Below are 101,724 nucleotides of genomic sequence, written 5' to 3'. Positions count from 1 at the left end.
ACTTTATAAATAAAGTTGAATTGAACTATTTAGTTATTGTTGTCCATTATAAATCAAGAAAGATATGACGGATCATTGTTATCAACACACTTACAGTAAAAAACAAAAAAAAAAACTTTGTGGTTTTAGAATTAATCCAACACAAGACTTGAAGTTGGCTGTCAAAATAAAGAGTAAATACACTATTCAAACATTAGCTATTTTAACCCATAAAGACCCAAACAGCCACTGGTGACCAAAACCATCTACTGATATAAACCTGCTGATCCACTAATCCTTTCAATTCATGTAAATAATTGGTATAAAATACAGTTTGTCATCTTTTCATGGTCATCAGATATGACCCATTTGGACGTTCAGAAGCTCTGTAGTGAACACGAAAATGCTGTCATCTTCTACAACATTGATTCACCAGTAAAACCAGTGCAGCTGGATCAATGACAGTGGATGGAGACACTTGTTTTACGTCCAATTAATGGTATATTTTGTTAAAAAAGTCACTTTTTCTTCAGTTTTCTCTGTTTCTGATATAATAAAACACAACTTTAATCTGAGCTTTAATGAATATCTACATGATCAGTAAATGAAATATAGGAAAATACATGATTTACACTGAAAAAACCCAAAATACAGAGGATAATATTATAATAAATGGGGATGAATCAATTAAGAATGATTAAATAGATAGAAAAATAATAATTTGGGAATGGCCACAGAAGAAGCACAGGGTCTCTATGGGTTAAGGTTTGATGTTGAACTATTGAGAGTAAAAATACCAATAAATAAATACAGTTCTGTGCTAAATTCTTAGGTCATCTTCAGTTTTGTTGTTTTTGCAGGGTTGTAATGAGCATACATAATTATATTTCAATCTCTTTGGATTCAACTAGAAAATACAGGAAACATGTGCACTGTATTATAAACCCAAAATCTGACATAAATGGCTACGGACTACAGTCAATATCATGTTTGACCTGTGTTCCCATGACAAAAACTATAAGAAATGTCTGACACTAGAAAAGTAATGCAGTAAATCTCACATCTGAAGAAAAGAGTTTAAGACACATTAACTGTAAACACTAAATACAGTATGTCACAGTTTTTTCCTGAACCTTTTGTTTTTAATGCTGTACACATATACTGCAGATACTGGGTGTATCTTAATATAGACTGAAAACTGCATATATGTGGTCGTTATAACTTAAAACAACAAAGTTAATAGTGGCCTAAGACTTTAGCAGGGCACTGTACATGTTCTTAACAGTAAATCAGATTGTGCTTTCAGTGTACTGGGGATCACAGACAGAGGAAGCTGGTCCATTTGTATTGAATTTCTACAAATATTCCAAGCCTTAAACACTGTAGCAAGTTTCCTGACTTTATGAAAAAGTGAAAATTCCACCTCTGATGTGAACGACTATTTGTGATGCTGTAACCTGAAATGCTATCTCAGTCTGCCTCTCTCTTTCCCTAAAGAGTCTTTAACTTAAAGAGCCGGTGCTGATGCTGCACTGTGCTGCTGCATAAACCAGCAGCCGATCCACTGCAGACAGCACTTCTGATCTGTCAGGAAATGAATAACACAGTAGATGTTGACGTGATTCAGGTTAAAAGCAACTCTTGATAACAATGAGAGTAGTACTTAATTGATCCAGATATGGGTTGTTTTTGCTTTTGTTCCTCTATGATGGACTAAATGAGTTCAAATCACTGCATAACCACTGCGCAAATAAGACAATCCATGTGACCTCTCTGTGACCCCTAGAGGCCCTCCATATAGTCCTGGTGTTCCAGTAGATCCAAAGAAGTGCATATACTGTAGATACTGGTCTTGCACGGCGACCTTGCAGCACTCTCTTTATTCTGCAGGGCTCGGTGTGTCACTGCAGATGCAAAGCGTGCTGTAGTCAGTGAACACGCCGCAGATCTGAATCCTGAAATTCATCTGTGCCACATCAAACGGTTTGTCACCAGATTATAAATAGACTCAGAGAAGAGGTGTGTGCATATGCATGAGTGGGCTTTGTGCTCTGTTGTCAGCTGCATGAACAGGCCATTGTACACACTCAGATAAAGCTTTGTCACTCCATCAAATGCAGGGGTTACATCTGTCACATCGGACACACATCTGCATCTGACACATAAACACAACTATCAAGATGTCCTGGGACCTGCTGTGGGAAACATTGCAGCAACCTTGGGACGTGTCCCTCACTGCGGTAGCTCTTTTTCTACTAAAGCCAGATTAAGGTGTGCAGAGCAGACTGAGGGCTGTAAATCCTTATCACTGTTAGACTGATATGTGATATGCTAATCCTGTTTTAAAATTACATCATCATAAAAAACTGCTAACACACCCAGAAGGAGTTGGGATTTAATCACATGCACTGTCACTCTCTAAAAAAGTACATTTAAGGCTTTTTAACCCTTTCATGCATCGTGGTCACTACAGTGGACAGCCATTCTACAGCTGTTCTCTTGTATATTCACAGGTTTTGTTGTTTTAGTTGCATGTCAGCCAACACAGTGGATGCTCATGTATTATCCCATACACTGACATTATACCATTACTATAACTTTGCTGTTCTTGATAAATCTGATCTGTAGTAACATGGTTTAGTGTAAATCAGTTGCTAATTGTTATAAGACTGTAATTAACAGTTTTCTTTTCTTTTTCTTGTCTTATTTTTTGCATATTATCTCCATGAAGTAACAACTAGTATTAGAGTATGTTAAAATATGAGAAAACATCAGATTAGCTACATTAACCCTTTCATGTATCAATTATGAGAACCTTTGTCAATATTTTTTCTTGAGCGTTTTTTTTTTTTCGTCTTTAGACATGAAAAAAACAATGCAATTGAGTTTTTTTTTACGACCCTGTTTTTCATGGAGTCACAAAAATGTCCACTCAGCTGGACACCATGTGTTTAATTTTTGAAGCGAAGATACATGTATTTAAAACCCATCATCAGAAAGGGATATACTGTGTTAAAAATATGAAATAAAAACATTTTAATGCCGCTAATGCCATTTTCTCACATTTTAACATACTCTAATACAAGTTGTTACTCAAGTCATGGTGATAATATGCAAAAAAAAAAAAACTATTTGTTTAAAAAAAAAACAACAACTGTTAATTACTATCTAATAGCCTAATAATTAGCAACTGATTTATACTCAGACATGTTACTGCAGATCAGGTTTATCTAGAACAGCAAAGTTACAGTACTGGTTTGAACGTCAGTGTTTGTGATGGTGCATAAGTATCCACTGTATCGGCTGATATGGAACTAAAACAACAAAATCCATGAATATACGAGAGCAGATGGATAATAGCTGTCCACTGTAGTGACCCGTATGCATGAAGGGGTTAAAATGTTTATTTTATAGTTTTCACACACTTTCTGATAATGGGTTTTAAATACATGTTTCTTTGCTTCAAAAATGAAACACATGGTTTTTGTAACTCCATGAAAAATAAGTTCATTTAAAAAATGTCAATTGCATTGTTATTTTCACGCCCAAAGAGGAATAAAAACAATCAGGAAAAAAATCTTGACTGAGGTTCTCATAATTTATGCATGAAAGGGTTAAAGATCATTCATAAGCAAATTTAAGACTTTAAGACTCTTTTTACTTCTCAAACATTGCACATATAAAGTTGCAGGAGTATATTGAAGCAAATTCTGCTTTTTCCAAACAGGTATGGACAAGTATAAAGGTTTCAAGCTTTGATGGACTAGAGGACCTAAAAGGATGGAGCAGAGGAGCTGCAGACACCCTGTAGTGGACTGAGCAGGTCTACTAGTCTCAGATATTCCATGTGTCCTCAGATGCTGTTGCTGATGGAGAAAACAGGCCATGGTTCATTCATGTGGCATAAACAGCGTGTTTGAAGCCTGCGGGTGGGGCTTGGAATACATCAGCACGGAGCGTCACGGATGCGGATCAGGGTTCTATGAAAAAGCCTGTCCTTATAATCAACCAAAAGACAAAAGGGACTAGATGAGCTGACCTCACGACACGATGATCCGTGGAAGCTCCGTATTCACACGCTGCTCCAAATGTCCGGTCCTGTGGTTGAAAAAAAAACAAAACAAAAAAAAAACGCACACGATGCAGTCCAGTGATCGTGTGTCCGTGTCCTCTGCTGTGGACACTGTCACAACACACCGTGTACAGGCCGGCCGGAGGGCGGAGTCTACCCGGGTCTGCTCTGGTCTAGACGGGGATAAATGTCACCTTATGCTGGTTTCCAAAGTCCTCCTGACCCGGTCCACTTCCCCATCCCTTCAGCCATCTCCCTCTGTCTATTTAGTCAGTCAGTTTCAGTCTCTGCGGTGGCTCACTGCTGTCAAATACGCAGGAAGTGAAATAATACAACTTCCGGTTTAAGCCTTCAAAATAAAACCCTATAACAATCCACAACCTTCACCTGAGTGATTTCATCGTGTTTTATAGCCTATATTTAAATATTTACGTATAAATAACTTCTTTTTGTTGGCTTTATAGGTTTATATTATTCAGTTTTACCTTTTAGATTTAGGAGAAATGTATTGAGCTTTTATTTTGAAGCAAAGACTGTCTTGCACAACTACATTCTGGATAAACATTTCTGACTTGATAGTTTTCCTTCTCGGCTCCCATCCCAGCACCCAAATGGACCCAACCACCATCACTGACGTCAGGAGCATCTACAACAGGAAGGGGGCCAGACTCCCAGACCTTTGGGAGTTTTATGTGGGTTATTATAAACAAATGAAGAAATAGACAAATATTGGTTATATTATTCACAATGTAATGTGAAGGGATGAGACCAAAAACCTACCAGAGGCATGAAGTGTATTCTCCAGGCTACATAGACCACAACCCAATATAAGGTTTATGCCACAGATCAGTCACATGCCTTAAATTAACAACTGTGTCTGTAGTATGTTTCTGTAATGGTTAATACACAAGTAGGTAGAAGCTCTTGATCCAAAATGATATTTTAATGAGAAAATATTATTATTATTGGTCTTTATCAATTTTTAACTTTATTGTTATACAAAAAAAAAAAAAAGTGAAGCACTTTATTATTTCTTGATTAAGGAGTCAAGTTATAGTTATTTCCTTGTATTCCTGAACAGAACAGATAGTTTTAGTGGGTTTTCTGGGAAAACCATTGAGCTCCAATTGAGGATAAAAAGAAGAATTCAGGTTGAAATTCCTCATTCTTGATCCAAATGGTAAAATGTTGAGAACTCACTGAAAATAAAAATGTGCATTTAAGTACTTTATGATGTGTATTTAAAAAAACATAAATCACATAAATGTAGTATACACTATTCATATTTGCGTATCAATAATTGTAGACATGGCACAGATGTGGAAACACAATGAATGATCCATGCCAACCGATGAATTTATGTTTTTTTTTCATTACAAATCAAATGGTATTTTAATGTTTTATAGAGAGAGGGATAAAGCATAACGCATAGTATTAACAAATTATCAATCAGTCAAACTTTATTTATATTGCAACATTCAGACAAATATTGTGCAATTAATTCCTGAAGTGACAAAAGTCATAATACTTTGTAAATTACCACAAGTAATAGCAAAATAAAATTAGGAAAAATTGCAAAGGAAAGTGATTATATTTTTTCAGATTTAAAAAAAATATATATATTTTAATATTTTAAACAGTAAATATGAGATAGAATACATTTTTTGTATCCAAAAAATATTAATAAATAAAAAGGATTAAAAAAAATAAATAAAACAGTAAAAATATCCAATACACCATAAATGGGAGGCTGAATGATAAATGAGTCTTTAATTTATTGTTAAATATATATTCCGTTCCTCTTAGATACGCTGCATCCTGATCCAGTGGTTTGCTTTATACTGGCTGAAAGCAGCATCATAATATGATTTTATTTTGCTTTTCTAAAAACCTAAAATGATAAAAAGAATAACATTTTTGAAAACTCTAATGAAAACTCCTATATGTAGTGCCTCATAAACTAATACAAGCATTCCATTAACACGAAAACAAACAGGTCGGTAGAGGGAGGACTTCATTAACAATTGCAATTTTTTAACATTTTTATTTATTCTTTATTGACAATTAGACAGTCAAACATTTGCATAACATCTATTTCAGTCACTGTGTGTTCTCACCATCTTTACTTGTTTGGCACAGATCTCCAAAAGGCCATTTTGTAGTTGCGCACATATCAACAAGGTAACGTAACATAAATAAAATGAAAAGGAACTACATACAATTAGATAGTATTCTTTTCTCTTAAAAAAAAAAGAAAGAAAGAAACCTAATGTACTGTGAAAATTAAATCAGGCCAATCGGGCATTACATATTGGATCCATTTTTCCTAGTATGAGGTTAACTGTTCCAGTATGTGATTGACCAATGCTGTCAATGTTTCCATGTTGTAAGTGCCCATAGTGATGTGCATCTGGTCATTTAAAGTTGGGCTCTCCTGCAATTAACATTTCCTGGTAAGAGTCTTTTTAGCTGCAGCCAGCAGGATGATCATCAAATATTTGTCTCTTTTCTGCCATTTATGTGGTGCTTAAAGTTAAAATAAAACATTTGTTTATTTATTATTTATATATTTTGTGTCATTTAAATACAATACTGCTACTGTTTGTTTTAATTTATTGTTACTACCTGTCTGTAAAACTTGTCTTCTTTCATGGTGTGTGCTGCTGACCTCTTGTCCAGGTAACCCTTATAAAAGAGATCTCAATCTCAATGGGATTCTATCTGGTTAAATAAAGGTCTAATAAGAAAAATAAAAAAAATTAAATTTGTGCCTCATGATTGTATACAAATAAAAAGAAGGATGTGTCTGACAACAAAATTATTTCAACTTTATGGACAACCAGTGTATATTCCCAAAGTACATTATTTTAATCTCAAGTCAACACAACTTTAAAAATGTCTTGCAGGGTATTGTGTTTTCTCCTAACAGGGCAGTCCTAGAAAATGTAATAGTTTGCATTTTGTTTACCACATTTCCCCCAAAATAAAGGGGGTTTTCTATTATAGTGGGATTTCTGGGAGGGTGTAATAAAAAATTTATTAAACTTCTCCACATTTCAATGATATTTCCACCATTCTTCCTCAAAAATAATTGCCACCACTTCTTTCTACCATTGTCTTTTAATATATGTGTGGCTGAGTGTGTTTGAAGAATTGACAAACCCTTATATATAGCAATGAATTTTTAATGAAATGTAACTGATTATTATTATTTTTATTTTTTTTATGGCAGAGACCACTGAAAATAATATTTCTGTCACTCAGGGAGAGAGAAACAACCTCACTCTAGAAATGTTAAAAACCTCTTTGTGTGACTTGTTTGACATGGAATTTGAAAATAAAGCTGTGGTCAAAAATCTGATTATTATGCAGCAACATAAAAGCTTAAAATAGGCAAAGTCTTGGAAGTGTGAAAACTGTGAGAGCGAAAAAGGATTCCCATGAATGCACTGTGAGTCCCTCCCACTTAATCAGCTGGACTGTAAAGAGAGGAGCCATTGTTAGACGTGACTGAGTCTTAATCCAGACCTAAATACTCATTTCATACGGTGTCAACTCAGGATTTGAGAGGGAAATTTTAATCTTTTTTTTTTTTTTTTCAAAAGCTTAAATTAAAGAAGCTGACAGAAGCCTAATACATACACTACATAAAACAAAACAAAGAAAAAAACAAACAAAAAAAAAAACAGGATGTGTTCAGTCCCTGTGGATCTGCTGACCACTTAGACCGCTGACCCCTTAAATCTGAAACATGATCCAGACTTTAGATTAGCTCTGATTCACACCAGCATCAGCCATTCATTCATGATTAATACAACAATACCCTGTAGACCACAGCATGGTGAGGTCATGTGACTATATGACCTCTATTAAGATGACACATGTCACATGTAGTTATCTGTGAAAAAGTGTTGACCTATTTTAATCCTTCAGGCATCATATAAACAAAGACACATATTGGCAAAAAGCTGATAATAACATTATGCTGAAAAAGAAAAGATACTGTGGGTCATAAAGGTCAGATGGATGAATCAAAGTCATATTCACTAAACAACTGACCCACTGCCCCCTGAATGTCAAACTTAGTATGATTTATGTGTAGGATATATAGTATTAAAGTGTATGTGTGCCAAAAGAAGCTAGATAATAACAGTGTATTACTAAATTGGGTTGGCAGAAACATAATCTTCTTAAACGACTCATCTGATTTTAATGGTCAACTCCTCAACTAAGAAGCTTTTCTCAAGAGAAATCTTTCCTTTCATTAGCCTTATAATCAAATCCATACCCAAAGACTTATTAGAATTAATGGAAAGCTATAAAAAGCAACAAAAGGTTCCTTCATTTGCATTCATTCTCCACTTCATTGTATTATATGACAGAAAATATCTAAAATACAAGAAAACTGAGAATACATGGAGAATCTTTATGGAGTAATTTTACAGACATTAATTAGTTTAAAACGGTTCCCTTTAAAGCCTGAATACCAAACAAAATGGAGAATATGTCTTCAATATTTCAGAACATACAGTGTACATACTAAACATGTATGTAACATTTTGGAAAGATATTGAGAATTATATCTTGTGTGTATCAAATAATATTATAATTAGGGCGGGGGGTCATCTCATCTGTTGACTGTAAGAATAATAATTTATTGGAAAGCTTCACTGTGTTAGAGTAGTAAATTAAACATGTAACACACAATTAAACAGTTCATTTACAGTCATTCACCAGTATATGTATTACATTCACATTTACATAGTGATTTGAGAAATATTACTACTATTTGTAGTGTAGTTGACTTATGAAATGAAATACTGTTGGCTATAAAAAATAAATTCCAAAAAAGTTTTCGTAAAATGCAAATTAAAGCAGATTTTTATGATCTGCAAATTTAACAAACTATATTTTATTTATAATAGAACATTAAGAGAATATGGGTACAAAAGTTTAGACTGTAAAACTGTACCATTTTAAGAAAAACATATGGTAATTTTGATTTAGATGGCAGCAGCACATTTTTGTAAAGCTGGGAGCACAAAAAAAGAAAAAGACCTGATACTAAACAGAAACAGCAAAATGAACATTTTGACACTAATTATGTGAATTGTCAACAGGTCAGCAACATGATCAGGTACAGATTCCTAACTATTTTGGAATTATGGTGGTAAAACAAAAGGAACATTTTTATTAATACTTCATATGAAGTAGTATGACCTACTTTTAGTGTTAGTTTTAGTAAACCAAACTCTCTCATGTAAAGAAATCTCGAAGTTTCCAAGATAAATGTCTTGCTTTAAGGTGTTCCTGACTGAAAATGGACATAATTTTGAGTCTAATACATTTAAAGCAAATAAAATCTGTGCAAAAGTCTTAGGCTACTATATTCGTTGTTTTTCCAGGGATGAAATTAGCATACATATTTATTCCTCATTCTCTTTTTCTTCTGATACAACAAGAAAATACAGGGAATGTGCGCACAGCCTTTAAAGACATACAAAAAACTGAACAAAATTTCTTCTAAAGGTCAAAGTCACTATTTAGTGTGACCCCTGACCCCAGGACAAGAAGCAACACAAACAGTTTGAAACATCTAACGTGCTGAAAGAAACCTGGTATAAAACATCAGATAATTAATGCAATAAATCTCTTATTGTTTGAAAAAAAAACCCATTAAAGACATTTTAAGTGCAAAGGACGATCACATTAACCCATAAAGACCCAAATATCCACCAGTGAACGAAAGCATCTACTGATCTAAAATGTTTAATAACCTTAGACCCACTAACCCTATCAATCCATGTAAATTATTGGTGTAAAATGCAGTTTATCATCTTTTCATGGTCATCAGATATGACCCAGTTGGATGTTCAGAGGCTCCGTAGTGAGCATGGAAACACCATCATCTTCTACAACATTGATTCACAAGTAAAACCCATGGAGTTGGATCAATGACAGTGGATGGAGACACTTGGTTTATGTTCAATGAATGATAGATTTTACTTAAAAAGTCACTTTATCTCAAGTTTTCTGTTTTTTGGTACGATAATAATAATGGATTAGATTTCTGTAGCGCTTTTCAAGGCACCCAAAGGGCTTATTGATCCATAATTCATTCACTCACACTCTGCCCTGGGGCAGGCTGATGGAAGTGTGGCTGCCAATTCATGTCAAACAGCCCCTCCAACCACCACCAAACATTCATAGGCATTCATACACCAGTGTGAGTGACACTGGAGGATAGGTGGGTGAAATGTCTTGCCCAAGGACACAATGACACATGACACAACCGCCAACCCTTCAGTCATTGGACGACCCGCTGTACCTCCTGAGCCTCTCATGATCACCCTCATATGTAATCTTAGCATGCTGACTACAGTACGGAGTCCGGGAGGGGACATTGAGGAAAAAAAATTAATTAACATGATCAGTAAATTAAATATAAAAAAAGACCTGATTTTCACTGAAAAAAAAAAAAATAGAGAGAGGATAATAAATAAATAAATGGTGATAAATCATTTAAGAAAGGTTAAATTACGGTGGCCCAAAGGTGCAACAGCCCAAAAAATTATCCATTTGCCCCAAACATTATCCACAATAAGAAAAAAGAGAACAGCCCAAAAAATTATCCACTATAACAAAAAAAAAAGCATCATCCACCTTTTCAATTAAGGGAGCGCTCTTTACCTGAAAGATCTCTTGCTTTAAAATTAAGGCCACCAAAAAAAATAAAAGCATAGGCTGAAAATTTTTAAGGCCTTCAGCTAATGTGGCTAATGCTAACGAAGTAACCCACCGTAGGTGGAGTTCGGTGCGCTAAAAATACAGTTATTCTAAAAATATATAGTGGATAAATTTTTTTGAGCTAGTGGATAATTTTTTGGGCTGTTCTCTTTTTTTTCCTTATAATGGACAATTTTTTGGGCTGTTGTCTTTTTTTTTCTGATAGTGGATAATTTTTTGGGCTGTTGCACCTCTGGGCCACCGTAAAATTTAGATCCTGACATGTATAGTTCTGTGGAAAAAGTTTTAATGACCACACATGCATTTTTCAGTCTCTTTTAAGATCAAATCTGGATATATGTGAAGTACGTACAGCAGCAAAAGCAAAAGTTTCAGGCAAAAAACAGCTTCTATAAACCAAAGTGATCATTTAACCCATAAACACCCAGGTCTACTTTTGTGTCAGTTCCCAAATGAATTTTTCTCTCCATTTAATGTGGTGGCCCAGAGGTGCAACAGCCCCCCAAAAAATTATCCATTATAAGAAAAAAAGAGAACAGCCCAAAAAAGTATCCACAATAAGAAAAAAAAGAGACCAGCCCAAAAAATTATCCACTATAAGAAAAAAAATCGAACAGCCCAAAAAATTATCTGCTATAAGAAAAAAAAGAGAACAGCTTTTCTTATAGTGAATAATTTTTTGGGCTGTTCTCTTTTTTCTTAGAGTGGATAATTTTTTTGGCTAGTGGATAATTTTTTTGGGCTGTTCTCTTTTCTTCTTATTGTGGATACTTTTTTGGGCTGTTGTCTTTTTTTTTTTTTTTTTTTTTTTTTCTTATACTGGATAATTTTTTGGCCTGCTCTCTTTTTTTATTATAGTGGCTAATTTTGGGGCTGTTCTCTTTTTTTCTTATAGTGGCAAATTTTTTGGGCTGTTCTCTTTTTTTTTATAGTGGATAATTTTTTGTACTGTCCTCTTTTTTTTTCCTTACAGTGGATAATTTTTTGGGCTGTTCTCTTTTGTTTCTTATATAGATAATTTTTTGGGCTGTTCTAGTTTTTTCTTATAGTGGATACTTTTTTGGGCTGTTCTCTTTTTTTTCTTATAGTGGATACTTTTTTGGGCTGTTCTCTTTTTTTTCCATACAGTGGATAATTTTTTGGGCTGTTCTCTTTTTTTTTCTTATATGGATAATTTTTTGGGCTGTTCTAGTTTTTTTTCTTATAGTGGATACTTTTTTGGGCTGTTCTCTTTTTTTTCTTATATGGATAATTTTTTGGGCTGTTCTAGTTTTTTTTCTTATAGTGGATACTTTTTTGGGCTGTTCTCTTTTTTTCTTATACTGGATAATTTTTTTGGGTTGTTCTCTTTTTTTCTTATATGGACAATTTTTTGGGCTGTTCTAGTTTTTTTCTTATAGGGAATAATTTTTTGGGCTGTTCTCTTTTTTCTTATAGTGGATAATTTTTTGGGCTAGTGGATAATTTTTTTGGGGCTGTTCTCTTTTTTTCTTATTGTGGATACTTTTTTGGGCTGTTGTCTTTTTTTTTTTTTTTGTCTTATACTGGATAATTTTTTGGCCTGTTCTCTTTTTTTTCTTATAGTGGCTAATTTTGGGGCTGTTATCATTTTTCTTGTAGTGGCAAATTTTTTGGGCTGTTCTCTTTTTTTTTCTTATAGTGGCTAATTTTGGGGCTGTTCTCTTTTTTTCTTATAGTGGAAAATTTTTTGGGTTGTTCTCTTTTTTTTCTTATATGGATAATTTTTTGGGCTGTTCTAGTTTTTTTCTTATAGTGGATACTTTTTTTGGGCTGTTCTCTTTTTTTCTTATAGTGGATAATTTTTTTGGGGTTGTTCTCTGTTTTTCTTATATGGATAATTTTTTGGGCTGTTCTAGTTTTTTTCTTATAGTGAATAATTTTTTGGGCTGTTCTATTTTTTCTTATAGTGGATAATTTTTTGGGCTAGTGGATAATTTTTTTTGGGCTGTTCTCTTTTTTTCTTATTGTGGATAATTTTTTGGGCTGTTGTCTCTTTTTTTTTTTTTTTTTTCTTATACTGGATAATTTTTTGGCCTGTTCTCTTTTTTTTCTTATAGTGGCTAATTTTGGGGCTATTATCTTTTTTTCTTGTAGTGGCAAATTTTTTGGGCTGTTCTCTTTTTTTTCTTATAGAGGCTAATTTTGGGGCTGTTCTCTTTTTTTCCTTATAGTGGCTAATTTTTTGGGCTGTTCTCTTTTTTTCTTATAGTGGCTAATTTTTTGGGCTGTTCTCTTTTTTTTCGTATATAGATAATTTTTTGGGCTGTTCTCTTTTTTTCTTATAGTGGATAATTTTTTGTACTGTTCTCTTTTTTTTCTTACAGTGAATACTTTTTTGGGCAGTTCTCTTTTTTTCTTATAGTGGATACTTTTTCGGGCTGTTCTCTTTTTTTTCCTTATAGTGGATCATTTTTTGGCCTGTTCTCTTTTTTTTTCCTTACAGTGGATAATTTTTTGGGCTATTCTAGTTTTTTTCTTATAGTGGCTAATTTTTTGGGCTGTTGCACCTCTGGGCCACCGTAAAATTTTACTGAATGTCTGTTTTGGTCATTTTCTTTCTTTTTTTTTTTCTTGGCTTGTGAGCTCATAAACAGACATGACAGTATGTGAACAGCAGATGGCAGCAGAGTCCCTTGGTGAGCAGTGCAATATTTATGGTTGTGTTTACGTTCTATACATAATATGCGCTGCAAAAAAAAAAAAAAAAAAAAAAAAAAAGGAGCAGTGAATTAAACCGTGTGGTGGTGACTGACACGTGCTTCTAATGCTTCTGTGATAAAACCAGTATAAGGAGCTTTTAAAAGAGAGGAAACGTCGGCGCGTTAGTGGGTTGATCCATATGAACTGGAGCATCTTCCGTGAGATTTTGTAATGATGCCTCGGCCCTACCCTTAAGTAACCAACCCAGCTGCCGTTAATAGGTGATCACTCCAAGATTTCGCAAAGGTAAGACGTGTAAAGAGGCTGTGGACATGCACCGGATGTTTTTTATTCCACTTTTTTTGGAACACTCGATACCACTTGTTTGGAGGATAGATATGCGTTAAGTTTCCCATGCACCCACATTGAGCTTCTTTGGTTTCTTCAGCTTATTAATGCTGGGACTTCATCATGCAAAGTGATTTTTGAGGCTTTTTAGTAGAGCATTGACCTGTGTGGAGATGCCATCGCTCAGTAGGAGATAAGTGGTTTTCAGATCATTTTAGGACTGCAGATTATTAACAGTGCGCACTTGAACTGAGCACAGGAGCGCATGGGGATAGATGCACTTGTTTACCTCCAGAACAATACAACACTCAGGCTTCACAGCTCCCACTCTTATCTATTGTCTGCTGTGTTATCTCCATGTTCTCTGTCTGATCCATAAACACATCCAAGAGTTTCCAAGATGAATTTCGACCAGATCCTCTCTGCCATCGGTGGATTCGGCAAATATCAGAAAATCCTCTACATATGGATTTGTTTACCCCAGATCCTGCTCGCCTTCCACATGATGGTGAGCATCTTCACCGGAGCCACTCCACCGCATCTCTGCAGGGAGAACCTGCAGAGCCCAGCAGCCGGGAACAGGTCTTCTGTCCCCGGTGGACCCCATCTGAACTTCAGCCTCTCCGACTCCTCGTGTTTCCTGATGGATGATGGGATGCAGGACAACCGGACTGAGCGCGTGCCATGTGGCCACGGATGGGTCTACAGCCACGAGACCTTCCACAGCACCACGGTCACGGAGGTATAGAAGGGATAGGAACATTAACCCATAAAGACCCAGTGCTGTTTTTGTGGCAGCTCTTAAGTATTTTTTTCTCTATATTTAACATTTTTCAGTGATTTATCCCCATTCATTAGAATACTATCTGCTGTATTTTGTGTTTTTTCAGTAAAAATCTGGTATTTTCCTATATTTAATTTACTGATCATGTAGATGTTGATAAAAGCTCAGATTAAAATTGAGGGTTGTAATATTAGAAACAGAGAAAACTGAAGAATAGGTGACTTTTATCATTAACTGAACATAAAACAAGTGTCTCCATCCACTGTCATTGGGTTTTTTTGGTGAATCAATGTTGTAGAAGATGACAGTGTTTCCATGTTCACTACGGAGCCTCTGAATGTCCAAATGGGTCATATCTGATGACCATGAAAAGATGACAAACTGCATTTTACACCAATTATTTACATGTATTAATGGATTCAGAAGTTATTAAACATTTTAGATCAGTAGATGGTTTTGGTCGTCAGTGGCTGTTTGGGTCTTCATGGGTTCATGTTGATGTGTTGAAATGAGGTCAGTGGAAATGTGCTCAACAGGAGTATATAACCAGGAATAATCATCATTATCATCATGCACATAAGTTAAAGTTGACAACAATATCTTCACTGACAGAACATGCCAAACAATAGAGCATCATAATTCCACATTAAAAACAACAAATCAAAAAATACAACACTTAAGTCCATTTTCAGCTTCAGCATATACATGCGTAACATGAAATAAGCAACAAAACATTGAAATATCTCATACGTGTTTTAATTGACTGTATAAACATCATAAATTCTAAAGCCAGAAGAAAAATGTGTATCATGATAAAGATAATGTTCATAATTTAAAATGAGATCATGATAGTTATCATTATTGCTTCATGGCCTAAGTGTACTGTTTAATATTGAGCTGTGATTGTAATTTTATGAAAAGATTCCACAGCGAATCAACAAATAAACTATGCATAAAATGATCATATACTCATTGACTTTAATGTAAAGAAAAATAAGTTTTAAAACAGTAAAAATGTTTGTGTAGCTCTATAAAAATGTCTAATATATTGCGGAGCTGCTTTACTGGGTCATGTTTACACGTCTCTTATGTAGGACTCAGCTGCTTCAAAATCCAGAGGTACTTTCAAAGCCAGGATTAGGTTGACATGTTGTTGTTTGTGGGTTAAATACAGTGACCAGTGGCTGTAAAACCCACTGAAGGCACTTATGAGTCATCAGTAGTCATCCTTCCATACTTGAGTGCATACCAGTGTACAACAGCATCGGTATGCTGCCAGCTGGATATATGCAGACAGCTGTAGGAAGGCACTCTGGAGCTCATCACCTCTATGTCAAGGCTGAATCTATGTTACAGACAGACTGGCAGTACCAGGGGGTCATATCACAGTGGCCAGCTACATGTTACAGCTTCTTTTCAGGACCGCCTTATCCACCAGGTTCACCTTGTGACAGGTTCTTGTCACTTGCTGTGACACCAACTCAGTCAGTGAACTGCTTTGTACCAGTTGAACTCATACACTATACTGACCATGAAATGTACATTTACACTTACACACCTGTAGCAGATGATTATTATAGCCACTACATGACCTGAAAGGGTCTGAATTTGTGTTTATGTATTGATTACTCATCAGTGATTGTGTGTTTTTAATGTCCTTTAGCATATAAAAGAAAAGAGCATATTAAGTCTCTGTATATAGTAGTTATGTCACTACCTCATAGAAGGGCATGTGTGACACAGCAATCCTCTTCAGAATTATATTTATTATTATTCACTTCAGAAGTACAATTCACAGTAACTCCTGTGAGTTATGAAAACTTTATGGAATGGACATAATGATAATAAAAGAAAATACAGGTCTTAAATTGAAGCAAGATACAAGGTGATCCGCAGCCTAACTTATACTCTTTAGCTTTAGTCAAGCTTCAAAAACACGGAATCCTACATTTCCCATAATGCAGACTGGTTCTGTCTTTCATTATACATGTTCACTATTCTTAACTGTCAAACTCCAAAGTACAGATTTTGTCAGAATTAAAATAAAAACTACCCAAATTGAAAAGATGCATCTGTTTGGACAGGTCATCCTTGATGTGTACATGTGATCCATAGAAATGGAGGAATGTCCCTTTAAGGCCATACACCTGTGGGATTTAAGGAGGAACCACTGGTTTTATTTGTATTATATTTTCGTTGTGCATCAATATTAACCCAGAGATACATGTCTAGCCTTTGGTCTCCTAGTCCCTTTGGTCTCTTTGGTCCAGTACCAGTTTTTAATGCAGGTACTGAATATGCTCTGGATTAAAAATGTGTTCCCATGATGTTTCAGTGGGACCTGGTCTGTGACAGAGCAGGACTGAACAGCCTTGGGTCGTCCATCTACATGTTTGGTCTTTTAGTGGGATCTGTGGTGTTTGGAGCCATGGCTGACAGGTACGCAACGCAACGCAACACCAGACACTGCTATATCCTCAGCCTTAAACACTCTGATAATATGAATTTACACTAAATTTTCCAACAGTTGATGTTTATTATAAATCATATTCCATGTATGCATAAATTATGGGAAATAATGATTTTCAGTATTGTAGCTATCATTTATATATTTTTTGCACTGTAACTGAATACCATGCAAGAAAATGTTAAAAGGAGATATAAAGCTACAGCTGACAATAAGGAATATCATGTCTTTTTGAGGTTATATTATTGATATCAAATAGTGGTATAATCAATAGAGGTTAAATGTTTGTGGAAACCTTACAAAAACCTTATATGTAATTTTTCTTTATCCATCATTAAAAAATGACAACATCCTATATATAACAAACAGGATTAGAAATACCTCAAACTGATTTGTTTTCAGTTGTAGGTAAATGTATGTGAGATCTTTGGCTCTAATTGGTTTAACAAGTATTTTATGATTGAGGTATTATATTTTGTCTCTTAAATCATAATGTAATCAACTAATTCAGCTGACCTATGAACACCAAATTATAATTCTATATTATGTTTAGAGTTGCCATCATCGAGTATAGACATTCTGATGACTCGGGGAGAACCTGTTAGAGGATACTCATGTACTTGAAGAACTTACATCCTCATTGCGTTACATGCAGTGGCTGCTGTTTGTCAGGTATTTAAGAAAGTACAACTTTAACAACCATCTCTCATTTTGTGTTTTGAAAAAAAAAAAGCATAAAAAGCTGACATAAAAAAACATATCGTCACTGTGAGGTGGAAACCTCTTATGTCCAAAACAGGTATTTTTCAGGATATTGGAAAAACGATGTATATTCTAAATAAATTAATGGAGTTAAGAGATGTAGTTACAAGCTATTTTCAACATTTTTTTATTGGTTAAATATTTCTAAAACTGTTAGGCCAACGTGAAGACTGATCAATAGAATCATTTTATGACAAAAAAAGAAAACAACATAAATGGACTTAGAAGGTGTCCACCCAACAGCAACGATATTATAATTGAAACTTCATTATTTAACCCACGGAAGCAGATGTGAACAGTGAGTGACCGTAACATTGGACAGCAGTGATTTGCTGCAACAGGAGCAAAAAACTGTATAAAGCATTTTGTAGATGTCACCTGATAGGATCGACTTCTGGATATTATAAACAAAACACACTGATTCATTAATCTTCTGTTGGTCAGTCTTTATTCAAATAGCACTGGGAGACACGCAGCAAAGTTCTCATCGAATCTTTGTTGTCTTTATCCCTTTATACCTGATGACTTGGGTCTCCAAAATCCCTTGGCCTCCTTCCAGTCCATCATCTGGAACTGGATTTCATGCCTAATGATTTTACCCACATTCCTTTGGTTGACATACATATGGAAAGTTTAGTTCTGGCTACTTTTTCACCTCCACTTATCATCTCACACACCAACTAACCACCTTACATCACCATTACTGGCCATCTTAGATTGAAAGTGTAAATGTGAAATACTTTTTAGGCCATAAGATAGTAGCTACTTTTGTTGCCTTAGATCTACTGATAATACCTCCAGGCAAGTCACAGAAATCTATTATGAAAAAATGGGTCAAAATAGCAGTAAATGTCCGCATAGGTGCACATATTTAGACATATCATAACATTATTTTTGTTTTGTCAGGATGCGTCATTTTTTCCACATTAAATATAGCCTGGACTCCTTATGCATAAGAGAAAGTTTGCATTTACTGAGTAGAATACACAAATGTCTACTCTTTTTGTCTGTTTAAGGTACGGCCGACGATTCATCTTGCTGCTGTCCATCGCTCTTCAGACTGTGTTCGGAGTCGCTGTGGCCTTTGCGCCCAACTTCCCCGTCTATGTGATCCTTCGCTTTGTGGTTGGCACAACAATATCAGGAGTCATTATAAATGCTTTTGTACTTGGTATGAACACAGCAGACACATTCACACACAAACATGAAGTTGGGAAATGAAATAATAATTTAAAAAAAGATAAATATGGATGATACATTTCTTACAGTACCATGTAAGTGCAAGGATAATTTTAGCTTCTCAAAGCTTAATAGACATATTTATATCTACCATGCTTCAGAGAAGGTTTTGTCTGTATCTAATAATGGATGTTTTGCAAATACATGTTCTTCACTAGGGCTGTGTGTTGTATACAAGGCAAGATATGGTTTTGTGAAATCTCTGTAGCTGAAGGTAGATGAATACACTGTCTATGTTTACTTGCATAAAATATTATGTTTTGTGAGCTCACAACAAAAACACTAAGTTACTAATCTGTTTACATGGCTACTGAAAAGAAATATTCCACTAATACTCCTTGTGCAATTACATCCACTTAAATCTCATTAAATCTTAAAGACAGGACTTGAGGTTTCTCTTTCCAACCCAGAATGTGGAGTTTTCCACTACCGTAGCATTACATACTGTTGGCTACCTAGTTTTTGTACAATGCAAGGAGCCAACAATGAAATGGAAAGAAAAACCTGCCATGAAAACCTCAAATGAGATGCATATGTGGAACACACTGCATGCATGTCCAACAACTGCTCCTTAAACCTCAATAGTATGTGCACCTATAAACCCCATATACTTTAGCTGGAAAACAATTCAGAAAAAGGCTTGATTCATAATATGCCTTTTACATAATGAAATGTGAAAAGTGTATTCAGAATAAGTGTGGATGTAAACATAACTCTCCTCTTCTGCACCTGCATGGAAATTTTACTAAAAATATACAGTATTGATTAATGCACACTTATTTGTCACATAGATGTCAGACTTGCATATTACTGTAAAATGTCTCATGCTGTTATTATTCTGTCATTTTGCCAAATCCCAGACCACATACCATTCCTAAACTCTCCTCTGCCTTGAACCTTGACACCAACACTTCAGTTTAACCCTTAGTTTCCCATGATCCTCTCCTCTCCTCTCCTCTCCTCTCCTCTCCTCTCCTCTCCTCTCCTCTCCTCTCCTCTAGGTACTGAATGGACGTGCACTAAGAGACGCATGCTGGCTGGCATCATCACTGACTATGCCTTTGGCCTTGGCTACATGCTGCTAGCGGGCATAGCTTATCTAATACGAGACTGGAGACAGTTGCAACTGGCGATATCAGCCCCGGGCTTCCTGCTCATTTTTTATATATGGTGGGATTCAAGAGGGCTGAACATTACATCCATTGTGCATTCATACTTCTCTGAGACATAAGTATGTGAATGCGCTCTTTGTGAACCTCATTTCCTCCTTTGCTCTTCTTCCTCCCTTCCTTCCTCTATCTCGTGCCAGGGTTGTTCCTCAGTCCGCCAGGTGGTTGTTGGCCAATGACAGGAGAGAAGAAGCCATTGCACTTCTTCGCAAGGCTGCTCTTGTAAATGGACGGGTGTTACCACCCGCTGTACAGGTGTGTCTGTCCGCCTATAATTTGACTGAATTTGATTGGTTGGTATTTTAAGGATGAGGTTAGAATTAAGCAGTGTATTTGACATGTCAACAAACACCTTGAAAAGTCCAAAAGCCAACAAGCCATAAGCCTATTTAGAATAGAATAGAACAGAATGCCCTTTATTCTCATTATACGGAATGTACAACGGGACTGGAGAGCTTCTCCTTTTTCAGTGCAAACAGTGCAAATAGGTGTCTATATATAAAATATGAGGTGCAAAAATATATACAAGATAAAGTCCAACAAGACAGTGCAGTTAGCTTTATATATAATGTGAAGATAAAAGGATAGAATTGAGAATCTAAAAAAAATTAAGAATGTATTGCACAGAATGATTAAATATATACATAATAATTATAGTGCACATGGTTATTAATATTTACAGATAGATATATATTACATGTGTGAATGAGGTAGTTATGTATGAGATAGCAGCAGCAGTGGCGGTGATAGATATATTGCACATTATACATTATATTGGTGGCTATGGTCGTTACATGTGAGAAAGGGGTGATGGCTCTCAGAAAGAAACTGTTTTTCATTCTGTTTGTCCTCACCTTGATGCACCTGTAGCACCTGCCAGAGGGCAACAGGTCAACTAGACCTTGTGAATATGAATTCTTGTAAAACTAGTAACGACTTTTAGAACTCATCATAGTGCTACAGAGACCCCTGAAAGTCATGGTGTGGACGTCTTTGGAGGTAACTTTTACATTTCTTCTGAGTACTTTAGGTTACACCATAGTAAAATTTTGTTTGTTTCTTAGCAACACATTTTGTTTTCGTTTGCAGTACCTTTGTGTGCATCATAACTAGTTTTTTCTTAAATGCAGAACAGTTGCCTTTCCACAGTAATATAGATGGGAACTCACTGTACAAGTATTTTGATACAGCCCAAAAATAGCTAAGTTCAATCACACATGTCTACTGTCATTGCTTCAAAATCTGTTCACTTCTCACAGTTACTAAAAGTTATAGCCAAAAAATGTAATTAAATGACATTAGATCACAACAACCTTGACCATGACCTTTGGCCACCAAAATAAGTTCGTCCTTACATCCAAATGAACGTTTGTGCAAAATATTAGCCCCTTGTCCACCAACATTCCCAGGAACTTTTATTACGACGAATTTATTTACCTGGGTACAATAATTCCTGGGAATCTGTGTGGTTTGCATTTTGACTGCACCTCAAAGTTCCAGAAAGTTTATTCAAATCAGGCTCAGTCATTTGGAGTCCTGCTGAATTTTTTTGAGTGTGTTCAGCAAATATGTTCAACTAGGTCCAGGCTCTTTTGAGTGTTTGCTGAATATACTCTTTAGTGTATTCAGATGGACAGACAGATGATTACAATGCACTTGTAGGACTGAGCCGAATACACTCAGATGCACAAAAGAGTGTATTCAACAAATGGACCTTGTTGTCTGTCTGCTTCTAGTAGCTTCTCTTCTTTGCTCCATTTTCCAAAAGATCAAAATACAAAGTGAAGCTTGTAGAAATGGAAGTGTTGTCCACCAAGCAGCATTCTTCAACACATAGCTCAAGAATTCCAACCCTCTACAAGGAACTTTTTTCAGGGGAAATTTGAGGTCGAGGGAAAGGTTTTTACTCAGGTAATATTACTGAGAATGCACTGAAGAGTGTCGTGAAAAATTTACGGCTGCAGGTGGGAGACATCTTTGGTCCCTTTGACGTTCTTCCTCACTGTACTCTGGCATGTTGAATTTATGTCTCTGTACTCCCATCTATGTAGTGGAGCTTCGTCAAGTAAATGCACACAGAGTCAAGTCGAAGTCGGAGATCGAACAGAACTGGAGCCGCATAAAGTGTTTACTCATGCATAAAATAAACAGAGTTGACATCCGCAGAAGCAACTGACTTTTTCGCCCTGGGAGACCATTTTTATATTGTCAGAAGTAGGTTGGGTTTAGCTACAAATCATACCCATTTTTTTTTATCATATTTTGAACATTAATCTAGTCACGTCGGAAACCCCCCTTTTTTAGCTTGTCTCCGATAGGGTATGGTTTTTTAGTGTTGGTCAGAATTGGTCAGTAAATATACATATAGTACTAGTTCCCAGTATTATTTTATCATATATTAATATTAAAGTTTTTCCCAGAAAATGTAAATTATTTCCCAGAATGTCCAAAATTTCCACTCACGTGTATTTCTCTTGTACACCACGTTCGCCTCAATTTCACGTGTTCTTTGGATGGCTTCATGTGTTCGTTCTTTTGTGGGTCTCCCAGGAAAAAAAGTCAGCTACTCTGGTACAATCCACATGTTACACTAAGAATAACTTCTGGCATACAAATGAATACAGGTTAAATACTTTTGAATACAAATTGAATACTTTTGATTAAAATACTGATTTTTTGACACCACAGGAGTCCCAAGTGAAATCTGAATTCCTGTGGTGGAAAAGGGTCAAATGACATTGTTTTCAACTGTGACATTTTGCACTTAAAACATACTGTGACTAAACAACAGGCAGAAACACTTTTATGTAGAGATACTCAATGGATGCACCGAAAAATCCTCCCTGTGACCTCTAGGGTCTCTGTAAGTTTAGGTATTTGTCAGTTAAATTATTACATAGAAAATCAAACCTTATTTTTGTATTTATATGTATTCAGGTGGAAAAGTGTGAAATTTTAGGTGATGGGAAGCAGAGTCACTCAGCAGTGGATCTTGTACGGACCCCTCAGATGAGGAAGAGGGCCTTCATCTTGTTCTATATTTGGTAAATCATAACTTCATGTGTTGATGCACAGTAACTTAGTGTCATTTCAGTTGAAGTAGCAAATCCCATCTTGTATACTTCATGTACTGTATCCTATTTACTGTCCCAGGTTTGTCAACGTGCTAGTGTACTATGGCCTCTCACTGGGTGTGTCCAGGTTAGGGACAAACCTCTACCTCAGCCAGTTTGTGTTCGGGTTAGTGGAGATTCCGGCTCGTTCTCTGGTTCTGCTTGTCCTCCCATGTAGCCGTCGACTCTCACAAAGTGGGTTCCTGGCTGTTGGAGGTCTGGCCTGTCTCTTCATGCTTGTCGTCCCTGCAGGTAACAAGGCCATTGTGTGTTTATAATCATGTGTGTTATAATTGACCTGATGTGAAGTTAAGTCGTTGTAATCTATTACTCTTGATTGGACGCCTTGACTGAATGCATTCCATCTTCCCCCTCTATAACACTTCAGAATAATATTTCACAGATTTTTAAAAAAATTGAACTAACTTTTAGTGTCAAATGTTTAGATAAATTTTAGAATTAATTGCTGGTGTTGTCTTTTGGGTTGCCCTCCACAATCTTTCATCAACTTTTTTCTAGAATATCAGCCTATTCCTCCTGCAGAACTCTTAAATGTTCTGTTGGAGTAAGGTCAGGGCTTCATAGTGGTCACTCCAAAACATTTACTTTGTTCATCTTTCAGCCATGTTGTTACTATTTTAATAAGCTAAGTGTTATTGTACTGCCAAAAGATCCTCTTGCATCCAAGCTTTCACTTTATGGCTTATGTCTTCAGACAAAGTTTCAAAATATCTGCATAATTCTCCATCTTCATGATGCCATCAGTTTTATACACCAGGCCTGTGGAGCCAAACAACTCCATAACATGATACTCCAGCTCTATTCTTCATGGTTGGGATGATGATCTCACCCTTCGTAATTCATACATATTTCTATTTTTGCCTAATCTGACCAAAGAAGATTCATCCAAAAGGCAGTACTTGCTTATAAATTTCAGTCTTTTTTTTTTTTTTTTTTTTTTTTACAGCTGGACAAAGAAAAAGTTAACATACAAAATGCATCAAGAAAAAACTATACATAAGTTGACTGTGTTAATAGGGTTTTGATAGTGATAGAGTCAGTAAAACTGCACAGATAGATCTACACTGATCTAGATTTTCCCAAGTTTGGTCCTGATGAGACATCATATTATACTGCTGGGTTGTGAGAGAAAAAGTTTCACAGACAGCGTCTTTCAGCTGTCTCTTATTCTCTTATTACTTCTTTACTTACTACACAAGAAAGAAAAAGAAAGAAAAACATATCAACAACATAACATATACAGGGTGGGGAAGCAAAATTTACAATGAACATTTAGTTGTTTTTTCTCAGCAGGCACTATGTCAATTGTTTTGAAACCAAACATATATTGATGTCATAATCATACCTAACACTATTATCCATACCTTTTCAGAAACTTTTGCCCATATGAGTAATCAGGAAAGCAAACGTCAATGAGTGTGCGATTTGCTGAATGCACTCGTCACACCAAAGGAGATTTTAAAAATAGTTGGAGTGTCCATAGAGACTGTTTATAATGTAAAGAAGAGAATGACTATGAGCAAAACTATTACGAGAAAGTCTGGAAGATACTATTAAAGAAGAATGGGAGAAGTTGTCACCCCAATATTTGAGGAACGAACACTTGCGCAAGTTTCAGGAAGCGTGTGAAGACAGTTATTGAGAAAGAAGGAGGACACATAGAATAAAAACATTTTCTATTATGTCAATTTTCTTGTGGCAAATAAATTCTCATGACTTTCAATAAACTAACTGGTCATACACTGTTTTTCAATCCCTGCCTCAAAATATTGTAAATTTTGCTTCCCCACCCTGTACTTCCACATTCTGTATGCAAATATGCACGTAAGTTTTGGCAAACCTCAAACAGCAACAATTTAGAATAGTCAATATGCAGAATTCGATTAAACAGATTTCTGCTTCCGCTCTTACACTCTTACATGTATCTCACTTAGAGACACTGTGGGGGCTTGTCAAACGCAGAATTCTTCAGGTTTCTTCAGGTTCTTCTTCCAGAGATGTTTTTTCTGGGTGGTTCGTTTCTTCCTCTCATGTTTTTCCCTCTCTGACCCATTACTGGGCACAAAAATGCACCGTCAGCCAGATGTCAGATAGAGAGTGACACGAGAAAACTGAAAAAGCTGTTCTTTTCTTCTTACCCCCTTCGCATGCTCCACCAAACTGTTGTCGTTTGCTCACAGGAACAGCGAGAGACATGGGGTCGTCTCAAAGAAGAAGGATTTATTTAGCACACACAGGGTAAACAGGCATACTGACAGTGTGTCAGCATCCAAATACAAGTTGTATCTAGTGACCAGTGTTTTTATGGTTTCCTCAGAGTTGTTACACGTATATGTTTACGTAAATTGTAGATAAGTCCATGGCTCAGCTGGCGCCACTGTATCCTTGGAAGGCCTTGGCACGCTAAGATTATTTCTCACAGCTTGTATCAACTTTATACAGAGTAAACGTGTGTTCTAAGTTCACATATAGTATAGTATGGCTAAATAATGACATAATAAAAGTAAAAGTTAAAATAAATAAAAGTATAGATCCACAAAATTAATGCTCCATCATTATCCTGAGAAGAACTGAAAAAAGGGGGGAAACTTTGTGATGAAATACTCAGGTTTATGTTAGCATCCAGCCTCAACTGTATATGTGTTTTGTGATAATTCCCTTTTTTTATGTCTAGATCATCCCAGCGTACTGACTGGTCTTGCCATGGCAGGAAAGTTTGGTATAACGGCTTCCTTTGCTGTGATCTATGTGTACACAGCTGAGATATTCCCTACTGTACTACGGTAAGATGTGTTTTTTGTATCACATGTCCGCTCATCTTTTTTGTCACTCTAGGAGCAAGTCTAATTTCTTCCTTGTGTTCCTGCAGGCAAACAGGCATAGGTGTATCCTGTATGTTTGCAAGGATGGGAGGGGTTTTAGCACCCATTATCAACATGCTTCATAACCACAGCCCTATTACGCCCCTCATCATCTTCGGCACCTCCCCATTGCTTGGTGCTGTCCTCGCCCTGGCACTACCCGAAACTGCTGACAGACCTCTTCCTGACACAGTGGAGGATGTGGAAAACTGGGACATGAGGTATTACAGAACAAAGTGATCTCAGCTTATATCAGAGTGGAGTTTCTGTTGTTTATGAAAGTTCGATTAGGAACTAAAACTTGGTCAAAAAAGCGAAACTATTTCTTCTATCTAACCGTGAATACACTGTATATTACTACCACATCAACACCATAATATCTGCATAAAAATGGCCAAAACCTCTCGTCACCAAAACATTGCCATCTTGGTTTGTGGAACCATTCATGCCCATATTTAGATACAAGGGTGGATGTGGGGAAGAGCAAGAGCCATAACCAAAGTTACTTAAGAACAAGAAGCTTCACTGGACTGTGATTTCCTGTTTCAGTGTCACATGGTTTTGCCACTTTCCTGTCCTTTTAGGAGAAGCAGATTCTCTCTCATTCATTCCATAAGAGAAGTGGAAGTGGTTTTCTTTTGCTCCAAACTGGACCCATTCTTCACAAACCAGATGTCTTCTAATTTTTGACATTAAAATTCCATCTCTTAAACACACAGATCAAGAGAAAATTCAATTTATTTGATGTCCATCTGTGTCTCACAACATAAAGCTCATCTGGAGGAGGTAAAAACAAGCAGAAAAATAATTAAATAATTATGATATATATGTATTATATCATAATATATTATTATGATATAATAATGTTAGTTACCAGTACGGAACATGATATTAGTGTGTTGTTATTTTATTTATAGCTCCTTAATCTACTTTCATCTATCCACATGAAGTTTTCAACCTGTCTGACCACAATTAAGTCAGAAGTAAACAGATTAATGTCTCTGACAACCTACACTGAACCATCTTTGTATGTAGACCAAGCTAATGTTAACTTACTGAAAACATCACAGCCTCAAACACTGTTATGCTAAATGCCATCAAGTAATTTCAGCTGCTTGAGTAAAAAAACAAAGGTATGTTAGGTATGAAAACCTTGATGCCAGCTTTGCAAGTATAAACATGTATTAATGCTAGGTGACAGAATAAGCTGGCTGGCTGGCACACTACATAACCAGACAAGAACTGCCAGCATAATCTAACGTAACTAACTTACATGAATAGACTGCATATTGTAATTAAATACAGAAATGTCACAACAAAATCCTTTGACAGTGTAACTTAACCACAACAACAGTAGGGTTCTCAAGAAAAAAAAAAGTTTTATTCAATAAGCAGAAGGACTATCATTTGTCCTTATGTGGTTATATACTGTAACACTCTACTGCCATCACAGTAGACTAAATAAAGGTTTACTTCTATCATATTTTCAGTGATTCAACATAAAATCCTTATAAATAAACACTGCTATGGAATGTTTTTCCAAATATCACCTAAATAATCTTAAAATCAAGGCTTTAAGTTTCTTGCTTCTTTGGTTTAATTTCATACCGCATGCTTTCAGTGTATATTCTGGGTAACTTTCGCTGCTGTACCCCTCCTGACCTTGTTTTTCCAATGTAAAACTCTCTTTTTTTTGCAGGTCACCTCCTGTCAAGGAAAAAGCTGAAATGTCTGAGGATGTTGGCCACTCAGGAAACCGCACAGAAGAGCAGGAGTTTGCACCTCACAGGACAGATCTGACAGTATATTAATACACACGTTCCATTATTCACACTTTACAAAGCCATGGGTTGTACAGCAGAAACAGCACTAGAAACATATCATCCTCTATGCAGTAACATGTTACAGATCTCATCATGATCTCTATGCAAAAAGATTAAACTAATGCATTTACACACATCTGCACAAAGCAGGCATTCACTTCTGCTGCCAAGGCGAGTCAATAGCTTTACTGTATGTTCTGCCAAATGCAGGTAAAAACCTCTTCAAGTCAGGAATAGTCATCTTTAACGATCTTGAGTTAAACCCACAGTCTCAAAACATTCATTTGTGCTAAATTGAAGAATCAGGTTAAACCAGAATGTAGACTGCGGATCAGCTATTTTTTCGGACTGTATATTTTTCAAGACTGAAGGATTTCTTACTTGTGTGCATTTAACTAAAGTGCATAATAGTATTTTTGTATAAAAATGTACCATGTTGATTATTTGTGGAAGATTATTGTATGTTAATGCTGTATTCAATAAGAAACTGCCTTGTTTTCTATTTTAGGTTTTCATAATCAGCCTTTTTAAGGATTGCATGTCATAGGTACCTTCAGTAAGCCTCATGTAGCGTTTAGTTTGAACGTATTTTAGTAAACTTGTTTTGTATGGGAAACATGGGATGCAATTGTATCGGTATATAGATATTTCTTAGCATTTGCAGCCTGTTTTTATTTAGATTTTATTCATATCTATAAATGTCCAGTATACTTTTTACAATGTCCAAGGGCTTTATGTATACTTGAATAAGTGATACATTAAGAGCAAAACTAAAAGCATGAATCAGACCTATAGGTCATTTGATGTCCTAGTTTGGGGGGGTACTTTAAAAATTGATAGTTCGACTGAAAAAAAACAGTTTGAGGCCAGTATGTTTATGTGTAAAGAGTAAAAGTTGCATGTACTCAGAGAGCATGCACTACTGCTGTCCGAAGCATGAGGTTAAAATAGGTCAACTTGAAATGAAGCCAGCAAATGTAAAACATTACAGCCTTTATTGCATTGATTCCAGCCCAGTGCATTTGAATGCATCACATGATAAAAGTACAAGAACAAATGAAAATGTGAAGACCAATGTACTTTAGACAACTTATGTGAAGGCACTGTGCCTGTGTGCGACCAGCAATAAAACTTGTTAAAATCCATGTCTGAAAGTTTGTGTGCATCATTATCACCTCAAACACAACAAACTCACCAGCAAAATTAACACGAAGTGTTTTCAGGCAGCTAAAAGTGATAAGAAAATCAGACATTCATGCGCAGGCACTCACACAGTGGCATTAACAGAACTTGACACCATTAAAATACAGATGTTTGTACATCTATGCTAGAGTTACAAATGTAGCATCAGTGGTGACACCGCAGTTGTTATCTTTCATTGACATGAGGATGTAGCCGTCGTTTCCCCAGTAGGTGGACCAGGAGTTCTTTATCAACCAATACGGCTCCCCTTTAAGGCTGCCATACCCCACTGCAAGCACAGCATGATCTAAAGCATCAGTGGTGTTACCTGGGGAAAAAAAATGACAACCAGTCTGTGTTAAAGAAAGGGTGGCAGTTGCTCTAGTAAACATGGTTGCACACGTCTGTAAACGTACCACAGGCAGGTTCATAGTAGACACCGTGACTGTAGAAAACAAATGATGGATGTGACGCGTCAATACTGACAGCCACTGGTCCATTTTTAAACAGCGCCACCTTCAGAGCCTCTGCATCTCCTGAAGTGACGTTGGTGTAGCTCTTGATGCGAGCAGTGAGCTGACTCTCATTCATATGGCAAAATCCATTCTGTTCAGGGAAGGATACACAATGGGAGATAAAGTTGACCAGGTTATGTTTCTTTTGCTGTATGATAAAAGGAAAACATGTAGGGCAAGGTAACACATATATACGATTTCCTGTGTAAAAATCATTTTCCAGCTTCTATAAAATTAAGGCTTTGCTTTTAAGACCCACACAAGTATACCAAAAAAAAATTAAAAAACACACTCCGAAAAAGTAAAATAAAATCAAAAACCAAATGGAACTCAGACTAAAGGGACTTTAATACGGTCCTTGTTTGATCTAGACTTTTGTGCTTCGTTGTTTGACTCAAAATTTGGAGATGTGAAACCTCCCCCAGACCACAGTGCAGACCAAACGGCCCATTTTCATTATATCCAGAGGAGAGGTGGTGTGGGTGCAAACTGAAGTGAACATGAACCATGGTTCCTTTGGATGATTGAGGCCCTTTGACCAAATGGAGGACAGTAAATATGAATATTATTACAATAACAACAACAAAAAAAGTTAAATACGAAAATTAACACCAATGCCCACATGTAGATGATGGTGTCAGGATGTATTGGTGAACAAAACTGCAGCATGAAAACAAAACTAAGTGAACCAAGTGTATACTATAAAACATTTCAAAATACAACTCGTGTTTATTTCTTGTATAAAAAAGGGGGAAAACACCACCTTAGAAGAGATTCAGTTCTTGAAGCCAAGTACTTTTCAAATCAGAGGATGTGACAATTTTACATTTTCAGAGGCAAAACATACTGGTAGGAAACTACGTTTTTACAGTTAGGAAAGTTTATATCATGTTTCAGAGGAAGTTCAGAGAGAATTGTAGTCTGAAGAAAATTACCACTGAGCATTGCTTTTTCTTTTTACAGAACTAGAAAAACAGTGCAGAGGGTCTAAACTGTATTATTCTTTGAAATCATCTCTTAAATACAAAGAAAGAAGTGATATTTGGTCATGTGCTTTAATGGAGCGCTAACTTCACAAGTTATTACGCTTCAACAACATGAGACGATGCATGTTCTCACCATTCCCATGTAGGATCCATATGTTTCTGTTGTGCCGATACCTCCGTGTTTCATGACCCACTCATATGCTCTCCACTCCTCACCTCCATCGCAGCCGTTATTCCCAAATCCCCAAGAGCAGTCCACCAGCATCTGCTGAGACAGAACCTGCAGGAGGCCCGTCTGAAATAACAGTGAGACACGATTGTTAATCCATGTGAGTGTAACACAACACCATGCTTTTACCAGCTTTGTGTGTCAAAGAGTTTCCAAAATAAACAACAGATCATGCAGATAACAAAAACAACTAAAAAAACAGATGGCAAGAGAGCTAGATAGTTTGAAGATTAAAAGAGTGAAGGTTATAATGTATATTTTAAGCCTGGATGTAAGATGTAAATTCACAGGCCCCCAGGGGACCAGCTCTGATTAGGAGTCTGTCTGTGGGGACAGAGATGCAGCATTTCATAGGTCTCCTCCTACTGCTACTTCATTACCTTCTAATAAAAATGCACAAAGAGGAACTGCTGAGTCTTCAACAATACATATATACCCATCCAAATCAAGCACATAACAAACAGCATCCTCACCCACATAAAGTTTCACACCCCTTTTTCACTGTATTAACAACACTGTCGTCTGTGACATCCTTTGTTAAGCTTTTATTTAGCCGACCAACAAAAATGTGACAAAATGAAGAGAATGTGTGAGAGGCAGGAAGAAGCTGGTCGCTTCAGTAGGGTGCCAAAGCAATCCTATAATACGCCAGCTCAATGTTTGGATCAAGTTGCTTGGCAACACTGGAAAAGGAATTCCTTTGAGCTTTGGATGGAGCCGGGCCAAAGCTGACATTCACTTGGCGTTATTTATTTGTAAGAACTGTCAAGTCCATCTAATGTGTGTCCAAGTTACACAGTGAATAGACTTAAGGACCTGCTACGACTCACTTCATTCACAGTGATTTTCTTCAGCTTAACGGAAGCAAAGACTTACACCTTATGAGAGTACATTCTAATCTGACACGCTTTTGTCAAACTCAGTGTTTTCTCATATTTACGGCACAACCTTTGGTGAAAAGTCATTTTGCTGTTTTTATGGATTATGATAAACAAATGACATCATGTACTTGCTCGGTTGTCAACAGTGTCACTGAGCTCTAAATCATATAAGAGACACAATAATTTTTGGTCATCTGTCAAGCATTTGCAGGAAAAATAATTATTAATAAAAATCATTTCCATTCTCCCCCGTCATTTTTGAATTAAAGAACATGTGTGCTCCTTGGGGGTGGGGCTACAGTAATTCAGTTCAGCAATACAGTAGCTGCTCCAGAGGGAAAAAAATCCAGTATTTGTAAACAGACCCAGATCTGGAAATGGGGGGAAAAAAAGTGGTTCAGGCCAACCCACGCAACCCTATCACGTCAATGAGTAAAGGGGGCATTTGTACTTATGTGACGACGGCTGCAATGACGTGCAATTGGAGGGCGCATGCATGAAACTGGGGGGAAGCTTGTGAGGGAGCACTGAAAGAGAGAGTCAATTGTACGACTGTTGTGTTAAATCGTCAACAGTCTCACAGAAATTTAGAGTACCTCTAACTATGGTTACTATGGATTATCAAAATGTCCTTTTTTTTTTTTTTTGGTCATATTCCATCTCCTTAAATTGTACCTCTTTTATGCCATTTACACATTACCACTAAGTATCCAACACTTTTTTTTTCATTTTATTTGCATCCAATTGTTGCTGTGTCATTTGTTCTGGCTCTGTGTCTATTTTCTATAATATTTAGAAAGACGCAATACTAAATTAATATTAAATATTAATGGAATGGTAATTAAAAATCTGAACAGATGAGGCACCTTGCTGAACATCTAGGGCTTCAAAGCAAATAAGAAAACAGCAGTGCCAGTTGAACACAGTGGAATTGTGCCATTCAGTGGAAATGAAGCCATTCAAGTCACCTTTAGGAAGAGAGCGCCCTCTATTGTTCCAGTGGTGGCAAAGCTCCAGCAGGACCCACAGATGGCCTGGTCCTTCACTGGAGTCACAGCACCTGTAGGAAGAGTCAATGCTTTAACCAAAATGTTCAGGTTGATTTGGGGTTGGAAGACATGCTAAACACTAAAACATATTTTGGAACTCTGATTGAGCAGCATGAAATCTGATTTGTGTGACTCCAGTGCTGGTACAATGTGAAGAAATTTGCAACTAGAATTGTTTCAAGATACTGAAATGTTTATGTTAATTAAAAAACAAAAAAAAAAAAACAAAAAAAAAAAGTGGTAATGATGTATTGTTATAGATGAAAATGGTTCTTCATGTCACTCCCTGTTCCAAATTTAATTTAAGCATTTATTGTACATCATGATAACAGGGTGTTTATAATAAAATCATGTGCAAACCTTAATCAATTTTTGCTTGATGGCTGCCTTGGTCCCCCTGTTTTTGTCTGTTTGTGTGCACTATGTGCTGTTGCTTGTCTTTATTTTTGTATGTCCCGGGTCAGTTATGGTATTATGTTATCTGTAAGTTGTTTTTGTTTGTTTGTTTTTTTACCTGCCAATAGGACTTGAGATGGAAATTAGCCGTATGGTTATAATTTCTCATATTTACGTGTAAATGTTCATTAATACGAACTGTCCCATTTTAAAAATAAATAAATCATTCATTCATGAAATTAGTGTATAAAAAGATAAACACCTGTATTAAAAGCAGCCCATTTGTCTTTCAGTGAGAGTCTGTCAAACCACATGCATTTTTTACCAGGAACAGTCGACAAATGTTAACTGAAATCTTCCAAACCTAAAATATAAACATGAGCAGGTTGGCTGAACAAGGCTGCATTTAATTACTGTTATTGTAAGGTGATTCTAGTATTTTTGGAGAGCACTTCAAGGCATCAGTTCAGTGTTTTTATGCATTTTTTCCACATTGCCTGTCTTCATATTCCCTCCTGTTCTTGGTGTGTACAGTACAATGTAGAGGTCTAACGCCACCATTAGATTTTTTGAGCAAGTGACCAGTCAATGTACAATGACCAGTTATAACACTGAAATAGCATTACAAATCTGCTTAAATATAATGCAGAAAAAAATCAGTATATTATAGAAGCTATATGGGATCATATGGACAGAGAAAATTATAAAAGACAGTGTAAAGAAAAACTCTGGGTTACATAAAGCTTGGTTTAATATACTCCCAAATTGTTTAAGAAATTTTCCAGAAAGTCAACTTGAGGGTTTAAGCTGTACTAAATCCCCCAAAAGTGAGGAAACATTAAATACTGTGTTTTACGTGTAGAAGCCACTTAGTTCTGATTCATTTACTGTTTATCTACTGAGCATTTTTCCTGAATTACCTTGTTATGTCTTAATAAAAGAGAACTACAAATTAAAAATTCATGGTCATTACAACCCTACAAAACCAATAACCTGTAAAGGACCTATACACAATATTGTACATTTATGAGCATTTATTCCATGGACATTGGGATTAGATTACAGTGTTGTATTATATTTGTATTATTTGTGTTTGCCATGGCAGGGGAAATCTGTATACTTATTATTAGTTCCTCATTAAAGTGAGCTTTATGAAGGCAAGGTAAAGTGAAAATATTCTAAGTGCATTGTATAATCAACTGAAAAACCATTTTAGGTGGGATTGTTTTGGTGGTAAAGCAATACAAATACCCACTTCTACAGTTCTGTCTGTCCCCGAGCAGCTCCGGTCTCACATCATTCACCCACCCTCAGCCTCTTTATGACTTTGTGACACTTATAGTGAGTGGAAAGTTCTCAGAAAGATGCTCATGAAAATTTCAAAGCCTGTATATACGCACCATAAAGCCTCCAGTCTAATGACTCTGGTACTTGAACTCCATCATATGAGGGAAAGGGGAGCCCTCGGTTTGGAGTCTTGCCTCGTTTCCTTCCCCTCATAACGGTCAGCTCTGGTGCTGTGAGATCGGACAGCGAGTTCAGAGAAAGAGAAAAGGACAGCCCTGCTCTGTTTTTGGAGTGGACGTACCTTAAAGAGAGATCATCAAAAAGAGGTCCTTAAACACACCGGATCTTAGTTACAGTTAAAAGCCACTGGTCAAACGTTACGACTGTTCTTCTCACCGGAGATTATGAAGAAACGCTTGTTCCCTCTCCTCATGCTCCTTTTCGTCACCGTACCGACGCTGATGTTTCTCCTTGAAATGGTTAAAGATTTGCTGTGAATGTCCTACTGCTGTGGTGTGGATGAGCTCTTTCATTGGGTTGGCCAGTATGTGATGCTCCACTCCTGGACCAGGAAATCCACCACAAGTCATTCCTAATATTAAAAAGAAATCAACCTGTTAAATTCTTTTAAAAAGGTCTCGATACATAAAACTATAGAGGAGCTGACTGATCATAAATAGTAACACAAGAATGAATTCAATGACATCCACATATTAAGAATATAAGTAGCATATTAAGGATATAAATTACATGATTTCTGAATTGTTTTTTTTATAAATACATAAAGTCATCTAAATGAATTTAATTATGTGGCATTTTATTGGGGAATAAAAACAGGGACAATTATAAGTATGGTTTTTTTTGTTTTTTGTTTTTACTGTGGACCCAATGCATCCCATTAGTTTGTTTTAATATATTCATTGCGAATATGTTGACAATAGTGCTTCATTCCATTTAAAATGAACATTGTTTTTTTGATAAATAATATACACTGAAACCTTTGCAACTGCTTTTTTTCCCCTTAGATCATGGACAGTTTTGTTTGTCTTAAATTTGCATTATCAACAATGTTGCAAATTACATTGTTGAGAAAGTACAGATTTATACTGTAACTCCATCATATAATTTGAGAAAAATACAAATTTGTGAAAGTTGCTTTTATAAATATACTTTGTGGGTTCAACAGATAATTATCCAACGTTTACATTAGGGCGTCTCAAAAATCACTTTTCTCTTCAGATTGCTATTCAGACCCCCCCCCCCCCCCCCCCCCCCACACACACACACACACACACACACACACACACACACACACACACAGCAAAGTTGAAGGGCCCATCAACAAACATCAAAAAATGCTGTTTTTAAATGCATTACCATGCTTAATGGATACTAAAGTGCCTAAAGTAAAGACATCCATACTGCGTCACATGTGGTACCTGACTGAGTCTCCTGTGGTACCAAGTCTCTTTGATACAGAAGTACCAATAGAAACCAAAGCAGCCATGGCAAGACAACTGCAGTACAGAGAAATGAGGGTTATTGTCTCAGGCGACACGGTGGTGCAGTGGTTAGCGCTCATGCCTCATAGATAGAAAGTCCTGGGTTCAATTCCAACACCAGTTGACGGGGGTGCGACCTTTCTGGGTGGAGTTTGCATGTTCTCCCTGTGTCTGCATGGGTTCTCTCTGGGTACTCTGGCTTCCTCCCACCATACTGTTCTGAACTTGTTTCTATTTCAAGTTTTTAGCCTATAATTGAGTTATTTTATCTTAAAATCACCTTATTTTCACTTATAAATCACCTAATACAATAACCTATGAAGCTGTTATTACAGGGATGCTGTAAAATACCAGAAAAAGCAATTTGTGGACACTTAAGACCTCATTATATGTGATTTTCTGGGTTAAAATGAGCTTTTTTGGTGTTTTTTGACAGGCCCTTCATACTTGGTGGTGGTGGTGGTGGTGGTGGGGCGGTCAAACGTTGACGGATTTTACTGAAATTTTTTTGGGAGGGCTATTATCATGTTGGAGATTAACTGGTTTAAATAACACTGTGATCTGAAGAGAAAAGTGATTTTTGAGACGCCATAGTTTACATACTATAATTTTAGATTTTTTGGGGGGCTGTGGGATGCGAGTTAGAGCCAGTTCAACAAAACACCCTTGTATTGATGGGTCTTGAAAATAAAAACAGATTAAATTTATTTTTATGGACAATTCTTTGTGACCCACCTCTGCCTTTGTTAATGTTCTTCACCAGTAAGTTCACATTTAACCCAAGTATCATCGCTGCTTGGACCGCATTCTGTTTTTTGTCTGTTTGTTGATGTCATACATAAAGAGCATACAGCTACAAAATAATAGTGTTTTAAATCATGTTTTATCTTGTGCTACTGTGGATAGAAAAAAATAGAACTGAACTGAGAATGACTTGAAATGGTGAACTGTTCATAACACTGAAAACAATACATAAATGTATTGATAAATATTGTTTGCTTTTTTTTCCAAAATGTAGGTCCTCCATATGTAATGATAAATACAGACCTTCAGGCAGCAAGAAGACTTTGGGGTCCACATGAGAGCTGAACTCCTTGTAGTCCACCAAGTATTTGTCATAGTGGGAGCCCAACAATGTGTTATATCCCATCATCTCGTAGTGTAAAGGTGTAGCATCTGCACCACTCTCTGAACGGGTCACCCACAGTGTGTATGTGTTCTTCTTGTAGCCTTTCATGGTGACATTTTGCCACACTTCACATGGGAAGCCTGCATACTGTTCCACCCTCAGGAACTGGAGGAGAGAGAGAGCATATTGGATTTAGAAAAAAGCTCGACAAATGACAAAAACCTTTTATAAGAAGGTGTGTTTATAAAAGCTATAAAATACAGTTGAGCTCTGTGGCTCTGAGCCAAAACCTTTGACATTTTTTTATGGTTGAATTCCGTGTACTTGCACTGTGGTGGCTGGCACTTAAAACCACTTGGATATAGCTTTACAGCCCAATAAGATACCAGAGGTCCTCACTAAACTCTTTGGTTTTGCCGTGACTCACAGTTCACTTGTATCTGTCTACAGAGTGACTATCAACTGTACTCAAAAACTGCCGCAATTTTTAAGGGGTACTAATTCTGGACATGGCATTTTAAGCATATACAATATTCCTCATTGTCTCTACAAAACCCTTAATCTGCATTGGCAGCTGATTATTCATGAGTCCTGTGAACAAAAAATGAACAGATATCTGCAATGTGCCTTAGTGTGGCGGCTGTGGGATGACACTGGTGATCCTCATATTTTATTTACCAAGTGAACTGTAGTTTCACAACCAACTCTAGAGCTCAATACACTGAAGCAAAGACAGACAATGCAGACATAATAGTTGAAATAAATGTCCATTTAAGTTTGATAATTGTGTCCAATTTATTATTAAATTGTTGTAATTTATCAGATGCAAAATTAAAAACATGACAGTGGCAACACAGCCTCTCATATTTCCCAAGTCTCATATTTTGTTGGTCTACCTTAAGTACTGATGCATTCACCATGGTATGATGAAAGCATCACTTCATCTGCCTCTCTTGTCACCCTGATGGATCCTAACTATGAAACAGAGTCAATCTGGACTCATCAGACCACATGACCTTTATCCAGTCAAACAAATTTCAATCTTTATGCTCTTTATCAAACTGATGGTTTTTTGAACTATTTGCTTAGTTAAATTCGCATGGGGACTTCTTTTCAGACAGGCTGAGCATATTGACTACCTTGCTTTCCAAGTATTTGGCATTGAAAATCCATATCAACAAATAATTATAGTCTGTTTAATCAAGTTGTGTCTCCATTTGAAGTACACATTGCTGCTGATAAAACACCCTGGAACAGAGGAGCCGTTTCTCTGTTCTTTAAAATAACTGAGGACAGAGACATAGGAGATAAATGTTGAGACACACCTGGAAGCCCTGCACATCAGGCACTGCTGCCTGCGGTTTGACTGGGTCATCCTTTGTACCATTGACCTGGAAACACTTCTTCACATTCAGCTCTGTTTCAGTCGTCTCAGGGCTAATTTTATAGGAGGTGCCCCACTGCTCCTCAGTCGCCAACTGGTACGTCGACACTTGGCCTGTTAGAAATGGAGATAAGCGTTCCTTAGTTAAAAATGATTTAAAATACAATATTTGCTGTCACATGACAACGAAATATGAGTCTACTGAATAAAGTTCCCCACCAGTGCTTACTCGTTGTGTTTCATTTCTGTTTTTTGTGTTTGTACTGGTTGACTGGACATTATGTCTGATCATGGTCTGGTCACATTGGTCTGACACAAGAGGCTCTCAGTTTCACAACATTAAACCAACCATGTAGAAAACTACAGTCAGGTTTAAAGGAGGAAGAACAGCCACAGGTCGGTGCATTACTCACCACCGTAATAGTCTATTCGGCTGGACTTTGCTGCAAGGTCAAACCAGGCCTCAAACGGCTCCTTAATCTCTGCATAGGGCAGAGAGATCACCCCTGAAATGGAAATATGAAAGTACTGTAACAAGGCTAACGTCCAAGATCAACTATCAGGTAATTCTTCAGGGTTGCACCGCTTACTTACCTTTGACATGGTAGCTTGTTCCAAAGTTTGGAAGTGAATGGACAGCTCTTCCCTCTGTACCTTTACACAAAAATAAAATTAGAGCAGTTAGTGAGTGTTAAAAGCACTTAAACACATAACAGAGAAATGTGTAAAATGTGTCCTTATGATAGAAAGTAAAAACAAACTCCAAAACAAACAAAAAACAGCAACTTTAAATTGTTAAATACTTGCATCCCCTTCTGTACTCTATACAAGAAATTATAAAATAAACTATTTTGAATCAGTTTGTCTGATGTGGATTGTTGTCAAAACCTCATTGACAACAAAATATGCAAATATTCTTAATTTAAGTTAGACTGTGCTCCTTGAGCAGTTCAGAATAAAATCAGATCCTTTAATTCAGTAAAACTACTAATACTTCATTGAGCAAAATGGTATGAGTTATAGTTTTGTATTCACAACCTTAATTAAAAGTTTTTGCACTTTAAGTATGGAAAGTGATGTAGTGTGGTGTGGCGCAAAGGTCTCAGTCTGTGTTTTACAAGTCTATTTTTTTTTTTCTTTAATTCATTTTACTGCAGTAGATGTTTGAAGCTGACCTCATTTTAACTACTTCATATAATTCTGGGTAGATCCATCTACAGCAATGTATTTTACTGTATGACCTCATATGTTTGCTGTGTTGCTCCCCAGTGAGAACCCTGTATCTCTAAGGTAAACTTTTCGTGAGCTCAGAAAAAGCATTTATGAATGTATTATGCTTAAGAGGAAGGACACATCATAGACACACAGAAGTAGCCTCGCTGTCACAGCAATAATTTGACAGAACATACCCTATGTTTACCAGAGCTGCAGGATATATAGTGCGTATCAATCATCAGGTTAGCGTTATTTAGCAAACAAAGCTACCTGCTAGCTGCCTGTATTAACAACTAGCTAATAGGAAACATGATGTAGCTCATTTAAAGCAGTCTCTTACCTATGACGGTCCACAAAAGAGCTGCTGCAATGCACCAACACCACATTGTGTCTACTGTAAGCTCAACAAACAACAAACGACATTACCGGTGTGCTCACAAAACAGCAAAATACATACCGTTACTCAACTTAATAATATTGCAAAACAGGAGTTTATAAAGCATACCACAAACACAAAGCAGCTGACTACTGCCATCAACCAATCACAACGCAGAATGAAACATTTTAACCAATCAGAAATAGAAAGCGGGCGGGTTTACATATACATATTTACATATGTATCATGTGAATAGAGTCATGTGACCATCGTCTGACTTCCCTTAGCGTGTATATGATTGAGACGCTAAAATTGTTTGTATATGTTTGTATATTGTTTGTAACGAACGTCTTACTCAATTCTCCACTGGCTAATTGTTTTGTTCAGATAGTCGCTGTTAAACGAAGCTTTTGGATGTAACCACGCCAGAAACGTTTCATTGTAACTGGACTCCACTGGAGACACAAAGACAGACAAAGGGGAAGAAACACAGACAACATGACTGTATGATCACACTAAATCAAATCAGTGTATCATCTTCAGTCAGTTACACCAGTGTCCTGCAGGGTCACAAAGGACACATAACAGCACCGTCGTCATTGGATAATAGGGTGTCTTACTTTATGAGGGACTGCACAGCATATCCTTCGTCCACATCCCACACACTGAGACTATGTCCAGCAAGGAAACATTTGAAGGGAATGCATGAGTTCAAGTTAAAGCTAGGTTTTCATCCAAACACATGGCAAATGTATGTATAAGGATTAGGGCCACTGGGAAAAAAAATGAAGGTCATGTGTATATATATATATATATATATATATATATTTATATATTTATATATTTATATTTATAATTCATTATTTTGAGAAAAAAAGGCAAAATTCTGAGATTAACATCAGATTTCTGACTCAGAATAATAACAATAATAATAATAATAATAATTGATATTGGACCTTAATTTTTTTTTTCCAGTGGCTCCAATCTTCTTCTGTACATGTGAGCATAATTTTAAAAAAATGGCAAAAGTCAATGATAATTTCTATACACTTGTATCTGCTGTTGTTCTGTAAACATTATAAGCTAATTTTGGACATAAAATATAAATCCGTAGAAACTGTGGTGTAATTTGGTTTAGAAATGTGTAGATGTTCACTTGACTGCCTCATATTCAAGTTTTGTCAGAGAAAAAAATAACATAAGACTCTATGCTCTTCAAAAAGGTTTAGATGATTTTTTTATTCATTGTAATGAAAGCCATGGTGCACTGCATTCTCATTATACATTCTATACTAAAAATCTGGTTAGAACCTGTGAATTTAGCTAAACTATATTTCTCTCACTTCACTTGTATGAATGTACCTTAGAGGTAAAGAAAACACTTTTCTCCAAGGCCTAATCCCATTTAAAAATGTGATTACCTAAAGAACTGTAGCTATGTCTTTTTGGGATTAAGCTCTGAAGGGGTATGGTAGTTTGCTGAAAAGCCCAAACCACCCATGGCCATAACAGATAAGCTGGCAGTGTGAATAAACAGTCATGAAAATTTAATATCCTTCAGCAGTGTAACGATTCCAGCTTCAGTAAACAGCAGGGCATCCTCTAGCTGTTCAAGTACTTTGAACCTCAGAAAATCTCAGAAAATATATCACAATATTGATATATTTGAGTCAGATATTAAAATGAGTGTAGATGAGGCTGGAGTGCCACATCACATCTTGGCACTAGATGTCAGTATGAGCCCACAAGGACGGTCACAGGCCTTAAACTGCTCATGTGAATTGAGTTAGAGTTGTTCTGGCAGAGATATTGAAATCACAGGATGCAGCATTAATAAGTGAAAGGCACTGTTGCCTTGTGGAACATGTGCAGACAAGCAGAAAAGAGAGGCGGTTAAAGAGCAAAACATAACCTGCTGTGTTGCTCTGAACTGGAGTCATGAGATCACACTGCAACAGCCTAAACAGGACATAAAACCAGGCACTGTGTGTTTTTTACACACAACAGCTGAAAGAGAGAGGAAGAGGAAAACACTCAGCAAGAAAAGTGCAGGCTATTATATAATGGCCATTCTGTGTAACTTTCAACAGACTGACTGTGACATTTAATTGTGATAAATATGATTAAATACCAGGAAAGAGGGATCATGTGGAAACAGTCATCAGGATTAGGTTGACATCTGTGTTGGTGCATTAGAATGTTTGGTTTTTATGCTTTAAAACCAATTAAAATGTTGATTGTTCCACTGAATCACTTTGCTGTTCTGAAATAAACATATTTGATTCAGATTTAAAAAAAAAAAAAAAATCACATGTACATGTCATTTTGACAGTTTGAGGCTTCCTGTCATTGGATCTCAATGATGATTTTTACAATGAGTTGTATGTTCTGCATAGCAAATGACTGTCATGGTTGGGGCATGAACACCCTGCTCACTGAATTATATGTTAACAACTCATTTCACTTTCTCCTCTCCAATTCAGAGCTGTTTTTCTTCTGCCCCTTTACAGCAGAAGCAACAGGTAAAAGTAGTTAAAAAATGGAGTTAATTAAATACACACAGATCTTACACACAGCACTGAAGTCCTTTCCCATTTAAAGGAGAAAAAATGCATTTCAGGCAGAGTTGAGAGATAAGTAATTTCTTTGATCCTGTTTGAATTGTGCCCCTATTTACACACGTCTGTCAGCATAAAATATTATTTTACAAAACATCTATTTTAGTGTTAAACCTGAATGTACTGCATCTCTCATTGCAAAACACATCATCCAAACAGCCACTGCGTTGGTATATTGCGCATTAAATTTTGAGAGCAAGGCGAAAAAGCATTTAAAAAAGGCTAAAATAACCAGGAGTCTGGTCATGTTGAAGATGCAGACATCTTCAGCATCTCTGAACAGATTATGTAGAGATACTTATGATGACGCCAACTCTGCGACTTTCAGATGTTCTATTACTAGATGCTCTATTACTTTTGCTTACTTTTGCAACACACTCTTTTATTCTTTGATAATATAAGGTTATGCTTGACAGTGACAAAAATATGTGTGAATAATGACACGTTTTTGTGAAGTAAGAGCATGGGACTTCAATTCTCTATTGATCCTCTAAAACCGTCACCTCTAGGATCACCGCCAGAGATTGACATGAGAAAAAATATCTGTTATGTGAAGCACATTTATTTTGTGTTATACATACAACAAGAATAACCACAAAACATAGTTCATATACAAGAATACAGGAGTATAAATATAGAGTATTTGTACTACAGGGTAGCATTTGACTTTTTCTCAAACACACAAAAGACACACAATAAAAAAATGTCCACACACACAAATCAGATACTGATCTGCTTTTAATAACACACTCACTCACTCATTCACAAATCTCAATGGAAGACCATTAGTGTCTACAAACTCCCACTGGAGTCTCTTCTTCTGTTTGGTGCTCTGCTTACACTTCAGCTTCCATCTTCCTCTGAAAATGTCTCCATAGACTACATCTGAATTTAAGCAGGAATTACTGTGATCCAGTTTGATTTTCATCCGGTGGAGATTCAAAGCCAAAAAAAAGAGGCTCATTATTCACTTGAGGACAAAATGTCTCATAGTATTGGGAACTATAGTATTTTAACACCAAAAGTTTTACCACATGAACTTGGACACATTGGTAATAAGCTACACTACTGCTGAGAGGCTCTAAATTGTGCTAATGGGTTGGAAATTACATAACATGTATAATGCAGAAGGAAATGTATTTATGGCACAAAAAAGGTGTTCTTCTCTCATCAGAAATGTTTAGTGGCATCAGTACGTTGGCAACATAGAGCATCCTCTTTACAAGAGGAAATGAAGTTCTTAAAATGACAAAGCACTAGTAATACCACTGGAGTGAAATGAGATGGTAACTCCCATTCCTACTCATGTTTGTTAGCAATACTTGTCCACATGGCTATTTAACACTGACAGACTAATGTTTAAATACAATACTATAGCACCTTTAATGTGACACCGGTCGACTTCATCTCAGAGCTCACAGTTCGCTCTCTCTCATTGGTTACGGTGAGAGCTTAAACCTACACCAGTTTTCACACTCGACGTTAACGTTAAAGGTGCAACATTAGACGCTGTTCAGCAGTAAAATGGTAGTAGCTGAGCTGGAAGAGGGGATTTCAGGGCTCGGGTAACAGGGGTCGTCCTGTTCATCTCCAGAGTCCTCTTTCTGGTTTTGTGCTACAGTTAAGGTGAGCTTCTTCAGACCGGCTTCTAATGTGGCCTCTGCTCCGTCTGCTCTGTCGCCTAAAACACACAAAGAACACATTTATAAGATAAATTACACATTTTCATCATTGGTTACTGCACAGTCAATCTATGGGATGGATGCTGAGTATAATGAACACAAGTACATAACTACAGTTGGTTATAAAGTTGACTTCCACCTTATATTTTTGTCAGTTTTGTGGATATTTTCTTAGTACTTTAGGCAGTTTCTGGAACACTTGGAATGAAAAAATATGATGTACAATTCAAGCAAATCCAAGCTGAAACGTTATGATAATAATAATAATAATAATAATAATAATAATAATAATAATAATAATAATAATAATAATAATAATAATAATAATAATAATGTATTCATTTTATATAGCGCTTTTCTATTAATGCATACTCAAAGTGTGTACAATGGATCCATTATTCATTCACTCACACATTATCATTACTATTTTATACTGTTTCACACAAATCTATTGTGTCTGGAGCTCTGTTCTATTTGTAGCAGGGGTGTGCTAATTCATCACTGAGGCTCCTGGATGTATTACCAACGATTCATATAGATATTTAACCTCCTAAGACCCACTGTCCACACTTGTGGACAAGAGTTTCACAACTTTATAAAAAAAAAACAAAGAAAAGAAAACTGTCCACCACAAAGGACATTCCATAAAAATTTTAAAAACTGCATCTGAAAAAACTGTTGCATCATGATGTTTCCAATATAGGCACTTATTTAATAAATAACAAAAAAGCTTGCACTTTGCTGGCATGTCCTGGGTCTTAGGAGGATAATGAATGCAGTGCAAAATGATTCAAGTCTATTGTAATGCAGCTTGATTTGACTCAATTCAGTGTGATATGTTGAAATACAAAAGAATATGAGCTCATGTTATTCAGTACAGTAAATCACAAATGAAAGATTAACAACCATTTTTTCCATCACATACTATATTTATTCCTCTAGTATTGCTTGCCCTGTCATGCAAAAAAAAGGAGTGTTTGACAGCAGATACAATTAAACTTTGCTCCACTATTATACTGATCTTTCTTGTTTGGTCTCCAGTTACTCTTTTATAACAGGGCTCAGTCTCTGTTGAAACCCAAAGCTTTGTTCATACACACATGAGACCTGATCTGTGGACAAGAAAGAAACACCTGGTAAAGAGTTTAGAGAGGAGGAATCAATCTACCTGTAATCTACCTGCCTTTTGTACAGCACTGTTTAAGTAATGCAGAATTAAACTCTATACTTTGTTTTCATGTAAAGCTAGGCTAACTGTATCTGTGCTCCAGCTTTGTGTTCATTGTTTAGTTTAGTCATGAAGCTGATCCTCTTTAGTATCAGTACAACTGTATAGCATATAGGGTGATATAAAGTAGTATGTACTGTATGTAGGATGCACAATCACATCAATGTTCTGTAGACATGCACACATGGATGTGATGTGATGTACACACACCTCTCTCCTGCTCGCAGTCTGGAGAGGAAGCTCCACTGCACTGGCTGCGAGGGCCCAGGAGAGGTGAGGCATGCCCAGAACCACACACTGAGTCTGGGTCATGAGAACTACAGGGGCTGGGTAACTCCACTGCACCAGGACAAGAGGAGGACCCGATGGAGATGGAGGAGGAGGAGGAGGAAGGTGAGGCGGAGATATAGGAGCAGGGGCTGAAGGGCATTTCGAGGGGTGTCAAGGCAGGGGAGGAGGGAGGGGAGGAAGATGAGGGCATGGCTCGGGATGAGGAGGGGGAGCCGGGGTCGGCCTCTTCCTCTGAGCTGCTACTGTGACTGCCCTCTTCGTCAATCGACACTGACACCACTGAAACACAACACATACAAACATTAATCATGCAGACGCACAATCACAGACGCAGGACATAAACGACCTCGTGGTGTTGATGGATGATGCTTTAGAGACACTGGACGACTTCCATATACTCACTCGATAAACCGTCTGACTCCATCTTGAAGTTAGCTATATCGTCGCTGCCTCCGTCACCCTCTGCACCGACACCCTGTTCTCTGGTTCCCATGGCGAGGGAGCGTCTCTGTGCATGGATCTCCTCAGAGATGCTCTCTAGGTTGCGTAGAGCTGCGCGATACTCTGCCTTAGCGACCACAAGTTTAGCCTGACGCTCATCCACATGATGCTTAAGTTGCTGGAAGAAATCAAATGTAGGCCCCTATTAAAACTATTTTAATTCATTAATTTTAGCATGAGATACTGTTCATGTGTTAGAAACCTTAGAATGGCCATTGAATGTGCATCACCTCCACGCCACAGAAGACTTTCTAATTTGCTGGAATTATCTGCCATACATGGACTATTACAGACTTAATGAATATATTGTATTACTAGTGTGTGACATTACAGTTTAAAGCACATTTTATATTCCAAATTGAGCTACAACTTCAGGTTTTCTTGTTGTTGTAGTTGTTGTACCAGTTAACCCCTGGAGAAGAGCTGTGTTGTTTCTATGCTGAGAACCACTCATCATAGTGGTTCTCAACTAGTCTGACCATGGGACCCTCTTATTCGCATCATCATCAAAACATGACCCACTTAAAGAATTCCACAGTGGAGAACCTTGCACTATTGTATGTTTCGATGCTTTGCAAAGAATACACTAAATGTCCACCAAAAGTGATTTAAAAGTGTTTTATTCTTTTACTCCACTACATCCTAGAGGCAAGAGCAGAACTTTTTACTTAACTTGTTTTTTTTTTCATTTACCTGACTTTTTAATTTTTGTTTGAAAACTGATCTTGTTCCTGTTCCTGTAACTGTGTTGATCTAAAAAAATGCAGAAGTATTTTTGAAGATCATTGTTGAATCCGTTTACATATATACCTTCCATATCACCCTGTCACAACCCCTTTACTCCTTTCTTTGCTATCCTATATTAAATTGTCTAGATCTACCTTTGACCTAATGACCACTGACCTAATCCTTTGTGTTATAAATGGTATATTGTCTGAATTTCTTATGTTTTTTTTTGTTTTTTTTTTAACTAAATCTAGGACATAAATATTATACTATAACCCATTTGTTTTTTTCCTTTCCATAAAGCTTCTCTTAATGTCTGTAAAAACACATTACTGACAAAACTGTGCCATTAGTGAAGGCTCTGACAGCTGCAAGCTTATATAAGCCTTTTCTTAAGCCTCGCCCCTGAGTAAGATGGTGGTAACTTGGTGCATAATGTATTGTACAGCGCCTTGTACTGAAGTCTCTCATGCGTATGTATTGTATGTAGTTAAGAAACCACAACATTCAGCATATACATACCTCAAGCTGGAGATAATACTTGGCTTTCAGCTCAAAATATGGCCTGCAGAGGGAGAAAAAGAAGAAAAACTCAGAGGGAGGATTTAGGTTGATTGTCACTGGAGAACCACTGGAAGAGTAATCCTCCTCTGTGAGCAGTCACATTCCTTGGCTCTTACAAAGGGAGCACACCCCAACACTGCCCAGCTAACACATGAAACATCTGGACTTCATCAGATGACATTAACATAGCCCCTTTTTCTCTCTCTCTCCCTCCCGAACACACACACTGAGGCCAAAGCAAGGGAAGTTTTTGTTATATTTAATTATTGAGAAGAAGGAAGAAAGAAATTCAAAGTACAGACCTGGATTTGTTAATGGAGCGTTTGAGTTTCTTCTCTAGCTGCCTCATATGGCTGATGGAGGAATTGTAATTGGCTGCTGTTTTTCTGTGTTCAGCTTCACTGCGTGTTCTTGCCTGCTCAGCTTCCATTACCTGGAATAAACAAGACAACAAGGCTTTTTTTATCTGGTTACAAAAGACTCACATGAAAACAGCTCAATCTGTAGCTTATAAATGAGGTTTGCAACCATCAAAAAAACCTACAAACTCCATCACAAACTTCACATAAACACATGAGCATGTACAGGGGTTGGACAAAATAATGGAAACACTTAACATTGTGGCATCATAGAAGGTGTTTCCATTATTTTGTCCAACCCCTGTATGAATCTTACATGTTGAACCTCACTACTGCAGCTGGACTGAAAAAAAGTGCATTTGCCTGAATACACAGAAAAGATTTAAGGTAAATGTACTTAATTTTAAACAAACGTTAGCATCATTGTCTTCAATTAAGGCTATGTTATTGTGCTACAGGAGAGACACTTTGTCTGAAAATCAGTATTGGATGTGGCTTCATCTAATGCTGAGGCATGAATATAATATTTATGCAAAGCTTTACACAACAGACCTGCCAGGAATAATGAATAAACCGCCTCAACTGTATTCTCTCTATAGCTGCACTGTGGTGTACATGAAAAGACAAAAAGGGTAGGATACTTGACTTAACAAAGCTTAGAACCAGTAACAAAATCTACATTCCTCTATTAGCAGTAATATGTACCAGGTAAAAACAAAATCAACATGCATCCACTGCCTTAATTCAAGACATGGTACTGTGGTGTAACAGACTCAAGTACAGTTGGCTTGTTGGATAAAATCTTGACATCAGCTTCCTTTTGTCGTGTACGTACCCTCTGTGTTGCATGGTTGAGCATTTCCTGCCAGGCGGAGTCAAACTGGCGGCTGTCCTCCTCCAATAGCCTCTCCTCGGCCAGGGCGATGGTTTCCTTGGCCGCACGTAGGATTTCCACGGCCCGCTGGAACTCCTGAGTGGCTTTCTGGGCTTCAACCTGCGCCTGCAGTGCAAAGAAACAAAGCACAATGTAAATACGAATTCACAACAGATAATGCTGTGTCATTTTAAGATGCTATTTACATGTGTGCTAGTAGTGCTGTGCACCTCGAGGTACTGAAATTTTCACTCAACTGTGTGAAAACAAATATCAAAGCATCAAGACAGGTTGACATTATTAATTTTAGCCATGGTATGAATAAATGGAATGGTCTTTGTGCTGACTCTAGCGTGTGTGCATCTTTTATGACCTACATTTCCTAAAGGAACCGTGGTTGATTCCTTATGACAACCGTAGAAGGACGGAGAGATTTTGCACTGCCCCCACACACACCACACACACATAGAAAGACAACTGTGCCTTGATCAAACAGATGAAAGAGGGCCTTGTCATTAAGGAAATCTGACACACTGTCAGTGGGCTCTTCCTGCTGACAGTCACACTCAATAGACCGATTATTCTCATCATTCTGGACATAATTTGGTCCCACTCGCTCCACTCAGAGAGGTGTCACATAAATGTTGGAGTTACTGGACAGCGTTAGAATAATTCAAGTCAAAGTTAAAGTTAAAGAATGAATTAAATGTTAAATATGTTAAAGAAAATCTTTACCTTGATTCCAACAGCACTCTATTTTTCAGATAAAAGCAACATAATAACCAACATTAGAGATGAAGTCAAAGGTAAATGATTACTGTATTTAGAGACATCCACTGTACATTTAACCAACATTAGGCTTTTGCAAAATTGCTGAGTTACGTTACTATGATTGGTTATTGAAAGCCTTACTATAGTGTGTGAAGCCTATACTATGCAGGAGCATAATATGTATACTGCATATTAAAGCATTGCATGCACAATATGCAATAGCATACTACTGCAACACAATATGAGGAAAATCTGTTATTTCCAATAGGATCGGTCAATACTGCAAAGACAATATGACATAAATATATAAAACTAACTTTCCTCATTAGTACAATCGTATCTGAAATGTAAAAATGAGTTCAGTAAACATTCTACCCTGTGTGTACCCAGAGGACTATCATACTTAGATTTTTGTAGCTGATACTCTGCTGTACAGGCAAATTCTTAAGTATGTGATTTCTTAGAATGATATAAGAGACTCTCCAAAGGTTAGCGTATATCTTTCAGTGGTCACACATTTTTCTCATGGCCTTTCATGGCTCTGTCTCCTACTGACCCCCGTAACATGACCCTCCCGGTGCCGTCAGCCATGTTTATGATAAAGGTTGCAACAGTGACGCAAGCGAGTGCCGATCTGCATCTTCTCACACAAAATGAAGCAAAGTACAAAAGCTGGCATCTTCAGTGTCAGCGCTGGCTCCATATCTGAGTGTCGGTTTAGATATCTTATCCAGGGCTGACAAGGCCCTCACAACAAGGTGAAGAGATAGAGGAGAGGAGTGGGGAGATAAAGGTTACTCTGGGCATGTAATATGTTAGGTTGACAAACTGGCAAAGACCAATCCCTTCTCTTTGTCCCTCATCATGACCCATTTCCCATGTTCCAAGAAGAGTGGGGGGTGGAGAGAAAACAGAAGGATGATAGATATTTGATGAGGAGAGACCCTGAATGAGAAACAGAAGGAACTGAGATTTGAACGCAATCAATCAATGGGTTTTGTCAAGTTAGTGATAAAAAACTGCCCGTCCTTCACACTTCCCGGACACAGCAGCAGTACATTTCCTTTCTCATGTGCATTATTTTAGCATTGTCATCACAATAGAGTGCTTAAGTATTTTATGTAGGCTGATCTGGAAGTTAGCATGGCATCCATAGAAGATCCATAGAAGCTTAAACTTTTACAAGAGGGTCATGTGTATTTTAGGTATGTATATTGTAAAAATGCTTAAAAATCTATATAAAAAATGCTTATTTCTGCAGTTCCCTGTAGTCTTGTGGCACAACATGCTACAACTTGTTGCTTGAAACAAAAGTAAAACACACAGTTGCCATGTTGTAACTCATCTGTGGTCTATTTATTGGTTGGATAGACAGAGTTGGTTGCTAGAGTATGTCATACAGGCTTTGCACACATAGCAAACCCCCAATCAGAATTATTCTTGATCAGTCAAACAACTAAAGTAGGCTGTACCACTGCTAGTTGTCAACTATAACCTGAAAAAGAAGTTGGAAAAATGCTAAAAAAAAAAAAAAAAAAGATGCAAAAAGACAGGTAATGTCAGTTATGAAACTAATACACTAACTAATTTCCCTCTTCATCACTTAAGAGTGGTTGCTATTTTACATTAATGTTGTGCATGTTTATATCAACTGTCTGATGTTAAAACTCAAGGGAGGATGTTTTACAGTCAAAAAATCTTAAAATTGAAGTGTTTGGTTTTTTTTTTTAGCTTTATGCCAAGTAATTCCTCCATGACAGAGTTATTCAAGTCATCTGATGAAAATTACTCTATTTTTTTCATATTTCAACATGTCACAGGAAAAACTATTGCAATGTGAGTTGTTCCCTAATAATGTACCACCCTATTCTGATCAGAGCAACTAAGCAGATGGCAAATCTTTGGCAACATGGTGAGGAACACTCATCAAAGGGCGAGGAAACACATTATCCATTATCTTTATGACTAAGAAGCCTGCTGAGCATTAGACAGCATGCAAATGAGAAGCATAGTTATCAGTTCATTAACTTGACGTGGAGCCCACATCGTACCACAGTGTCTAAGAGGCGAGCATCACAATGGGTTTGTCTGAAAGAACAAAAAACACACTGTCACCTCGTGATATCCAACATGACTGTTCATGTCACCCTGCTGAAGGCTCGTTTTGACATGTATGCATTATGTGTGTGTGAGTCTCAATGCACGTGACTCGTGTTTAATTCATGTGTCAGACACTGTCATCCTGTCTGGCACCTCTGTCTCTGCAAATTCACACCACAGTTTGAGGAGGTTAGAGGTAAAAGGACTGAGTCACATTGGAAAACAGAGAGTCAGAAAATAACAATGTACTTGAGTATGAAATTATTATATTTTTTGATACTGTGCCTATTCTCAAAATACAGGTTGATTTTTTAAGGAGTAATTTGATCACATTTTCATGGAGGAGATTTTTTCTTTTTTTGTGAAACCCTGACTAATTGAGATTTTGTTACAGGTTCTGATTAAATAAAAAGTTAATTGCATTTTTAATCAGATTTTATGCACCAAAAAGATCTCCAACAAAGATAACGCACAAAATGCTACACCAGAGGCACAAAATTGACACTTCTTGTTCTATGTAAGTGTAGCTGTAAGGGCTAAGAACACTGTGACAATGCTGAAGGTCTGTTACCAAAACAGAAACAAGTCTTCCACTAAGCTAATTTTCTCATGACTTGACTGTATGTAACATGCATTTTAATATGTCCTATATTTACATACTTCAATAAATGATCTAAGATCATTTTCACTTCTCCTGTTGGAGTGAATACAGTCAGGACCTGAATATATGGTGCATGTGGTGGTTTGTTTTTTATACCAGGAGGTTTTGTAAAATACATTTTTTAGATTCATTGTGTGCACATATACTAAGGTGATGTTCGTGTTGAAATCTGTTTTATGTTGGTAGCCACTGATATGAACTCATCCCACTTCTATGCTGACAACTGTCTAAATTTCCTATCTCCATGATAACTGCATGTACATTAATTTTTATGAATAATCTACTTCAGAATTTTCCAGCACTTCTTTTCTGCTCCTCTACAGTGACAACAGTCTGCAAGATTAGCTACACTTAGCTTGGGAACAAAGTTAGCACCAGTACAACAAACTCAGACACAAACTGGGACACAAATCTTGCATATCTACAGGCAAAGTCCCACTGGTCATTTCAGAAAAAAAAAATGTATTAAACTCATTGGTGATAAGCATTTTTTTTTTTTAAATCATGATTGAATTAAACCATCATTTATATGTATGATGTTTGTGGTAAAACTGTACAAGTATCAGACTGAAAATACATAAACAGAAAGACTACACACCCTAAAGATGAAGAGTCATTGTATCTATAATTTGTTGCGAGTTATTGAAGATGTCTGTGCAGCTTCAACATGAACAAACCTGGAGTGACATTCACCTCTTTTAATACTTTTTCACCTCACTCCTGAAGACTAAGGTCAAATACACAAAGATAATGTCTGTTTTGGTGTTGGTGATGTGTATCATGTGAAATGAGAGATGCAGTCCACTGAGCTGCTTCACACAAAACCAGATGTTATTTTACTATCTTCACCACAAACTACATCTTTCTTTACTTATGAAAGTATATTTCAAATGGACAAATATCTTGTGTTTAAATGGTGGCACAAGTCAAGTGGAATCCCAAAGTGAATTGTTTCTTAACATTGATCACTGTTCCTATTTTTTCCAAAATTAGGTCCTGTGGAATCACTGGAAGGGAGCCAGACTTTGCCTTTGTATTGAACCCTTAAAGCAATGATGAATCAAACAATGATGGACTGCAGCATTGTACCTGTTAATTATTAACATATCTTTTCAGTCTTAGCCTTTTTGCTCAAACAGCCATTTAAAATGTATACCATATAATATGCACCAATAACTTATTTCACTGAACCAGTGACTCATATTTGTATAATGGTCGTAAATGAAAATGTGCATACAGTGGTGGCCAAAATTATTAGCACACCTGACAGATCTGAAAATACTGACCTTTTTTAAAACATCCTAATCATGATTCCATTTCATAATGTTCATGAACCATGAAGATGAAGTGAGTCCTACTGTTTTCATCTACTTTTAATTTTAATGTTTGAGTAATGAGGAGGATAGACCTTGTATATTTTAAAGAACCACACAGCTGTGTCCTAAGACTCTTGAAAACCATCATTTTAACCACGATCACATCTGACAATGATTATACAAATAACATGAATTCTTCTGTGAAGGAACATAGTTGTGTGACATTGACAGTAAAATAGGCCTAACTTGTTTTTTTTATAAGAAAAATGACCTAAATCTCCTTATTATCACCATGCTCTATGGTTTACAGAGCATAATTTTATTGGTATTTTAATGGCCAATTTAAAAAAAAAAAATGGATGAAACTTCTTAAATATGATATGATAGTGTTCAAATAATTTTAACCATCTCTATACATTTTCTGATGATTTTGTCAAATTTAACAGTGGATTTGGATGAAAACCTGCAGATTCCACTGTTCTGATTGTATTTTTGAAAACATTCTTTACAATGAAACACAACCCCTGTTTTATTTTGCCAGTAGATTCTTGCCAATACACAGCCCTACAGATTAGAGGGGTGTGGAGACAGACGGCCAGACAGACAGGCAGTGGCGCAGAAAAAAATGGTGGGGTAAGCACAAAAGATAGGACAGTAGAGGCAGATTCCTCCACACACCACCCAGAGCCTGTTGGAATGTAAGGGGGAATCATGTGGGGGTTGGGGGTTGAGACCAGCTTTATGGTTGGGGGTCGGAGTAAACTGTATGTGTGTTTGTTTGTTCAAGGAGGGTCATTGAGGATAAGCCTTTGAAGTAGGTCATGAATTAAATATTAAATATTCATCCATAACTCATAACCAGACAATATGGCAGTGGAACCCAAAGCCTGTCTAAACCCTCAGAAACACACAAATACACAAAAAGCTGGTGAGGCTGTTTGATCCACGTGAAAACAGGTCCCACTCTCACGTGTAACCGTCATAGGCAAATGTTAACGGTAGGTAGTTCGTCATTCTGCAACAGATATACAAGGACACACGCGCACAAACAGTATTACACGGGCTATTTCAGTTTGACAGCTAAGCTATGACACACAAGTGTCATCCTGCTGATGAATGAGCCATAAAGCTGTTTCCTCATTGGCCCAGGACGAGGGGCATTGGACTCCAAAGTTCTGGTGATATCCAATCAGATCAAAGCCTCAATGAGTTGCAGACAGTACTAGGACATGACCCTGCACCATTTAGGGAACAAATCATTGGACAAGTTGCCCTACTTTGCAACTACCTGAAGCAACAAAACAGCAAGTATTAAAAGATTTAGCAAGAGAAGGCAAGAAAAAAAGCAAGTCTAGCTATTCGACTGTTCCTCAAAGCATTTGTGTACCGAGTGTGTGTGTGACAGTAGCTTCTTAGCGAACGTAGGTGTGACTGAGTGTAAAAATAGAAGTCACGTGACAGAGCTCCCTTTAAGTAGATATAAGCTGAGCTCTTTAAACTTCTCATCACTAATCCTCAGTAAGCTTGGCCTCACAATCTCTGTCTGCCACCTCAGAGTCACTAAGGCTTTAATTTGTGAATGTGTGTGTGTGCTGTATGTGTATGTGTGGATACCTGTCTTGCCACTTTGCGTGCTTCCCAATATGGTTTGGAGTCATCCACGGCTCGTCCAATCCTTTTCACTTGCTCATCCAGCTTCACTGTGGCCTCCACCAGGACGGCACGAAACCTCTGACGGCAGTCCTACACACAGATGAACTTATGGATCAGACTATACATAACATATGTGCTTTTATATACTTATTAAAGGTTCAGTATGTAAGATTTCTACATGCCTGTGTGTTTATGTGAAGTTTGTGTTGGAGTCTGTGTTGTGCTGGGAGTCTGTTGTTTCCTGTCTACATCCATAACAGCCTGTGCACTATGTAGAGGACTAGGGTCATTTTTTCTACAAAAATAACCTCCCTTTTGCTAAAAGTTTGCAATTTCTTTCCTTTGACATAAACTAAAACACCAAGACAAACTATAAATAAGCACATGAGCACACATGAATCCTAAAAAAACACACACCAAACCCTTATACATTAACTATTACAACACAATGAAAAATGCAAATGACCTAAATTATTTGACCTAAATTGTAAAGACACTTAGATATCTTTTATCAAGACCAACAGGGTATTTTATATACTCAGTACTGGTATTGGCATTGGCTCTGATGGTGACTGGGGAACTGGAATGACTGAATTTAAAGGAAAACAAAAACTCAACACACATAGTTATTTTGCTGTTGAGCTCCATATTCAGATTTACCTACTTACTGACTGTAGCTTAGTTTCTAATAAAGTCAAAGACAGTTATTACCAGACAGTATCAGCCTTTAAACTTCCATGACACATAATATTGCACAATTTGATCCCTGGAAAAACGGACAAAATCAAGATCAGAATATGACTTAAAAAATAAAGCACCAATGAAAAGTAAATCTAAGCATGTAGTCAAATATTTAATACTTGGTGCAAGTTTGCTAATAGTTTGAAACCAATGTTAACCCTTTAATGCCAAACGTATCATATTTGATACATGAGTTTTGAAGCCCTCTACATGATCACTGTGATATTTTTTTTCTTGAAAAACCTGATGTATACAATTAGATACAAGCAATAAACGGATAATCCTCCAGGGGGGAGGAATTCGTTCACCAAAGGCCTTTCCAGTGACACTACAAGATTGTCATTAATGAGGAAGGAGGCAGAACTTTGACAATTTTGAGAAGGAATTACCAATTGGTTTTTGTTTGTTCACAAATAATAATATTTGAGCATTGAGACCTGATGTATCAAATATGATACAAAACTGAACCTCATACATGGAAATTGATATTTGAAAAAACATTTTTTTTAGGTTGTTCAGAAGGACTAATAAGGGCTCCAGTTTCAAAGAACTGGAATTTTCTGTCAATGATTTAATGGTTCAGGCTTTACAGGGTTAAGATGATAAATGTAAAAACAATCTGCACTCTAGTATTTTATTGTAACAGTGATCATTTCTGTGTTAGGATAATGTAGATAAAGTTGCCATTCTGCCTCCAAAGCAGGTTTCCTACTTTGAGGAGCAATAAACCTAATACATGTATGAAAAACAGCTTATGTTTTGTCGTCCCAGTGGTTAGCAGCAGCATTGAGTAAACCCCACATACATTCCTGTCATGGTGAAATCATGCTTATTGTGAATAATATAGTTCAACGTCTGTGTTTATGCATGTACGTGTTTTTTGGCATGAAGCCTGAGGTGGCAGAGCAACTGTAGACTTGTTATTCACAGGTCTGACATAATCTAATCTATATGGTAGAGTTAACTGAAACAGGCCATCTGTTCTGGCTGTATGCATGTATATAAAACTGCCAGCATGTCTATATGTGCTGTAATTTGTAACGGCTTAAAGTTCAGCGACACCTGCATCCTGTTCATAACACTGAAGGAGGAATAGGGTGATAAGGGAAAAGGGAGAGGGTGCTACAGGAAACCTACTTCCTGTGACATCATTACAGTGCTTAACTTCCTTGTCCGGCACTGAGATGATCATGTGACGCAGCACATCGTCTGAGAGGTCAGTTGAGTTGCTATAAATCACACATTGTCAGCAGGTAATGAGGACACACACTCTTGGCCTCGCTGTCTTTATCTGTGACTCATTCACCGTCTTATATCTGCCACGGTACATTAGAAGTTCAGCTTTATGTTGGCAGAGCACAGAAGTTCATTTATAAGCTTGGATTTAACATCAGCCCTTGAGCTTTTCCCGAATCCTTTGAATCTACTGTACATCGTCCTTAATCAACTCCAGACTGAGCAGGAAAACAGCCTCCAGCCTGCCAGCGGCACTTTTGACGTTCTTCAGCTCCCGATTTTCATGATGAACTAGCTGCTCTGTTTTTGTTTATACCTATGCACAGAAAATGAATTATGAACTGCTCTCAGTGGATGGGTTTCTTTCTAAGCTTTCAACTTTACTGATCTAAAAGACTCTGGAAGAACATTAAAACTAGAGAGCAGCTGTTATAATTACAACATAACTACAAGCAAAAAATGTAGGCAAATCAGTAACTATAACAATAATAAAGTATATAATAAAGTATAATAAAGTAAATCAGTGTCTATAATCATTATAAAGTAATCTTGAAAGATGAAGATGTTTTTATCTTTTTTTTATTTTGCTGTCTTATTCTGATCTTATTTCATGGATTCTATGTGGTTTTAGATTATTTGGATTGTAGCATTCTTGTGTAAGTCTTTTACTTTCTTTTGTTCTGTGCATTTATGTGTTTTGTTGTGTCAGACTTCAATGGATGGTATGACTCATAGACACTGTAACACGTTACAAAAGTAATGCATTACAGTTATGGATTACTTTTTGCTGTAACGCAGCAATTTAAGGCATTACCATTTAATTTTCAGTAATAGTTTACTCGGTGCATTTTCAATAGTGCTTGCGTTGCACCACACTTTTTGCCCATAATTTAATTGCTCAAATAAAAAATAAACCTTAAAGAATCAAAAATGTGTCAGGAAAGTTCTATTTCCAATGGGTGAAGATGGCAGAAGACAGTACACTGGCCACATGGACGTATGCTCATTACTAACCCTGACCCTGCTTTACAGAAGTTTGTTAACATGATCCCTGGGATCAGCAATGACAAGGTAAGCTAATGCTTCTATGACTAGTTAGGACAGGTTAAGTTCTTTATCAACTGTGGATTTATCTACCAGTGTCCTCGGCCTTGTACTGGGGGGAGGCATTTAGGATGAGGGACTTGAACATCGTAGACCGTAGCATTACTTACTGAGCTATCTGTCCACATGTATTTTGGGGGTGCAAATTTATATGTCCCAAGGCTCTTCTATATTTTGTATTGCGGGGGGGGGGGGGGGGGGGGGGGGGTGTCTTTTAAATAACAGTAACAAGTCATGTGTAATGTATTACAGTCTGGAAGTAACTTGCACAGCATTGCTTAAATACTTCAAACCTAATTTATTTATAGATACCAATAAAAGAAAGTGAACCTGAACCTGAACTTGAAGCAGTATTGCACAATATATGTAGAAGACACTCAAGGCCTCTGCCAAGGCCTGCAATCCGCTCTCAAGTTATGACCTACATTTACTTCTTTTTTCATCCTTCAATTGCTTTATTTAATTTAAAGGTTCTGTAACTAAGCTTCTATGTGCTCCTGTGTTTACAAGATGGTTACTTTAGAGTCTTTTTTGCAGTGTTAGCTAATTGTTTGTTGATGTCAATTCACTCCATTTTTCCTCTAGGTTGCCTATATCCATAATAATAGTTTCTTGTTATTTTCTATGCAGTCAATTGGGGTTGTTTTTCTGTAAAAGTCCCTTAAGTCCTTAAAGTTCTTTAACATTTCACTTTGCAACACCACTGTCTACCAATTAGAAATGGAGTTGTCTAATGTTAACAAATGACCGCCTTACACACACAACACAAATCCTGATTTCACATGGTCATGCAAACAAACACAAACCTTATCTGTTAAATCTTTTACTGACTGTTACCGCTCTATGCCCCAAATTACCTTGGGGATCTCCAATGTTAAAGAAAGTGAACAATTCTAGCCTCCACCCCTTTTTATGCATTTGCTTTCATCAGTTTTAATGTAAATTAGTGCAAAAGTTTATGCATAAACCTGCTGACAGACAGGCAGACAGGAATGTTCACATAACCTCCGTGATAGAGGTAATGATAACTTGTCTGTTTCAACATCGAGAAGTTAATAAACACATGTGTTCTTTTGTGTTTCTCTTTCTGTTGTTTTATATTTACTCTCGGTTTGTAGAGTCTGGACATGAGCAAAGGTCTAATGAGAAACAGAAGAGGCCTACTTTGAGGAAAAGAAAACCCATAGCCTGCCTCTGGAATGTTTTGCTTTTGCTCAATAGGAACCCTTCGGCCACACATCTATATCAGCCTAACATTCATCTTTCTGCTGCTGTTTCTTCGTTGCATTTTACAGCCTTCTTCCTCTTCAGAAGTTACACAAACAAAGGTTTTGGTTGTTTTTCGAAGAAACTGTGGAGGTTGCGGGGGATTGGGATTTAATGCTCCACATGTGCCTTGCAAATCTTACATTTACAATTCAGATCACAGTTCTGTATCTTGTAGTGTGGAGAACGTATACAGCACTGTATTGTGACAAAGAAAGAGGCAGCTGCTGCTTAAGTTTTTCCACATTTTCATCCAGGGGTAACTCCTGTGGTTAGAAAATTTCCATCTTTGCTAGTCATTCTGCGTGAAAGTATTTCAACACACTGACCTTGTTGCTAAGGACATTCAACACCCATGAATGCCAAATGGTAACAAGTTTCGTAAATGTGCACTTTTGGTATTTTTATATTCACTGCTGTGAAAGGGGAATGAATACTGATGAATAATGTGGTGTTTTTTTGTAGTTCCTTACCTCCAGTTCACTCTCCCAGCGGTTAATGTCGTCGGTGGACTGGTTTAACTTCTCCAGCTCTCCCTGTTTACAGACAACATGGCACAGAAAGGCACTGGGGTGAGTGGGGAGCAGCTCTGTCTAAACAGATTCAGTATCTGAAGGCAAAACTGTGTGACTTGTGTTTACCAAATTATTGAACATGCAGGTCTGTCTGTGTGTGTGTGTGTGTGTGTGTGTGTGTGTGTGTGTGTCTGCTGTAAACATGTTAATGAGACAAATGCTCTTAAATATAATTACAACCACCTTGGGACACTTTATTGCACAGTTACAAATTGCATTTATAGCTCACACATTCCATTGACTATTCATTCTATGATATGACAATGTTATTAGTGGCTGTAATATTTGCATGATGGCAGCACATATTTCATTTTCTGCACGTACTGCACTCTATCTGGTGTGATCCTCTAAATGCAGCAGTCCTCAGTGTCATTGTGACATGACAGCCCCTTTGGGTTTCAATGTCACAGTCACTTGTGGCCACATCTGGATCTATTTCAGTAAATCTCACCTGGATTCTAGGATCCACTTCTTCTTCTTCATCTTCTTCTTCTTCCTCAGCACATTGGGTGTCTTCCTCACAATTATTCCCATTTCGCAAAGGATCCATTTTCGTGAGATGTTTTTTTTTTGTTTTGTTTTTTTTTTTGGTCTTCTTTTGGCTTAAACAGCAGAAAGGTCCTTAAACAAAGCGCGCCCCCGGGTTGCCGGACAGCAGGGTGTCCACCGGTCCTCCGCCCTCTCTATCCTTTCCAATGCGCACCTGGCATTGTTCTGGGCTTTTAAGGGTCCGGATCTTTGGTAGACCAGGGAGGCGCGTCTGTCCACGGGGTGGTTCAACACACACTGTGGAGATTCACAACCTCAGGGAGCGACAGCAGGGAAACTGGAGGACAAGAGTGAAGCAGCTGAAGAAGATGCATCCACTACATCTGGTGTGACTTTCAAAATAAAACTCATGCGTGAATTGCATTTAAAAAGACACGACTGTTAAATGGTGGGGGTTTTTTTGTTTGTTTTTCTGTCTCCTTCTTTCTTTTTTTCTCACTTTATCAATGTTGTTTTCTTTTCAGTTCTGACTGTGCGTTTGTTGATATCAAAAATGAAGCATAACGTACCAATCAGGGGATCTCAAGTCTGTACTATGATAAGGCTTTGCAATAAAAAATATCTGAAACAAAACAATATGGCTGTTGATGTAATAAATGACACAGAAATCAGTCTGTAAAACACAAATCAAAAACATCTTGGACCATCATATTTTAACCCTTTCATGCATAGTAGTTACTACAGTGGACAGCTATTCTACAGCTGTTCTCTTGTATATTTTATTTATGTATATTTTATATGTATATTATATTTTTATATTTTGTTGTTTTAGTTTCATATCAGTCAACACAGCGGACACTTATGCATCATCCCAAACACTGCAATTCATACCATTACTGTAACTTTGCTGTTCTTGATAAAGCTGATCTGCAGTAATAGGTTTTAGTGTAAATCAATGGTTAATTGTTAGACTGTAAATAACAGCTGTTGTTGGGGGTTTTTTTTAAACAAAAAGTTTTTTTTTTTGCATATTATCTCCATGAGGTGAGTAATAACTAGTGTTAGAATATGTTAAAATGTGAGAAAAAATATCAGATTAGCAGCATTAAACATGTTTTTTTTATTTCATTGTTTTCATATCATTTTCAGATATTGGGTTTTAAATACATGTTTCTTTGCTTCAAGAATAAAATTCGTGGTGTAGCTTAGACATTTTTGTAAATCTATGAAAACAAAAAACCTCAGTTGTATTGTTTTTTTTTCTTTCTTGCCCAAGGAGGAATAAAAACACTCAAGAAAAAACCTCAACTAGGGTTCTCATAATTCATGCATGAAAGGGTTAATATTATAAGGGGATTGGTGGTGTAAGTATTCTGAGCCCAGTCTACACAAATTCACCTGTACAGTGTTGGAAAAAAAAAGTTTTTGGACACCCCATGCATTTGTGATATATTGAATTTAGAATTATATTGAACTCTGCTATAAAATTGTTCCATTCTCCAAACCTACATGCTCCCTTCTGCACATGCTCTGTTCTGTCCTGGTCAAAACTGCCTGTCTCAGCAAGATAATGCCCCATTAAACACATGTTGTAACTGGGAAGAATTTAGATTTGGTGTTTTTTCTTGTTAATGATGAAAACATAAATAATCTGCATGTGTTTGGGTCTGTCTGATGCAGCCACACTTTTTGACACACAAAAAAGACAAGTATTTCGTGATAATATTTGAAATTGTGTGAAAATTTGAGGGCGTCTGAAAGCTTTTTTTCCACTAAAGTATGCATGTAAAGTTAGTCCCACCTGCACATTTGAATGTTTACTATAAACACTGATCAGCCATGATATTCTGAGCACTGACAGGCAAAGTGGTATTCATTTTGATTATCTTATTACAATGACACCTGTCAGTGGATGGGATATATCAGGCAGCAATTGAATGTGACCTATATTGAAGTCGATGTGTTAGAAACAGCAAAATGGGCAAGAGTAGAGATCTGAGCAACTTTGACAAGAGAGAAATTGTGATGGAAAAACAACTGGGTCAGATCATCTCCAGATTTTGTTCATTCCCAATGTAAAGTGGTTTGTACCTACCAAAAGTATCTAAAGAACAACAATTGGATCTCAAATAGTCAGTCATTTTTGGGATCATAATGTTATCACCTGTCTAATAGTGTTTAGGTTCCTCTTTTCCCACAAAAACAGCTCTGACCCAAGGCCTAGACTCCACTAGACCTCTGACAGTGTGCTATGGTATCTGGGACAAGACATTAATGGCAGATCCCTGAAGTCCTGGAAGTAGAGACTTGGACCTACATGGATCAGAATTATATGTCCAACACCTCTAACAGATGATGAAATAGTCTGATATGGTGATGTCCATGTTTAGTCCATTTTTGGTCAGCACTAACCACTGCAGACCAAGGACACACAACAAGATCTGCGGTTGTGGAGATGCTCTGACCCAGTCTAGGGCTACCTTCTGGTTAACACCATGCCAAGTGCTGTTGCAACTATAACCAGGTTAGTTTTTTTTTTTTTTTTTTTTTTTTTACAATGGCCCCTCTATAACTCTTGGTAGTACACCTCTATTTTATTTAAAGACACTTCTCAGGTCATATATAGATTTGTAAAAAACTAAATTGATTGTAACAAACAGAAAATTATATGGAGTATTAAGTTCTTGCATTTTTCCGAAGCTGTATTAAAATACATTTCTATGTAACCTCACCATATTTGGAATCACTTGTTTTACTAAAATATTTATATAGATGATGTATTCAGATCTGAACAAAATTAAGAGGGCAGATGTCCAGAACTGAATCCAAATGGAAAGTAAACAGGCATAAATAGAAAACAAAAGCTGAGTTATTGTGATGTTTGCTTGAGGAATGGTATAAAACAACAGCAAAATGTGAAAAAATCATGAAAACTGTGATCAAGTCAAGGTAATTCCACCAAATGTTGATTTCTCCAAACTTCAATGCATATGGACTTTTTTCCTCAGTATTATTTAATGTCTCAGAAAACAACACTTTATTTAGTTATGTTGACAGGTTTTCACTTTCTGCAAATAAATCCTTCCTTTTTTTTCTTCCTCTTATTCTTTACGAAGAGGAGTTTTAAAATTTTGTCAGAATTTTCTAAATTAACAAATTTTTTTTTTAAGTCACATTTTGGTATGATAAGGTGGCTCCCTTTTAACTAATTCAACAAGCCTATAACACACAGCTATGTTATAGAATGACAATTTTAACACTCTTATTTTGACATTACACTTGCACGGTGTTTCCGGTTCTTATCCGTGTCTTGACGTGGGGCTGTGAGTTAGTTCCACTCGCCCTCTGGTGGAAAAGGCCACGGGGAGCAGGGAGGGTCACAGCCGTGGGTTAGCTGTAAACACTGCCTTCATTGTGTTCATGTCTGGATGTCATTTCAGGTCCTTAGAAAAGGAAAACAACTTGCCCAAGGAAAATATATATTTAATGTAACAAGATATTACTGTATTTATACTACCACTACTATTTCTGCTGCTACTACAAATAGTAGCCTAATAAAAACAATAATGATAATGATGGGGATAAAGCTTGTGTAATTTGGTGCACATTTTGTTACTCATTTCCACAGTTTTTTTTAAAACAATTTTTTCCTCAGATTTTATAAGTAGGCACAATTATCTCATTTTAGTTAGATTATGAACTTTTCTTTATTTAGGTAGTTAAGTAAACTTTATTTGTACAGCAGTTTTGAGAGATTAAATCACAGTGATTTACAGTAAATGTGCATAGTGGCATAAAATATAGGTAGGGCAAGAAAATAACATTAAAATATGCCATATTACAATAACATAAAAACAATGATAATTAAATATGCTATAGTATATATAGTCTAGTTACTCAACTTTTCAGATAAGATAAGATAAGATAAGATAAGATAAGATAGTTTTATTTGCCATTTGTACACATTCAGGTACATAGGAGTGTTTATGCAGAGGTCTCAGAATAAGATACACTCAGAATAAAAGTCAAAAGATGTAATAGTTTAAAAGTATATTTTACAGGTACAAACATCTCTATTATCTAAAATGGATAGGACAATATTCTATGTAACTGAATATATTTTCTGCAGAGGTTAACTCTGTTCTAACGCTAGACTCAATTATTAATGTTAAACCCTCAAATTGCGCACACACTATTTTCCACACTGCATCTCGTCTCATTGTCCTTCATCATCCTCCTTTATTGTACCAGCAGGTTACAATGATCAGTATTGTTGCCTGCAGTGACAAAGTTGGTACTCTGCCTGGGCTATAGTCTCAGATATGGACGGCTGCCCGGCTCCACTGTTCGTCATCGCGTTTTTTCCAGCAGCGTCCGCCTGCGTATGCATGTATGCGACCGACGGGCTGATTTCATAACGTGGGGAGGAAGAGTGGAATGGGGCTTTGAGAGAACGGATGAACGCCAGACCCGGTAGGCTCTATGCGCCAACAGTGTTGTTGTTGTCTGTATTCCGGGGCCATGCAGACGGTGCACTAGAGGAGATGCGGTAGTGGAGGCTGCTGATGCTGCTGCTGCTGCTGCTGTCCGATCAGCTGTTATTTGTGTCTCCAGCATCCTATAGCCGTGACGGCCCAACGCATCGAGATCAAGGTTCCGGAGCCAGGGACGCCACCGTAGTAGACCGGATAGCACAGGATGGAGTTCAAGCATCTCGTGGAGGCGGCGGAGAAATGGTGCTCCGGTAACCCGTTCGACCTCATCTTCGCCGAGGAGGACGACGAGAGGCGGCTGGACTTTTACGCAGAACCCGGCGTCTCCTTCTACGTGCTGTGTCCTGGAGGCACCGACAGCTTCGTAAGTCTGCAGGGCCTCTCCTCTCTCTGTCCCTCTGTCTGTCTATCTGTGTGTCTGTCTGTCGTCTTATAGGTGTGTCGAGGGTGGGTTGGAGGTGGGGTTGTCCCCGGGATGAGTGGGGAGGGTGCGCGGGTGGATGGGGTCTTGACAAGAATGGAGAGGATGATGTCATTTTAGGTTTGGTGTACCCCCATACCCCTGTCGACGATATTATTCCCATCACACTGCTAAGTAATAATACCCATTTACATCATAAAAACATTCAGCCAAACACTACTCGGTTTATTATATGTCATAGATATAACAGAGGCCTAAAAATGATGTGAAAACTAGGCTTGAAAGCATAGAATTGTGAAAAATTACATCCACAAATACACTTTTAGGATTATTTCCTATTTTATAATATGGGCCTGTGTCCAGCGGGTGCATTTGTGTGATAATAACATCTCACCTTAATGGTTATATATTTGGCAACATGGCTCCTGACTCATGACTCTATAAGGGGATATACAGGGCCAGTCCAAGTTTCTATGGGGCCCTAAGCTGTATTTGACTTACTTTGGCCCCCTCTGCCACTTCAACTCCCCTTGTATTAACTATTTCCCATCCATATGTCCTTTTTGGCCGCATTATTATTTTGCTGCTTTTTCCATCAGTCCATAAGAGACTGCTGTAAAATGTAACATTAGTCTGACAAACTGTGCATACATTAACCCATAAAGACCCAAACATCCACCATCAGCAGAATGGAGATGATGATGTCATTTTAGGTTTGGTGTAGCCCCATACCCCTGTCGACGATATTATTCCCATCACACTGCAAGTAATAATACCCATTTAAACCATAAAAACATTCAGCCAAACACTACTCGGGTTATTATACAGCATAGATGTAATATACTTACACACAGAGGCCTAAATATGAAGTGGAAGCATAGAATTGCGAAAAATTACAAATACATTTTTAAGATTATTTCCTATTTTATAATATGGGCCTGTGTCCAGCAGGTGCATTTGTGTGATAATAATGTCCCACCTTAATGGTTATAGATTTGGCAACATGGCTCCTGACTCATGACTCTATAAGGGAATATACGGGGCCAGACCAAGTTTCTATGGGGCCCTAAGCTGTATTTGACTTACTCTGGCCCCCTCTGCCACTTCAACTCCCCTTGAATTAACAGTTTCCCATCCTTATGTCCTGTTTTGCAGCATTAGTTTTTGCTGCTTTTTCCATCAGTCCATAAGAGATCGCTGTAATGTAACATTAGTCTGACAAACTGTGCATACATTAACCCATAAAAACCCAAATATCCACCATCAGCAGAATGGAGATGATGATGTCATTTTAGGTTTGGTGTAGCCCCATACCCCTGTCGACGATATTATTCCCATCACGCTGCTAAGTAATAATACCCTTTTACACCATAAAAACATTCAGCCAAACACTACTTGGGTTATTATATGTCATAGATGTAATATACTTACACACAGAGGCCTAAATATGAAGTAAAAACTAGGCTTGAAAGCATAGAATTGTGAAACATTACATCCACAAATTCATTTTTAAGATTATTTCCTATTTTATAATATGGGCCTGTGTCCAGCGGGTGCATTTGTGTGATAATAATATCTCACCTTAATGGTTATATATTTGGCAACATGGCTCCTGACTCATGACTCTATAAGGGGATATACAGGGCCAGTCCAAGTTTCTATGGGGCCCTAAGCTGTATTTGACTTACTTTGGCCCCCTCTGCCGCTTCAACTCCCCTTGTATTAACTGTTTCCTATCCATATGTCCTTTTTTGCAGCATTACTATTTTGCTGCTTTTTCCATCAGTCCATAAGAGATCATTGTAATGTAACATTAGTCTGACAAAGTGTGCATACATTAACCCATAAAGACCCAAACATCCACCATCAGCAGAATGGCGATGATGATGTCATTTTAGGTTGGTGTACCTCCATACCCCTGTCGACAATATTATTCCCATCACACTGCTAAGTAATAATACCCCTTTACACCATAAAAACATTCAGCCAAACACTACTCAGTTTATTGTATGACATATACTTACACACAGAGGCCTAAATATGAAGTGAAAGCATAGAATTGTGAAAAAATTACATCCACAAATACATTTTTAAGATTATTTCCTATTTAATAATATGGGTGTGTATCCAGCGGGTGCATTTGTGTGATAATAATATCTCACCTTAATGGTTATATATTTGGCAACATGGCTCCTGACTCATGACTATATGGGGATATACTGGGCCAGTCCAAGTTTCTATGGGGCCCTAAGCTGTATTTGACTTACTTTGGCCCCCTCTGCCACTTCAACTCCCCTTGTATTAACTGTTTCCCATCCTTATGTCCTTTTTTGCAGCATTAGTTTTTGCTGCTTTTTCCATCAGTCCATAAGAGATCGCTGTAATGTAACATTAGTCTGACAAACTGTGCATACATTAACCCATAAAGACCCAAACATCCACCATCGGCCAAAAGCATCTACTGATCTAAACTGTTGATCCATTAATCCTATCAATACATGTAAATAACTGGTGTAAAATGTGGTTTGTCATCTTTTTATAGTCATCAGATATGACCCATTTGGACGTTCAGAGGCTCTGTAGTGAATGTGGAAACACTGTCATCTACAACATTGATTCACCAGTAAAACCCATAGAGTTGGATCAATGACAGCAGATGGAGACACTTGTTTTATGTTCAGTTATTAATATATTTGATGAAAAAGTCACTTTTTCTTCAATTTTTTTTCTGTTTTGATACAATAATCTTTGCCTTTACTCCGAGGTTTTATCAACATCTTCATGATCAGTCAATTAAACATAGAAATATAGATGATTTTCACTGGAAAAAATACAAAATTCAGAGAATAAGATTATATATAAAAGGTGATAAATCACTTAGGAAAGGTTAAATAAAGAGACGAAATAATTTGGGAACTGCCACAAAAGTCATCCTGGGTCCTTATGGATTAAAATCCAGTTAATATCCGCCACGGTGCAAATCAGCATGACACCAGGTGAGATGGAGGCAGAGGGACTTGATCAAACCAGTAGTATCAGCAAAGATGGTTCATTAACAAAACAGTCATTTCCTGTTTCAGTTACATGGATTTCTCCATTGTCCTGGTGGAGGCAGATCCTGTCCCAATCATTATAGTGAAAAAAGTGTCCGATTCGTTTGCACCATTGTTGCCTGAGTAAATATTAGATCCATTTTTCACAAACCACATATCTTCTGAACACTCTGACATTAAAATGATGTTTTCAGGTAAAGATACCAGTCTCACAACACCGGACAACAAGAATTTTGTCTAAATGAAGAAAAAATACAGTAACTGGTCAAGTAAAATGTGATTTTTTATAATGAGATAATGCAACTAAACACATAAGTTTATGACATCTCTGTGTACTCTGGCTTCCTCCCACTGTTCAAAGACATTGGTTAATTGCCTAAATCACCTATAGATGGAAATATGAGAGTGAATGGTTGTTTGTCTCTATATGTCAACCCTGTGATGAACAGTGTTGTGAAAGTTACTTTCAAACTATGATACATTACAGATTACTTGTTATTGCTATTTAAAAGTAATTCCTTACCTTACAATATTACTGTCTCAGAATTGTAATGCGGTACATGACTCCTGTATTACTTTTGAGTTACATACAGACTCTCGTCATAAATGCCCTCCCATACAAGAGATGGGAGAGCCCCCGAAGAAATGCTTGCATTTTTTTCAACATTTTACATGTTCAAACAAGGGGGCGCTGTGCCAAGGACACCGGTAGATAAATTTGCAATTGATAAAGAATAGTAGTTATAGAAACGTTAGCTTATCTTGTCATTGCAGATCATAGGGATCATGCTAACTAGCTTCTTAAAGCAGGGTTAGGGTTAGTAATGAGCATACGTCCATGTGACCAATGTACTGTCTTGTGCCATCTTCACCCACTGGCTGAACACCAACAGGAAACAGAACTTTCATGATGCATTTTTGATTCCTCAAGGTTTTGCTGTCTTGCTGTTTTTTTTTTCTTTCTTTTTTTTTCATTTGAGCAATTAAATTATGGGCCAAAAGTGTGTTGTAAAGTAAGCGCTACTGAACATGTACCGAGTAAAATATTACTGAAAATTGATTAGTAATACCTTACACTACTGCGTTACGGCAAAAAGTAATCTTTTACTGTAATACATTACTTTTGTAATACGTTACTCCCAACACTGGTGATGAACTGATGACATGTCCAGGGTGTATCCTGCCTTCACCCATTGGTAGATGGGATAGACTCTGGTTTCACCCCACGACCCTCACAAGGACCAAGCAGTTCAGAAAATGGTCAGATTGATGGATGGATCAATACATTATTATTTTATCTGGACCTTATTAATCTACTTTTATTTATTCATACATTTTCTGACCTGGAGCAGACCTGTTTCATATATTACTGCAGTGTACAGAGAATATTTGGTATTAGCTATACACAAATGACATAACTGTAAGGATATATAACATTTTTCAACATTTCAGCATAGACTTAACCTAAAAAGTGGCTGAAACCTCCAGGATCCCAGTCTGAGGGCTGCCTTTTTGACACCTTTTTGTTATTCTGGTCATCATCATCTTGGTTTTTAGGAAACATAAGAAAACATAAACCACACAAACTCTGACTGTCATGTTAAAAACCACTAAGTACTTGCATATTCATACTGTTGTGGTTTATAATGATAGTATCATCTTCATGTTATGTATAAACACAGAAATTAGCACTAGCTGACCCAGTTAGCAAGTTAGCTGACCATTACCAAATTAATGCTAACACTAGCTAATGTGTTTAGGTTTTGCTAACAGACCAAATATTATAATGTATGTACCAGTACACTCCATAACAGAATTATCTGACAGTCTTTTTAGAATAATTTTACCACAACTACAGTAAAACTGTCTGTCAGGGGAAACATGCTTTATTCAATGAACAGAAGCTCTGAAAGTCCATCGGAGTGGTTTACATATCAGACACTGGCGCAGCCCTCACCTGACATGCAAATGGTCTCAGACTCTAATTATGCATATTATTATTGTACCATTGCTGTAAAGCTGGGTATTTTATCATGGAAGTCTGTGGAGACTGACTCACTCTCAGCCTCATGTGGTCGTTCAGGCAAATGCAGGTTTTGGCACTTCTGGGTTTTACCTTTCAGCCTCAAATGTAGCTTTTCAGGGTCTCCTGGGGGCCCTCTGGTTGTAGCAGCTACTTATATGTCTCAGCCCCCTCCTGGGAGTATATGTATAGACATACGCTATAAGGACAAAAGAATTGGGACACAGTGAACTCAGGTGTTTCATTTATAACAGGGGCCTGGGCTGCAAAAAGATAATGACAAAAGGCATATATCACATTGCAATAAATATTAAATTTAACATTTTTTTTTTTTTATCTCTAGGGTTAATTTAGATTACATTGATATCTGCACTCACAAATGCTTCAGGGATTAAATTATTATATTATTTTAATTATTATAAATCATTTACCCATAGATATCTGAAATATTTGTCATGTTCATCATTTTGGTTTCTTAGAATTTCATTCAGAGAGAACAATCAGCCTTTAAACTTTAAAGAAATATTGATTTGACATTTGTAGTGATAATATCAATCATTATTAGTTCTTACTAACTAATAACAATGGACATGAGCATCTTTATTGAGATGATATTTCACTGGGAAGTCCTACAAGCTGTAGGTGTTAAGACTCCCAGTGCTTTTGTCTATATAGTGTATGTACATGTAAACAAGTAGGAACATACATTTCCATACAGCCTGAAATATACATGAAGAATGATTATAAAAATGCTATAACATGATAGTATTAGTAGCAGGTACACTTTGTACAATCTGACTTTAGTATTCTGTGCTTAAAGCTGACACGTGTCGAGAAAGTAGATCATATTTAAAACATATTATTATACGCTGGTAATTGAAAGGTTGATGTTCTGCACATACATTTAGACCCATTTTCACATTTTTCATGTGAGGGTAGCGTTTCCACCTTGTGCTCAGATTCTCTACACCCTGTACTGACACTGACACAGGCCTTTAGCCTATAGCAGTGTGGTGCAGTCAGCGGCGGTGTTATTAAAGAGCGTAGACCGCCCTGCTCCCTCCCCCTGCCCAGTCACGGGGGCTAACGGGGCGGGGAGCAGATGGAGATGACCCAGGAGCCAGGACTCTGTTTATTCAATAACACATTATGTCACACTGACCGTGCCCTGCTGTGTTATGTGGTTTCAGCCCTGTCCCACAGACAGACAGCCAAGAATGCAAGGCTGCATAAGCTGGGGCTTTCCATGGCCGCTGCTGAGAAAGACATAGAGTTAGAGGAGGTACTTTTAAAATGTATTTCACAAATACAGGTCCGTAAATGTAAGTTGTAATTTGATTAATGCATTGGATTGCCTTAACTTTGTTTTGCATTATTATTGCATACAACAGTATGAATGAATGTGATGTTAACTAAATATTCAATCATAAAACAGGCTAAATCCAGGGATTTGTCTGTTTATTTACACTAGCTATAAAAGATGTAACCTCGAAGGATGTGGAAAAACAACAACATTGTGATGTTTTGTCTGGCAAAAAGGATAGTTTTCCATTATCAAGTTATATTGAAAATTATTACACGAAGATAATAGTTAATGAAAGTTTATTTGTCAAAAAACCTGCAGGTATTGAACTAAAAAAAATAATAAAATAGCACAAAAAGCCAGTTTATACCTCCTCTGATTTCCCACACACGAAATACCAAAAGAAATATGGTATAAGTGTATTTTTCAATCAAACATCCAACTTGTCAGGTAGTTTCTTTTATTATATTTATACTGAAATACAAAACAAAGCCCTCCACCTTAATCATCATCACCAAAACAGACAAAACTACACATATTTTTCCCTTTCTGTTTAATCCCCAGGCATAGAATCTGGCAGAAAACACAGACCATGTGACTCCTCACAGTGTGGCCCTTATCAGGAGCCCACCAAAGACAAGATACACTTTTGTGCTTTGTTTTACATCAAGGGCTTATGGGAAATTAGCAATGCCCCTTAAATTTCAGAGCAGCCTTGGAAAAGAATATAACTGTATTGTGATTGACTATAACCATTTTTCCACATTTTTATTCATCACATACTATAACTGAGACTGCATTAACATAGACTGTACTACCATGGGTGTGTGCCCGGGTGCACACATTGCACCATTTTCTTTGATTTCACTTTATGTCGCACTCAGTCCTACAGTTTTTTCCCCTGCCTTCCAGTCTAATGCATGTCAGCTTCTGCAGCCAGTACGCACACATACACTTCTCGGGCTCTCAGATCCGCTAGAATAACTCCCCATCTCTCTTTGAGACTGCTGAGATCTAGTTACTTTCTCTCGATCAATACTGCTATCAGCGGGGCGCCTCACATGCAGTCTCCTCCATCATCACTCCCTCTCCCCCCCTTGTCTCTTTCACAGTATTGGTCTCAGTTTGTGTTGCTTTTTCTCTGTTGCTGCTGTTTGTTTTTTACAGAAGACAAATACACCCACAGTGTCAGTCAGCCTGTCTTTTCACTAGAGGGCGCAGTGAGATCAGTTCCACCACAGTAATAACACGCCATGTTCATCACCGTGTCCAACCCTGTAATTTCCCCCAGGGTATGTCTAAGTAATTTTCAGAAGACTAAGTCATGTGTTTCAGTGTTTAGCAGCCGAAAAGCAATTGGGGTTGCTATGTACGCTATGTGGCCTCGAAGGTGTTTTCACTGCTGGTCTCAGTGGCTTTGTTAGATCTGCTGAAAGGAACGGAATTACGATAACACGCCCTTGTGTTAGAGATTATCCATCACTGTCGAGCTGTAGCAACCATCCCTGCACACTGAAAGGAGGAAGACACAACATCACCCCTGCATATGGCATTGTGATACAGTTTTTACCTCTGGCTCTTTTGCAGCTTTCATAAGACTCTCATGTGACTCCTAAAACTCTCTCATGAGGGTGTGTCTCTTTTTAACACACAGGTTTCAATGCTGAGCAACCGCAACTCTCACCTCAACTGCTAAACCCTTGCAGCAGAAAGATGATCTGCTGTTGATTTACAGCACTTCTTAGGTCATTTTTCACACTTGGTTAGAGACCTGACAGCTCCACCTATTATGTAATCTAAAAATATGGCCTCTAGGCTGATCCAAAACTCCTGTCAGTGCTTTAACAACAGTACCACTAATAAGGAAGTTGAGGTTAATCTTTTCTACATCTCATATCAATAAATTACGACATGTTGCTCTTTTAGCCACTTTAATTAACAGTTAACACTCTCCCTTGATATCCACAATTGCACAAACAACTGCACTATAACTGTATATAAACTGATACTGTGTCTTTATGTATATAGAGTTTGTTCTTATTTTACTCTTCTTACATTTTCTATTTTTTCTTGGATTTATAATGACAACAACTACCAACAAAGAATTCCTTGTATGTGTTTATGTGCTCGATGAATAAAGATGATTCTGATTCTGATAACTGGAGACAAAGACAGAAGAATGCTGTCTCTAAACTCTATCGCATCTCAAGCTGTGCAACAGAGGTTACAGTGAATAAGTCCTGAATATTGGATATCTGTTAGTTATATGACAATACACATAAACAATGAAACAATGATACAGGAAGTTGTAGGGCTTTGCAAAATTATCAGAATCTTAAATCTGAATATATATCCTTTCATGCCTGTGTATGTATGTGTTTTCAGTTAAGAATGTGACAAAATATTGAATATTTTTGTATAAAATCTAAAAATATAAAAGGAAGATGTTCATGTTCATGTTTTGTTTTGTTTTGTTTTTTTGGCTTAAAATGTGAATATGTTCAAATATACAGTCTAAAAACAAAACATATAATACTCTGTGAATTCTAGTCGTAAACTTAAATGAGTACATGCCTAATGGAAATATTACTTAATTAAATGTAACAGCTTTTGGTTTAAACTCTGTATTAAATTCAAGCTTGCAATGTAAATAGATACAATAAATAAACATCTGAGATGTGTGGAAAATGGGAAAGTACTGTCCAACTGACGTTCAAATACAGTCTAAGATCACTGACAGGAATATATATCTCCAATGATAAGATAATAATTAACCAGATTTGTACTCCACATAAAAATTTTGCATGCATACTGGAAATTACATGAATGAAAAGGTAGTTGTGTATTTACACTGAACAAAAATATAAACGCACCACTTTTGTTTTTGCTCCCATTTTTCATGAGCTGAACTCAAAGATCTAAAACTTTTTCTGTGTACACACAAGGTTTATTTCTCTCAAATATTGTTCACAAATCTGTCTAAATTTGTGTTAGTGAACACTTCTTCTTTGCTGAGATAATCCATCCACCTCACAGGTGTGGCATATCAAGATGCTGATGAGACAGCATGATTTTTGCACAGGTGTGCCTTAGGCTGGCCACAATAAAAGGCCACTCCAAAATGTGCAGTTTTATCACACAGCACAATACCACAGATGTCACAAGTTTTGAGGGAATATGCAACTGGTATGCTGACTTCAGGAATCTCCACCAGAGCTTTTGCCTGTGAATTGAATGTTCATTTCTCTACCATAAGCCATCTCCAAAGCTGTTTCAGAGAATTCATGAAGAAGACTGTGCGAGGAAAATGGTGGTCACACCAAATACTGACTGGTTTTCTGACCCCCCTGGACCACCCAATACAGTAAAAGTGCACATTTTAGAGTGGCCTTTTATTGTGGCCAGCCTAAATCACACCTGTGCAATAATCCTGCTGTCTAATCAGCATCTTGATATGCCACACCTGTGAGGTGGATGGATTATCTCAGCAAAGGACAAAGGAGAAGTGCTCACTAACACAGATTTAGACAAATTTATGAACAATATTTGAGAGAAATAGGCCTTTTGTGTACATAGAAAAAGTTTTAGATCTTTGAGTTCAGCTCATGAAAAATGGGAGCAAAAACAAAAGTGGTGCGTTTATATTTTTGTTCAGTGTAGTTAATCAAGCATCTTATTAAGAGCTGAGAAGGAATGATTAAGTAAAATACAAATCTGTTCTCAAGTAATTATTTATCACTGTTGTCATCTAGACTTTAGTCATTAGTTCACTTCTAAGGCATCTATGCATCTAAGGTTTCTTTTAATTGGGATGAAGTGACTAGTTTTAGTTTAGTTTTTATATAAAGAAGGTAAGACATTATCCCTCACAGACATAAACACACTGTAAAAAATGACCGTAGAATTAACACCAAAAAGTTGTAAAATTGCAACATAAAAAAAACTGCAAGTGAAAATACAATGCAAAGTTGTTTATTTGAAAAGATTTTTGTGTTGATGATTAAATCAAATATAGCTGTAGTTTTTACAGGAAGAGTATGTTAACAAAACCAAATTTGAATGCAGAAATTATGTATTTCTGTTGTTTTGAGAAAATGAAACTGTAAATTGAAAAACAATGTGGTGCCATTTAAATTGCAAGACCATAATGTTGAAATAACAGCCTATTCTCATACTTTAAAAAAAAAAAAAGTATTAAAAAGGTAAATTTAACATTTTAAACATGTAATTATTACCAAAATCCAATGTTAAATATACATGTTTAAAATGTTAAATCTACATGTTACTCCATAAATATGTTTACGGTTTGATGTGGTTTTTACAGTATTGTTCTGGTAACTACAGCTTTTTTTTCTTAGAAAAACAACAGGATTTTTTTTTTTTCAGTGCAGCCACCAGCAATAAAAAATCATTTACAGATATAAAGCATTCAGTAACATTTGATCCACTTATCCTATCAGTACATTCACATAGTTCAGGTTAAATGCAGTTTTTCAGCTTTTCAGTCCTTTTCAGAGGCTCCATAGTAGATGTGTAATCACTGTTATCTTATAAATAAAAAGCTTGACAAATAACAGTGGTTGCAGATGCTTGTTTTTGCGTTCAGTTCAGGATAAAAAAAATAGCCTTTGAATTGAATTTCATGAACATCTACATGGTCAGTAAATTAAATAAAGAAAATATCTTGTTTTTGCTGAAAAATGCAAAATGTAGAAAATAATATGCGGCTAAAAATCATTTGGAAGCTACCACAAAAATAGTTTTAGGTCTTTAACAATGAATAGGACATTAAATATTAATATGATTTACAAAACGTCCTATTTTGTGCAAAACCAAGTGAGGATAAAAGGCATTTTGTGAGTTACATTTTTATTTACTTAAGTTCCTGACACATCTTTTATTTCAGTTGACAAAATACACTGTTTTAGTCTTTGTTTTTGTTAATAACAAAAACCTCAATATCACTAGTAGATTCTTTTATCCCTTGTGCATTGTGTTGTGAAGTCTTACGCCATTCTAGGTCTGCTTCTTTTTGTTGACGTCCTTCAAAAAATGTCTCATTATCTGGGATTAATTACTTGTTTTTATAGCTGCGTTGTCCCTGACCCACCTTTTTTATTTATGTTAATTTATCCTTTTTGGTGTTTTTATCGACAAAGGGTAATGTACATATATGTTAATATGCATGTATGTATGTATGCGTGTGTGTGTGTGTGTGTGTGTGTGTGTGTGTGTGTGTGTGCGCAGCATGTGTGGAGTGAGAGTGAGGACTGTCTTCCCTTCTTACAGTTGGCCCAGGACTACATTTCCTCCTGCGGGAAAAAGACTCTGCTGGAGGTGCTGGAGAAGGTCTTCACGTCCTTCAGGCCTGTAAGGAAAAAAAGAAGTGACACTTTCTGAGTCACAGTTTTGTTTTTTTAATTTTGTCATCAACTGCAACACATGTACTTCTCTTTGCTGTGTCTACATTTATTACAACCCTGTTACATTCTGTTCTCTCTGTTAAGGACAAAACAGCCCCAGAAATATGACATTTTTATGTTGCTTGTGAGACCATACATATAATACTAATGATTCATTAGAGATGATATACAATCTTGGAATATTCCATTTATCGTAATGCAGACATAGAAAATAAATAAATAAACAGCAGCACAGTGCAGTGTTCTTTTTAATCAAATCATCATCATTCATTCAAATAATAATTCACTCATAGTTAAAAAAAAATACATTTAATTGTGATCTAATTAAGGTTGTTTTAACCCACAAAGACCCAAACATCCACTAACAAACAAAACCATCTATTGATCTAAAATGTTTAATATCTGCTGATCCATTAATCCTATCAATACATATAAATATTTGGTGAAAAATTTGGTTTGTCGTCTTTTCATGGTAATCAGATATGACCCATTTGGACGTTTGGAGGCTCCATAGTGAACATGGAAACACCATCATCTTCTACAACATTTATTCACCAGTAAAACCCATAGAGTTGGATAAATGACAGTGAATGGAGACACTTGTTTTATGTTCAGTTATTAATATATTTGCTGAAAAAATCACTATTCCTTCAATTTTTGATATAAAGATTTGATATAATAACCTTTGAATTTACTGAGTTTTCATGAACATCCAAATTAAATATAGGAAAATACATAATTTACAGTGAAAAATGCAAAATGCAGAGGATAATATTATAGTAAATGTTGATGGATCACATAAGAAAGGTTGAATTGATAGAAATCTCCATTTGGGAATTACCAGAAAAGTAACACTGGATCTTTATGGGTTAACCTCCTAAGACCCAGCTATGTTTTTTTTGGCCACATTTGTGGACAAGAGTTCCACAGCTTTATCATAAAGAAAAAAAAAAAAAACATTCAGAGAAAAATTTAAAATGTGTCTGAAGAATATGTCAGTGTGATGCTGTTTTCAGTCTAGACAATTTTTTTTTTTTTTCATAAAAAATTCAGAAATGTGTATTCTCTTGGAAAATCAACATGCTCAAGCCAAACACTGCATTTTCTGCATTTTTTTCTGCAAATAAATCCTCCAAGTGACATTTGGAATATGAGAGAAATGTCGCCAGTGTTTGCAGAAAATGCAAAAGTGTTACTCAAACACATACCTATAAATAGTAAAACCAGTTGGGTCTGGTTGTTTCACCGAACTGTTTATCAATGATTTGCACAAGAGAAGATTTCACACCCTTAATGTGAACCAAAGTCCCAACTGCACAAATAGTAGATTGAATAAATGGATTTTACACATAAACATGAAGACATACAGTATAGCCCTTATGTAGGCTTCTGTTGGGTAGTGGGCTGCTTTTACAGTAAATGTGCTTTAATATGATTAGTTGTAGTTTTTTCAAAATAATATTAAATACCTCAGTTTAGTTTAAAGGGGTGAAGTAGAGATGAATTAGATGCACTGAAATGGAAACAGTGTGTTGATCTTAAAGGTTCACTGTGTGTTGTGTGATGTGTGTGTTGGAGGTTGCATTGTGCTAAAATGATGTTTACTGATGTTTGCTAATCCTAAACCAAGCAAAGTAATATGCCGATGACTGTCTATGAATGTGATAACAAGCCTGTTCTCTGAGCGGCCTGTACATACCAAGATGTGTAGTTTAATACTTTTGAAAAGGTTGAGTCAGTGGTTTAGGATCTGTACTTGTACTTTAGGGAAAGTTCTATGAATCTGAATGAAACTACTGACTTTTTTTTGAGAGAAGTTCAGTGTAAAGGTCTTCACACACTGGTCACACACACTTTTTTTTTGTTTGTTTGTTTTTGTGGCATATAAAAAGCAATATTTTTTTAGGAGACGCCAGTTTTTCTGAACTTACACAGTACAAATAAGGGCATCAACCAATCATTTGTGTGAACTGAATGTCATGTGACAACAATAATGAAGCTAGACCTGTTGATTTATAGCTAGTGTGAAAGAACAAAACGATAAAGATAATAAAATGAAGAACAGTTTGTACTTATGTGACCTTTTTACCTGAACACTGGATGTAGACCCAGATGAACAGAGGATCCTGGATCAGACAGATGGAGCACATTGCAGATGTAGCGCCAGGTGATACTGAATCTATCACTATTTGTGTTGAGTGGCAAGCTGTCAATGTATTCAAATCTTTTTTTGAACAAGTGTTGCGACTCTTGCTAACTCATATTACTGTTGCTGTGAATAGTTTTGACGCAGAATACTTGGCCAGAAATGTTTTGCATTTTCGTCTCATTTTTACATCTCATCCCGATGTATTAAGGCACAGGTGTCAAACATGCGGCCCGGGGGCCAAATCCGGCCCGCCAAAGGGTCCAATCTGGCCCGTGGGATGAATTTGTGACATGCAAAACTTCACTGAAGATATTAACAATCAAGAGTGTAAAAATCATTAAATTTCAGGTTCCATACATACACATATAAACCAGATAGATCTCAACTGGGTCAGACCAGAAAAATACTGTCATAATAACCTATAAATAATGACAACTGCAGGTTTTATCTTTGTTTTAGTGTAAAAAAGTTAAATTACATGAAAATGTTTACATTAATAAACTAACCTTTTTCAAAAAATGCGAATAACCTGAAGAAATATGAACAATGGGAAATGTTTTGAGAAAAGTAAATGTAATTTTATCGATATTATACCTGTTACTAAATGTTTTGTGTATTTGTAATTGTAATGTAAGTTGTAATGTGCATGTGTAAATGATAAACTGATAAACTGATGCAGAATATTGTTAAAACTGCACTTATTTTTCTTAAGACATTTCAAGTTGTTCACGTTATTCAGATTTTTAAGGAAACGATGTCGATATAAACATTATCATAATGTAATTTTACTTTTTTCACTGGTATTATTTTACTGGTCCGGCCCACTTGAGATCATATTGAGGTGAATGTGGCCCCTGAACTAAAATGACTTTGACACCCCTGTATTAAGTCCTTAAGTTGGTGGCATTCATACCTTTTTGGAGCCAACCCCAGTGGCCATCAGCGGTATTACATCCATAACACACTTCCAGATCTCATTTTGTAACTGAGGTTCTTTCCCCATGTTAAACTTGAACGTTACATTCTCCCCATCTTTTCCTCTCTCTTTTAGCTCCTGGGTCTTCCTGACATAGAAGATGACAGTTTTGAACATTACCACGCTGACATGGAGGGGGAACCGGGGCCCGACCATCAGCAGATGGGGGTCAGTCAGCAGTGATGAGCCCAGCGAGGAGTCCCAGGACCTCAACTCATCAGCCCAAACACTTAACAAACCCTCTCCACACTCCTCGTTAAATATACATAGATACACACATACACACAGATATGGTCAACTTGCTAAAAATGCACCAACATGTTCTTGAATGTCTCAGTGGCTTTGCTTCTCAATGAGTGCACTTTTGTTGCACTGCGTTGATCCCCTTCCACACACACACACACACACACACACACACACACTCACACATACACATACACTCTTACATACACAAGTGGGCTACGTGAGCAGCAACCTTGTACAATGCAACTATCATAATCATTCACCATCTGGTTAGTTAAAGTTACACAGCACAGCAATATTACATCAGTCTCAGCTGGCTTTGTTATGCAGAAATACAGTCAGATGGTACCGCAATACACATTTCCCCTGTGGCTTTAGAGATGAATGTGAGAGATAACCTACTTTTCTGGTTTTCTGTTGACACAGAGGACACACCAGAGTAAGATAAAGGGTAAAATCTGACTGTTTGTGGCTTTGTGAGGCAACTGGAGTGACACACATCCACAAGGAAGAAAGGCGAGGGAAATCTAGTAACAAAGAGCGGCGTAATTTTCCACTTAAACAGAGGGAAAAGTTGGAGGGAACTGAGGATGTATAGCTATGACGTAGATCCAGGTGGCTGTTAGAGGCCTCAAACACTCCTGGTTTAAGTGCTCCAACAGCTAAATGAATCATTTTTACACATTAGCTCCTCATGTGGAAATCAAAGTGTGCAGCTTTACAGTAGCATGGATCATTTCTTAAGGTCGTGCCGTGTCTCAGTGTTTCCAAAGGCAGTGCACATTAGAGATTTGTAGTCACTTTTTCGAATACGTTTTCAGCAAGCGTTACTATCATATGACCGTCACAACAAAGGCCCATGCTGCAGCTGAAGCCCTTCCCGGTTTGGGTGTCTCATTGTCACATGACACCTCAGTTCTATTGTCCTGTAGTCTTCCTGGTTGGTGGTTCACACTTTGCCCTATTTTTTCTCAGCACAATCCGTTGGGATAACTTCCTTAAGTCAGAATAAAATCCCCCTTCCCTGCCCGCGTTGTTTTAAGTTGATCTGCTTGTTTCTAGAATTCTCTGAGACATCAGTTTGATAGGTGCACACCCATATATCCCTGAACGGTATCATAGGGGAGAGAAAACATTAGCCGACCTCTGCCTGTACCCTGTTCTTTCTAATATCACAGTGTGTTGTTGTATGTCACATCCAGTTCACTGCAATGCTTCAGCCTTCCCTTCCCTCCCCTCCCCTCCCCTCTCCCCCATCGCCTTCGATCCCGCAGCCAAAAAAACATGCAAGACTGTTTCAGAGATTTCTGTTATAGCCTGATTTACTTTGGCTTGTAAATGTTTTTGTGTTTTTATTGCCTATCTGAGTGTTTCTCCTGCAGTGTATCTTCTGTTTGTCCTCAGATGTGTGTGAGGTTGTTCAATAAACCGTGTCAAAAGAGCGTTTCACTGGATGGTTTTTGTTTTTTTTTTTAGTTTCTCTAAAGTTAATGGAAGACAAAGCGCCAAACATGGAGGGCTTTTCATATCACAGTGGACTGGTGACCTGCTGTTGGGCCAACAACAGCTCGCTGGTGTTACTGGGTTTGACGTCACGAGCCATCTGACACGCCCACTTAGAGGGGGGCAATCAAGCACGAGACAGGAAGGAAGATTGTGACAGGAAACTAAGAGAGATGTCATGAAAATAAAAGTTTAGAGGCAGGTTACCAGACAGCATGTTGTCTCCAAAGTGTTTATTTTATTGACATTATTTGTAGCCTATATGTGTCTAAAAACCAGCAAAACAATTAAAGGTTTAACCATAAACCTAATTAACCATTTTGGTAAATTAAAATTAGATTAAACTAGACCTAAATAATTAAGTAAAAACAATTTTGACTTATAAGTCTGATTACTGTATGGGATAACTGTTTTATACTGCTAATAATGCTAACAGAAATGCCAATAATATTAATAATATGAATAAATGTAGTGTTATTCTTGGTACTGTTTTGTTTTATTAAAGTATTGCGTTCACTCACTTACAAGTGTTTCTATTTCACATAGTCATTATTTACTTAAAGCCCCCAAAGCCTTTCTGTTTTCTTGCTTTAACATCTTATTAGTCTAATACTTTTACCTTCACCTTAAAAACTACTCCTCCACATTGTATTATTTTTGTTTGTCTGAACTGTTGTGCTTTCTGGGTTTCTAGTTTATGTGTTGGCTATGAAAGCGTTCTGAAAATTATGGTTTTTTGTTGTAAGTAAGTAAGTAAGTAAGTAAATTTTATTTATCAAGCACTTTTCACAGACAGTCACAAAGTGCTTTACAGTGCAAAAAAAATGAATAAAACAGTACAAATAAAATACAATTAAAATACCAGTAAAACACAATAAAATATGATTAAAAACAGTTAAAATATGATAAATACATAAAGTGCAATCAGTTTATAGCGGCCCTGAGTCAATTGTGAAATTAAAAATCAGACTATTATGAATGAAGTTAAAAGAGAGACTGGCATGCAGTCTAGTTCACCTTATGTCTTACGAAATGAATCTATTTTCTCAGTTAATGCATGCAAATGTTAGACACGATAACAGAAGTTCCTTTTTATGAGGTGTTTCATGTTACTTTTACTTAACATAAATAGTTTAAAGAAAACTATAGTGTGTAGGGGAGGATTTTAACCCCATGTTTAACTCAGACCAGCAACAGTTGATATTGAGAAAGAAATCAGTTTTGGCTAAATATGAAAGTGAAGGTTATTTTATTGTTATGACAGTGAGTATAATACAGTTCTTTTATTGTGGGTTGTTGTTAGCAATTAGATGTTTGTCTTATTGTATTTGTTTCAACAAGACAAAGAGTATTTTTAGAATAATTGTTGCAGTAATAAGTAATGAGCATCTAAAGTATTACATCATGGTGTCACATTCCTGAACTAAAAGCACTCGGAGAGCGCAGACCTCCGCCAAGGCTGATCAGTGCCCCCCCCCCGTGGGCCCCCCCACCCCCGATCACCACCAAAATTTAATCATTTCTTCCTTATCCCATTTCCAACAAACCCTGAAAATTTCATCCAAATCTGTCCATAACTTTTTGAGTTATGTTGCACACTAACGGACAGACAAACAAACAAACAAACAAACAGACAGACAAACAAACAAACAAACCCTGGCAAAAACATAACCTCCTTGGCAGAGGTAATTAAAAATAAATAACAATAAACAAGGATCATGTAGAAAGTTAAATATAAATAAGAAAAAACAAGGATCATGTAGAAAGTAGGTGTCTGTTTTACTGATGCTTCAGACTACCGTGTAACATCATCATTATAGTTCCTAGTCCTGTTGACAACCTTTACTTTGAAAGGTAATGATCCACTTCTGGTGAACTTCGGGTGTTTTGACGGAGTTGTTTCTCAGGGGGAGGAGGGCAATCCCTGCTTTTATTTTTCTTTCCAGACAGACACAGTTGAGCACAAAAACAAACTTGAACCAGACGAGCTCGGGGTCAACAACAGAGCTTTATGTGCAGCAAATGAAGGAACTGAAGAATTTGTAGTGTGGAGATTTGCTCTAACTATATCTGTGTCCGTTGTTACAAAGAGGGGAGGGCTGTGTTTAGAAAAAAAAACAGGAGCATTTGGAAATTAAGTTACGCGACAGTGAGTGCGCACTTTACGCACAGCGCGCACCGTGAAACTTTATTATGTTGGATCACTTCGGCTTTGACATTCTTCATCTGTTGCATTGTCTTTGTTGATGTGAACGCTTTCAGACTCTCAGCACCATGTGTCGTGATTAAAAACTTTAAATCTTGAAGAGGATCCACTAAGACAGCATGGGGGCCAAACAAAGCAGCCCAGTATTTGATGGCAGAACTCGGGCTTATTCCAGCTCCGATCTCCCGTCTGGAAACACCGGCGGAGGAGAGAGAATTGCAGGGTTTAGATACACAAACGGCCCCGACGGACCCCGGATCCGGTACACGGGTGGAGGACCGGCCAGCTCCGGGCTCGGTATACCGGCCGGCAGGTCGGGGTCACACGTTCTCAATCAGAGTCTGGATGGCACGGATGGTGACGATGAGGGCCAAACCCCCCCAGAGGGCCACAGGCTGCTCATCGGGTCTTTACCGGCTCACCTGTCCCCTCACCTGCTGGGAGGTAAGACTGGAACACGTGACTTATAACGCATTTACCACCGGGGACCTCAAAACCATCACTGTCCAGTAATTGTCCTTCTGAAGCCTTTGTGCTCTTTTATGGAAATATAGTCAGCCTCTATTATTTCCATCTATAACTGTGTTATTAATACTCTCTGAACTGCAGCCATGCCAGTCAGCAAGTCAATATGTGTTGCCTGAAGCAATCCTACAGGTTATGACACGAATTTGACACTTTGCCGACAGAGTTGCTTAGTATTTTTCCATCTGCCATATGATACCTGGCATATGGTAATAGCTGTCTGCTGACAAGGCCCTTTGTCTGGCAGTTCTGTATTTTTTTTCTGCAGCCACAGGTGGCTGTACTGTACTTTTAAGACTCCTTCACTGCTCCTCTGTCTTGCAAAACTGGCCTGTTTTTCACTCCCCGGCTGAGAGGGAAGAGTGCATTATGTAGGTCAGCAGATAAGAGCTTCCTGCTGGTTACACATTGCCTGACACACACACACACACACACACACACACACACACACACACACACACACACACACACACACACACACAAACTTCCTGAATCCGTGTCTCGCTGCTCAGTTGTGTGCATAGCAAACTCATATAACAGGACCATAACATACATATTCCCGTAAACAAAACATCTTCCCATTATATAGTGGTAGTGTTTTCTGCATTTCTCTTACTGTCAAAACTGTTGCAAACAGCAAGTTCCATATTTGTATTGTATTTGTTTCCCGCAACACTGATAATTTCTGTGATGAGGAAGTCTAATCATGAATAACCTCATCAGTCACCTTTGACCATCAGACACGTGGTTAGAACTCTCCAACTCAGACATGTGTCTACAGGCCTGGCCTATTTCCTCGCCACCTTTACAAACACATGATCCAAACATGAGGCTCACTGCAGACCTCTAGATAATCAGAAGAGGGTCTTGTTTACTAACTCTCAAGGGAGTCTCAAATCTGGACTATAGAATCCCAACATGTCGGCTGACAAGTCCAACCCCTAAAGGTTGTGTTTTAATTGTTAAACAAGTTATTGTGCACTCTCAAAGTTAACACCCCGTCATTTTTGCATACCTACTTTTTCAAGACTCTTCACACATTATTCTGTACCGATGTGCACCATATCAGTTAGTCTTTGGTGGCAGTCGTCCACCAAAACACTTTTTTAACCTAACTGTGGCTTCATGACGCAACTGAAATTATACACATACGCAAGTAAGAAGAGATGAGGAAGCTTCAGCAGTAAACAGCAGCATTTTTCACTTCATGGGAGGAACTGAAGATGTACTGTATAGCTATGATAAAGATCCAAGTGTCTGTTTGGCACCTCATGGGGAAATTAAAGCCTGCAGCTTTATAGAAGCCATGCACATCAAACATTTAAGTCACTTTCTAAAGATGATTAAAATAAATCTTTCATTCTATTGGTCATATTATTAGTAAATTTTAAGTGCGCCATTTAATTTACCTTAAGTGTATTTGCATCTACAGTAGGGGTGGGCAATATGGCAAAAATATCATATTGCCATTTTTTAAAAATAAAATCCCGATTCTTTACATTGATCTTTGAGACCAATTTGCATATTGTTTGCCAGGTAAAAAGTCACTGCTTCCATTACGTCTTTCCACTGTTTCTTACTCATCTCAAAATGAGTGTCTTTACTAAATGATTTTTTTTACTAAATGTGTTAAAGTTGTTTCCTTTTGTTTAACGCTGTTTGGGCACATATCAGGTTGGACAGGGGGCTAATAACGGCGTGAACATACACGCGGAAAGCTTATAATGTGTACAGATAACACGCCAATTAAAAGTGGTGTGTATATTTACGCGAGTCATGATATCACGATGCCTGGTGATTGAACAGGTTCATAGTGTTGTCATCCGACGTGCGAACCATATCTGTGCAAATTTTGCCAATTACTGTTGTTTGCGCTTTGTCATTTGGGGAAAAGCCAAACCAATTCCATACGATGGAAGTGGAATTCTGTTTAGGAAGCAATTCATCCATTTCGCTGTCAGCCATGACTCCCGCTACACAATGTGAAATCCACGTGACATGGACGTGAACTGACGTGGTGTGTCTGTGCATCAGCATATAACTACATCCAGAGCCGTTGAATAGTCTATGGCTCTGACTTAGAGCTGTACAATATATCGTTTAAGCATCGTCATCGCAATGTACATGTGCACAATAGTCACATCGCAAGTCCTGTAATGTAGGAGGCAAATGAACTCAATGTGCTCTCATCTAATTTCAAGGGTACCTGACACATACTGTGTGCAGCGATCCACCAATCACAATTGTTCTTAATCAGTTTGGAGTGAGTCGCTGGTAACAACATTAAAAAATGAGCAACGAACAAGAGAAAATCACCATAAATGAAGAATTGGTGCCAAAAAGAAAAGCAACATCAGTTATCTGGAATTATTTCAGCTACAAGAAGGATGATACTGAAACACGTGTTCCGTGTCGATAGTGCCTTGCACCTGTTGCCGCAATGAGAGGAAACACAGCTAAGTAGTTTGACCATTTATGTCAGCACCACACAGCTATTATATCCTCCAGAGCATTTTTTCATATCGCAATATATATCGCAGGGTTAAAAAAATCGCAATGTCAGTTTTTTTCCAATATGGTGCAGCCCTACTCTGACTACATCATATTAGAGATGATTCTATGATCTCTGCTTTGTCGGATCATCGATATGTTCTAATCCTTAACGATCTAGTATCGTCATATCGCACACCCCTAATCTACAGGGATCTATGTTTTGTTAGGGTAGAGTTTTTATGGTGATGAATGTTGACATTGAAGGAAATATGATAAAGTTGTCATTGAATACATCAAAGCAAAAGTACACACAGTTCAGTTCCTTTAGTTTTCAGATATAATGTATTACAACACAAACAATAAATAAAAATCAATCAGTAATCTGCATTTTTATGTACATGACCCATATTACTTCTTAAAACAATCATTATCTACTTAAATGGATTTGGGGCCAGATCCACTAATGGACCGTGTGGTTTTGTTATCATTACACTGGTGCAAATACGAAAAAATATAGTGTGCAGGTCACAAAGCATGAAACTCACCGCAAACGGTGCTGGGGAACCAACAGCATTGATGTTGCAGCTGTGACATTTGCATCGATACAAATTTGGGAAATTGCACAAAATCAACCCCTCTATGCAAATATGCCTTGTTGCAAAAAAAACAACTAAAAGCAACACAAAAGGCAGGAATGAATGATCACAGTTTGGCTGCAGCGTAGAACACCTGTAGGAAGGTGGGGTTAACTGCCTGCAAAATCAACCCTGTTTCTCCTTCTTCAACTTTTTGATTTTGAGAGGCTTATTTAGCAAAACCAGAGTGAAGTATTCAGTCAGACTTGAAGGAATCAGATCTTATCTCAGACATTCAGGTACTTAAAAATAGAAATGTGTGTGCTGAAGGAGACCAAGTTACTTTATTATAATATTCCACCTTGAAAACCTGGAATCTAGACGAAAAGAATAATAAATAAAATACATCAAAGATGATTTGTGATTGAGGAGAGCCTCTGAAATTTTGTTTTAAGGACCAGTCTATGCCCTGAAATATGGAGAAAAAGACTCAAACACAGGAAAAATTGAAATCAGACACAGGCTGTGTTTGTTTGCACATTTATCATATCTTTTGAGAATACTTTACATCCTTGAAATGTACAATACTGCAGGCGCAAATGCAGTATAGTTCATTAGCTGCAGTTTATTTGTGGATTTGGCCCTTAGGTTGCCTTATCTTAAGCCATATTGTACAAATAACATCATGCTTAACCTCAGCTTTTATGATTCTTTGTGCAGATTCAAACATCAGATAAAGCTGCCCATTGTCACTTCTCCATCTCTAATCTTTGCCTCATTTGTCTGGCATCTTGCTTGTTCTTGTCTGTTTTTTAGTGACCACAGCATATTCTGTAAAACCACTCATGGCTGCCACATTACTCATTTGCAAGAGTTCTTTTTTGCTGTTGATTTTTCACACTATTTTTATTCTTTGGCTTGTGCAAAATATCAGGCTAAAGTTCAAATGAAATTACACGTCATTAGTAGAAACATCCATGTCTTTTATGTGTTTCTCAAGTCCTCTCTAAAGTCCATTTCACATTACTTGAATCCACACTTCTGAAGATAATTACTATTTGTGTATATGGAGAATTTCATGTTCTCTCTCGGGATGTTACTCTGTTAAACAGCTTATCTCAGGTCAGCTCCTGCCCTGTGAAAATGCACCGCTTCACGATGTATGTGGGTCAAATTATGAATAAATAACTCACTTATATAATTCTCCCATACTGTGTAAAAATATCCGTGTCCCTCAGATGTGCTTGGTTTAGGTATGAACAATAAAAACAGAATTTAAGGACTGAGCAGAAAAAGAAGAAAAAGAAGAAACCTGAGGGGAAGGTAGAAAACAGTGTGATGAGGCGGCAGATTGTAACAGCTTGTTTACTGCAGACAAAGAGGTGATGCATGGAGGTGTCAAGTCATGGAGGACTGTAGAGGACCAACCACCAGCAAACTGTCCCACGCCCTCTGTTGTGTACATATCAATAAAAGGTTATGAGGAGGCATTCTGGGTACTGATCTGCCTTTGTTTTTTTCACTTCCAGGTTTCCACTGTCCTGTGTGCGCCAAGTTTATGGCTTCGGACGAGATAGAAAAACACCTGCTCAAGTGCTTCAGTAAAACACGCCTTACCTACAACAGTAAGTGACTGGGTGTGGAAGTGCAAAAGGGCATCAGATACATGTGCTTTTCCTCATTTGATCAAAATAGACAAGTAAAACTGCATGTAAAACTGAGCAATCCAACTATATTACATGAGACGCATTACCACAGAGTAAAAATAACTGTTCTATTCATGTTTGTTTTAAGAAAAAGTCAGTCAAATGGTGCTTGTCAGAGTGGTTATATATTACAGTGACTTACGGCCATTTTGGCTCGTGACCCCTTAAAAATGTCAAATTCTTCTTGTAACCTATGGCCACAGGTTATACTGTGGCACTGAGGAATTACAAAGGCCAAAGATTGATTTTTCTTCATCACTGCTTGATCGATTTACAGAGACTCAGGAGACATGACAAACATTAATCCTAACAATCAATGTAATCGAATATTATGCCATAATTATGTGACGTGCTCCGATTCATCTCAAATGACTCCTTCTGGAATAAACTGTAGACTATTGGATTTTTAGAATATTGTCAAAGCAGTGGTGCTTTTTTCATATCTTTATTATATTAAAGGACACCTATTAATCTTACATTAACTACCTGGTTATAAACATACATACTGGTAGCATATGGGTTCTTGATTAGTCATTATAAAGCAGTTATTAATGCCTCAGTCTGCATGATGGTATTCTAAAAGTACTAGGACACGATGATAATGTGCTTTGGTCAATATGGACTTTCCTACAAGAACAGGTGTTCTCCCTTAGTAACACTTACGATGTATGGTCTACTGTCATTTTATTAAATCAAGAACTGCATGAGTTAAAGTGTCAGACTGTATGAATTGCATATGTGCATCTGTGAATCTTGTGTTTGAGTCTGTGTTTTGGTCGGAGTCAGAAAGGTAGATAGTTCTGCACAATGTTGCTACTGTAGAGGAGCAGAACAGATGCACTCAGGAGTGAGCATACGGAAAAAATGACGTTTACGTACAAGTCAGAGTACAGACTTTTATCCTGGATGTGGGTAACAGAGACAGTTGACGGTTTAGAAATAGAGTCAACAAACCAGTAGCTCCAAACACAAGACAGACTCCAACAAATCTTCACATAAGCACAAAATACGTCTTACTCTGGTTGTTGTCTTTTTCTATGAGGGTGCACTTGTCCTAGATGTTCAGTCGATGCAACGATGAGATGCACCTGCAGATCTACCACACAGCCAAACGTACACTATATGTACAGAGCACCTGTGCAATGTACACACAAACATACTTTCTGTAGAGATGAGCTGCATGAATACAAACTAAAAAGACTGCTCTTTTTGCTTTTTAATAGGTTAAAAAAATTAGCGCGCTGATCCGAGGGGATCCGTGGACTCTAGATGTCGTAGTTTTTATGCTGTTGTGTATTCATGCATGCTGTACCACATTTGTCCATCAGTCACTGCCAAAGCATTCTGGGTATAGCGACGTGATTGTAAGGTTGTTGTATTCCAAAATCACTAATATCTCCGAAAATATTGGTCCTATCAACTTGCCGTTTTTGCTAGTCTGTTCTTTGACCAAAAAGACATAAATATACCAAACTGCAGCAGTCAGCTCTTTCTGGATTTTGTGTGATTCCTGAGACACGTATGCACACAGAGGCCACTTGGCTTTTATACCGAAGATGCATTTTTCTGATAAATTTGCACATACAGCTTATGTACAGGCTAATGTGACATAAGGTGTTAAATACATGAATCCCTTTGTCTCTCATCAAATCCATGCAAATATTTTAAAGGAGTGATATTTTGCTTTTTTTTTAAAAAAATGGAATTATGCATTTTAAAACATTTCCCTGTGGTCTACATAAACTGTAAATGCTATGCTTGGATCTGAATTCTTCATTAATTCAACTCCACAGGTCCATCTTCAACCCTATTTCTGAGTAATGACACCAGAAAGGTCGTTTTGAGCACTGGCCCTTTAAATGCATATTAGCCACTTCACACCCCAACCCCTCCAGGTTGTTGGCTGTGCTGCTCTGTCCCGTTCAACCACTTGTGTTGGTTAAAACAACCAACAACTGAACATTTTAGGTAAACTGCTTGAAGTTTGGACATATTTTCAGTATAGACTACAACCACTGCTGCTAACAATTATGGTGTGCTCTGAGAAATATTTGTCGGAAATCTTGACCATATATGTGCAAATGTCGTGACGTAACTAGTTATAGATGTAACAAATTAAGCAGGAATTGAAACGGGTTGTAGAAATCCACTCGATTTTTGCCAAAATGAAAATAAAGATAGCTTTGCAGCACCTGGAGGGTTCAAATTCAAACTTTATGAACTATTAGGGTCCAAATACACAAATAAATGTACCAAGGACTAATAAAAGTGGGTTTAGCAAAATATGACCCCTTTAAATTATATTTGATTGTGGCTATTGTACCTTCCTAGCAAGTCATATGTGCATAGAAGGTTACCCTTGATACTGTTGCAGCTCAACAGAGATAAACACTGAGATAAATATGCAACACACACAAAACTTCAGTTTAACCAACTAACAACACTTTTTTGACATTACAGAATTAAAAATACTGTCCAATTATATATTAAAAACAACCTATTCCCAATGGAGCCTGCAGAAACTGTAGACAAATACCAGTTATCATCTGGTCAGACAGATAGTTGACAGGTTTTCTGTTATCAATGCTTGAACAGATGGGTTTGTGGGATTCAGGGTCTGGACAGAACATTTGATACAAGGTTTGGTATGTGAGGCAGCACTTTGCTTATTTGTCTCTGTCCATATTGTCTTTCTCAGAGGACATCCTGTCCAGAGACTCTGGGGAATGTGCCATCTGTTTAGAGGAGCTGGAGCAGGGGGACACTATTGCCAGGCTGCCTTGCCTCTGTATCTACCATAAAGGGTAACTACAACACACACACATGGACCTGTGGAAGTGAAAAGTGATTGGTTTGCTTTCTGTTTGCACATGAAATAGATTCAAATGCGCAGTGAAGAAGATGTTAATGCAATTGTCTCAAAATTCCTAAGTGTACACATCTGTATACTGAGAAGTGTCTGCCAGTAACAAGAATGTTTATTGGTCTCACTGATTATTATTTGTTTCTAATGACTATTTACTGAAAACAATCATGAGGTAAAATCTAAGAATCCCAATAATTACAAGTATATTTACTAGATATCACAATGAATGTGTAAATCTCAAAGGAATCTCAAATATTAAACTATGGTTTAACTTTAAACTGTGTTCCACCAAACTTAGTAACTGTCTTAAAATGGAAAAAAAAAAAAAAAAAAAAGATTAACTTTAAATCTGTTTGATCCGTAGTTGAGCTTTTTCTAAAATGTACCACTGTTAAATGAAAACTTTGAACTCCAGTTTAAAATGTGATCCAGTTTTAGCTTTAATGTTACACCTGAGAAGGTTTAACACTTAAATAGCTAAAGAGACACTAAGAACTCTGACCTGAGCACAAGGAGAACACGAGACCTCAAAATTAAAGGTCAGAGCACAGGCTGTTATCATGGATGTAGGCAACAGACACAGCTGTTAGTTGAGAAATGGTGTTAGCAAATGTCAACACACAACAGGCTCCCTGCACAAAACAGAGTCTAACACAAACTTCACATAAGCACACAAGTATGCACATGCTTCTCACAACTTTTATTTGTGCAACAAAGGTCTGCTTACCCTCATATCTAGGGATTGATTACAAATCTAACTCTGCTAAACTCTGACCAGAACCATTGTTTGTTTGATGCAAACAAAACTCATCCCAGAGATAAAGTAAAGCTTTGGGAATACTTATTGGATCACTGTGAAAAGTAGGGAACAGTCAGCATTTGTTATAAATGGCGGCTGTGGCTCAAGAGATAAACTATATCATCCCCAAACAGACAACTGGGCAGTTCAATCCCTGGTCCTTGTCCATATATGTATCCTTAAGCGAATTCAATAAAGAAATTAGCTTTATTTGAATAAATGGCAACAACAAACAACAAGTGATATACAATTTAAGAACATGTGATGTTGAAAAACAGCCATGAGACAATTAACACTCATGTGAAGATCTAATAGGAAATATTTCCAAAGCTGTATTTTAATGTCCTTAGTTTTCAACTTTCATTAACTCTATTCTGATTGATAAACATCCAAACTGTCCTCCTGTTTCTGTTTCAGGTGTATCGATGAGTGGTTTGAGGTGAACCGCTCATGTCCGGAGCATCCCAGTGATTAGGAACTGAAAGAGTACTATGGTTGAACGTGTGCCCTGACCTCATCCCAGCGCCAACACTGTCTGCTCCAGCTGAGCAGCAGCGCTCCTCAGGGATTATAAGACATTATTACTGTACATTGTGTACAGGCTTTTTCATATTGCCTCACAGAACAGCATTGGACTGCTGCCCTAGACTTGGGCTGTTCAAAGAACCACAAAATAAGTGAATGTTCCAAGTTGCGCCCCATACTGGCCTCAACTCCCTTCATGCAGTCTGGGATCTTGCTGAGTCGTTTTGCTGATCGGGGTGTGTTCGTACCCAACATGGTGCAAAGGATAACATTTGTTTTCAGACAGACATGATCAGAAGGCTGAAGGCTGATGCCGTGCAATGTGAAAAACAGTCATACAAAATAAAATACAGTATGTCTGTATCAGCTTTAAGGAATGATTACAGTGTTGATGTTAGAATACTTTGACTGCAGATTGGTTCTCAATAAAGTTTTTTAAACAATCATGTCATGCGTAGGCCAAATAGTCTAATTTAAAATACTTAATCACTTTGCTATTTAGAACCACTGTAATTTGATTGTGTAGTTGAGAGAAAATTAAGGATATGCTAAGACATCTGGTAATGATTTATTTGCTCTCTAAGGAGTGCCATAATATGCTGCTATGTCATAGACTGGAAAGTTTTCCTATAACCTTTGAGCCTTTGTACATTGTACTTTCTATTTGTACTGTAATGAATTGCACAATAAATGTTTTGTCTTTGTGTGTTGTTTCTGCACTTTTGAGATTGATTTATGAATGCAAATATATCCAAAAAATGCAAACACATGTAGTTTTTCTTAAAAACAATTTTGCCAACCATAGATAATTTACAGTTTTACAAAGTTTTGCTTGCAGTAAATATTGTTTGGCCTACTTTCAAGGAAGTAACTGAGCAGGAACTAGGAAACACTATCTGTAATTCATATCATTTCAAGTAGGCAACTTCCCTCATGCATAAGGCCTATATCAATGCATGTTCTGTCCAAATTGTTTCTGTTATTGCTTTTAACTGTGACCACACCTGTTTGAGGCTAGTAGATAAAGGGTGGCACTTTTCTTAAGGAGATAAATTAAACATGTATCAGTCAAAAGGTGTCTCAATATGCTTTTCATATAGAGACTTTGGTAAAATCTTATATGTACTATATAAATATTTATTTTTTTCTGTAGGAGATTTATTTATTTATTTATTATTATTTATTCTGTAGGAGTCTTATAAGCTCATTTTCATCTTTATGCAAGTCAAATAACAGTGTAATATGCCTGATTTTGTATAAAGTCACGAGTTTGTTTGGGTTTTTTTTTAATTCCTCTACACTTATACAAATAATAATATACAACGCTATGACGCTGTTCATTTATAATTTAGCCCATACTTTGGCACATGTATCTTTCTTGACTGGTATGAATTAATAAATAAAAATTGTGTACGCACATGACGTAAAAACGCTGCGTCCGTGCGTCGCTTCGTTGATGACGCTATTCACATCAATACGTCCCATTTACGTTAGCTACAATAATCAACCGTCTCTGGTCTTGTTTGAGCTGACAAACAATATTCTAGTGCCGAAACGGCCCCTACCTTCGATAAATATTAGGATTTATATTGTTTTCAGAGGTAAGTGAAACCGGACAGTTATTTTCCGTTCTTATTAAGCATTAAGTTTATTCTTTCTTTAGCTAGCTACTTTGTTAGCCTATATATTTAGGCTAACAAGCAGCTTAACTGTGTATGTGTGATTAAATTTACAGCACAAAGCCAGATTTTGATGGATGGTCCGTTTACATTAACCCTTCTACTTTTATATAGTGTGTGAAAATGAAGTAATATTTGTATTTTTCAGACTAGGAATCGACAGTAGAAGAGCAAGATGTCGTACATGTTACCACATCTTCATAATGGCTGGCAGGTCGACCAAGCCATCCTGTCCGAGGAAGACCGAGTCCTGGTGATCCGCTTCGGTCACGACTGGGACCCAACATGTATGAAAATGGACGAAGTGTTGTACAGCATTGCTGAAAAGGTACAGCCGGTTTTTCAGACTGAATGTGATGCTGAGTCTGTTAGGATGTCGGCATTAGCATAGCCACCGTTTTCTGTAGAAACACTCCTCAATAGCACCGCCTGCTGGTCTGATGTGACACTGGTTTTCACGTGTTTTCAGGCTCTCCTCCAGCCTATAAAAGGGTCACATAATTGTCAAGGTTATGTTTATTGTTCCACTAAAAGAAATTTGTTATGTAGCAAGGATCACACATGACAAGATAACCTCAATGGAAACATCAGTAATAAAACAGAGTTGGTGCAGAAAACGTAAAGTTCACATTCAGTGACTTGAAACATTAACATTAGTGGATATATTTACGTAAAATTCTTCATAGACAGTACTTTTGTTTTTGACTCTGAAATGCTGCCATAACCAGCACAGATTTATTTTCTGTTGATAAATTGAAGTGGTGAGCATTATGCTAGCAGCTCTCTTTATGGGAACGCTGTTTTAAATGGATATGGTTATTATGTAGTTAAGTAACATACAAAGCCTTTTCTTACTAATCAAGACTTCATACAGCATGTTTTGTTTAATTGTTAACTCCCATTTTTTTTTATTTTTATTTATGCTACTTTTTACGAGATGAGAGTGCGATGAGAGTAAGAATTTTGTGCATGTCTTCATTTTGACAGGTAAAGAATTTTGCAGTTATCTACCTGGTGGACATCACAGAAGTACCTGACTTTAACAAGATGTACGAGTTGTATGACCCCTGCACTGTCATGTTCTTTTTCAGGTAAACTACTCCGTTTGGGTTTAACTCAGTTGGTGTAATATAATAAAATTTCTCATCATGTTGTTATAATTTTATTTTTATAGGCCCTTCTGTGACATTTCAGTGCGTAAATCTTGAAATTTACAAGTGAAAAATGTTTGTTTTGTTTCCAGGAACAAACACATCATGATTGATTTGGGCACTGGAAATAACAACAAGATCAACTGGACAATGGAGGACAAGCAGGAGATGATAGACATTATTGAAACTGTATACAGAGGAGCAAGAAAAGGACGAGGTCTGGTGGTGTCGCCAAAGGACTATTCTACAAAATACAGATACTGAATTTTTTATTTTTTTTTTAATGTCTGTCTATTTTGATCAGTGTTTTTTTTTTCTGACCATTTGTCCTACAACAGAGAGACTTCAACCATAATCTTTTTAAAACATTTTTGCTATTGAAATGGGACAGTATTTTAATTACTGGTCATGATTGCATTATATTATTCTATTTTGTGTTTGTGTGTAAATTAGCCTTCAGTTTGAAATCTTCAAAAAGTGCATTTCTTTTTACAGACTTATTTCCAGGAAATACATGTTACATGAACCATATGCATTGTGAAAATGCCATATTTAAGTGTTGTAATAAACATGGATGGATATTTGCATATTCACGATCAAAGGCAAATCTTTCACTTTTGAAATCTAAATATATGTATTTTATACCGATCTACAGTGATATTAGACCATATTTTGGCTGAATGATGTGCAACGAAAACCATAGTTCAATTTAACCAGACAAATATGTTTCAAAATCTAGAGAATATAATTTGTAGGTTGAGACGTCTCCGTAACTTCACAATACTTCCTTTATAATAGTGTGTTATGCATTTTCCTGCAACTCGGACCCGGATGAGCAGAAGTCAACGAATGATGATGCATATTATCTTTGTCTAACAAAAAGGCAGCTCCTGTGGGTATTGCAGTTGGACATATTGCAGTTTCAATTATACTCTCATTAATTGTTCATCCTTTGACGCAATAGTTACATTTAGCAAAAAGTAAGTATGTTTTGGGTCTACAATTACAAATTATGATAGAAACAAGTAATAATACACATAAATGTGAGATGATTTGTAAAAAATAGTTGTCCTGTATGTCGACAGTCCAGAGGGACTAGATAGGTTCTACAGATGTTATACACGCGCTGTGTCTTCTTATTCTTGTACTATTCTATAAATAAGAACAGTACAAGATGCTGAATTAGTAATGGTTAAGTGAGTTTCTACCCAAGGTTAACAATATTACATCATAGATAGAGACTTTATGAATCCTGAGGGAAATTCAAATATCATCATCAAATGTATTAAAATATACTCAACATATCAGATAAGAGGGGTACAAAGGTTTAATTTTATAATTACCATTTAGAGCACCACAGTCTTAGTGGCATGAATTTAATTTGCTGCAGAAACAGGCTATAGAGCAGTAACAGATGAAGTGAGTCATAACCATACCCACGTATTGGGACTATGTGTGTATTTCCTCATTACTGCCATAAGGTGGAGCCAGAGACACAGTTTCCATCTCAGTCGGCTGCCAAATCGTTACAGAACTAAAGATTCAGAGCCTCAAACTTGACTGAAAATGTGCAGATAAAAGTAGGCAACTTATATTTATAGATAGTATTGTTGATTAGTTGGTTGTAAGTATGTAAAATCCAACACCTAAAACAAAAGGACACATAAATTACAGATGTAAAGTGATATTGGATTTGAAACTGTATGTACAGTCCCTTCCACACAGTATAGGAGTATACAGATTCAGATTAAATTTCCTGTCATTACCCATGTACAAGTACATAGTAATGAAATGCAATTTAACATCTAGCCTGAAGAGCAATTGCAGCAAATACAGGAAGTACAGAATGTATAGTGTTAACAATATCTGCACGATGTACAATGGTATGACGCTTGCAGATATAAGTGATACAGGGTGTGTTGTTCATCATCTTAGTATAACATTCAGAAACTACAATGTACAAGTGGTTTATACGGTGTAACAACAGTGAAAGAATATGTAAACACATCATATGCCCACACATATATGGTAATTGCACAGTAAATGCTGTGTTCTGCTGAAAAATCATTGGAACACACTCACATAGCCAAGTTAACCTCTCCTGAGTGTCATGTCCTGTGGGAAGAGGCAGTTGTTATGTGCTTGTTTTGGCACTTTGTACTCTTTAGCATCTGCCAGACAGCGTTGGCCAGTGTGTCTGTCTATCTGATGAACAGTGGAACAAAATCCTTGAATAGATTGAAGTATGTAACAGTAGAGGCCTGAATGAATGAGTCCTATGCAAGAAGAAAACATTTAGAAATGACTAAAATACAAATTAAAGCTGAAACAAGCGATAATTTGTCTTTGTTTACAACATTTGTCGTTAAGCGTCAGCCCTGGCAGTAGGTATTCATTAGAAGATGATAAAAGAGCTTTAGAGAAGGAGAAATACACAGCACTGAATGAAGGACGAGCAGGGAAAAAAGCAGAGTTATGAAGTGGAGGGAGTGAGACAAAAAAAAAGTGTAAATGTGTTTCATTAATATCCATTAGCTGTCTGCTTCATCAGTCACAGCTCCTCATAACCAGACACCACACACTGCATGGGAAACGGCGTCCAATTTGGTGAGTGATAGATGAGGTGAAAGGGGACAGATTCTCTCTGTCTTGTCTCTTTCAGTGTGTGTTTTTGAAGCAGAGACACTAAAGAAATGGTCTACGGAGAAGACAGCCTGACCTCTGCACCTCTACTGAGTGAAACAAGTTGGAAGTCATCAGGGATCAGACCTCCAGTCTCACAAACAACGGTACAGTGAGGACAATTGACTGGATATCAGATGGAGGATGTCTACTGATCCTTAGAGGAACTAATGCCACACAGTGAAAATACTCCTATTGTGACAAGTACAAGTGTTATCAGCAAAGTGTACTCAAAGTATTCACTGGGCAGTAAAATGCCTGCTGTTGGTGTTTTATTATTCCTATAACTGCACTTGTCTATGTTGTATTTTATTGATATACTGTACTTGTTTTTACTCATAGATTGAAACAGTAGTATAATTTTATTATTACATGTATTTTTATGTCTGTTTCCATCATATTCAGTCATCTACATCCATTGGAATTAATTACATAATTATAGTTTCCAGTCCCAGAATGTGTTATCTTTGTGTGTTCCTAAAGTCATAACTGAACGGGGTGAGAAAGCACTTCAATTTTCTGCTTCCACTCCAGGGAACAATCTACAGAAGGAGCTAAAATGTCAGAGCTGGTCTCTTTGAGTACATTCAAAGTCATTTTACTCCACAACAGAAACTGCTCTAAATAATTCTGTGCAATAAACCGTGCAATAGTCACTGCAATAAACTGTATCCCTATCCAACCTGTGGCATGATCAGCGTATGCACAGCTGCAAATTGTATACAGCTTTATTGAGTTTTGATTTGTCTTTATCTTGATTTTGCACTTCTTTTGCTTTTGTGTGCTTTTGTATTTTGCTGCTGTAAACTTGGAATTTCCCCTTGTGGGACTACTATAGGCCTATCTTTTCTTTTCTTTTCTTTCTTTTCTTTTCTTTTCTTTTCTTTTCTTTTCTTTTCTTTTCTTTTCTTTTCTTTTCTTACATTGTCTTTTCTTTTCTCATTACAAGCCCAAAACAATTGAGAAACCACTCACATTATCAGAATGAAGTTATAATTTTCAAGAAAAAAGTCAATGTTATGTGAATAAAGCCTCAATTTTATTGGAATTAACTCATAAAGATGAGAATATGAGGAACAGTCCACCACTTGAATTAAAATCAGAAATATCGAGCATCTACTCCAATTATACTTCAGTGTAGGCTTCATAAATAATGACTTTAGGACTTAACGGTAAATTGGAAAGATATTCACAGATTCTTTTGTCTGTGTTTCATCATATTTTTAGAAACATAGAAACTAGACTTTTAAAGCATAGATATATGACTTAATTCTCGTAACATTATTTTTTTCTTGAAATATTCTGACTTTATTCTTGTGATATTTTGACCTTTGACCTAACTTTATTCCTATAATATTATAATTTTACTCTCATAATATTATATTCTTTTCATCTTCAGGCTCTAACGGACTGGGGATTTTCAAACAATGAACACAGAAGTGCTGTATGTTTCTCTTACTGCCTGTTTTATTTATTTATTTATTTATTGTTATCAACAATCTGTTAACTTGTTTTCATTTTGGTATGGTGTGTGCTGCTTGACCTCTTGGCCTCTTGCAAAAGAGATCTCGATCTCAATGGGATTTTATCTGGTAAAATAAAGGTTAAAAAATCGTTGGATGCAGTTGAGATGATGCTAATACAGGGGTCAACAAAACAGAACCAGTCATCATTGTTTTTATCTATTTTAACCCATAAAGACCCAGTGTGACTTTTGTGTCAGTTCCCAAATTAATTTTTCTCTCTATTTAACCTTTCCTAAATGATTTATCACCATTTTATTATAATATTATCATCTGCATTTTGCATTCTTTCAGTTAAAATCATTTATTTTCCTATTTTTAATTCACTGATCATATCGATGTTCATCTTAGCTCAGATTAAAGTTGAGGGTTATTATATCAAAAACAGAAAAAACTGAAGAAAGAGTGACCTTTTCAGCAAAATCTACCATTAACTGAACATAAACCAAGCGTGTCCATCCTCTGTCATTGAACC

At 37.0% G+C, this 101,724-nt stretch overlaps 6 protein-coding genes across 8 annotated transcripts; 4 read left to right on the top strand and 2 right to left on the bottom strand.

Annotated features, from left to right (window-relative positions):
- Nucleotides 1-13,627: 13,627 nt before the first annotated feature.
- Nucleotides 13,628-29,191, top strand: LOC115427950 (solute carrier family 22 member 6-B). Its single transcript, XM_030146702.1, has 10 exons — nucleotides 13,628-14,549; nucleotides 16,927-17,030; nucleotides 18,837-18,991; nucleotides 20,061-20,229; nucleotides 20,369-20,483; nucleotides 23,166-23,272; nucleotides 23,382-23,593; nucleotides 26,037-26,145; nucleotides 26,232-26,444; nucleotides 27,923-29,191. The coding sequence occupies exons 1-10, from the start codon at nucleotides 14,208-14,210 to the stop codon at nucleotides 28,032-28,034; spliced, it is 1,638 nt and encodes a 545-aa protein (XP_030002562.1). The 5' UTR covers nucleotides 13,628-14,207; the 3' UTR covers nucleotides 28,035-29,191.
- LOC115427951 (digestive cysteine proteinase 1) lies at nucleotides 29,025-40,317 on the bottom strand. The gene is made up of 11 exons (XM_030146703.1): nucleotides 40,142-40,317; nucleotides 39,181-39,240; nucleotides 39,000-39,092; nucleotides 38,528-38,700; nucleotides 37,121-37,367; nucleotides 34,968-35,163; nucleotides 34,685-34,872; nucleotides 32,808-32,899; nucleotides 30,863-31,024; nucleotides 29,645-29,834; nucleotides 29,025-29,556 (listed from the first exon to the last, which is right to left on the bottom strand). Exons 1-11 carry the CDS (start codon nucleotides 40,185-40,187, stop codon nucleotides 29,369-29,371), a joined length of 1,635 nt encoding a protein of 544 aa, XP_030002563.1. The 5' UTR covers nucleotides 40,188-40,317; the 3' UTR covers nucleotides 29,025-29,368.
- Nucleotides 40,318-43,337: 3,020 nt separating this feature from the next.
- Nucleotides 43,338-61,281, bottom strand: sh3bp5a (SH3-domain binding protein 5a (BTK-associated)). 2 transcript variants are annotated; one of them, XM_030148170.1, is made up of 9 exons: nucleotides 60,895-61,280; nucleotides 60,342-60,404; nucleotides 55,483-55,611; nucleotides 48,982-49,146; nucleotides 48,090-48,220; nucleotides 47,746-47,788; nucleotides 46,399-46,615; nucleotides 45,916-46,275; nucleotides 43,338-44,476 (listed from the first exon to the last, which is right to left on the bottom strand). In XM_030148170.1, exons 1-9 carry the CDS (start codon nucleotides 60,991-60,993, stop codon nucleotides 44,298-44,300), a joined length of 1,386 nt encoding a protein of 461 aa, XP_030004030.1. In that variant the 5' UTR covers nucleotides 60,994-61,280; the 3' UTR covers nucleotides 43,338-44,297. The 2 variants fall into 2 exon arrangements, with proteins under 2 accessions (XP_030004030.1, XP_030004031.1); XM_030148171.1 differs by lacking the exon at nucleotides 45,916-46,275 and having other exon boundaries at nucleotides 60,895-61,281.
- Nucleotides 61,282-65,174: 3,893 nt separating this feature from the next.
- Nucleotides 65,175-82,458, top strand: mturn (maturin, neural progenitor differentiation regulator homolog (Xenopus)). Of its 2 annotated transcripts, XM_030148176.1 has the most exons (4): nucleotides 65,178-65,405; nucleotides 65,547-65,789; nucleotides 77,473-77,595; nucleotides 80,849-82,458. In XM_030148176.1, the coding sequence occupies exons 2-4, from the start codon at nucleotides 65,631-65,633 to the stop codon at nucleotides 80,954-80,956; spliced, it is 390 nt and encodes a 129-aa protein (XP_030004036.1). In that variant the 5' UTR covers nucleotides 65,178-65,405; nucleotides 65,547-65,630; the 3' UTR covers nucleotides 80,957-82,458. The 2 variants fall into 2 exon arrangements, with proteins under 2 accessions (XP_030004035.1, XP_030004036.1); XM_030148175.1 differs by having other exon boundaries at nucleotides 65,175-65,789.
- Nucleotides 82,459-84,442: 1,984 nt separating this feature from the next.
- Nucleotides 84,443-94,933, top strand: LOC115428920 (E3 ubiquitin-protein ligase ZNRF2-like). The gene is made up of 4 exons (XM_030148172.1): nucleotides 84,443-85,169; nucleotides 89,848-89,943; nucleotides 92,723-92,828; nucleotides 94,107-94,933. Exons 1-4 carry the CDS (start codon nucleotides 84,845-84,847, stop codon nucleotides 94,162-94,164), a joined length of 585 nt encoding a protein of 194 aa, XP_030004032.1. The 5' UTR covers nucleotides 84,443-84,844; the 3' UTR covers nucleotides 94,165-94,933.
- A 734-nt stretch (nucleotides 94,934-95,667) lies between these two features.
- Nucleotides 95,668-97,633, top strand: txnl4a (thioredoxin-like 4A). Its single transcript, XM_030148173.1, has 4 exons — nucleotides 95,668-95,815; nucleotides 96,042-96,221; nucleotides 96,881-96,984; nucleotides 97,137-97,633. The coding sequence occupies exons 2-4, from the start codon at nucleotides 96,069-96,071 to the stop codon at nucleotides 97,306-97,308; spliced, it is 429 nt and encodes a 142-aa protein (XP_030004033.1). The 5' UTR covers nucleotides 95,668-95,815; nucleotides 96,042-96,068; the 3' UTR covers nucleotides 97,309-97,633.
- Nucleotides 97,634-101,724: the final 4,091 nt, after the last annotated feature.

The sequence above is a fragment of the Sphaeramia orbicularis genome, chromosome 11 (assembly GCF_902148855.1).
Source record: "Sphaeramia orbicularis chromosome 11, fSphaOr1.1, whole genome shotgun sequence".
NCBI lineage: Eukaryota > Metazoa > Chordata > Actinopteri > Kurtiformes > Apogonidae > Sphaeramia > Sphaeramia orbicularis.
This window is presented reverse-complemented; position numbering and strand designations above follow the sequence as displayed.

Excerpts from the sequence above, each read along its gene's own strand:
- LOC115428920 (XM_030148172.1), top strand. The coding sequence starts at position 84,845 with ATGGGGGCCAAACAAAGCAGCCCAGTATTTGATGGCAGAACTCGGGCT. Across the intron at positions 85,170-89,847 it reads GTCCCCTCACCTGCTGGGAG|GTTTCCACTGTCCTGTGTGC; the intron begins GTAAGACTGGAA and ends TTTCACTTCCAG. Across the intron at positions 89,944-92,722 it reads AACACGCCTTACCTACAACA|AGGACATCCTGTCCAGAGAC; the intron begins GTAAGTGACTGG and ends TGTCTTTCTCAG.
- sh3bp5a (XM_030148170.1), bottom strand. The coding sequence starts at position 60,993 with ATGGATCCTTTGCGAAATGGGAATAATTGTGAGGAAGACACCCAATGT. Across the intron at positions 55,612-60,341 it reads GCTGGGAGAGTGAACTGGAG|GACTGCCGTCAGAGGTTTCG; the intron begins GTAAGGAACTAC and ends ATCTGTGTGTAG. Across the intron at positions 49,147-55,482 it reads CACGCAAAGTGGCAAGACAG|GCGCAGGTTGAAGCCCAGAA; the intron begins GTATCCACACAT and ends TTTGCACTGCAG.
- mturn (XM_030148175.1), top strand. The coding sequence starts at position 65,631 with ATGGAGTTCAAGCATCTCGTGGAGGCGGCGGAGAAATGGTGCTCCGGT. Across the intron at positions 65,790-77,472 it reads CTGGAGGCACCGACAGCTTC|CATGTGTGGAGTGAGAGTGA; the intron begins GTAAGTCTGCAG and ends GTGTGTGCGCAG. Across the intron at positions 77,596-80,848 it reads TCTTCACGTCCTTCAGGCCT|CTCCTGGGTCTTCCTGACAT; the intron begins GTAAGGAAAAAA and ends TCTCTCTTTTAG.
- txnl4a (XM_030148173.1), top strand. The coding sequence starts at position 96,069 with ATGTCGTACATGTTACCACATCTTCATAATGGCTGGCAGGTCGACCAA. Across the intron at positions 96,222-96,880 it reads TGTACAGCATTGCTGAAAAG|GTAAAGAATTTTGCAGTTAT; the intron begins GTACAGCCGGTT and ends TCATTTTGACAG. Across the intron at positions 96,985-97,136 it reads ACTGTCATGTTCTTTTTCAG|GAACAAACACATCATGATTG; the intron begins GTAAACTACTCC and ends TTTTGTTTCCAG.
- LOC115427951 (XM_030146703.1), bottom strand. The coding sequence starts at position 40,187 with ATGTGGTGTTGGTGCATTGCAGCAGCTCTTTTGTGGACCGTCATAG. Across the intron at positions 34,873-34,967 it reads GCGTTTCTTCATAATCTCCG|GTACGTCCACTCCAAAAACA; the intron begins GTGAGAAGAACA and ends TCTCTCTTTAAG. Across the intron at positions 29,835-30,862 it reads ATGGATCCTACATGGGAATG|AATGGATTTTGCCATATGAA; the intron begins GTGAGAACATGC and ends TTCCCTGAACAG.
- LOC115427950 (XM_030146702.1), top strand. The coding sequence starts at position 14,208 with ATGAATTTCGACCAGATCCTCTCTGCCATCGGTGGATTCGGCAAATAT. Across the intron at positions 18,992-20,060 it reads TATAAATGCTTTTGTACTTG|GTACTGAATGGACGTGCACT; the intron begins GTATGAACACAG and ends CCTCTCCTCTAG. Across the intron at positions 26,146-26,231 it reads ATATTCCCTACTGTACTACG|GCAAACAGGCATAGGTGTAT; the intron begins GTAAGATGTGTT and ends GTGTTCCTGCAG.